The sequence below is a fragment of the Urocitellus parryii genome, chromosome 7 (genome assembly GCF_045843805.1).
Source record: "Urocitellus parryii isolate mUroPar1 chromosome 7, mUroPar1.hap1, whole genome shotgun sequence".
NCBI lineage: Eukaryota > Metazoa > Chordata > Mammalia > Rodentia > Sciuridae > Urocitellus > Urocitellus parryii.
Window position 1 is genome coordinate 29,564,152 of NC_135537.1, and position 144,179 is coordinate 29,708,330.

The window sequence follows — 144,179 nt, forward strand, 5'->3', positions numbered from 1 at the left end:
AAATGTCACATTAAAAATTAGCAGTAAAATAATTACAAGTTAATTTGAAATTTACTGTCTTGATTTCAAAGCTTAAACAGTCTTTCTTGGGGCCATTTTAAGGCCATTGTAAAGTTCTTTAATCTCAAGAAAATTTATCTTCTACCAGGTGTGCCTTAAAGCTAAAATGTAGACATGACTTAAAATCATTTCCATGAGTTTCAAGCACTTCCACATGTTTTAAAAAATAGTCATTTCAATGTTGCTTGAAATCCAGGAAAGTTCACGGGGAGAGGAAGCTGTGAAAACCTTAATCCTGCAAATCTCATGACACATGGCATGATGCAATGGGGTTTGGAGCCAGGAGGTTTGGGTTCAGGCCTCTGATCTGCTAATTACTGGGAGGTTTAGGGTAGACTTTATGCCCCTCTTCAAACTTTAGTTTCCTTATACAACTTGAGGATCATAACACCTACCTTCCAGACTATTATAAGCAAGTGTATATATACAGCACCTAGGCCAATAGGCCCTCTGTCCCCAAACTGTTTAATAAGGTACCCTGTGACACTGTAGCACACTTACAGAGGTGTGGGGGGATATCTTAAAGTATTAGGGGAAATAAAGCAATACTTGAAATCTATCAGCCACTGTGTGAACTACTAGTCCAAGGTAGACAACAGATTCAGCATTAGATCATTCTACATTCCTTTTGGTGATGTCATATCTTTTCCATGCAGAGTTTTGGTGGTTGCTGAATAAAGAGCAAGTGAGCACTTAAAATTGATGTGGAACAGGAAATGAAGGTGGTGGTATTCAATCTGATTCCAAAGTCTGAGAGCTACACAGGGTCCAAAAAGTCCACACATTATTAGTAACTGTGGTTAAGACTAAAATAAAAACATTTTTCTATTTCAACCTATGTGTTTTCTTGTTTCCAAATAGCTACTAAGTTGTTTGAATATAAAAACATTTTAAATTTCTTGGACCTAACCACTCAGTGTGTAGTACTGTTTGTTATGTATTTGAGCCTAGAAGTTCTGTAGGATTTCCACAGAAGGTACTCAATATATGTTAGCTTCCTCTCATGCATATACAATTTTGAAACCAAGGATATTCAACAATGCAGTATTTGTGGTATTTGCTATATTCATAGAAATTTAGCCTTATATCATAAATAGGAAAGCAATTCCAACATGAAAACATTTCCACAGTCAGGATATTTCTGACTGGGTAGAGGTATAGAGAAATCCATGCCTTTCAGTAGTTAAAAGATGAGACTAGAAGGAAAATGACAAAAAGAAGTAGATATGCCTTGAAAGGAGAACATATTAAAAATCCTCAACACTCAAGATATTAGAAAGATGAGGCTGACTAGGAGGGAATCAGGAAAAGAAGGACAATTGCATTCACTGATTTCTCAATGTTTATTGAATATTTTAGTATGGGTTCCATAAATGCCATCAGGTAAATGTAACCTGGTATCTGTTGAGCAAGTAGCGTCTATTGCCTATTTAAAAGAGTAAAAATCTGTGACTCACTGCATCTTGGCATTGGAGTCACCAAAAAACACAAACAATGTTTAAATCAAGCAGTGGATGAACAAGGCTTTCCTCACATAGAAGACAGAGGAAGATCAACTTCAGTAGGGGGTATTGGTCCCCCATGGATAGCTGTTGGTCCCTTCCAGCAGTGGATGCAGGGCAGTTGGCTCACAAGCAGCCCTGTCACACTGCAACAAAGAGATCTCATCCTTTCCCTACATGAGACAGATACAATAGTGTGGTGGTCCAGGTGCTATGTGACACACATGCTTAGGCAAAACAAAGGAGCATACATTAAGTCTGAAATAGAAATAATATTCCCACATAAGGCCAGCACAGGCAATTAATACTTTATCTCTTGGTAAGGAAGCATTCCAGATCCAAGTTCCATTTGTTATGTAGTAAGAGGGAATTGAAAGACAGCACACATGAGATTAACTTCCCCAATAGCACAGTTATTCCTCAATGTCTTTGAGGGATTGATTCCAGGAACGCCAACTGCCTAGGCAGATATCAAAATTCATAGATGCTCAAGTTCCTTATCTAAAAAAAATGGTGTAGTATTTGTATAAAATTAAATCACACACTCTTGTATATTTTAAATCATCTCTAGATTACTTATAATAACTAATGCAATGTAAATGCTATGTAAATGGTTATTATACTATATAGTTTAGTGAATAGTGACAAGAAGAAGTCTATATATGTTCAGTATAGACACAATTTTTCTCTGAATATTTTTAATCCATGGTTGGTTGAATCTGCAGATACAGAAGCCACAATGTAGAGAGCTGACTATCTGACTCTAAAGGGTTATTAATCTAGTAAAGAGATAGACTTGCATAGACAATTACAATGTGTGTCAATCACCATAAAAAGCAAATCTCTGCAAGATCACAGATCCATAAGAATAAGGTTTGCCCATAAGAATCAGTGATATCTTCATCAAAAAGGAAACATTAAGCTGGATTTTGAAAGACAGAGCCAAGACCCTAAAGATCTGGAAGTTTACCTTATTAGCAAGCTAACTTGTTAGCCTACAATAGTTACAGGAATGCTTCATTGAACAGAAAGATATTACTCACAACCATAGTTATAACAGCAGTATTAAAACTTTTCTCGCACTTGTTGCCTAAGTCTGAATTCCCAAGAGTAATGTAACAAGGCTCAGATAACGCTTAGTACAGAGTGACTTTCATTGCAGATTTAAAAACAAAACAAAACAAAACAATCCTGAGCTTAAGGAATCAAACTATTTTATAATGTTTTTCACTCTAGAGAGAGACACTACCTCCATCTTTCAAGGCTGTTCACCATAGTAGCATCCTGGAAAAGATAATCCAGACCAAGGATAGTGAGTCACAGACATACAGAAAGGTAAGAGATCCATGGAGAACTTTCTTTGAACAAGAAGGAGTCAGACCATACACAAGCTTAAGCAGGAGTCATACCATTTACATGCTTAAGTAAAAAATGGGAGTATAAATGAATTCTGAACAGGAAATATTCTTGTACAAGGTGACAAGACCAGTATGGGCTGTGAAGACCCCTTATCTCTTGTTAAGAAAGTGTTTTACACGCAAGGTCCATTCTTGTGTTGCCAAAGGAAGTTTAAAACTTTCCATCAGTATTGTAGAACATGATCTGTTAGCAGAATATATATTATATCTAAACAGCTAAAGTAAAGAGTATCTTTCAACAAATTAAGCAGTGGAAGGTATAGGCAATGAGGAAGGGTCCTGGGAAAGAGAAAATAAACCCAAAGAATTAAATTGGAATTAGATCATTAAGTACAGAAAAAAAATCCTTTTTTAAAAAATCCATTGTCAGTCTTATAGTAGGTATTCATTGGAATTTTAAAATGAAGGAAGGATGTGTTTTGTCTTGTGAACACAAAAAGACACCATGATATTAATTGAAGAGGAATTTAGTGATTTTTCTAGCAGCAGTGTGACAGAAACATTACTGTAGAAAGAGAACACTAGATATTTTGCCTATAATCAGTAAACTTGTAATTAAACAGGGGAGGTGAAGGTCTAGCTTGAAGGAGAAGCACTGAGTATTAAGAGAAGCTGTTGAAGGACCAACAAAAGAACCTGGTGGTCAATTGGATGTAGATGTGAAAGTTCAAGGATACATATTAATTAGCTAGCAGGTGTGGAAAGGAGAGATGTTGAATAAATTTGATGTCACTAATTGAGACAGAATGCAAGAAAATATGCAAATGCAGTATACTGAGCTTGATGATGTGGTGGTGTCATTTATATTTAAAATATATATAAATAACAATGTCTAGAAGGCTTTCTGAATCTCCAGAGAGGAGGTGAACTGTTAGGGAGTAACAGGCATTGAGATAATAGCTAAAGACTAAAGAGTGAAAAGAAAGCACACACGGAGAAACTCTAAGACCAAAAGAAAAGAGATTTGCTTATACATTGATTTATCAACATATTTACTACATAGTACCAAAATTACTATGTGGGAAGGAGGAAAAAAAAAGGTTGATGAGAATGTTTGGGGAAAATATTTGAAAAGGGAACTAAGAGAATGATATGTTGAAACCAAAGCAAGATAGTTTTGAGAAAGAAAATCATTTCCAAGGAGTCATCAAATTGGATGGCAGCTGAAAAGTACCCATTGTGTTTGCCCTTTGGGTAATCACAAATTTCAAGAAAACAGTAGAGGACAGGAGCCAGATTGCAGAACAAAAGACAACTCTTTTAATTCAGGAGAGAAAGGACAGACAACTTTAATCAATTTGGCATCAGTTTACTGGGTAGCACATGAGAGATGCTGTGAAGGACCTTTCCAAATATACACTTTAGGAAGAACTTTCCAAATGGGTCCATAGGTCATTGTCCAAAATCCACTTTATTGTACACAGCTACTTTGAGTCATAAAGGTTTCTTCCTTTTCAAAGTTCTCTCTAATTCAGTTACTCCTAAAAATAGTAAGACTTTAAACTCTCCTTCTAAAATTGTGATAGTTTTTTGTCCTTGGGACAAAATACCGGAAAGGGGGGACTTAAAAGAGAAAAAATTTATTTTAGCTCCAAGTTTCAGAGGTTTCAGTCCTTGGTTGGCTGGCCCCATTTCTTTGGGCCTATGATGAGACTGTATATCATGGTGGAAGGACATCACAGAGGAAGGACATCATGGCAGAGGAAAGCTTCTCACCTGGTGGTAGCTGGGAAGCGAAGGGAGAGAAAGGAAGAGATGGGAACAAGATATATTTCCTAAGGGAATACCACCAAGAATCCACTGCCTTCAATTAGGTCCCACATCCCAATAATACCATCAGATTATGAATCTGACAATGGATTAGTCCATTTATGAGATCAGAGCCCTCATAATCCAAAGCCCCACCTCTGAACATTGCTGCGTTAGAGACAAGCCTAATGCACTTGACACTTTGGGGATATTCCAGATCCAAACCATAACAGAAGTGTTAGCTGACAAAGATTTAACAGAGAAAATGACTTGCCTAATGAGACACCATAGTGGGGTTGGTGTTCTGCAAGTAGAATATTAGAGAGGATCTATTAAATGGAGATTTGAATGGCCTCAAGATAACCCTCCTATTTGACAATATGGTTGGTTAAAGTCTTGCTAGTCTTTTTGTTGGCTGGCTCTGCCAACAAATAAAAAAATAAAAATAAGCACTGGATATTGAACCCAATGGCACTCTGCCATTGAAATAAACCTCCAATCCTCCAACCATACCCTTTCTTTAAAGACAGGGTTTTCTAAATTCCCCAAACTGCCCTCAAACTTGGTCCCCTAAATCCCTGGGATTACGGGCATGGGATACCATACCTGGCTTCATCTAATTTTTCAATGATTTTTTTAAAAAGTCTGTCATCTAATTTCATTTAGCTTCACCATGATTTCTTCAAGATTCAGAAGCAGATGAAAAACACTTAAAATTGAAGCTTGTACAAAATGACAAATCTTCATTGTAAGAAGTTCCAATCATTAACCAATTATAATATCTCTCTGTAAAATATTTAGAGGAGATAATTTCTTTCCTTCAAAAGCACATACATATCTATTTATGCCCCTAATTTTTTCTTTTCTCCTTCTTTTCTTTTTCTTCTACTTTGTAATTATAAAATACTTAATGCTATAAGCCCCAAACAGCTAAAAATAATCTATTTAAAATTATTTGTAATAGTTAAGAGCAAGGATTATACTTCTTCATGTCTAGTGAATCCATTTTTTGAACAGACGGATAGATAGGTGCATGCATGTATGCATTATTATCTATTCTATCGTATTATGAATAAATTAGGGAATCTGATGAATCTAGATTATAAGATGAATTCTCAATTCAAATTTCACAAGTCCTTCCAATTTCAAATTTTAATTCTAATATCTAGAACAAAGAAGTAATGGTGCATTGATTGCTTATAAGGCACTTTATACCATAAGAAAGAAACTAAAAGCCTGGGAAGAGCAGTCATACAGTGTGGAGATATTTCATACAATATTCCTGCAGTTCCTTGGATATCAGCTATTCTGGGAAAGAAATTTGAATTGCTGCCATATTCAAAATTTAAGATTTTCAATTATCCTTTGATCCAAGAATACTAGTTCTAGGAAGTTATCCTATGAAATAGTCATGGGTGTGGCCAAAGATATATTTGCAAAAACAGTAAGGTAGTACCTACTGGAATATCAAAACTCAAATGTCCACACACATAGGATAATTCAATAAACTATAAATGTCATAGCTTATGTAATACATATAATATGTACTAGGGAATAGTATATGGCCATTAAAATTAATATAGAAAAACATTAAATGATTTGAAGTTTTTACAATAATTGTGAAGCTAAAAAAATCAAAGTATTTAAAAGGAGTATATGATATAATGGAGTTTCTTAAAGTTATGTAGCCATAGATATAGGTAGATATAAATATGAGTAGAATAAAACTTGGGAGGATGATTCTAGTTAAAGTTCATTCATTTTGCCTATTGAAGTAATCTACTCCTGGTCTTCATCTATTCTTTTTTTTTCTTTTTTTTTTTATTGGTTGTTCACAACATTACAAAGCTCTTGACATATCATATTTCTTGACCTCCAAAAATTCTTCTTCCAGACCGAAGCCGTATCATTTCAAAATGTAAATCCTATCATGCCATTCCCAGTTAAAATACTTAAAAGAGCTTTTTCCACTTTTAGAATAAAAAACAATCTCCTGGCAACTTAAAATGAATCATTCTCTGCCTACTTTGTGCTTTGTTCCCACCTCCACCACCCCCTGTCTTCTTTTGTAACTCTCCTTCAGGTTATTTTTTTTTAAGCATACAATTTATTTTTATTTTTTTTAGTCATACATGACAGCAGAATGTATTTTGACATATAATACATACATGGAATGTACGTACATCAATCATAATGTCTATTCTATTCTGCTGCCCTTCCTATGCCCCCTACTCCTCCCCTCCTCTCCCATCCTCTCTCTATCCAATCTAATGTGACACACTTTTTTTTCTTTTTTCATCACAACATCATATATGTATTCTGTATAACAATGAGGTTCTCCTTCCATCTTCCGTGCAACTTCCCTTCTCCCTCTTTTACCCTCCCACCTCTCTTCCCTATTTAGTGGTAGTCTTCTTCTCATGCTCTTCCACCCTATCCCATTCCTTCAGGTTTCTTTTTGACTCTATCATCTGCATTCCTGACCACTGCACCCCTAAACTCAGTTCAAGTAGACACAGTGAGGTATTCTTATCCACCTGGAATTAAAGACTAGTTAGATTCTAACTCTGTATATTACAGAACGCTCCAAAAATCCATAACTAAAAATGAGTTTATATTTCCTACCACACAAGAAACATGAAAAAGTTTTCTCAATCATGCTTGCATCAAGGTCTTAGAGAACACACGAAAGTGCACAAAAAACAGTTGACCCTTCTCTGAAGGGTTTCTTTGGCAGGCTGTATGGATAATGAGGGCAGGGCTGCCACCATTTGTACCTCAATAGATTCCTTTCTGTATCTATCTCTGAATCGCAGTCATAAAGGAATGTTGATAAGGGGCTGGGGTTTGGCTCAGTGGTAGAGTTCTTGACTAGCATGTGTGAGGCACTGGGTTCGATTCTCAGTACCACATATAAATAATTGAAATAAAGGTCCATTGACAACTAAAGAATGTTTAAAAAACAACAAAAAAAAGAATGTTGATAGATTAACAACACCTACATTCACCTCTACCATCCACAACAACCATGTGTCTTTGAAAAAAAATCCATTAACTTATCTGTAATTCAGTTTTCTGTGTTGTAAAACAGAAGTTGAACTTAGTTTATATTTATTTCAACATTTCATCTAATAGCTATATCTTTAAATCTTGCTGGCCTTAGTGTTTATCTTAACTTGATTTTATTTTTGCACAAGATTGATTTATCCTGGTTCTATAAAACCCTGGGAATGAATTTGACCAATAGATGCCAAAAAGAAATAATTGTTACCCATTATGAAACTTGCCTTTATTTACAACTCAAACATCTAGTTTACACTATTCTGCATTCAACTCAACTATTTTTTATTTTCCATGTACAAGAAACATGTGATACTTGTCTATTTCTGGCTTATCTTACTTAACACAATATCCTCTAGCTCCATCCATTTTGCTGCAAATGACAGGATTTCATTCTTTTTATGGCTGAATAATATTCCACCATGCATGTCCCTTCATACATGAGCACATAAATTGATTCCATATCTTAGCAAATGTGAATTTTTTTACAGGTAGACAAGAGGACTAAGTTCTGGTATTCCATATCACAGTGTCGTTAAGAATAGTCTATTATCTATTTTGGTGAAGACCTAGAAGAGAGATACTTGAAGATTTCAAACAAACAAACAAAAAATAAAGTGAGGAAGATGCTTACTTGATCAGTGCATATTGTATGCAGGTGTTGAAACAGCATACTGAAACCTTTTAATGTGTAGAATTAATACATGGTCATCAAAATGCATATAAATAAATAAGATTATTAAAAGTAGACAGCACGTAGAATAGACAGGCAGGCAAAGCATTTGACCAAATACATTCAGATTCACAGTTCAAATCTAGGCAGCTCAAATGTTTCATAATTTTCAGTGACTGGGTGAAACTCCAAACTTGTACCATGTGTGTGTATTTGTATGTGTCTGGGTGTGCATGCACAGACACACACACACACATATAAATTTCTTGCAAAGGAAATTCCCTGAAAGTGCGAACAATCCCCCTTTTTTGCCCAAGGCCTAGACTGATCATAGTTACAGAGAGATAAATTCAACACGCTGTGGAATGGGCCAGGAGCACCTCAGGAGACTGATGGGCTAATAGATCCTAATCCTCCCAATACCCCACATTAACATTCCATTGAAAGAGGAACTCACAAAAGGGAAATAACACATCCTGCAGAGAGAGACCAATGTAGATCATGAACTCTTTCCCTCATAATTTCTCTTACTAGTCTTTCTGATTTTACAGTATGATATGTTCTGAACCTTTTAGTAAAATGAAGGTTTCTCCTTTCAGCCTAACTGCTGCTAATCTGTTCCAAATGTTAATTTTTCAAGTAAGGTCTGGTAACCATCGCTGTATTGAGTTGATAATAGGAATAGAGCCGATCAGCATCTGGTTTGGTTCAGAGTACAACTTGCTGCCTAATATTGCAGAATTTGAGTTGGAAGTCCCCTGCATTTCATGAATGCCACAAAAAAGAATTTAAACAAACATCACTCTCCAATAGGCATGTGTCATTATTTATTGCTCTATAGGTTTGCTAAATATGCAATATCACATTACTAATTTTGGCAAATTCCAGGGCACATAAACAGGCCAAAACCTCTTAACATAAATTATGCCAGAGCTGCCTAATGATAATTTACAAAATTCAGGGTGTTGGTTTTCCAGATTTTTGACAGAAAACCATTTTAGAAATAAGAAAAAAATTGAAATGGGTTTCTTATTGCATGCCTCTTTTACCAGTGTTGCTGTTGCAGATCTAAAAAAAAAAAAAATTTAGTCTATCCTACCACATTATAAATAAATTGGAAAATCTTATTTATCTAGAACAACTAGTGATTTTTTAAATGGATACTTGACTCAAAAAGGAATTGTTTACAAGTCTTTTCCAATTCCAAAATCTCTATTGTAAGTATTAAAAAAATTCTGGCAATAATATAGCTTTATACAAAAGAATCATTCTTCTTACTATATTAAATTATTACTGGATATAATATTGCCTACAGAATTTGGGAGTCCAGGCAAAAAATATTTAATGATGAGGACCTTGTCCATAATATCCTCATCATATTGTCAGTGATTTGAATTATACCTGGTACATAGTAGGTATATGTTTCATAAATGAAGCCCAAGAGACCTATATGGGAAGTAACAAGGCTTTGGATAGTAATTCTCTATTTGTTTTGCAAGTTCTGCTCTTTGACCAGGGACATATGTAAAAGGTAATCAGAGTATGTAAAGATTCCATAAACATTGCAGTAGTATGCAATGCTTTTTCAAATACAACCTCTATATTGACAGAATACATCAATTTCCTGAAAATTAGTTGCCCATTCATTTAGGGATGTATGCCCAAAATACAAAAGCAAGGCAAAGGCGTAATAAGGGAGATTGCTCTCCTTGACTTTTTCTTTTTATGTTGGTTTAAGTATAGAATATCTCAAGGCTCTCCACTTCTCTGGTGCTGCAGGAAGCAAGATTCATATATATATATATTTTTTTTTTCTCAATTAACAAAGGCTTCAATAATTCTTTCTGAAACGTCTGTCCCAGGACTTCTTTTTTAAAAAAAAAAAAAAAAAAACAACCCAGGACCACATGCATGCTAGGCAAGCACTCTACCATTGAGCCACATCCCCAGTCCCTTCATTTTTTTTTCAAATTATATTAATAATTGGGAAATTTTACTTTCCTACAATAGATTTTCCTAATGTGTCTCTGGTTAAATATTCATATGTACCTAAAGGCCAGTTCCTTTGTGTTAAATGACTTGAATTTAAGCATAAATTTGCTAGGCTAGAATAGAAGTCATTGAATCCAGCTCTCTGCATCCATATGTAGGCAGATTCACATTTAAAAAAAAATGTTTAAAAAGATGAAAATTTATCAGTCCTATTTTTAAAGACCTCCCAACTAGATTTGTAAGGGCATCCCCTGAACAACCTTCCAAGAATACTCTTAGATCATGCAGTTCTTTAAACCTCATTTTCCTTCTACACTGTCTGGCCCGTCTGCTAAAAGATCCGTTCTCATCTCTTAGCCAAGATGTCTGTGAACAATGAGCTGCTTTCTTTCTTTCTTTCTTTCTGTTTTAACAGCAAGATTTCCATAAGAAGAGCAAGGATGAGATCAAAGAGCAAACTTACTTTCCTGCTCCCTACTTCTCTCTTCCTTTTTAGTCATCACACTCCTTTCTTTTCATATTCTGTACTTCATCTCTCAGAAGACTACTGTGCATTTGTTTTATCACCTATTGGACATAATTCTCCAGAGAGAAGTAGTGCCTCTGTGACACATTGTAACTCATGCCAATAAATCCCCGCAGTATCAAGAAAAATTCCTTTACACAGTGATGAAGGTGCCTTCAAACAGCCAAGAAAGGAAACACCGCTCCACCACATGTGCACTGTAATAGAAACTTCATGCACTTTGGTTTTTTTTTTTTTTTTTTTTTTTTTTTTTGCTATCTGACAGCCCTGCACTCTTGGAAGCTAAGCAGAATGGGGTCTGCTTAATATGTGAAAAGGAGACAGTCAGAGGATATCCAGGACTGGAGAGTTTCCCTCCTCCTACCCCCATTCCCTCATTCCCCTCACTTCACCTGTTCAGAGCAGCTTAAAGGTAGAAAAAGCATTTTGAATTCCAAATGGGCAGTGGAGTGATTAAAGAATTTTCTATGAATTACAAACCTTCACTGTGCCCACATTCTTAAGACAGATTTTTAAAGATCTATTCCAACTCTTAAAAGTCTAAAATAAATTTTTATAATAAAAGTCTATTTGTCTGTAATGGTTGGAAATAGGATATGATGACAGGTTACTTTATTCTACTTGAAGAAGTCAAGTTAAATGTAGGCAACATTGGAAATACTCTGAATTTGCATTCGGCCTTTTTTTCCTGCATTATTTTTCCTTGCTACTCTCAAATCTTGTTGTTTTTTTTCTCTACTCTGCCTATATAAGTTTTATTTTCATCCCCCAAATGTAACTCAAGTCTAATATTCTGACAATGCTAAGATTTCTGGTTGTTGGCACACCATAGAAAAATTTGTTGATGTATTATTTTTCCTTAATGATTTGAAAAGAGTTTTTGTTTGTTTGTTTGTTTGTTTTTTAAGTATTTCAGGATCATCATTACAAAAATCAGTTTCCAGGGCTGGGGTTGTAGCTCAGTGGTAGAGCGCTTGCCTAGCATGTGTGAGGCACTGGGTTCGATTCTCAGCACCACATATAAATAAAATGAAGGTACATTGAAAACTAAAAAACATATTAAAAAAGTCAGTTTCTAGGGCTGGGGTGTCAGCAGTACATTTCATGAGCATGTTCAATAGGTGTTTGTGACATCATCAAGGTGGCAAAAAAGAAAGCAGAAGTGCTTATATACCCTCTGCAGAACACCAATTTAACAATGATACACGGACCAACTACCTTTGTGAGAAATCTAGGATCTAGTTAAGAAACTGTAGTACCCAAAATAAGCACAAAGCCAAGTAAAGCCACACTGACATGGGTAATGAGACCAATTTTACTTTACCTGCCTCCCTGCATACCTTACCCACACTAGCACAGTCCAGTACCAAAAGAGGCCACCTGAGTCTGCAATATTTCACTCAAGGGAATCATATCAAATTTTAAAATGTATGCCAATATGTGATCAAATTAAAAATTTATCTGCACATATTTCTTCAACCATATCTGAAATTTAAACAAAAATGAGCTCTACTAGGAAAGAGATTTAGTTTTACTTCATGTATGATGCTGGTCATATTTCCCCAAAGCCTAAAGTAATAAAAAATATCTTTAACCTGACATCTTTAAATGCCTCTGTGTACTTCAAGGAAATAAATTTGCCAAACAATCCATCAAAATTCTCTGTATGTAGGCACAACTAGTGTATAGAGCTGTTTCGCTGGAAGTTGTTAATTTGGGACTCCAACTATGCTGTTAAAGGTTTTTGTTTATTTATTTATTTATTTATTTATTTATTTTTACTAACTGGATTTTTTTTTCCTTTTCCTGGTACCCGTGAATCAATAATGTAATTTAATACATTATTTCAAAAACCAACATCAGACAGAAGTTCTAAAAGACTTCTTGGAGAAAATATCCTGAGGAGGGATGAAGGAATGAATAGGAAAATATCAGGATCAGCCAGCCATTGAACATTTAAGAATCAAATCTACATGTTCTTTGAAATTTTATGGACAACTAAGAGATTTTCTTTTTATCCTTATGTAGTCACTTAACACCTAGGCAAATTAATATCATATTATCATTTAAGCATCTATAATTCACGGTGTTGATTTAAGCCATGGTGATAAACATGATTAAAAAACTATTCAGAAAAAAAGAACAAAAGATGTAAAGCAATTACTTCAGATGACATTTTAAATGGCTGTGAATGCATTGAAGTGAGAATAAAATGTACAGTAATAAAGTCCTATAGTTATATGCTTTGATATAAAGTATTTCTAACACCAGTGAGATCAAGAAAGCTGAAATATACAATGATATTTAATATGATTGAAGAAATAAAAACTTGAATACATGGATAACTTACATTTTCCCTGAGGCAGAATATTTAGAGAAGAGAAAGGCATCCCAGACGCTTCAAATAGGGCAAGAAAAATAGTGATGGGAATTCGAATGAAAAATTTTGAAATAGAATATTCACCCCCCACACACACACTCCTGGACCTCTCTCTCTATTATGAGAAGTTACTAGAAATCTTTAAGGAAATTCCTGATAAGAACACAAACGGTTGCAACAGTAGCAAAAGCAATATTAGTTAAGTTTGCCCATTTCTTCACTGGGTAGTTTTTCCTATTCATTCATAAGAAAAAGAAAAAAATGTGTATGTATGTATATATGTGTGTGTGTAAATATATATATATTTACACACACAATTATATATACTATATTCAATCTTCTATTATTATATATAGTTATATATTTATGTGTAAGCATATAGAATAATATCTATATTAATATATTCTGGATAGTTACTAGAACTATTAATCCCATGTATGTGTGTGTATGTGTGTGTATGTATTGCAAGGATCTTCCAATTGTTTACCTTTCTACTTTTTTTATGATGATTTTGATGAAGGTAAGTTCTTAATATAACTTTGAATTTATTCAGCTTTCTTGATCTGAGGATTGTATTAAAAAAATCCTGGAGAACTTTTTTTTTTAACACTATCTTTCCCATTGATTCTAGAATCTCCTTCCAGAACTCTAATTAAAAATACTTTAGACTCTCCCCAACCCTGCATTCTCCACAACTATTAGCTTTTCTATCAGTCTTCTTTCATGTAATATGCCTCTGGACTGTACTTTTGAATAATTTCTTAATAAATGACTTCACAAGTTTTATCTTCTGCTATGTCCAAGTCTACTGGTTGATCTTACCATTGAGTTTTAAATTTTATTACTTTACTGATTTCTGTTTACTTTACAAATGCACTTGTTACCTATATATTCAAGGTTTTATTTCTTCAAACATATTAAATGTTGTTGTATATTCTGTTTGATAACTCTGATGTTTATATGGTTTTAGGGGTTTACTTTTGGGACCTAGTGTTTTGGTTGATTCTTATGATGTCTCCTTGGGTGGTTTATGATTTTTTGATTATAGTGTTTATCTTCCTTACAACTCTCTATATGAAGAATGTGGCTGAGGCCTCATTTGAAGTGAATTCCTTCAAATGATTTTTATTTGTTTTTACCAGGCACCTGAGTGGTCTTACTAGCCAAGAACATTCAAGGTTAAATTCACTTCAGGTTCTTTTCAGACTCTTTGAGGACTAACCTATACTTATTTTCAAGTAAGTTCTTACCCCCTCCACCCACTTACCTCATACTAGTATTAATACAGCCAAGTTTCCTTGGCATATTTTTCTTCTTCTCAGATTTACACATCTTATCTTTGTATAGGGGTATCCTATTAGGTTCTCTACCAAAGATGGATCCTAAATTTTAATTAGTATCCTCCATGTCCCAAGAAGCTACCAATATAGAAAACTAGCATTCAGGATTTAGCTGAAATCCTCAGAACAAAAATTAGATGTGATACTTATCTTTTATGGCTTCTGGTTTACTTTATTTTTAGACATGAGGATTTTCCCCCCCAACTCGCCAATATGTTTAAAAATAATAGAGATGTTTTATTTTATACAGTTTTTTTAAATCAGTTCAAAAGGCAGTTGTGGATATCCAATCTTCAGAGTCATATACAGATATACATCTTCTTTTAGTGATCAACTCAACTTTCTTGCTTCCCATGTTGTAATATGCCTCCTGTCTCATCTTTGTTCTAGTGCTATGCATCTTGGATGTAAGATCTATAGTTCTCTACTATAGCATATGGGCTTCTTCCCTATGGCAAAAGGCTAAACTGATTTGATTAACACATGTGGCTAAATCAGGCCTATCAGGCTAGTCTGGCTTTAGGTGGGTCCAGAGATACAGTTTTGAGTTTCTTGAAAAAGACACAGTGTTTTAGTAAACTTTTTCACTGCTGTGACTAAAAGACCTGACAAGAAAAATTTTAGAAGAGGAAAAGTTTATTTGGGGGCTCACAGTTTCATCGGTCTCAGTCTATACACAGCTGACTCCATTCCTCAGGCTCAAGGTGAGGCAGGACATCATGGCAGAAGAGTGTGGTGGAAGGAAGTGGCTCATATGATGATCAGAAAGAAAACAGAGACTAAGCTCGGGTCACCCAATATATACCCAAAAGTTATGCTCCCAAGGCCTATCTCCTTCAGCCACACCCTACCTTTCTACAGTCATAACTTAGTTTATCCTCATCAGGGGATTAATTCACTAATTGGGTTAAGACTCTCATAACCCAATCATTTCACCTCTGAATGTTGTTCTTGCATTGTTTTACAGTGCGTTTTTGTGGGACACTTAATATCTAAAGCAACACATGGTAGGTCAATTCAAATAAACCAAGGTTGTTATATCTAGAGTGGAAAAAGGACTTTCATGGATCTCTGAGGATATAGTGTTTTTCTTTTTTTTAAACATCTGTACTTTATTCTGATGCTCAATGTTGTTGAAAGGCTGATTTTTGGATTAAAAACATTATCATACAATTTCATAAACTAGTATACTGCATACAGTTATCATAAAAGGCTTATTTATTTGAAATCAGAGTTATTGGTTTAATCATGATAACAAATGCTTCTCCGTAAATACTCATCTGTGTCCAAAAGTATATGTGAATTTCTGATGACACTTATTTCACTGAAGGAACCAAGTTCATCAATAGACGGTTGATTTTTGTAATCAAGGCAAGGTTAGAGATTAGGAGAGATAAGTATGTGGGAGGAGACTAACATCAGAAACAGGAAAGTGAGGATACATTTGCCACCTGAGAAATATGGTATGATCTATCTATGTAACCAAAAGCATTATTTATTTATTTATTGCCATACTGGAGAGATTTAACCCAAGATCTCACACATGTTAGGCAAGTGCTCTACCAATGAGTTATATCTTCATCCCTAAAAGCAGCAAACATTCAATATGTATATGAAAACTCTATCAACTTGGGTTTAGAGAAGTTTCATTTTTCTATAGAGAAAGTTGGATGATTTTCCCAGATATGGAATATTATAATAAATAAAGTATTACACTAAATAAAAATGTCTCTAGATTCAAAAAAATCAAAGCAGGACAATAATTTGCATGTCTACCCTGAAATTTCATGTTAGGAAAATGTTTTGTTCTTAATCCAACTCTCTAATAGATATGTCTCTTTTATATTTTGGCATGAATAAAACAGATGGGATTATAACATAATTTTAAAGCTCAATTGATAGAACTGTGCACAAACATTTCTGATTATCTAAGAAGTGAAAGAATACATTAGATCACACTCTACAAAAATTATTGCTTAGCATTTAAAGTGAAGTTAGAATGTACAAGCTAGTAGAATCATGTAAGTTTTAAAAATGAAGCAGAAATACAACTGAGGGAAGACTTCAACTTCTACTCAAAAGATTAGATTGATGGATTTGAGTATATTACAATATATCTACTTTCTGAGCATAATTAGATACAGTTATTTTGCTCATCATAAATCCACACAATACACAGACCTGAGCATTAGTGTCACTAAACTTTGTCTTTGGTACAAACTTGGATCATAGCTTTAGTCCCCTTGAATCAATTTTTCTCCATTAGTTAATCAGAAGAATATGTAGAACTAACCAGATACTTCAACAGTGAAGAAATTTGTTTTGGTGTGATCCAAAAAGAAGGAGGTGGGGGAAGCAGGAAACTTGGAAAGCTCAGGTCATTTTAGACCAAATCTAGGCTACTGCACATAGGCTGTAACTCTTCTTTGGCAGCTTCCAAAACAGCTATATGCACCATGAAGGTTCAGCAGTTAAGTCTTAAAAATGTGTGGCCTGAGTTGGCATTCACCAGCTGACTATCTTATTTCCTGCAAATGGACATATTGATAGACTCCTCCAATTTGAACTGCTCAATCAAGGACTTAATTTACCTTGGGAGGAAATGGACATATTGATAGACTCCTCCACTTTGAACTGCTTACACAACTTGTCTGGACTATGTATCACCTGTATGCATTGTGTTCTATTTGTTGATACAGCGAACTGGTAGTGCTAAATATCTTAGCCGATGTGTCACCAGTGTTTCCATAGGAGCCGTCAATTGGCTTGGTGTCGTGGCAATTCTGCATCTTTCTCCCTTCTGCTAGTGATGGTCTAATTTTGGGGGCCAACAGAGGTAAGGCAAGAACCTCACCCCCCCACTGGCACCAAGGTTAAATTTGGGGGCCAACAGAGGTGAGGCAAGAACCTCACCCCCCCACTGGTGCATAGGCCTATTACACAGGTATGGCTATATACTGGACCGGTAGTCAGTGACGGGTATGATTCGGTTACAGTGGTATCAACCTAAGCCAGGAGACTGACGCAATAAGGTCAGTTTTCCCATGACGGGTAAGAACCATATGTGAATTGGACATACCTAACAGGCACGGTCCCTAGCCACATTTGCCTGTTGTTTATTTAAACAGAAGGGGGCAGATGTTAGGAGCCACAGCAAAAATATTGATACAGGCACCTTTGGATTTTATGACTGCCAGCCAGCAATTCACATTCATATGGTAATTGGACTCATGCTGTCTAGCTGGGCGGCATTAGGTGCTGATAACGCCAAGGTCGAGGGTTCGTTCCCCGTACGGGCCACCAAAATGCCGCAAACTGCCCGGCCCCAGGCCGGCTGAGTCCCGCTCCTGCTGCCAAGCACTGCCTGCGGCACCCCTGCTGAGCGATTCCCTGCTGAGCTGTCAGTTCACGCGGGCTTGCAATCTTGCAACCCGGTTGGGCACAAAAACACAAGCCAGTCAAACTGAGACAAAGTTTTATTTAGAGAGAGGCCGTGTGCGTCCCCTAACAGGTGGGTCCGCCACGTGTGTGTGTTCTACCTGAGCCGGGGGGTTTCCCCTTCCCCCGGAACACCCTCCTACCATCCTTTCCCAACCAATGGGAACTCTCCCATTACAAGAGTGACATGAGTAACCTGAGTCCTGAAAATGGGCCCAGCTAGACAGCATGAGTCCAATTACCATATGAATGTGAATTGCTGGCTGGCAGTCATAAAATCCAAAGGTGCCTGTATCAATATTTTTGCTGTGGCTCCTAACAGCAATCCAAATCAGCCACAATGTTAAACATCTTCTCCTTAAATCATACTCAGTGCAAAGCTTCCAGGCAGGCAAATGGCAGAACAGGTCTGTTAGCTTTCAAGATGCAAGAACTAGTGATTTATTCAAATCAAAGAAAAACTTGATTTTCGTTCAATCCCTTCATTTGATGAAAAAGAAGCTGAATAATCCTAAGAATTCAGCAAATACCATAGCGTATCAGAGTTGTACTTAGTGATTTAGTAAGAGAAAAATAATTGGTGACCCTTAATATTCTTGGTAAGCTAAGGAAGTCATCTTTCACCATGGGTAGAAATCAGATTCCATTTCTCATCTTAGGTTCAAAGGATTTGATACTGTTGAATTATCTTCCTACTAGTATCTTTGTTGGAAATTAAAATTATTAAAAATATAGTGTTTTATGGTATAGAATGTTTTGTATAAAACTTATAATTTATGTTACAGAACAGTTTGTTTTATTTTTATCACTTGGGTGAGTAAAGTTGTCCATGATTTGAGTTTTTGACTCTTAGTCCTAATCTCAAAAGCTTTCTGCCTAGCTGCTTTTGTAAGAAAAATATGAGCCATTGGGTCTATGTAAAAGACCCCACATCTACTTAAGATTGGTATTTTCAAGCACATACTATGTTAACCCAGGTCCTAAAAGACGTTTATCTGTTCCAGATTCCCTTTGATGTAATTTTTTTCATTTATATGGGTCTTCCTAACTTTTAATGCAAAAGAAACAATCCTACATTAAAGTATTAAGACAGACATATCCTTACGTACAACAGAAAGAGAACACCAGCTCCTACTCCCACCCTATAAAAATCTGGATCTTATTTTATCATTTGCTCTTAAGAAAATAAAGGTCTAGTAAGTATAAGGTAACATTTTATATGGTAATATACTGACTCCTTTTACTCATTTTCAAAAGTAAGCCGTGATGGAACATTTGTGTTTCTGATTTCTTCCCTCATTTGGTATGTAACTGGCTTGCTATTTACCAAGTGATATTTTATTTCAAGGTTTTGTTGCAATGCTAATAATCTTATTCATTTCCTTGTTACCAAGATTCAATAATTTACTGTGAGCCAGTGTTTTAAGTGTTGCGTAAAAAACTAAAATTAAATGAAATGGTATATTAATCTTGTAATATAGTGTCATCATTAACAGATGTGCAACAAATTGGTATCTTCTGTTTTATTTGGTGTGAATCTATTTGATAGTATTCTAAATTGAGTCAAATTTGAATGTTCACAAGTAGAATTTCTGTGAATTGACTATCTAGGAGAGTGACAGTCCCTAAGTAGAAGACATTAGTTATCTTTCTGCATATATTTTCATGATACTGAACAGATTTTTCAAACTATTTTGCATACCTTCCTGAAAGAGCATTTCCATTATTTACAGGACTAAGTCCAAAACCTGAGTGCTAGAATTAAAAATATATCTTTATAACTGAAACTATATTTTTTATCAGAATCTCTAAATAAAAAATTGTTTACTGATTAAAAAAAAGAAAATGTTAGATGAGACTTGCACCAGGGGGTTTCTAAGTTCTTAAAGTAAAATTAATATACATATCTTATTTTAAATTCTATCCAGAACTGAATCTAAAGGCCAGAACTGAATCTAACATTATTTTCAATCACATTGAAGGGAAATACGTTTTCAATGTCTATTCTTTGTTATAGATATATTAATAAACATTTTCTCTTCCAAGCTATTTTTTAAAAATTATGTGAATTTTATCTTAGTTCTGATTTTAGTATGGAGGATGAATGGTATCTCCTATATAACTAATTGACTAATATAAAACTTTAGAACTCCTTGTAGCTTCAATTTAAAAAGACAAGTGCATTTAGAATTTGTTAAAGTAGAATTCAAGCATGATTTTGAAATCTTATAAGTGCACGTATTATTTATCTATTTCCTATCAAACATTACATCATTGAGACAGTCTGATAAACAGATTTTTTACTAGATTTCATGCTCTTTCTCACCTACTACATCTAGTTCATCAACAAATCTTACATGTTTTAAGTTTTAATGATTCTCAAATCTGCCCATTTCTCTTTTGACCCCTACCACAATTCCAGTGTTTTCTCATGTGGACTGCTCTGCCTATAAACTTTCTCTGCCAGCTCAAGTCTGTTTTCAGTACACCAACTATAGGGCTAATAAGATAATGTTACTTCAGTGTGGACAATGCTTTAGTAGATTTCCATCACTTACAGGACTGAGTCCAAGCTCTATAGTATGACATACAAGGCTATTGATAATCTGGCTACTTTCCATTTCTTCTTTCAAATTCCTACCACAGCCTGCTTTTTATTCAATGAATATTTATTAAATTGAGTTTGGCTAAGTACCTTCTTCTGTGAGTTATGTATCCATATACTTTGCTCATTTTTATTGACTTTTAAAAAATTCATAAATATGCATTGAATTATACTGCCTTTTCTTCATCATATTAAAAATACTAGCATTAGTACATTTTTTATTTAAGTTGTCATAAATTTAAGTTTGAAAAAAGAATATTTAAATTAGTATTTTTCACTGGTCTTGACTCACAGTGGCTATAATAGGAAAGGCTAGAATATGGGAGAGGTGGGAAGTACAATCTTAGACTCTAGAGGCAGATCCAGATGACCTATTTGCCATGCATCTTTGTTTTTCATCTTTTTTCACCTTTTTTTTTTTTTAAGTCTGGAAGTTCATTCTGTTTTTTTATTTATTTTCATTTATTTATTTTATTTATTTTTATTTATTCTTTTTAAATATACATGACAGGAGAATGTATTTTGGCATATTATGCATACATGAAGTATAACTTATTCTAATTAGGATCCTATTCTTGTGATTGTACATGATGCAGTTACCTTGGTTGTGTATATCATATATGAACATAGGAAATTATGTCAGATTCATTTTAGTGTCCTTCCTAATCCTCTCTCCCTCCCTTCCCTTCAGCCTCCTTTGTCTAATCCAGTGGACTTCTATTCTTCCCTTCCCAACCAACCCTTGTTGTGAGTTACATCTACATATCAGAGAGAACATTTGGCCTTTGATTTTTGGGGACTGGCTTATTTCACTTAGCATGATATTCTCCAGTTCCATTCATTTACCAGCAAATGCCATAATTTTATTCTTCTTTATGGCTAATATTCCATTGTGTATACACATTACTTTTTTAAATCCATTCATCTGTTGAAAACACCTATATTGCCTTAATTTAATACCATTTTCAAATCATAAGTCCTGTGGATCACCCCTCAGAGTGCCTTTATCCTCTGGGTCTTTATTCATTAAGGCCTAAATTGATTATTTCAAGACCATTTTAATCTGTAATCAATATCAGTCATGCACTATCAAGATCACAGTCTGGTGCCTGTTCTAGGCAAAACCCTGTGCTAAGCCTTAGCACACACTTGAAGCATATGGCACAATTCCAGTGTGAAAGACAAACATGTCTTCTGAATGTCACAGAATGTGGCTTTGCCTCTTCTGTATGATGAAACCTGTCCTCCAAAAACTCTGGCAATTCTGGCCATCTTTTCTGAGGTCTTATTTTAGTTGTTCTCCCTGACAGATTTAATGTAGACTCAGTAATTATTAGGTATCTTTAGTTCTTCTTACTTCACAGCTGTTTTCTTCCATTCTAACAAGCCCTTACCTTTCTTCTCTCCTTTCCATATTCTCTTTTCCTTAAGAATTATATGGAAGTTTATGCCTTCCTTAGCTCCCCTATTTCATCATTTCACAAATAGTAATCCTCAAGGTTTACAAAGTTCTTCTTAAAGATGATGTTAAATTTGCTAATTGTATCTATTTCAGTACCTTTTTAAAAAAAATGTAAATAAGTTTTTAAAAAATATATTCATTTCAAATGGAACATTTGGAGAGTCTGAGAGTGTAAGCAGAGTAAGAATGACAATGATTATTAGAAAACAGCCTAAAGTGCTCCAGATGCAGTTACTGTCTGTTTAAGGCTCAACAGAGAACAGCTGGTCTTCACTGAAAGCAAGGTATTAATCATTACTTAGTTTTAGATCATCCATTTTAGATTTCTTAATACCTAATTTATACGGATAATCAGTCAATGGTTGATGAAAGATAACAAAAAAGTTGAAATATATGTTAGTGAGGAGTACAAATGTAAGTATGTAAATTTATTTTAAATGATATTCCTTAGACCCATTTGTTTGTCTCTTCATAATTCTTTAAAAATGCACCAATATTTCTTAGACCTCAAGAAATAATAAAATAAACTACAATGACAATTATACCCAACTTGACTTGAACTGGGAGTAAAAGCCACATTTACAACACATTTGTGGAGCTAAACTAACAATTAACAGCATTGTCTCTTATGTTGTCATCTGAGAATAAAATATAATAATTCTGAAAACATTTTTGCTAAAATTTCCTTATTAATATGCCATAGAAACATTGGAAAATAATCTTCTAAATTCTTGAGTTGGCAAGACCATGCATTGTTGTGAAAGAGATCATTCATCCAAAAGGTTGGGAAATAATGACCTACATCAGTGGTTCCCAAAATATATTATTCCTCAGAACAGTAGCTGCATGAAATTTTTCAATTTTAAGAATCATGTCTGGGGCTGGAGTTGTGGCTCAGCAGTCTAAAGCTTGCCTAGCACATGCGGGGCCCTGGGTTTGATCCTCAGCACCACATAAAAATAAATAAATAAAATTAAAGGTATTGTGTCCAACTTAAAAAAAAAAACATGTCTTTATTTTTTTAGAAAAAAATGCATGTTCAGTTTAGAAAGTATATCAAAGTGCAAGGAAGAAACCTAAAATTCTATCATTTCACCATCAAAAAGTAGCCATTTCCAACTTAGATTGAGCAGCTCTATGCATATGTAGTTTAGAAAGCACATTTCATATGAACAGACAGAATTTAAGAAAAACTGGATTAACATGATGATTTTTAACAGATTTCTTAAAACTTAGAAAGCAACACTCAAATTTAGACAAATATTCACCTCCACAGAAAATATGGGTTGCTAAATAAAACATCTTTTTAAAGGTAAGAAGAAAATTTTAAGAATCTTTAATGTAACTTTGAAACTATTAAATGGAAGATTAAATAAATTATCACTCTTCTTGTAGCCATTATCCACCCTGCCTTAACTTTTGTTTTTCTCCTGATCATCAATGCTTAAATGTATGCTTTGTCCATTTATAGTTTATAAAAATAATTCCTAGTTCCATATTTTTAAAATAGGAATAATGATATTGTGTACCAGGTATTTAAATTAAATTAAAATTACATAGACATCCTTTATAACTTAATAATTTATATATGACAGCAGAATGCATTACAATTCTTATTACACTTATAGAGCACAATTTTTCATATCTCTGGTTTTATATAAAGTATATTCATACCGAATCGTGTCTTCATACATGTACTTTGAATAATAATGTCCATCACATTCCACCATCATTTCTAACCCCATGCCCCCTCCCTTCCTTTCCCACTCCTCTTCCCTATCTAGAGTTCCTCTATTCCTCCCATGCTCCCCCTCCTTACCCCACAATGAATCAGCCTCCTTATATCAGCATTTGGATTTGGGGGATTGACAACTTCACTTAGCATTATCTTCTCTTCTCCACAAGTCTTTACAAAACCCTCCGCTTTCAATTGCATCTTCATTTGAGATACATATCATAAACATATTAATTTACTAAACAATGAAGATTCACTCCTATTGACCTACTGGAAAATTGTTGGCTGATTACACACTGAGAGTTTTTATTCTTCTATGGTGTGGTTCAGTGGTAGAGTGTCTGCCAGGAATGCACAAGGACCCAGGTTCAATTCCTGGCACCACAAAAACAAAGAACTGAAAAAAAAAAAAAAAAAAGGTGGCATGTCAACTGATGAGGCATGCTATTTAGTTTTTAATTTTGTGTTCTTAATATTGTTATAAAAGCTTATTACACAGCAAACCAGTTACACATGGAATAACTAGGGAACACACTGCAGTTGCATTTGGTGTTCTTGGAATATATGGATGCAAGTAACAAGAAGCTACTGCTTCATTGCCAAGAAGTCAAGTTTAATTTGCTTTCTTTTCCCCTCTCTCTTCAACTGGCCGAAATACAAATTCCACTGCAAATGCAACAACCAGCAAACACAGATGCCATCATAAATACATGGTGTTGCCAAGTAGGAAACCCTACATTGACGAATAACAGAACTCCCCATAGCAACTAGAAGATATTCTGGGTCACATATTTTAAAGCTTGAGACAATCTTATAACTAAAGAGTATACATTCCTTATAATTGAAAATAAGTTTTTGGTTTTTTAGTACTGACATTTACTGTAACTCAATGGGTAAGTTTTCTGTCTGGTTCATATTCATAGTGGATTGGGAAATTTCATAAATCTTTCATTCTGAACTTCTGCAATATGTAACTGCTATCAAGGAGTTCCTGCAGAGCCTTAAATAAAATTTGCCATATTCAATTTAAAGAAATCTACAAACAACTTTCAAACTTTGCTAATCAGATTCATATTCTGATAATTTAATTTGAGTGTTAAAGTTTAGCAGCTCCATGACACTTCTCACTGACATCACTTGGCATGGAGACAAAATATGAAATCAACAAATATTCATAAACATCCACTGTGGGACTAATATATGTTAGATACTGTAGAGGAAAAGAAAATCTCCAGGATTTTTTTTCCTCTACTCTGTAGAAATCATTAATACAGGACACTAACAAGTCAAAGCAGTATTTCATTAAAGAACTGCTCTTATGGACCAAGTTGTAAGAAACATCATTTGTCTCCAATTGCTCCCAAATCTGAACATCCTAAAATAAAAATTCCAAGTATTATATTTCAATGGATACAAAAATCAGGAAAGAAAATAATCTTTTAAAGCAAAGTTAATATTGAAGATCTTGATCTCTAAAAGCAACTCTGCTTTTAAATTCAGAAAGATTTGTATTAATTTTTATGAAATTTTCCCTATCACAAGCATTATGACATGGTAATGCTTTTTAGCATCGCCCAGTTGAAGAAGCCTGGGAAGGCCTCAACATTTTACTTATTCTCAGTAAAGATATTTAGGTCAGTGGATGAATTTGAAAACCAGTTCTCCCTATTTGTTCCTCCAAAATAAATGTACGTACCTGAAAATGCCTACTTGAAAAGCCATGAGGCCAAATAAAAGATTTTTACATTTTATAAGCATTTGAAAAATATTACATGCTATGTATACAAATATGGTACCAGTATGCAAATCTCTAGATGGCTTACTAGATAGCTATGTCATCTACTATTAAAATGTAAAAATCCATTGAGCATGCCAAGGTTAATGCCCATTGTGTGTTTGTATGTGTGTGTATATAATATCTTTTCCTAATTTTTGAAGTTGGTAATAACATTAAAATTTGTCCTAATGCTACAGAATCAGGCTTTAAAAAATTATAACTTGTGAACTTGATTTGTTATCTCAAATGGGCACAGTGGCTGAAGTACTTAAATTGAAACAATTAACAAAAATAGAATATTTCTTTTATAGTGATATTAAGAAAGCTACCTCTAAAAACAAAGATTACATATATAACAAATTCAATAATTATTCTAATATTTGGCATGATTTTTGATTAAAATGTGGCTTTTTAAAAATTTTTACATAACATCTGCACAGCCTGAAGTTTTTAATCATTAAAAATTTTTAAAACTCTAGGTGGCGTACTTCTACAAGTTTGTAGAAGGAAACACAAAATTGATCAAGCTTTTTATTATTTCTAATCAACAACTGTTGAAACTATAAATTGAGCAACCAGTCCACTGACATCTGAGATTTGTTAATAGAAAATTATATGTAAGTTTAAATCTATTAAACTAAATAAAAGCCACAAAAGATTGAGTTTGTTTACATTAGTGAATATTTACGTGTGGGAAATGAGTTGCATGCAGAAGAAACATTTTAACAGTGCCTACCTCAAAATGAAAAGAAACAGCATTGTATTCAACTACTTTGACATCTTTAACTTTCATATATTAAAAAATTCCCTCTAACATTTAAGACTACATTTGTGTAGGCACTGGTGTCATTTCCAAATATACATCTCATTACTATTTGAAAATTATCCTGTTTACATATAAAGACAACAGTATATCTGTCAGATGACCCTCGCACACTAACCAGTTTCTGACACCATGGGGGCTGTTTGCAAGGGCAGCTCTGGCTCTTGATTGTCACTGGGGATGCAACTATTTGTTTGACACCACGTCTATTTCCCAATGATATTACAATTCATTTATATGGTGCCATGTGAAGTTCTTTTTAGTAAGACGATTTTATATAGTGTTTCTTCAAATGTTTTATTTGGAATCACTCAACTCAGGTTCCCCTCACAAGAATGATGGCCATATTTATATGCAAGCAGGTCTTTTTTTTTTTTTCCCCAGTCATTTGGGAATTATCAACCTATGGGGCTGTATTGTCTCTGATCCTCTCTGACCTACTGAGTATGACAGGTAGACCAGTATCATGAAACTAGATCTAAAATCAGTTGTCATTTGAGCCCCACTCTGGAAACCATTGGTTATAGTTACCACTCTGGAAACTTTCAATGATTTTAAATGGATGTCATGTTGACAGCACACATTATTTCCTAAGGTTTTCAAAAGATGCGATAAGCTCATCATTTCACATAATTCTTACCCATGTTTTCATGTAATATTTGTTGACTAGAAAAAGAACTAAATTCATAAGAAAAGGAAATTCTTAGTAATGTATCTCTCAAGTCAGTTGAGCATGAGTTCAGATTTATTTTCATTTCTAATCCATTCTGTCTTTGAAAGGTTGATAATTACTTAGATTTCTGCAGAGAGACGTTGTTCCAGTAGTGACTTACTTGCAAGATTAATGTCCTAAGCTTATTGCTGTTGGCAGCAGTTTGTTGAGGTAGAATAGTTTTGGGGAATCTAAAGTCTTGAAATTGAGTTGTATAATCTTATTTTTTAATTTTATTACATTGAATAGTAGATGTGTACTTTACCCTATTGTAATCCACTCACTTGTAAACAAAAGTGGTTGTTTCAATGTGTTAATTTAATTTGGGGGGCACCTAAATTTAATTATTAATCAGTTTTTTTAATATTAAGAAACAACGAGTATAGAAATCAATATTAATTCTTGCTTTGCTATGATATAATATAAAGCTTATATATCTTCTATCACCCATTATGGTTATTACAATTGGGTACAAAATAAACACAAATTTGCATTTATACTATGTATATATACAATCATAGGTACACACAGATATGTATAGTGCACATATGAACATATATGTATACAAATATATAGGTACTTTTTCTCTTTTTAAAGATCACTTACTCATCTTTATTCTCTTCTTTTAAAAATATAGTCTTTAAAAAAGCTATTGATGGCTACTCATATAAATCAAAAGAATTAAGCTTGACTTATGAGAATTGAAATAGTAATAATTCAACTCATATGCTAATTTTAAAATAACATGGACAAAAATATCCTATTAAAAACACAAAAGAAGTATACCTCAGTTCTTTATTATGGCATTCAGGAAGATGGGATTGTAGAAATAAATTGAATGGGACAAAGTGGGGGAAACATACAAAGCAGAAGAGGGCAAAACACAAAGAATGTTACAAACACAATACAAGGAACAAAGGTACTTTCTGATCTCTATGGAATCATTTGCTTCTTTCAATCTGTTTTCCAAAACTGAGTCTAGTGTACACCAATAGTTTTGGTGGGCCTTAGGAATACCCATTTAAAACAAATTGCTGGACCCCATCCTCATTCCATGGTCCTAGGGTGGGGTCCCCCAAAATTTGTAATTCTAAGTTTCCAAGTGGCCATACTGTGAGAATCGCTTATTAGATCTTTCTAGGTCCTGATAGTTGGGGGGAATATTCTGAGGCTACTATGAATTCCTCTAGCTTATATTCTGAAAGTAGTCACATTGTTAGGTAGGATTTTTTCCCTAACATTTTTGTGGCATATAGATGATTTTCATGGCAGCATTACAGTATTGTTCATGATATGCAGACTAGATTTTTGCAATGACTTTCCAATTTCTTTTATCAGGAAACTAAGTGAGGAAGTGCAGTTAAATTATTTCTGAAAGTATAGTTTGTTAAATAAATTACAACTAAGTGTGCATAGTATTTCTAATTCACTCAAACATGGGGGTAATCATTTATAGTTTTTGGCAATTAGATCCTGTGTTTTGTTAAATTTATACAAAGTATAATTTTTTGAGTGATTATAAAATTTTGTATACATTGCTAGCACACAGAAATTAAGTTTGGGGTATTAATCTTGAATTTATGATTTTATTAAATCTACTTATTATAGTACATTCTTGGAGATTTCTTGAGACTTCCCATGTAGATAATATTATCTGCAAATAAGGACATTTTATTTTTCAATCTGTATGTTTTTCATTTCCTTAGGGTATTTAAATGTAAAGCGCCATGTTGAATAGAAGTAGAACAGAAGCAATGACAACACATGTCCTTCCCTTATTCCCAGAATGCATTCAGTCTTTTATCATTAAGTTGTTGTAGATGCTATTTACTAAGCTGAAGATGTTTTCTTTTGTTTCTGAGGTTTGGTTTGGTTTTGAATCATAAATGGGTATTGTTTTGCAAAATGTTTATTCTGTATTTTTCTGATTTTCTTCCTAATGTGATGAAATACATTGAATTTCAAGTATTTAATCAGACCTGAATTCCTGTCTTTCACAAATTCGAACTGCTGATATTTTGTGTCTATTTCATGAAAGCACTTCTACTTCTCTTTTCTTATAATCACTTTTTCTTATTTTCTTATTTTGGTATCAGAATAATGTTGGTTTCAACTAATCAGGTGGGAGGTATTCCCTTTTCCTGTATTTTCTGAAAGAGATAATGTAAAATTGCTGTTATTTATTCTTAAATATTTGGCAGTTTCTAATAAGGGTAATTATGCATTTACCATACAACCCAATCATATTTCAAGTATTTATTTATACTACAGAAATGAAAATTTCATGTTCATCCAAGACTCAGTAAACAAATCTTCACAGAAACTTTATTTGCAATAAGCAAAAATTGGAAATAACTCAAATGTCCTTCCATGGTAACTGGATTAAGAGATTGTGGTACATTGGTAAAATGGAATATTAATTAGTGATAAAAAGGAACAAACTACTGACAAACAACACTGAGGATTTAAAAGGGTAATATGATAGATGAAAAAAGTCTTAAAAGGTTACATACTTTATAAGATTCCATTTATATAATATTATTTAAGTGACAAAATTATAGTTATGAAGCATTAGGGTTAGATGAGGGCATAACCATTTAGAATTAGTTTGTAGAGATGAAGAGTTCTATGACCTGATTGTAACATGAATCTACGCATGAGAATAGTTCATAAACAGAAAAAAAGCATGTAAAAATTGTAAAATCTCAATAAGCTCTTTACCTGAGTTAGTAGTATTGCTGCAATGTCAATTTCCCAGTTTAACAATGTACTATCATTATATAAGATATTATAAAAGGGAAAAGCTGTACTAATCATATAGAAGACTCTCTAACATTTTTGCAACTTCTTGTTAAGTCCTAAAGTATTCCAAAATGTAACATTATAAACAAATTACTAGTAGGCACACACACACACAAAAAGAGCATGTGACAGAGAGGCCTGACCTTAATATTCTGGATGAAGAGTCAAGAAAGACTTTATTATATAAGGAAAGACTACAAATTTTGTAGGAACACAATTCAGCTCATAACAGAGGTTTTACCTGCCAAAAGAGTGTGGACGAAGATAAGGGCACAACAGAGATTCAAAGTCAAAGAGGTTGAAAACAGTTCTAAGTATTTTGTAATAGTTCTCATAATGACTATTTATAATAAAATATTTTAAATAGGTAATTTAGTTTAAATAACTATCTGCTTGCTTTAAATGATTATATTCTGAAACAGCATTCCTGATGTCTAAAATAAGAGCTTTGTGTGTTAAAAAAAATTGAATGGTGGATATATTAGAAACATATACAGTTAAAAAAAAGTGGAACCCCAAACACAGTGTCTTAAACAACCAGGAGTTATTTTCTCTCAAATAAAAAAGTGCACAGGTTGGCAATTGCTCATGTTGGTTCAGGTGTTCAACAATGTCATCAGGGAGCCAGGTTCTCCCTAATCTATGAGCTATACCTTTCAAATGTAACTTTCAATTCTCACATTTGCCATTTCACGGTTGTAAAACAGTTGTTACAATTTTCTTATTGGCACTCAGTCAGAAGGAGAAAGAGGCACAAAGCTCTGACTTCTTCATTTGAAAGGAGAACCCTCCCAGAAGGCTTCTATGAATTTCATTAGCTGAACTGTTGCATCCCACACCTGAGATTTGTCCAGTAAGATAGTCAAAAGTAATGTGACTATTTAAATTTTAAAAATTAGAAACTGAATATCACAGTTGCACTAAGAGTCCAGGAGCATTTCTAGTGCTCAAAAGCCACTAATGGCTAGTAGCTACCACAGCACATGGCATGAATACAATTTCCTTTACTGCAAAAAGTTCTGCCTTGGTCTAATCACTGACCACAAGAAAACTACCACTTCTCTTTTAAATCAATTAAGATATATCCTCTGGGATATTCTAATCTCTTTGAGGAGAAGGATCTTCAGCACTATCCAGGCAAAATGGTATTGTCAATGAAAAGAAATAGAAGTAATAGGAATATGTTGAGAATTGTCTGCCACGATGGGATTTTCAGTACATTTAGGTTGAAATGACAAAGTACTTAATAAGTAAAAACTCTTGGCAAGAAGTTATCTAAAAAATAACTTTATTTTTTATGAGTAAAAATGAAGTGAAGCTAAGACTGACAGCTATAGAAGGCAAGAAATTAACTATTACACAAATAACAATTGGTAAAGTAAATAGTAATCTAGTGATGATGGGTGGTCAGAAGGAGAAAAGGTAGCAGGACAATGAGCAGGCACTAGTTTCTTTATAGCAAATGTAAATTTGAAATTGTTGATCATGGTGAAAATACATTTACCAGTTTCATGTACACAAAGAGTACATCTCTGTGAAAACAAAGATCAGTAGGGAAGAATTATCTGCATATGGGAGAAATTATTTCACAGAAGATATTTAATCAGCTGCTTATTACTCACTACAGAATAAGATGAAAAAGACTGTAACATGGAATATTAGACTAAATATAAAGAGTGATTTACTAATAGAAAGAATCATTCAAAAGTTAAAAGAAGTGGATATTGGCAATAGTTTTCTTCCTAAAGACTTACAGGTTATTAAAATTCTCCACAGTCCCTACTTGCCCAAATCCAGCAATGACAAGTTTGGAAGCCTTGTATATTGTTAGCAAAAATAAGTTTAATTTAAATATACATATATAAATTACAAACTAATACTAACAATAAATATTTGTCCTTAAGAGCAACTACCTGTTTTAAAAACTGATTTGTGTCTAAATAAAATGTTTAACTTTCAAAGTCCTTTCTTTTCCATTGAAACATGTAAAATACTGTTGAAGACAGGATAAAGATTGTTTTTCATGAAAATAAGAAAATGTAATTATAACCAGGAAGTTAATAGAATATGAGAATTGTAATAATTCTATTTCTAAAGATAGTTTAAATTTTATCACTTGCCAAAACTGAAGGGAACTCAACCACTGCAACCTCTTTAATCCCTATTCTCTATGTACTTAAATATACCTTTATGTAATTTACAGTTATATTTCAATAAATATAATTTGTGAAAAGGCTAAATTGAAGTGTTACAGCACAGACTAACCTTAAGGCATTTTATAAGTAGAAATATCTACATCAAAACAAAAATTTCACAGATATTGCAGAACTTTGGAGAATGACATACTTTAAAAACAAGATTTCAGAACATAGCAAAGTAATTTAAACAGCCCAAAGGAATGCAAAGCAAAATCCAACCTAATATTATAAACAAGTAAGTTAGGTATGCTGTGTATTTCCAATCATCAGTGAGGAGTTAACTAGAAATTGAGCTAGACAATAATATGATTACAACAAAAAAGAAGCTAGGATCTTCATATGCAAGTTTAACAAATCATCATGGTTTATTTAACAAGGTTTATTTCTACATCAGATTGTGGATTAAAAGCAGTTATATATGTGATATGAAAAGACCGATGTACAATCAATAGGTCTTATATCTTTCTTCCATGGATTTCCCCCATCTCCCTGCTTAGTAGTAAAAGGCATTTTTAGGCTTATATAAACACATTCTTTACAACTGCCTCTTCACAGAAAATTAGAATATAAATAGCACTAGGCATTTAGTTAAATAAGTCACAGGTCAATAATCTCAACTGTGCAGTTGTGAAATCTAATGTCAAAGAGTTTTTGAAACCTTAAGACTGGGTGATCTGCAATGTTTCCAGCATGTCTTCAACTGCCTTTAGAGAGTATTTGGTTTCCTTCTTACTTCGGCCTGCAAACTAATTAAACAACAACAAAAGAAAGCTCTATTAGGCTCAATTTCAATCGCAAGTTAAAAAAAAAAAAAAAATCACAACATCACCTTCATATTGCTAATGAAACTTAACATTAACTATTTTCTCACTAGCATGGAATCAAACATCTTCATAAGAACAAAAGTTAAGGTTTAAGAACCTTTTTATTAAGGTTTCATCCTCAGTTGAAGTGTACAAAGGTTTCACTCCATACTTGGTTGGTTTTAAGTAGTATGATAACATCATAGATTTGATTTCAAAACTATCTCATATTCAGACCCCAAACATGCATAAAATAACAAGCATAAATTTTAGAAATTTAACATATTTATTAAGGCACACAATAATAATTTCCACTTATCTCACCTCTAAACAGATTCTTACAGTTTCAAACAAAGATATAATGTAAATTAAAGTACTTTTTATTAAATATTTTCACGTTGCAAGTAATCAAAAAAGTCAAAGTTGGTCATATTTTAAGTTTACAGATTTATCAGTTGACTAATGATATGTTTTTGTAGCACAAAGCCTGTCAACACTCCACACAACATATTAAAATGATGCAACATATTTTTAAATATCCATTTTCTAGTTTATGAAATTGTAATTTACTTTATAAAACTAAACTGGGGTTGGATTTTATAATGAAAACCAAAAATAATACATCAAGTACTATCTCTCTATATATAAAAGTAAACTCATGGCATCTTAAATTCAATATAGTACACATAACCTGTGGGGTTGAACACTGTTGAATACCCCATGCTGATTTCAAAATGAGTTTTCTAACTGGACTGACAATCTCCATCATTTATCAGTCTGATTTAACACAACAGATTTAACTGATAAATAAGTGTTATGAGGATGGAGGAAAGCTTAATTATATTATCTGTTTTCCCTTGGTCAAAGTATTAATTAAAATGTGGTATTAGTAACATCTAACATCTAGACAACATATTTTAAAGCGACTGATCCTGCCTTCAAATAGCAATGCTATCTTAAGTACTTAGTACTTGATTTATGATGTGTTTCTTCTCTTTTGTAATTAACTAAGCAAAACTTCTCATGACCTGTTCAGAAAGATTAAATAATCAAGTACAGGTAACATTATAGAGGCATAGGCTTCACAAATTGGTAACCTGTCTCTGACCCTTCTGGCTACAGCATAACATTACAACTCCCCTAGTTCCTAAAACATTAGCTTCTGTAGTTGAATCTTTACTTAATAGAGTAAATAAAAAGTTTTTTTTTTTTTTTTAAGGGAAATGCCATGGAAAGAGAAAAGCTCATAAAAATCAAGATCAATTTTATTTTTCCCTGAATTAAAGTATCACTAAGAACTGAAATGTTAAAAATACAATTTGTAATTATAAAATATGGCAACAGTAACACCACATTTAAAACATTTTTTTTTCTTCATTTCCCTTGGCAAATAAAGGATGTGAGGCATGGTTATTACTTATATTATCCCAGTTGATAAATTCACCTTCACAAGGATCTACAAAGAACAGAAAGCCTTTTCTTTTACCACTGCCTACCCAATGTAAACAGGAATGGTCCTAATCAGATACTTAAAGGTCTAATTCTGAGAAGAGAAGCTTTGATGGGTTGGGGGAGGGGTACAAAAATAGGATACCATGTGATAACATTGACTCTTAATGTTTTAAAGCAGCAAACATTTAAAAATTGTAGAAAGCTAATGTTCTAATATGAATGTTAAGCTGTAGTATTTTTCTTGATTTGTACCTAACAAATATAATAGGAAGTGTGATTTTTTTTAATTAGCTAATTTTAAAACATCATCTAAGATGGTGTCAAACACTACTGACAAAACTGCAATTTACAATAAACCAACCTAAATTGTGTCAGAACAAACAAAAACAAAACTGGGAATATAAATCTATCACTTCAAATTTTGCCTGACATGTAATTATTCTGCTATCCCAGAATTACATAGCGATTTAACTGATTATGCTGGAATTACATTTTTTTCTTCAAATCATGATTTAATTTTCTGTTTCCCAAGGATAATAACAGAATCACCCCTGTAATCACAGATAACATATGGCTCAATAGCATAGGTGAATTTAACAGTATACCAAAGAGCATTTATCTGGAGAATTGTTAGCAGGTTCACGTTAAAGTTTTTCATGAGCATTAATCAAATGTGCTTGCTTTTATTGAACATGCTAAACCAATTATTTAAGTGAAAAGCAAGCAGTAGCTATATTATTTCATTATTCAGTGGAGATGAAGAAAAACCATCTTTAAAAATTCATTTTTCTTTCATTCATAAATATCTAGAAAAACATTACTATAAGGAATATTTATTTTATACTTAATTCTAATTTACATGCCTAGATGAGAGTCACAAAGTTCTCGAACAGATCCCAGAATTTACCTAATCACAAAAATGTCAATCTCTGGAGGATGTACTTTTCCACATTATTCACAAATTTTGTGGTTTTCTTTTCATACAGTTATATGTAATTAAGTAAACTCTTCTTTCATACTTCTTTTTTGGATCTATAAGAAAACTCATCAAAAGAACAATAAAACAACCAAATAATCTTGCATATCAAAACCAGAAATCAATGATGTGTCCATTTTAACAACTGGGACACACTGAACAAAAATTAGCTCACACAATTTGTGGAAAATAGTATGGGCCGACAAAGTAATAGGATAAATAGAATAGAATGGCAGATGGATGAATCTCAGAAACATGCTGAGTGAAAGAAGCCAGACACTAGAGAGCCCATAACCTATGATCTCATTTACATAAAGTTTTGGTGCAGGCAAAATTAATTTGGAGTGATAAATATCAAATGACTGCTTGCCTGCTATGTGTGGGTGGGGAGGACTGACTACAAAGAGACAGATGGAAACTTTCGGGGGTGATGAAAATGCTGTGTATCTTCACAATACACTTTAAATGTGTGCAGTGTACATAATTCTATTGTAACAAAGTGGATAAAAAGGCAAAATAAACTAAAACAAAAGGATGTGACTTAAAGATTTATAGAACTTGTGTCCCTTGAATCTGGGTGAACCAAGTGAGTTGTTTTGTCCAATGAAATACTAGCAAAATATGATACAATTAGAGGCTTTTTAAGCCTGTGCATATTGTAGTTTGCCTATTAGCTCCTCTTGGAATCCTGAAACTATCATGTGAATAAGCCCAAGTTAGCCTGCCAAATGAGAGAAAAGATCTAGTATCTCCAGCTGATGGAGTCAACTGTCAGCTATTTAAGTGAGTTAACCAACTATGGCATACCAGCAGAAATATGAATGAATTCAGCCAAAACTACCACAATTACTCAGCAGATCTCACACCAAACTGCCTACCTACAGAATCATAAGCAAATAAGGTATTTTAAATCACTAAGTATGCAAAAGTTAATGGATACAAATATTTAAGAATTTGGTTTACAGAAAGAATACCGAGAAACTTCCTAGAGAAAGTATAGAATATGAAAGCTTCAAAAACACCAAAAGATTTTAAAACCTGTTCCTTTTCTGGTGTTGAAATAAAAATAAATTTTGTATGAGAGGTTATTCCTCATTCAGGAGTATTACACATTGCTATACAGAAACCTGACAGGACCAACTGAGAGGTGTGTTATCTTCCTACGGTGATATTCAAAATGAATTGAGAAATTGACAAGAAAATTTCCATGCCTTGTCTTTCCTATAGAATGAAGAAAAGACAAATCACACCTTCAGTAAGAAGTCTAAGATATCTCTAAGTATGGTGTAATACTCAATGCCTGAGGAGCACCAGTAGTGCTTTCATAGTTTTTCCAAAGAACACTCAGAATTTATAAGACTTTATGAAAAGAAAATGGATCTCACAACATATTGAGAGAGTGTGCAAGGAGAGAAGGAGGGCAGGCACATGGAACTAAAAACAGAATTTGGTTCTATAAACAAACGCATCTCATAGAGCAGGAAGGGTGTATTTGGCTAGAGACTTGATCAACTGGGCTTTCCATCACTGAAAAGAGTTCTTGAGTTATAGTAATTATAGTAATTTTATACTATTGAGAGCTGTATATCCTAAATGAAGAGAGAAATAAGCACAGGTAGAATGTCAATTGTTCACAAGAAAATAGAACTGAGGAAAGAATTAGAAACTACATTAACATCTTCAGATACATTTATACCTGACACATCTTATAGAGGCAGTATATTATTACCCTTAAGAATATCAACTCTGGAGTTAGCCTTACTGTGTTTGAAAACAGCTGTCATTAACCAGGTATGTCACTTTGGGAGCATTATTTAATCTTTCTGTGCTTTAATTTCTTCATTTTTAAAACAGGTGGGCTGGGGATATAGCTCAGTGTTAGAATGCTTGCTTAGCAAGCAGGAGGACCTGAGTTCAATCCTCAGCAATGTAAAACAAAAATAAAAAGCCCTGTAAAATAGGAAAAATATGTAATTCATAATACAGCCTCTATAAATGTTTGTTATTTTTAACTATTATTTTAATTGCAATGATGGGAATAGGCATAAGAACGTGAATTTGAAATGATTCATAATGTAATTTGGTGATGTAATTCCAATGTAATTCATAATATAATAAAGCTTAACTCCTCAGAATACTTTCACTTTTTTAAATTAGTGCATTGTAGTTATATGTAATATATGGGTTCATTTTGACATAATTATACAAGCATAGTATATCACTGATCCAATTCAACCCCCATTACTTCCTTCCCCCTGCTCCCTTTCCTTTATTCTACTTCTCAGAATACTTCTAAAAGAAAATCCAGGTCCAGAGATATTATGCAATTTATCCAATGTTGCATAGTTAATAAATATCAGAGCTAAATTTTGAACCCAGACAATACAGATCTACCATCTGTGTCTTCTTTAATACACGGAACTAGTTCCATGGAATGGGATTCATAGTAGAATACAGAGAAGGACAGAAAACAATGGATATCCACATGGGATGAAATGGCTGCTATGTCACATCGTAAATAAAAATCTTTTCCAAGTAAACTATGGATTTACATATGAAAGTAAAAAACTAGAATTCCTGAAGACACACAAGACTCTTTTGACCATTGAGTAGCAAAAAATTTATTAACAAAAAATAAAAAGTACAAACCATGATATATCCATGAAGGATATCACTGATAAATTTGATCACATTTAACTTTAGAACTTCTATTTGTCAAACTCATTTGAGAAGGAGAGTAAGAAAAGAGAGGTATTTGCTACATACATAACCAGAAAAGGGCTCATAATCAGAAAACCAAAAAAAAGAAAAAAGAAAGAAAAAAAGAAAAAGTCATACAAACCAATAAGAAAAAGATAAGACTTTATAAAAGAGGATATCCAAATGGCCAATAAACACGACAGAATTCTCACTGGAAGATGCAAAAATAAAATAAACGAAATACCACCATACACATACCAGAATAGATATAATTACAAAGACTGACAGAACCAAGTGTTAGTGAAGATATAAGTGATGAGAATTCTTTAAGTTACTTGTAGGAGTAAGTCAACTAACTTGTAAAACTGTCTACATCTACTACAGTTCAATATACACATACTCTATGACCCAAAATTTCCACTGAAAAGTATATATGCATCAGAAATGTATGTTAATGTTGACCAAACAAAAAAATTCAGTGCAGCGCTATTCAGAATAGTCCCAAACAGAAAATAATCCAACTGCCCGTCAACAACTGAGTAGATATATTGTAATATAGTCATTCAATATACTACAGTATAATAAAAATGAATAAACTATAGTCATATACAAGGGTAAATCTCATAAACCTAATAGTGAGAGAGATCAGGAGAAAATGAATACAAGTGTATGATGCCATAAATTACAAAGTTATAAGTCAGTACTCTTGAAAAGTAGATATTGCAAGGACCTATCAGGAGGTGATGTTAATATTTATGTGCCTAGATGCATATTTATGACTTGTGTTCTTTTTTCTATGTTACAATTTAATAGAAATGGATTTAAAAAACATAGTCATGTCAAAAAAAGAACCTAGTAGTTAGTTGTTTCTCAAAGATAAGTTAAAACAATGATGAAGTGCGCATACTATTAGTTTTGTATTATACAAGTTTTATTTTTAATTCAATCACTCACACAAACACAGGCCTACTTATTGTGTAACCCTATCTATTACAGATCTGAGATATCTCAAACTGTGTTTTTAAGCAGAACAATCTAGCTGGTATCTATAAATATTTTGATTTACAATACACTAAAAAACACTAACATTCTCTGCAACATATAACTACACAAAGGTGATTTTAAATGCCATGATTAAGATGACACTAAACTTTTAAATTAAATCTCTCCTATCTTCTCCAACCAGGAATATGAAAATAAAGAATCAAACAGCACCAAAAACAAAACCAACACAGAAGAAAACAAAGCCCACATTACGTCTTCTTTCTAAAACCCTAGAATGTGATTTTGTCACCAGTAGCAGAAAGACCTATAAAAGATCAACAAGTCTGCAACAGGAGCAACACAAAGTAACAGAACAACCCACTTACTCTTTTTAAGAAACCAAAAATAAAATCATGAGCAAGCATTAATCCCTTCAACAAGGAAACCTAAGTTGATGAATTATAAATGGTCTACAAAACTTGGAAAGTCTTCACAAGCTCCAAATCAAAAGCAAGTGTAATAAACTGTGCAAATGAGAAATTAAGTAAGTTTACATCTAAGGCCTCAAAATCTCTCAAATAGTCAGCCAACACTCTCTTACAGAAGCACAAAACCTCATACCAGGAGGAATAACTGAAGCCAAATTTAAAAACCTCATACTAGGAGAAAAAACTGAAGCAAAAAACATATACTAAGAGGAAGACTGTTCAGATGCTAAGAGGAAGACTGTTCAGATAAGGAACATAAGAAGGGAGTAATGCCCAGAGGCACCTATTAAAAAAACAAAACAGGGCTGGGGATGAGGCTCAAGCAGTAGCACGCTCGCCTGGCATGCGTGCGGCCCGGGTTCGATCCTCAGCACCACATAAAAACAAAGATGTTGTGTCCGCCGAAAACTAAAAAATAAAATATTAAAAAAAAAAACTGGCACAGCACTATATAACATTTAAAGTTGAGAGTAATATTTCAGAATCCAAGATCGTTAGAATTTTTTTAGGGTAGAACAGAGAACTACCATGAAGTAAATATTGTATGTTAGTTCTGACAAGCACTGGATATACAGAAAGGTCTTAATCAAGTTGTCTGTAACAAAAAGGAGGAAGCCATAGAATAGTCAAGTTGGGAAAGCTACCCTATCCTATCTTCCACTCCCCACATTCCATGTTTCCTCTTAACAGCCCAGTAAAACTGTCTTATTATAAGTGAAAAACAAGAAAAAAAATTGTATAAAAAATTATTATGAAGAGAAAAAGAATACAAAAAATGACAGAAAAAAAATCTGAGAGAAAATGAATAGGAGGTAAGGAAAGGAAATCCAATATACTTATAATTGGAGCCCTGAAGAAAAAACTAAAGCAAGTGGAAAAAAAAATCTATAACTATAATTCTAAAAGTATCTTTTCTCAAAGAAAATTACTGAATCTACATATTAAACAACTGTGTTGTGTACTTAGGAAAACTTATACAAGAATAACCAACAATACATATCATAGTGAGATTGTTAGATTTTAAAGGAAAAGAACAAATTCTTTTGAGTACCAGATAAAAGTCTAAATCACTTCTGAGAGAAACTCAGGATGGCATTAGGCTTCTTGACAGCAAAATTTTATCCTAAATAACAATTAAACTACATGATTAAGATACATAATTAAAGTAAATGTAAGCCAAGAATACATAAACAGTCAAACTATCCTTTAAATATAAAGGCTGCTAGTTATAAACAATGGAAGATGTGAAAAAATATTTTTTCCCATGAGCAAATTTTCCTTTAAAAATATTTCCTGAAAAATCTCTTAGAGATGAGCTTCAGAGAACTAAGAAATGAATGTAGAAGTTTTAATATAAGATTTAAAGTGTAAGCAGACTGCAGAAACTTTAATAGTTTGGTTCATTTATTTTTAGGTTTTCCCTTCCTTCTTTATTTCTTGGGATACCTCTGATTAATAATACATTCACATACCAAATATGCTTTTGAAATGGATCATGCTATTTATCTTACATGAAGTTTTAAAATTACTTCATATTTACCAAAGTTTGAAGAGACAAAAATCACTAAGAAATACATTAACTCATCTACATAAAAACAAAATTATTAATACTAACCTGATAAGCTCTGTTTATTTGGCTAGCTGCCCAACTAGCATATTTCATGTTGTCCTTTTTCATTTTTGCACTTGCTTTTGGATTAGAAGCGATATGACTTGCAGACTAAAAAAAAAGAAACATCAAAAGCAAAATTTCTTTTATTCTAGCCAATCAAAAACATGTAAGGGTAACAGTTGCAGTGAATTGATAACAAAAAAATTTTAAAACTATCAAAAGCTTTAAAAAATAAAGTTGAATGAAATTAGTGTTTAAAAATGAAAACATTTTAAAATACAGCATAATCCAAAGTAATGAGACAAAAGGGTATTTTAAATGATACCTGAAGTTATTTAATTGTATATCTACCACAAATCTGAAAGGTAAAAGCCCCTATCACTTAAATAAAGAAGCCATGGAAACATACTTTTGTAAACCAAAAAGTACTTTCTCATTAGAATTTTAGTAATGCATATTCTTGTTACTGAATAGAATCAGCTTTCCAATGTCAGAAGCACTGAGTATTAATAGAAATCTCAAAAATAATTTATACTATACTAACAAGTGAAAAAATTTCAGTCCAATAGGAGTGATCTGACTTGACAAAAACAACTTCAACAGAAGACCTTTGAAAGAACATTCTTTTAACTAACCTATTTCTCTTTTCGCTAAAGAGCTTTTAAGTTTTATTCTACAGAATTCATTAATAACTACAATTTGTTATACCTTCTCCTTTTTAAAAACGTATTTAAGTAAGAAATTCTTAATCTGGACCCATGAAGAATCTATAAATCCCTCAAATCATATCCTAATTTTTAAATGTATGTTGTATTTCTGGGGAAGAGTAAGGTATAAATTCTGTTTTATTCTTAAATATATCTTATTCTTAAAAGGATCTGTCACCCAGTGATTCATAAAAAGGTTAAGCCTTTCTTTTATACCTAAGTGGATGTTATAGGTTAACCTCCACTGTCAATGATGTATCTGTATGTTAATAACAAAACTTCTGTGTCTCATCACTTGTTGGATATGAATTTTTGTAAATGCAGTGGTTAAAGGCCTGGATTAAAATGCCTGAACTGAAATCCCAGCTTAAACACTTGGGGGCTCTGTGTACATATTTGGGTAAATTAATTAAGCCTGTATATCAGTTTTACCATCTGTGAAATGACAGAAATATTTATTCAAATACTTCAAATGAAGATTTAAGGATTTAAAACAAAACAAAAAAATGCAAACACGATGCCTGGTGCATAAATTTCAATGTAAATGTATTATTAATAATGATGTATTGTCACACAATTTTCAAAGTAAGTATTTAATTTATTTAGTAACATATATTACTTTTAACTATATCTCTAAGCACTTGAAATTTGGAATTTTCTTAAAATTCCTTTGAACAATATTCTAGCCACATTTTGTCATTTCTTTCTAAAAATTATTTATATTTCTTCCCATCACTTTTTAAATCAAGTCTTTTTTTTTAACTGAGCTATAACAAGAAGATACTCATTAGAAAACTCATAGAAAGAGTAAAATAAAACAAAATTTCAAAGAACTGACCTATTAAAGTTTATTTTCTTAGTCTCTTTGATTGCAGAGGTGTTCATTTTATATATGAAGCTCAACAAATTCTTTTATTTCCCATAGCTCTTATTAAATGGCTTTTCTAAGCTCTTCATTTGGCATAAAGCGTAGATAACTACATACTCCCAACAATTTCTAAACTTTTTTCTATGCCATAAAAATAATTAATTTGACATATTAGAGATTCTATTTTCTAATGTTTTTTATTAGCATAGTTTAAAAACATCTCACACAAGTAAACTTAGGTAACAAATAAAATAATGTTGGGCACAAACCCAAGAATATCAAAACAATTAAAATATATATAATATACTTTGTTATATATTACTATTTAATTGTGTAAGAGTAGATATCAATTCTGATATAAAAGATATTTTATACAGAAATGTCAAATAGCTAGGATATCTTAACATTCAAATATAAAACTGCCTTACAAGCTACTGTTATTAATACAAAAAAAAAAAAAAAAACAACAAGGAATGGATAAAGAGGATTGTTAAATGGAGTTTAAAAGACAGATTTTGCAAAATAACATTAAGCATGCACCTCAACTCACCATGTAAAGCCCAAATAAAGCCCTCATATTTCTGTTGTTCAGTTTCAATGCCTGTGCAAAATACTTTCTTGAAAGTTCGAGGTTTTCAAGTCCACCCTGGGTATATTTAACCTGTTAAAAATTGCAGTGTGCTGAAACTTGTTTATTTTACTACTTTAAAATATAGCATGCTTCATCATACCATAGGCATTAAGTAATCGAAAGAGATATTATGTAAACAAATGCAAGATGTTAAAAGAATTCACCTTACGGTTGTTAAATCTAATCTAACATAACTTCCCCTAAAAAGCTATTCTATTCTATGAACATTAAGATCACTGAGTAGTTTCTAAAACTACTAGCACAATAAAAAAGCTCAGATAAATTTCTGCTTGTATTGCCTTACAAGTGCTACACATCAGTATATTTTCTGTTACTACCATTACAAATCTAGACCTGGATATTGTGTTGCCCTTTTACATTTGTACTCTAATAATTAAGGAAATAATGATCCTTTTGCATTCCTTAATAATGAAGTCCTCTAACCTGATAGCAAAAAATTATACTGATATTCTTTTTTTCCACTTTTCTTTTTTAGTTGTAGATAGACACAATACCTTCATTTATTTTTATGTGGTGCTGAGAATCGAGCCCAGTGCCTCACATGCTAGGCAACTGCTCTACCACTGAACCACAACCCTAACCCCTATACACCATTTTTAACCACAGACAGATTAAATACTTCCTTCATCCCAAAATATTGGCCTTAATATGAATTTCCAAAAAATATGAATTTAAAAACCATAATCACTGTAAATTTCACAGCAATTAAATGGTGACAATTGTGACATAAATTTATATTAGGAAAGAAAATAGTTTAATATACTATATAAAACACAAAGAATTCACCGTTTTAGTTGAAAGTCCAGCATTTCCACTGTAATAGTAAAAATTCAGAATTTCTTATTCCCTCACACAATATTCATCAGATGGTTTAAATATTTACATATTCACCTCAATGAAAAAAATATTCTTAGTACCATAACAATACACAAGAGCAAGAAAAATAAAATCACAGAAATTTGTTGTTTCTAAAAACACTTACTTCAGCATACTGCTGACAGTATAAATGGTTGTGTGGATTAGTCATCATAAGCTCCTCTAAACAAAAGGCTGCTTTTGCATAGCTGAAGAATATCAAGAGGAGAAATTACTTTTGAAAAATCACAAATTTTATCTTAGGTATGCCTTTAAATAATTTCAAAACAATTTTAGTTATGTCAAAACACGTTATTTCCAAAACAATCTAAATGGCTTTATTAATAAAGTACTTACCCTAAATTCATGAATACCAATATAAAAATTTTAACGTATTGAAACAAATGTATGTCTAAATCCTAAAGCAGTCTATGAACAATTTATAGATACTACTTTTTTAAAAATTAGGCCACTATCATGATATTTAAACATTATTAATAACAAAGACTTTAAGACCTTGGATCTACACATAAAATAATTTTTGGAAGTCCACAGATCGTTAACAAACTGTTCAAATAGCTAGCATAAAGAGGAACTACACACTTTATCAAATACTCCCTAATCATTAAAAATCCTTCACAGACATATATTTGCCAACATATTCTATTACAAAGATTCTCATTACTTAAGTTTACTGTCAAATATTAAATTATATTTATATTATATCTTTTAAACCTATGAATAATAGATTGTTAGTTTTGATATGCCCTCTACTAGTTCAAATCATGTGGTAGTAAAATGAAAATCTTGCTGAAAATTGCCAGAAATGGCTTTGGAAAACAGCTTTAAACCATGACATCATTATTATTCACTTTAATATATTTTATGTTTAAAACCATGCAACTATTCTTACTATTTAAAAGGAAATACTAAGAAATACAGGTATTTTAAATTTATTCTCAGGTGATGACACTATCCAAAAGAAAAAAAACTACCTACAGCTATTTTTAGCATTCGTTACCAATATGCATAGATACCTACCTTTGCATTAATGCCTGATATATTTACTTTTTGAAATACAGATACTCTAGCTTCACAAATATTTAACTTATAAAATACTCATTATGTGTTGCACACTAACAGTATTATGAATATTCTATCCTACAAAAATTCTGAAAGCAGATTATCATCACTGTATAGCTGAGAACACTGGGGCAGCAGAGATGTAAACTGAATACCAGGCTGTGTTCCTCCAGGCAGCTTGCAATCCTAATATGTATTGCCTAGACCCACAATGAAAATCTGTGGTAATAATATTGATGAAGTTGTCAATGGTGACATAAAAAGTGGGTACCAGAGTCAAACCCAAAGGGCCTAACAAACTAATTGCACCCTGCACACTACCAAAGAACTAAAGCACTTTAGATTTATGAATTGACAGCATTAATTCTTGAAGCATTAATTCTTGAAACACCAAGGCATTTAGTAAGTGACTAAACAAATGACTTGAACGAATGATTTAATAAATGTCAGAACAATATTATGACTATTTAGTATCTACCATTCTAAAAGAAAAAAGGAAAGTTGTCTCTACCTGAAACATCCAATTTATCAAAAACAGTTTTGTTTTATATATATTCTTTAACTAAGATGATGCCAAAAATTCATATTAAGGCTAGGAATAAATTTCTTAGGGACTTAAATGTGTTGAGGACTATGTGTCTGGTTCTGATAGAATATAAAGCAAGATAAAATAGGAAAGGAAGACTGTAATTAACTTAGAATGATAGAATTTCAAGTAACTTTTATCTTGGTCCTTAAGCTATACTGGTTCTGATAGAATATAAAGCAAGATAAAATAGGAAAGGAAGACTGTAATTAACTTAGAATGATAGAATTTCAAGTAACTTTTATCTTGGTCCTTAAGTTATACTGGGTTTTCTAAATTTTCTGTATAGGTTTTAAACTTGAAAAATTTAAAAAAAAAAAAAAAGATTTCCTTTATTACTTTTAATCACAAAACCTTCAAGCAATACAAAAAAAAAATTTAAATGACTGTCCCTTGCTTTAGAAACAGAATAAAACTAATGTTAATTTTTTTCAATGTACACTAAAAATTCAGTTTATTATTTAAATACATACTGTACCATAATCATAAGTATGTTTATATATGTGTACATAATGTATAACTGAGTATGTGTATGTGTATGTATGTGTATGTATGTGTACATACAAGCATAGATACATCTCTGTTTTCCTAACTGAAAACAGAGACTTTGACAGCCAGAGTACAGCAGAGAACTAAAGAATGGTTCCTGGAATATAGTACACATTTCATTAAATAACAGCTACTGCTTTTATTTTAGCTCCCACCTTTATTAAAATTATGGAAATAACTACTTGATCCTTTATTTCATATTGTATGTATGTGCATGCACGTGCGCGCGCCCACACACACACACAGACACACACATAGATTTGAGCAAAGGCAAGAGACAAATGTCTTCATGCTATTTTATTTCCTGTTTCAGCTTCTACAAGTATGAGAACAAAGTAAACTATTCATGTACATGCATGAGAATTTGATTCTATTCTCTCAAAAAGGAGGAAACAAACAATGTAATATACTTCGGATTTAGAAGAACTAAGGGAAAAAAAAGAAAAAAAAACTACATCTCCAGATGGAAGTTAGGTTAATGCTCTGATATTAGAAAATGTTCACTGAGACTTTGCACTAATCCCCTCACACTGGAATTTCCTCCTATCACTACAGCAATAAAAAAGCTAACAAAAACATTTATATCCAATAAGCAAGTTCCCTATAGCATTCAACATTCTTGATTATTCTTGGTTTTTAACCCAGGCAACTGAAAGCTTCTTTCGATATTTGGAAGAGTTAATTCTCTAGTGTTAAGGCTAATAAATGCATACAATTGACAGAATTTTTAAACAGCAGGAAGTATTACACTCTTTGTAGGTAAGAACAATTTGAACTCTTAAAAATTCACAATTTTAATTCACCAAAAATAACCTTAGCTTTGAAAATGCAGAACTTTCAAATTCCAAAGACTGCTATCTATATTTTAAAGAAAAATTTACTGACCACACAAACAAACAAACACAAATGACCTCATTAGAGCTATTCACACATTATAACCAGAAAACTGTTGATATGTTATTTTTAAACTTAATTGGTAATTTATTTTGTTCCTCATTTAAAATGACAGGTGGTTCATACCTTCTTACAAATTCTTTGGAAACCCACTCTAATGATGACAATTTCACTCATAACAAAATTTTATGTGTTTAACAACTTACTCATGTTCATTGATATAAAGTTCTGCAAGTTCATGCCAGGCTTCTTGGTCTCCAACAAATCTGGTGGGAGAAAAGGGGGGAAAAAAGTAAATGTGTAGTTATTCTGTAAATGAACAGCATGGAGGCAAGCAGGAAAATCAAATGCAAATTCCATTTTAATTAAAAAAGATTTATCAGAATAACAAAACACAATCCTCTTGTAAAACACTCACTGTTCCAGATACTCATTCAGCTCCCGAATGGCCTCCACATTTTTCCCCTGGGCTTTTCGAATGGCAATCTTACGCTTTCTGGCAGCCTATGGGTTGACATTAATAAAGGATTAGGCTCTCAGGATTCCCTGGGTTTTTGTAAAGAAGGTAATTTGACTGTGCAAATTATTATCTCAATGCCAGTGAAATTCCATTGTGGAACTACTGCTTAGTGTGAGTTTATAAACATACCCCATGACATCCCACTGGGGAATTCAAACATTCCTCTAACAATCACATATGCTTTACTTTTGATGCATACAATGTATGCATCAGTTCATCCAAATAAACAGTCATCTAGATTCTGATAATTACAAGCCAGCAGGGAATCCTAATCTTTATCCAACCTAAAGTCCTTTACTCTGTCTCATTCATAAGATCCATATCTTAAGAAGTAGAGGAATAGGGGAGATTAAGGGAAAAATCTCACCATGGCCCCTTGAATGTCATTATACAAATATGGCTTCTGACAATGTTTTCACAATTTTAAGAGAAAAATCTACCTATGAGTCTTTCAAAAGAATAAAACAAGTCTTGACAGAAACATTTTGTAATAAGCATTTAAAACTCACATTAAAATCTTAACAATAAATACAAAAATCAATGCCATTAATCTATACATTCATCAAATATATATTAGATATCTACTTTTTTTGGTCAGGAACTATGCCAGGCAATGAATATATAAAGATTAAAAATGAGATAACCTCTTTCTCAGTCTCATGAGAAAGACACATTATGTAAAAATTTTAATGCAGTTAGGGCAATGATAGAGATATATAGGGTGTCAAGACGACAAGAAAGAGATAACACAGGCTGTAGCACAGTGGAAGAAGTGAAAAGAAGCAAAGAGCTTGCCAGACGTGACACCCATATTGAAAAAGAAAAGGTGAACAGACATTAGCTAGCCAATCCCTAAAAAACAAATGCCAAATGTCTTCTTTGATATAAGGAGAGTAACTAAGAACAGAGTAGGGAGGAAGAGCATGAGAAGAAGATTAACATTAAATAGGGATGAATGGTGGGAGGGAAAAGGAGAGAGAAGGGAAATTGTATGGAAATGGAAGGAGACCCTCATGGTTATACAAAATTACATACAAGAGGAAGTGAGGGGAAAGGGAAAAAAAAAACAACAGGTGGGAGAAATGAATTATAGTAGATGGGGTAGAGAGAGAAAATGGGAGGGGAGGAGAGAGGAGGGGGATAGTAGAGGATAGGAAAGGCAGCAGAATACAACAGATACTAGTATGGCAATATGTAAATCAGTGGATGTGTAACCGATGTGATTCTGCAATCTGTATACGGGGTAAAAATGGGAGTTCATAACCCACTTGAATCAAAGTGTGAAATATGGTATGTCAAGAACTATGTAATATTTTGAACAACCAACAATAAAAATTAACAAAAAAATGGAAAGCAAACAGGAAGTTATATGGTATATCAGGAGAAACACATGAGCAAAGGGACAGGAAAAAAATTGATGTGTATAACTAATTCTGAGGTTAAAGTAAAAAGTCAGCAACTGGAGAGGACTATACAAATTATTAAATTGCATTCCCTCAATCTCTATTCAATTCAAATGCTGAAGGATAAACAATAAAATACTCTGATTAGAATTAATAAGCTTATTAATTATGATACAAGACTTGTTGCTTTATGTAAAATGCACTACAAAAGATACAGAGGTAAAAATCCGAAGTCTCTTTAGATTAGTAGGAGCTAAACTTAGTGGGGTATAGACTGAATGATTTGGGATTGAAGAAGTGAAAGTTAAAAGAGTAGAGAAATCAAGACATTACCTGACAAGTAAAGCCAAGAAAAATATTTGTAATCATGCTAACAATATTTGAGTAATAAAAATGACATGTTTTATGAATGCATATCCCTGATTATTTGGCTCATGCCAAAGACCTGGAATAATGCCTGCCACATGGTAGGCACATTCAAATATTTTTGGGATAATACCACTATGAAAAACAATAAAAGTATTATAATAAACATCAAGTTAAAAAAATCTCAAACTTTAAAGCTCTGAAATTAACTCAAATTTTAAGGCCATTATGATTGGACTTAAAATAAGACCCTTGTCTCAAATCCTATAAATACTGAGGAACATATAATCAAGAAACTGACTTCTTTGGAAAAATATAATATCTGATTTCACCAATCAAGGATCATTTGAAGCATAATTTACTCCTTTCATTTTCCATGACACTACTTCTTCCATAGGCAATATGGTATAGCAAAAAAAAAAAAAAAAAAAAAAAAAAATCCAGCTTTTAAAAACAAAAAGCTAGGAAGGTGAGTGCATGTGTGTAATCCCAGCATCTTAGGAACCTGAGGCAGGAGGATAACAAGTTCAAGGGTCAGTCTCAGCAACTTAGTTAGACCCTGTCTCAAAATGAAAATTAAGAAGAGTTGTAGATGTAGCTCTGTGGTTAAGCACCTGTGAGTTCAATCCCCAGTATCTCAAACAAAACAAAACAAAACAAAATGACAAGTAACTTAAATCCACATATCAGCTTTCTTAACTTCTTCAAACCTCAGCATTACCATCTGCATCCAAGTATCACTGTGAAGCAGCTAACACAGTACCAAGCATATAACAGAATTAAGTAAGTATTATCTACAGCTTTTTCAACCTATGGTCTATGCTTAACATTTATGGGTTAAGTCTTACAAAAAAGCCCTAACCATAAGATCTTTAAAGGAAAGGCAAAGACTACTTTAATTATTTATATCTTATCCCAATCCTTACAGGATTTATAACCAGCTAACATACTATAAAAATGCAGTGAAAACTTGCTGAAAATTTTGTATGCAAATGTAATGAATAAGACACAAAGAATAAATATATATAGCAACAACTAAAAGGGTAGTAAAAACATTGTAATGAATACCATTATACACAATATGAATTTCATGAAGTACAGTGTACAAGGAACACCTAACTTTAGCTTATTTTTTCAGTTATTTGACCAGGCACCCTGCTGAACACACACTAATGTTTTACCAGTCTTCTGCAGAATACAGTTTGTAAAGCACCACTCTAGAGTGTTGAAAAGAAAATTAATCTTTCAAAATGACTTAAAAAAAAAAAAACAGTCCTTTTAAGCCAAGTATAGCAGCACAGGCCTGTAATGCTAGCTACTGTGGAGGCTGATACAGGAGAATCATAAGTACAAGGCCAGTATGAACAACTTATTGAGACCCTACCTCAAAAGAGATAGATAGATAGAGAGATAGATAGATAGAGAGATAGATAGATAGATAAATGGGTTGGTTATGTAGGTTAGTGGTAGAGTGCCCCTAGATTCATGCTGCAATACATAAAAAATTAAAAAGTACTTTTTATAAAAATAAAGGTGTACACAACTTCCATTCATCAAAGAGATAGAATTAGGATCTGGAATTTCAGACTCCTAGATTATTCTATAACACATGCTGAAAAAGAAGACTCTATAGTGGTACTAATTAAATAATTTGTTAGTATTATTTTGAATTATGTGTTTTTGTGGAAAAAAAGAATATCATAATTATACAAGAACTAAGTAAAACAAATTTAATATTAAAATTAAATTGAGGGATGGGGTTGTGGCTCAGTGGTAGAGCACTAGTGTCTGGCACATGTGAGGCACTGGGTTCAATTCTCAGTACCACGTAAAAATAAATTAATTAATTAAATTGACTTTGTAATGGTCAGTTTTAAAAATGAAGTGTTTTGGACATTAAAACCAATCTTTATAACAAATGCTTTAAATTAACATCATTTTCCAGTCAATATTAAGTAAGATTTGCCCTACTGGACTGCACCAGCTGGACTAAATATATGAAATAACTATTTTTCAAGCTACAGGACATCAGGCAATGAAAGACAGTGATCCCTGAGAGGTGGGAAGCAAACCAGGTGAGACCTACTTGTATTGTCCTAGATTACTAACTTTAGAAATTTTTAAGGCTGCCTGTGCAGGGAGCAGAAAAGCAGATTGAACCTAGTTGAGTTACAGAGTTCAGGGAAGGAACTGAGTCCAGAAAGACCAGACACACTAGAGTATATAAGACAGAATACCGGAAAAGCAAAGAAATTACAGAGTAAGAACTCTGGCATGCTGCAGAGGGTTTCCCTTGAATACTCAGCTTTGTACTGACTACTGCATACAGATAAGGAAACTAACCAAAGGAGAAGGAACAGAAAGATTTAGTACAAACAGTAATATTAATAAGTAGACTAAATGTTAAAGTCTTAAATAAACTTCTAGTTTGCATTTCTTTCTTGTACTTTGTTTTCCTGTAACATATAATGATATTCTGAATATTTTGTTTGGCTCAATCTTTGCAAAAGTCAATATATATATTTATAATAAAAACTGTTCTACATTTTATAAATGATTAAAATTTCAGTTGTAAAACATGAATCTTCAAAAAGTACTCATTAGGATACAGAATTAGAAAAGAAAAGCCTCATTTGAGGTATTAAAAGTCTTGCCATGTAATGTATATGTAAAATTTTAAATACAATATACATACAACTAATTGTAACAAAAATACTGATTCAAAAAATTAAGATGAAGCTGGGCATGGTGGCCCACACCTGTAATCTCAGCAATGCAGGAGGCTGAGAAGCAGGAGGATCATGAGTTCAAAGCCAGTCTCAGGAACAGGGAAGCATTAAGCAATTCAGTAAGACCCTGTCTCTAAATAAAGTAGGGCTGGGGATGTGGCTCAGTGGTCAAGTGCCCCTGAGTTCAATCCCCGATACCTCTCCACCAAAAAAAATTTAAGATGAAAATAGAAACACACATCTCAGTTTTTATGTATTCACACACAGAACAGTCCTGGACACTAAAGGAAGTAATTTTATGGCTGGAATGAACTTGAGGAGTAGGTAGTAACAGTTACATCTCTTCATTTTACATGGTTCAAAACCAAAAACCTAGGCTTACACAGCAAATCCTAGGATTCCTGAATTTGTACACTTCTCTTCTCTGCCATAGTTGTTCTATGGACACTTATTATTCAGCCATCCAATTCCTTATCCAGTGTCCTACCCAGAGTCAAGTGATACACATTTCCCTGAAGCCACACAAAATCCTGGATTTAAAATGACCAAGCAACCAGAATAAGGTTCAAAAAAGGCTTCTCTTACCTTCTGGAACTCACCCAGAACATACAAAAAGGGCTCATAAAAAAGACCAATTTCTATCATAACTTCCCTAGTATATATAATACTCTATGAAGAATCATGCTTAGGATACTTGAAAAAAATAAAAACGAAAATTTGAAAAAAATAAAAACATTGTTGTTTTTCATATACTCTCTGAAAAAGGCAAGTACAATCTAAATGACTAAGTTAAGTACTGCAATTTGTGTATGGGGGACAGGTAGCTGCCATGTTCCATTTCCAATTCATTGCCATTGCTTCTTTTTTCATGATTAAGAACATCAATCATAAATTTAGAATAATTAACTAACTATCCAGAATTTAATTCTTTTATTCTTTTTAATTTATTTTTATGTGGTGCTGAGGATTGAACCCAGGGACTCGCACATGCTAGGTGAACACTCTACCGCTGAGCCACAACCCCAGCCCCCAGAGTTTACTTTTTACTAGCTGTATAATCTTGGAACAAGGCTCTTGAATTTGTTATGATCCTGTTTGCCCATAAAATAAAGTTAATAATATTAGAGAGGACTGTGGTGATAATTAATGAGATGACATATGTAAAGTGCTTAGCTTAGTGAGGGCCCACAGTAAATATTCAAGAAATGTTGCATTTCATCATCACTATCATTACCATCATTATTTTCTTTAATTCTATCAGTCTTCCTTTCAATTATACTTATTTATCACACCTTCTGCTTTGCAGAAAGCTGCAGCTTTACTCTAAGTTGGCTGTAAAGTAGAAAAAAGCCCAGATTAATTATATAAACTATTATTTTATCTGAGCATGTTTTACTTGTACCGAGTTAAAAAAAATGAATTAATAAACATTAAATAAGCTATATAATTATTTAATCAATGCTAACAACTCCATTTTTGCCCTCACAAAGATCAGCAGATTTTTAGCCTATACCATTTCAAATAGTTTATCAGTTTCCTTAATCAACATTCTAAATTAATAAGCTGAAGGCATTAAGAAATACAATAACTTCTCTGAAAACCCAATGTTTGATAGTGGAAATCACTCTAGTAAAAGAATACCATGGAACAAACAATTTACAACCATTCAAAAATAAATTAACTGACCAACAACACAGATTCTACTCTTTTTCCTCACTAGGCATAAGTAAAATTCAATGCCTGGACCCATGGAATTCATATCTTCTAGGTGAATTATATATAATAACTAAAATATAAATATATTTGGGAAGAAAACACTACAGAAATACAGTATTTTTTAAAATTTCAGTATGAATATAAAGGATATTGTGATTTTTGCTAAAATATTAAAAGGGGAGATGGCCACAGGGAGCTACCTCTGAGGATACACTAGATTTGAACCATTATGCTCCTATAAAAATTTCCCAGTTAAAACCATGTATAATGGTGTTAAAGTAAAATAATCAAGAAACTATATAATATTTCAAACCCTTAAAGACAATAAATAATATTCAAGTGTACTACATGTTTTCTCTAATATAACACACAATTGGGCTAGCTAGCAATTTTTCCAGAAAGGCACATCTTTAAGAAACTAATTACTTGTGAAAAGACAGCCCTTGATTGAAGGGCTAAGGATTGAAGGATTAAGGTCTCCCAGCAAAATAAAATCCAGTACTCCCTGTAGTCAGATTTGAGGACCTGGGAAGAAATGGTTAGCCGGCCAGCAAAGGAAAAGCACAGTTCCAGATTCTCCTGCCTCCAAGAATATGTGGCATTTTAAAGCACCTTCACCCTTGGCACAGAGACAGTTATGTCTAATACCAAAATAAGATTTCAAATATCTGATACATCACAATAGGCAATTCACACTTCAGGAAAAAAAAACTAAATCCTTCTGAAATATAAAACCAACTAAAAGACAATAATTATAACACTTTCTTTTTGAAGGCATTATTCAACAATTATTCATTGAAGGCTTACCATATGCTAGTTAGATTGGAGGCTAGTGACCTAAGTTTTTCCCCTCAAGAAGCATTCAAACGGTGGGCCACTTCCAGCTTAGTCATGGTAGCTAACTACCAAGCCACCGCACTTGCTGCTGCTAGAGTTTCTGGACAAGTTAGAATCAAGAATTTACAATGTGATAAAGGGAGTGATAAGGAAATTGCTGGTATGCTTCTAGGATTTGATGACTTTTGTAATATGGTACTGGAAGATGTCGCTGAGTTTGAAATTATGCCAGAAGGAAGAATTACTAAATTAGATCAAATTTACTAAATCAAAATAACAATGCTGGTTCCTAGAGGAGAAGAACCTGAAGTGTAAACAAATTTCCTTGACTTATGCTAGATTCCATTTTGTTTTATAATGTCAACAAAATGGAGTTTTTAAAAAATCATTTAAGGTCAAGATTCTCTAAAGCTAATTTTCCAGTTAAAGGGAAATGCTTTGAAGATATATAATCATTTTTCTAAGTTAATCATGGTTATCTTGGAAAAAGAAGAAATGAGCTTGTTTTCTGAAGACTAAGAAATAAAGGTGCTTTGGGGCTGTTATTTATTACACTATAGTAGTCATTGAAACAAAGATTGTATTGTTTTGCCATTTGCTTTTCTGTCATTTTATATCTGTTTCCATCCTCATTTATATTACCATTTGTTTTTCAAACAATTGTTCCAAACAAAATGATGAATTCTGATTTTGAATCAGTACATTTAAAATACATGAGTTGATTGAAGAATTCAATTTGAACTAAAAAAAAAAAAAGCAGCATTCAAATGATGGAAAAATCTATATTTTAAAAGCAAGCAAAACCTAATAAAACTGACTGGTTTGGGGGTAATCTAAGGAATAAAAGTTTACAAATAGTCCTGTTTAATACTTCTTTCTGATGGTCTAGTGAATGAAATCTTCACACTTCAGAGCTTATAAAACATATTCACAGCTAATTTTTAATTAATATTTTTATTACAAAACACACTTAATTCATTTCCCTATCCCAATCAATTCTACCTGTTCTAGTCTTAGATCCTCATTATCTCTGGCCTGAAATAAAACAAGTTCCAAATGATTTATCTCTTCTCAAATCCTTCAAATCATCCCACATTGCTGACAAGTTATTCTAAAAATATCTGCAGGTATTTCCTTAATCAAAACTTGACTTCATTTTCCATACTCTGAGAATAAAACCTAAAAATTTGAAGTATAGCATACCAGCTTGTTCTATAGACTCTCTTGTTGCACCTCTAACTACTCAGTACAACCAACTCAGAGGTATAAAATACAGTTTTCCTTCGAGACAAATGAATGAGGAATGAAATCACAGATATGAAATTGTATTTGAAAAATGTATACAAGGAAGCACTTTGGAAAGAGAAATATAAACGGTTTCTTAAGCAATATTAAAAGATGTTTGACATTACTCATAATGGAAATAACAAGATTACATTTCTAACCAATTAAAATGGCAAGGATTGAAACAAAACAAGCTGATAAATATATAAGTAGAAAGGTTACAGGCAAACAACCACTCTGGTCCACCATAAAAAGTAAGTATAGATTTGTAACTGCTAGAAGAAACCATAGGGTCAACCTCCAGGCACCCACTTCCCTAATAAGACTTGTAAAGCTCAAGAAATGAAATCAATAATCAATAAGTAGATACCATTAAAGTTTCTGCACAGTAAAGGAAACAAGAATTTAAAAAAAAAAAATAAAGAGCCTACAGATGGAAAAAAAAAATCTTTGTTAGCTACTTTTCTGACAGAGGATTAATATTCAGAATACACAAAGAACTCAAAAAACACCAAAAAACTGAATAACTCAATAAATGGACAAATGAAACAGACACTCCTCAAAAGAAGAAATGCAAATGGCTAACAAATATATGAAAAAAAAGTTCAATATCCTTAGCAATCAGGGAAATGCAAATGAAAACTACACTGAGATTTCATCTTGCCCCAGTCAGAATGGAAAGCTTGAAGAGTACAAATAATAACAAATGCTGGCAAGGATGTGGGGAGAAAGGATCACATGTATATTGCTGGTGGGATTGCAAATTAGCACAGCTACTATAGAATCACTGTGGAAACTTCTCAAAAGACTAGAAATGGAATCATCACATGACCCAGTTAATCCACTCCTTAGTATGTAACCAAAGAAATGAAATCATACTATAGCAATATGTATATTCCAACGTTTTTAGCAGCGCAATTCACAATAACCAAGTTATGGAACCAGTGTAGGTATCTATTGACAGATGAGTAAAGAAAATGTGATATGTATATATGCAAATGGAGTTCTACTCAGTCATAAAGAAGAATGAAATTATGGTATTTGCTGGTGGTAAGTGGATAGAAATGAAGAACATCATGCTAAGTGAAATAAGCCAGACTCAAAAATTCAAAGGTTGAGGATTTTCTTTTATATGCAGGAGCTAGAGAGAAAAAAAAAAGTAAGTTTATGAAAGGACAGAGTCATAAAAATACAAGAGAAAACAGCAGGGGAAGAGGATCAAGGAAAAGAGAAAAAGAGGGAAAGGTACCTACTGGAAAATGAAACTGACCAAATTATGCTATATGCATGTATGAAGACAGCACAAAGAATTGGAATTCTTCTTCTTCACAAATATATGAAAAAATGTTCAACATTCTTATGCATAATCATAAGGCATCAATTAAAAAAAATAAAAAGAAGACTAGTAGAATAGAGAAAGGGGATGTGAGGAGGTAAAGTGGAAGTACTGGGGAATGAAATGGAGCAAATTATGTTATGTGCATGTATGAATGTCACAATGAATCCCACTATTATGTACTAACAAAATGTGTTCATTATAAATTGAAAATTTAATGTATGGATTTTCTGACCTAGATACACTATATCTAGGGATTCACCCTACAAATGATATTCACTTGTTTGAGAGGATGATATTAGAATCAATCTAAGAGTTCACCAAAGGGGACTTAAAACTATTTTTCATCACAGGGAGTACATATCCATGCAATGTAATGCTATACAGTTACTCAAGAGGATTAGGTAAAGGACGTGCTGATATGGCTTGATCTTTAAAAGACATGGTTAGGCAGAGTATGACACTACTTGCATTTCCAACCAATCTCCCTGTCAGAAGATAAACACATGCACACACGTGTACACACTCACAAGCATGCACATGCAAACACTTGTCTGTGCAAGAATGTCAAAAAAAAAGATAAATAAAAAAGAATAAAATAAAAAAGAATCTCAATACCAAAAAAACCTGTCAGTGTCTGCTTACCTAAAGGAAGGAGTATTGAGCTCAGAGGTAGAAAAACTAACTTAGGTTTTTGCATTTTTTATTTTGTTATTATATATAATTTTAACATAAGTATGCATTACTTAACAAAAGAATATTTTACAACTTTAAAGAAATAGGCAGGTGTCCCATTTCATCACCTCAAAATAAAAATTTGAAAACTTCCACTCTAAATCTTCTTAAGAAATTTTTCCAACCCTAAGGGGGCTTTGTATTTTAATGCTAAAGCTTACTCAGGTCATTCACTTGGATCTGATGAGGCATACTCATTCTTCAAGGTCTATAAGGCTCAAACCTCATGCAGTAAGTCACCAAAAATCAGAATTTAATATATTTATATATAAGTCCACAATGCGTTCATTACATCATGCTGATTCCCTAAAAGTGTGAGCAAGATGCTATCTAATATATTCTTCTGTTTCCAGCACCAAGCATATTGCAAACACTCAACAAGTGTTTCTGAAAGAATAATAAGGTGTGGGAGGGCTCAAGATTGCAGAATAGATAGACTCAGCCTTAGTTTGGTTCTTCAAACACAACTGCTTGTGGAGGTGGGTAACTTGGGTGAGTACTGGAAATTGCACAGACAATAAAACTAAGTGAACTCCAGAGAATAAGGAGAATGATGAAGCAAGAGAAGCAAGATACCCCAGTGGTGGGGGAAAGGGAAACTTCCCTCCAAGGAAGTAAAGGTAAAAGAGAAAGTGACACAGTGTGACTCAGAAAGTTGAACACTGAAGACAAACAGCTTAAATAAACAGGTGATCTGGAGTCTGCAAAACAAGCAGGCTTTAGAGAAGAAATTCATTGCATCTCTCAATAAATTCTTGGATCCTACTGTCAAGACACTAAACTCTCTGGGGATCATAAAACTGAGAATAATCATACTTCAGGGTTCCTGTGGATATCTTCTTGCATTTAGTGGCTGGGCAGTGGCTACACTAGACAGTTGTGGCTTAGATAAGTGTTTCTGACTTAATCCAAGCATCAATGGCTATGACAGGAAAGGGAGTGGAAGGCACAGCAAGCAGATCAGCAATGCTGCCCTCTGTGATGCAGAGCAATATCAGTTGCATGTGGCTTCAAGCAGAAGTCAGCTCTAAAGGCTCAGGGATAAAATCTACTCAATAACTTGGTCCCTGCATAACCTCTCCAGCCCAGAGCTCCAAGTTTCAATTCTTCTTCCTTCTTCCCATCCCTTTGAATCATTCCAGGGATCCAAATATGGCTTTAACATTCACCATGCCCCAGGGTACATAGACTAAAAACCTCCTGAGAGAATATACTCCAGGTGTCATACACACTCTGCCCAAAATTGGTCAGCCAGAAGGTTTTGCTGCAGCTCTGACATATGCCATGTACCCAGTTCTGCATGAACTCTAACAAACACTTCTACTTAAAGAAAAGAGGTATACAGGCTCCCAGCTGTTGACCTATCCCCAGAGAAGCATAGATAGAGGGAGGCTGAGGTCTGGTTCTTGGGCAAATACCCCACAGTAGCAGCAGAAAGAGAAAACACAATAGTTGATTACATCACATCTATGTGAATCCTCTATATCAATCACAGCTGCATCTGGTCAGAGTGCATAGGGCTCATAAGCCTGAAGTGAGTGCAACAGAGGGGGAGCTGTGTGATTCCAGCTGGCCCTCCCTGTGAAGCACTTACATCTGTACCAGTCTCTGATCAAAGAACAAGAGCTTCAAGCCTTTCAATGTACCTAGAACACCAAGAATCAGAATCACTTTCAAATAATAGAGTTACTATGAATAGTGCTTTGGGAGCTAATGCCTCCATAATAGGAGCAACCACACAGAGGCATATCTCACATTCTCTGCCACCTATACCATATGTGCCTAAAGTACTGGAGTATCCCCATCCTAACAAGTCTTGCAGAGACAATGGGTCTTTCTAATCCTGTTATGGTACACTCTGTGCCCAAAACCACAAATTGTAACCAAAAAAGTTATAGGAAGATTATACTATGGAGTCAAATTGGAAATAAACTCAATATTACACAACAAATCAAAACTCCAAGTCACATTAGCAGAAGAAAGGCACATACTGTGAAGGCTATCACATGAAAATGGACGAAATTCATTAGAACAGATGCTCAAATCTCAATACAGAAACACAGAAATATGAAAAAACAAGGTAATATGTCACCTCTCAAAGTTCTTCACAGTAAAAGATTTCAAAGATATTGAAGTGGGTAAATGCCAAAGTAGTCATAAAAATCATTTTTAAAAGCTCAATGAAATCCAAGAGAAAACAATTGAATGAATTAAAAAAAATTTCAGGATATAAATTCAATAAAGAGATTGAGATTTTATAAAAGGACCAAATAAAAATCAAAAGCTCAATACACAGGAAAAAACTCAGTTAAAAGCCTCAACAACAGAATAATCAAGTAGAAGAAAAAGTATTAAAGCTTAAGAACAACTGTCAAAATATTACAGTAAGACAGCAAGACAAAAAGACAACATACAAGGTCTCTGAGTATTATGACTTGGATATGGAATGTTCCCTTAAGGCTGATGTGTTGAAAGCTTGGTCCCCAGTGCAGTTATGTTTGGAAGTCAGACTTTTGGGAAATATTTGGATTATGAAGGCTCAGACTTCATCAGAGGACAAATAATTTGATAGTATTTATTGGGAGGTGGTAGAAATGGTAGAAGGTGGGACCTAGTTGAAACAGTAGTCCTTGGAGACATGCCACTGGGATTATCTCATGTCCCTGCCACTCAGCTTCCTGGCTGTGATGCCACTAGTGACTATATCTTGATACTTGGTATCTTGTCCCTAACCCCTTTTTGTGCATGTGCACTTGCTATTCGTCCCTGAAGTTTCCTGGAAGCTCTGCTCTACCATGCCTTTCCTCCATGATGTTCTACCTCAACTTAGGCCCAAAACAACGGAGTCAGCCAATCATGAACTGAAACTTCTGAAACCGAGTCAAAAAAAAATCTTTGCTCCTTTAAGTTGTTATGTCTGTTGTTTTGGTCACAGGGATGAAAAGCTGACTAACACACTAGGACACCATTAGAAGATCAATTGTATAATTTGCATACCAGAAGGTGAAAGCTACATTAGAGAGAACAGAAAACATATATAGTTATAGAATAGCAGAAAACTTCCCAAATATTGGGGAAAATATACAGGTACAGGAGGCATTTATATCCCTAAATAGACATGGCCAAAAAGAACCTCTACACAACATGGTTATAATGCCAAAAGTACAAAATAAAGAAGAATACAAAAAGATGCAAGAGAGAAGCACCAAGTCACACAGGTAAACAAATCAACATAGCAGCATATTTCTAGTAGAAATACTAAAGGTCAGAAGGGCACAGGACAATATATTTCAAATCCTGGAAGAATATAACTGCTAACCAAGATTACTACTCCCAGCAAGGTTATACCTCAGAATTGAGGAAGAAATAAAATTTTTTAAAGGTAACACAGATTAAGGGTGGGGGGGGGGAGTGGAATTCATGACCTCTAGACCAGTACTGCAATAGATGTTTAAGGGAATTCTATACTCAGAAGAAGAAAGATAAAACAAAATCATGAGAGGATGTAAAAGAATAAAGCTCACTAGACTATACAAGAAGATGTGCAAATGAGAAATAGTAAAGTGATATCATCAATACAATAAACCAAAATAAATTAATAATAAGTATCGAAATTCAAAAAAAAAAAAAAAAAAAGCCTTCAAATAAAGAAAAGCTCAAGACTGGATGGATATGCTGCTGAATTTTACCAGACTTTAAAAGAACCAATACTAACCAAGATGGCAAGCTAATAAGACAGTTAAGATTCGAAAATGATTCAAAAACTTTGCTTTTCTACTTTTTTTTTTGAGTGCCAAGTATTGAACTCAGGGGCACCCAAAAACTGAGCCACATATCCAGCCCTATTTTGTATTTTATTTAGAGACCCGAGTTGCTTAGTGCCTTGCAGTTGCTAAGGCTGGCTTTGAACTTGTGATCCTCCTGCCTCAGCCTCCCAAGTCACTGGAGTCACAGGCCTATGCCAAAGTGCCTGGCCAATTTTACTTTTTATTAGTATCTTGATAAACCAACAGAAATTTATCAACAGAAACTATTTCTTACTTTTGTAAGAGCAGTGTTTTATCTTTTAAATTAACTTTAGATCATCCTCAGGACAATTTGCCAACTTACAGTGTTAGTTGGGTCTTCTTGTAAAATTCGATCATATAGCTGTACAGCATCATCATATCTATTTAAAAAGAAAAAGGAAAATCGAGAGTCATTATCTTTAAAATGCAGTGATAATAGTAAATACAGAAAAAGATTTAACTGGCAGGGCTTCAACTGCATTCATAATTTATGTCCAAGTCTTCTCATCTGCATTTAAAAGGGAAAGTTTACTACAGTCTAAGTTTTTAAATAAAAAAACACTGTATATAAAATACTTACCAGAAAACTTCAAAAAACACTGATTGAATTTGGTCTGAATACAAAGGTAAAAACTAGCAACACTGTTTGAAGAGATAGAGCAAGCATCAGAACCAAACCTGGGACATGGCAGAAATGTTAATGTTAATAAGTAATACACAGTACAAACACCTATGTCCAAATTAATGGTTCTAATGGGAAAAGGGGACAAGAGGCAAAAACAGATGATAATGTAAACAGACGAAGATTCATTTCTATGACTCTGATTATTAGAAAAGCCTTACAGATTGAAGACACCAAACCATAAGAATATATTCAATACTCTTACTGAATAGATCATGCTGGATGACATTCTCACTGGTATGACTCATCTTTTTATCCTACGATTACAAACATAAATCTTTGAAAACAGACTTTATTTTCTATGTTTTGTTCCTCATGGACACCTCTCTCAGAATATTTGTTCAACTTTCTCATTGTTCACAGCTAACTATCAAATACCTCAAACTCAACAAGTCTTTCTACCAGAAATATTTCTTCCTCATTACTTTTTTTTTTCCTTTTTTCCATTTGGTAGATAACATTTGAACATTCAAGATAGAAAACCAAAAGGCATTTTTAATTTCTTTTTCTCTTTCATTTCTAAAATGTAATCGGTAGCCTATTTTCTGACCCTCTCAATTTCTTTTCATCTTACTCTCTCTACAATCTCTGCTACAGTTTATAATTCTAGTGCAACAATCTCAAAACTGCTTCCTTTCTGAAACTACTCACTACACACCCATATTACAATGTTCTTACAGACAAATCCAACTGTTATTCTTTCCTTAAATTCTTATAATGGTTTCCTGTTACTCTCAGTTGAAATTTCTTAGTAGGGTATATGAAGTCCCACACAATCTGGTACCTGCCTGTACCTCTAGCTTCAGTCCCAAACAGCAACTCCATCATTCATTACATTCTAGATATAATGAACTCGTAATTCTCCTGAAGTACCTACAGATGTGCTTCTAAAGTTATCATTGAAGAGGGAGCAATAGACAACGCTTCAATTAAAACAGACTATTTCAGCCAGTCATGGTGGTGTACGCTTGTAATCCCAGTGGCTTGGGAAGCCAAGGAAGGAGGATCATGAGTTCAAAGCCAGCCTCAGCAACCCCGAGCACTGAGCAACTCAGTGAGACCTTGTCTCTAAATAAAATACAAAATAGGGCTGGGGATGTGGCTCAGTGGTTGAGTGACCCTGAGTTTAATCCCCAGTATCACAGGAAAAAAAAAAAAGGACCATTTTTTTTTTTCTCTTTTCCATTACTAGGTTAAGAGTACACTTAGAAACAGAATTCTGCTTTTTAAAAAGGTTGTAACTCCAATCTAGATAATAGTGTCATTCATTTGCTTTGAATGTGTGTATGTGTTTCTAATCTAGATAATAACAATGTCTTTCATTTGCTTTGAGTGTGTATGTGTTTGGGTCTGTGCATGCATGTGCTATGTATATTTCTCAAAACAACCTTTACAGATTGGCAATATCTGTACTTTAGAGACACAAATTTGAAAAGAATTTAAAAAGTTAAATAATTTGTCAAGTCAAAGCTAGGAAATGCTGAAACAAGACTTTGAAGCCAGCTCTTACTCCAAAGCATGATCTAATTTCAGAAGGTTAGAGATGGTAAATGGGTTACATTACCCATTTCCTGGGAGTAACTGACAGGATTTGTGATGAGAAACACTTTGACACTATTCTAGAACTCGGCAGCAAGAGACCTCGTGCAATGAATGATGTGCCATGAGCATGAGAGAACCTAACACAATCTCCATTTTGCCATTTTTAAATGGAATCACATTGTTCACAAGATTTGGTTACCTTTCCATGGCTTCAAATCTCATGCCTGTTAATCGTTTGACTCTATGACTGCCAGGGAACTGTCTTCTTAACTCCTGAAGACAAAACTGAAAAAATAGTTGGTAAAAAGACTTGAACAGTAGTAATTACCTTATGTATATTAAATGGGTTACAAGGAATGGTTTACATAGTTTTTACTATGTCCGAAAATGTCTTGTTAGTTCCACTTAACTTTTCTGTTCTTTTGTTTTGTATTTAAAAATGGATGCTAGAGACTAAACTCAGGGCCTTTATGTGGTAGGCAAGCACTCTACCTCTGAGCTACAACCCTAGCCCTCAACTAACTGTTAAGAGAAATAGTCAATACTAATTACAGAAAATATTCAATACAAGTCATGCACCAAGTCTTAATCACTTATATATAAATAAAGCAAGTTAAATATAAAATAGGCCAGGCATGGGGGCTCACACCTATAATTCCAGCAACTCAGGAGACTGAGGCAGGAGGATTGCAAGTTCAAGGCCAGCCTCAAATTCTTAGTGAGGCTCTAAGCAACTTAGTGAGAGCCCTCTTTCAAAAGATAAAATAAAAAGGGCCAGGTATGTTGCTCAGCAGTTAAGTACTCCTGGGTTCAATCCCCAGTCCAAAAAATAATAATAATAATTAAATACCTACCAATGCCAAGTCATCTCGACCATAGTCTAGGGCTGCAATCATCACCTGTTCGTATATGATCCAAACTAGATAAATAAAGAGGGGGAACACAGTTTAAAATAAAAATCTGCTAGACATAAATTAATGTATTCTTTAGTTTGTGATACTTTAGAGAATATAACTTATAACTGAAAATTGATTCATTATTTCCAGAATAATAAGGAAAGAAAGCATCCTTTCAGGTATATTTCAGATATATTTTGGTATCTTATGAGGTAAAAAAAAAAAAAATCCAATATTAAATACTTTTACTATTCTAAGATTCTTCATGAAATACATTTTGGCAAGACATCTGGTGGCTTGTAAGCTTTAAAATAAAAATGCCTATTTGATAGCCTCACTTCTACCAGCAATTTTTTTAATAAAAAAAAATAAATAAAATATTAAATTTTATGAAACAAAAAGTCACAGGTAAGAGTGATCTGACCAGTAGAAAATACGTAAGACAGGTTAAAAAAAGAGAGAAAAACCATAAATGAAATGTGCTGAGTCTGAATGTAATAAATTAACAGAAGAACTTACTATCATCTCCAAGCTTAGAAGCATATTCATTAATTAACTCTTCTCCAACTTCCACAATTTGCTCACTATTTCTTGAGTTTTCTTCTCTCCATTTCCTCATTTTATCTCGCATTTCTGAAAATATAAGCTAGTTATTTTTTCGTATTATATACATACATACATACAAATGATAGACATTACTGACAAAATGAAATCTACTATTTGTGTAAATAAAATAAACTCATATTAATGTAGAAGTCTACCATATCTCCAAGTTGATAAAGTAGTACATAAATTGAATAGATCGTTCGGAAGAATGAAAAAGCATCAGAAGTGATCTATCTTTAAAAGTAATGAATGGCATGAATCTGCTACACAGATGCTTTTTCCTTGAAGCAAGAATGTGTCTTAACTTTTGGGGGGGTCACAGACCTTTCAGAGTTTGATAAAAGTCAGGGAATATTCTTCCAGAAAAATACAATTATCTATAGAAATTTTTTATACTCAAGGTATTTTGAAGTTTACTCATTGATCCAGGAATATAAAAATTTCATTATAATTATTATATTAGACTATCAGCAATGAAGGAATATTCAACATAAATTTCCTTAATGTTACAGTGCCATGTAAGGAAGTAAAAGTAAAGGAAATCTTTTGTTATTTTAAATGAGGAATAATATAAATAATGTAAAATAAAGCCAAAAGCACTGACAAAAATAAAAATCAACAGAATAACTTTGCATATTATAATATAACAGGGAATTCTGCAAGTTTCAAAGAACAGCATTGCTATGTTGTGAATGTATCTTCCAAAGTTCATGTGTTGGAAATAAAACCCCAATGCAACTATGTTGAGAGGAGGAACCATTAAAGAGGTGATTAAGTCATGAGGGCTCTACCTAATGAATGCACTATGTCATTATCACAGGAATGGGTTATTTATCACAAGAGTTGATTTCTGATGACAGTATGAGTTTCAGCTCCCTACTCTTCTGCACATTGTTTTGTCCTACTGCTATGGAATAACACAAGCAAGGCCTCTGGTAGATGCAGACCTAGATCCTGGACTTCTAGTCTCCAGAACTTTAAGTCAAATAAACTTCCGATTCATTAAAAAAAATGTCTGGGTTATTGTCATAGCAGCTCAAAACAGACTAAGAACTAATAATAATAGAAATACAAACACACACACACACACACACACACACACAGGTATCTCATCTAGTCCCTTTTTTTCCCCCACAATATTAAGGACTGAATGTGCCTCCTCTCAATTCTTAATGCCCAATGTGATGATATTAGGAGGTGGCGCTTTTGGGGAGTTTATCAGTGCCTTTAAAAAGAGTAAGAGACAGGGCTGGGGTTGTGGCTCTGTAGCAGAGTGCTGGCCTAGCACTTGCAAGGCCCTGGGTTTGATCCTCAGCACTACATAAAAATAATAAAGTAAAGGTATTGTGTCCAACTACAACTAAAAAATAAATTTAAAAAAGGTGTTAGAGACTGTGTCTTTTCTCTTTCCTCTACATTAGGTGAGGAGAAGTAGGCTTCCTACCCTTACTAAACACTGGCTCTTCGAGCACTTGCTTCTCAAATTTCCTAGCTTTGAGAACTATGTGGAATCAATATTTTTTGTTTAGGACGTCCAGTCTATGGTATATTTGTTACAGTAGTCTGAAATGAGTAAAACACATAGTTTAAAAACAACCATCCAATTCATCACATACATGCTTCTTATTACTATCTGAAAATCTTACATATATTCTACACTTTGAAGCTATCACCTTCTTCCTTCTATAGACATACATGCTAGACAGATTTAAATAGTTGAATTGAATATTGTTGAACAGATGAGTTAAATGAACACTACACTGGAGCTCTGTATCATAAAAAGAAAATTTATCACAAAATGAATTTAATTTAAAAAAATGGCCCCAGAATTGGTAAAATCATGACAAATCATGAAAGAGTAATATACAGTTAATTTCTTCTTCTGAAACATATAAATCGGTTTATATTTTATTCTGCACAGAAATGACCTTGAACTAAGTTTTTTAAAGGTCAAAAAGGAGTTCATAAGGCAAATAAAGTAAATTTTCTTATTAAGAATTCCTGGGGCTGGGACTGTGGCTCAGTGGTAGAATGCTCACCTAGCATGCATGAGGTACTTCAGCAACACAGAAAAATAAAATCAATACATTGTGTCCACCTAAAACTAAAAAAAATAAATATTAAAAACAAAAAGGGAGGAGGAAGAAGAGGAGGAGGAGGAGGAAGAGGAGAAATAGGAGGAGGAGGAGGAGGGCCTAGCTGGGCATGGTGGTGCATGCCTATAATCCCAGCAGCTCCGGAGGCAGTAGGATTGTGAGTTAAAAGCCACCCTCAGCAACAGCAAGGCACTAAGCTGTCTCTAAATAAAAAAGAAGAAAAAAGAACTGTCTCTAAATAAAAAAGAAGAAGAAAAAAGAATTCCTGAAGGGCTGGGGCAGTGGCTCAGTGGTGGGGCACTGTGTTTTATCATCAGCAACATATAAAAACAAACAAAATAAAGGCATAATGTCCATCTACAACTACAAAAAAAAACCCACCTCCTGAAGCTGGGCATGGTGCTACACACCTATAATCCCAGCAGCTCAGGAAGCTGAGAAGCAGGAGGATCGCAAGTTCAAAGCCAGCCTCAGCAAAAGTGAGGTGCTAAAGCAACTCAGTAAGACCTTGTCTCAAAATAAAATACAAAATATGGATGAGGATGTAGCTCAGGGGTTGAGTGTCCCTGAATTCAATCCCAGGGACCCAAACCCCTCATCCCCCCAAATCGTGAAAGTTAAGAGGTTTGGGTCCCTGGGATTGAAAATACAGTGAAATCAGGAAATAAGAAGGTAGGAAGTAATGAATTAGGTTCTTAGTTGAAAATTTCTGAGCAAAAGAAAAACAACACGATTAGAGCTGTATGCTACAAAAATCACTGTGGTGCAGGCAAGCAAGCAAGCAAACCAACCAGAAGATCTACTGGAAAGTAGTAAAAAGTTCAAAGAAACTAATCATGGAAAATGTATGATTAGTGAAATTGGTTTGAATAAAAACTCTTATCTTTTAAATGACCTCATCTAACTTAATGAAAATATATTTAAATTTCTACACTTATGGAGATAATACACCTAAAACTCAGGGATGTGTATTTGTGTGTATATGTGTGTACATAAAGTTCTTAGCAAAGTATCTATAGAGATTCAGACTGACATGACTGCAGCCACCTTGAGTCAACTGTCATGATTAACCCTGGTCTGTTTTCCCCCCACATAGTTTTCCAGCATGCTATAAATAAATGAAACCAATAGAGTGGTATGTTGAGCTTTACTGACATGGACCCTGTCATCATTAGTTCCAGGTATGTGCCTGATATTCTTGATATTAGCTTAAGATAAAACAGGTACATTCCAGCTTTGATGAAGTTATTTTTTCTCTTATCTTCTTTCAAAGTCCCTGACCTCTGACCCAAATTGTGAGTATGCACATGGTTTTACTGCCATTCAGGATGGTGTTTCTGTCAATTAGTCCTCCAATAAACTTCACTTTGTGCAATCTTGGATCTGACTACCTCAGTTCTTTAGTCTCCCAGTACATTGGAGCCAGCTATTATACACTGGGTTGCTCTGAAATATCCGGAACACAGTGTGAACTCATTAAGCATTAGCTCCCTCCAAATCAATGAAGTGATCTAAACGATATGCAACAATTAAGCAATGGCATCAGATAAACAAAATGGAGAAAAATAAGTAAAAATGATGTGAAGTATTTTTTTTCTTCAAATTAGAAAGACTCTGGAAAAATGATGGCAGCTTCAATGGCACTATCAATAGCTGCAAGATCTACATGCACCAACATCTACACAGAAGAATGCTACAGGAAGCAATAAGTGGCAAGCTGATAAATTCCAAAACAGGAGAACTCCCAAAGAGCTAATACATATTCACTGCAAAGCACTAAGAGCTATTATGTGAAGAACATCTGAAACAAGAAGGGCTCTGCTCTTGCCAATCCCAGCTGAGTGCAAGTAGACAAAGGCAAGAAGGACTGAACTGTCTGGAGCAGGTGGTCCTCTGACAGGTAGTCAATCCTGACTGGTCAGGCCTCATTTTTAGGACAGGATTCCAAACAAAGGAAAGTGAAATCAAAATTCAGCAGTCCAAGATCAATAGGAAGCCCCCCCCAAAAAAAAAAATTCAGAAAGCAAGAATACTACACCAAAAAAAAAAAAGAAAGAAAGAAAAGGAAGCTCTCTGAGAATAAAAACTTTACTGAATGCCACACCTCACTTTAAAATCACAGGAAAACTAATTTCACATAAAAATGAGCAGCAGAAAAGTGTCAAGATCACACTTGTCAGTCTTGGATTTTGCATCCAGCTCCACTAATTTGTTTATAGTCAAGATAAATTATCAGACAACCTAATTTCTAAGACATTCCCTTTTGATATGCAATAAGTTGATATATCTATTGATATATCCCTATGATTTTCACTCATTCATTCAAAAATGCATTGTTATTTTTATGACATATGCTAGAAACATAAAAATGAAACCCAATTGAAAAGCTCACAAGCTAACAGAAAAACTGTAAACAATAAAAACACCCAAATGGTTCAATATTTCCATTTTTTGTGTTATTTTCTTTCTTTAGTTTTCTCTTCTACCCATGTAGTGGCAGTAGTAGACTGTGGTTAAGAATAGAAATGCTATACTCAAAATGCTTAGGTTCAAATTCCAGCTCTGCCACTTTGTAGCTGTGTGATATGAGCTGAGTAATAACTTTGCCAGTCAACAGTTCTCATCTAAAAAATGGAGATAAAAATATAATAATGGCATCATATGATTATTGTAGTGAGCACTGAGTAACATATTTAGCATGTGCTCAAAAACTTTTAGCTACTATTAATATTTTACCTTCTATATCCTTTCCTATTTTCATGTACGCTACTAATTCTCTTTTAGTTTTTGAACCAAGAGGTTTTAGAGATTCTCCCTAATTATATAGCACATTATATAGCAGCAAATGCTTAGTCTTTTTATAATTCCACCATCTCTGATTTTGCTCTTCACGTTGCATTTAGATCAGGGGATTTAAACAGGGGTCAATAAACTATAGCCCCAGGGCCAAAATCTATAGCCACATTCTTTGTAGTTTTATCAGAACCTATAGAGCCCTCTTCATTCAGATAATATCCATGGTTGTTAGTGTGTTACAATCACAGAGGGACAGTAAAGACAAACCATGTGGCACACCAAAACCACTCGTATTCACTATCTAGTACTTTCCAGGAAAAAATATGCCAACATCTGAGAGTAATAAGTAGCAGAAAGGTGAAAAGATCTACAGTTAAACAACCACTATTTAAATTTCAACTCTGCCATTGATTTGCATCAGCAAGGTGATCTTGGACCTACTATTTGACATTTCTAACACCTCAGCTATAAAATACAAGGGATCACAAGCCTGTCCTACAAATCTCTGATGAAACTTTTACATAAAGTAAAACCTGGATCTCTTACATTGTTGCTTGGATAATACAATTGTCTGAGGCTTTTTGTTTGTTTATGAGCTGATTTTTTTATTATACTTGGGAGGGCATGCACTCACCAATTCTTCATAGGCACATAGGCACTTCATAGGCACATAGGCACATATCTTTCACAAATTTCACACATTTTCCTCATCTGCTTGGCCCCGAAGTTTAAGACTTTTAATATTAAGTAATTCATGTAGGGCATTTTACAAAACGTAAAATGCTGCAAAATTTTAGTTACTTCGATTTTAAGGAAAAACAACTGATAACCGTTTCAGCCACTGGCTAAAAATAAAGGCTTTTCCAGCACTCTTTACTCAAGGGTGGGTTAAACTTTTTATTTTACCCTAAGTACCCCCACCAAGAGGTAAGCACCTCAAAATTAAGGTGGTTTTATTATCCATGTGTAAAATAAGCTGCTCACTGCTTACCTGAACAATTAACTGTGTAAACCATGTGGGGTCATCTAAAGACCAAAGGTTATGAGAGTGACTAGGATTATTCTGCTTATTCCTTCCATGAGGACTAGGTGTCACTGTGGTAAGACAACTAATCTCGGAAAGATGGAAAAACACGCCTGCTACTTACTCTGATGACTCTTAATTCAAAACTCCTTACTCCAATCCTATATTTTCTATACTTCACTTAATTATATATTCCCAAGTAATACAGATTCATTTACATGAAACATCATACTCCGTAAGATACCTGGGAGATAATAAGTTTTAAATTATCTGTAGTCCTATGAATTTGTTTAATTGGAGTAGTCACAGGATGTTGAAAAGACCCATTCTGAAAGAACAAGTCACCTGATTTGAAAAAAGGAAGAATTATTTTATTATTATGTACAGAGAACTCAGCAAAAGAGTTTTTCAAACTCTATATAGCAACCCAGTAGTGGAATATGAAATCAATTTAGGGTACTTCTTACAGCATTTGTGGGGGAGGGAATAAGACAGAATGAATAGAACAGAATGGAATGTTCATGCTAATACTTTTCAAGTGAAGTTCTAATTTCAACTTATACACATATATATATGTATGAACATACTTGAAAGAGTTGTTTTCTAAAATTTATTTCTTGTAGATTGTGCAGATAACACTGTTGTAGGAAAGGGGATATGCTTTTTAAAAACATAATTTCAAAGAGCAGGTCTATATCTCAAATAATGAGCAGGAGTCATATTATGAAGAGGGAAAGATAAATGGTGCTATTAATTTTTCTAGGAAAAATGCAAAAAATAAGAAGTAATGAAAATGCAGATGTTAGAAGCAGTAGGTAGGAGGGGGAGGAGAAGTTAATTTTAAGTATTATCACAAAACATCCAGAAGATATGCCCTAAGATAACTATGAATATGACTCTTCATTTAAAAATTAAACTTCAGGATATATTCTATGAACTCTGGGAACTTGCCTGTCTTGTTCAGCACTGTATCCTCAATAACTGTAATAGTGCTTGATAAAAAGCATTCAACTATATGTTTAATTAGTATGTTGTTTAGCATATTACAGGCTGATATTTATACCTGGGTGTTGACAAGATTGCCTACCAAAAACATTTTACCCATTTTAGAGGTCTTCAAAACTGATGAGATCTCTGAATTATCTTTTCCCAAAAATATGCACACATAATCTTAATTTTGCACGTAAGTTCATGAAGTTTACAGACCATATAACCTGCCTGCACAGATCAAGAATCTATAGATCTCAAGTTTAATAACCAACCCAATGACATGACGTATTAAAAACAGGGCTACAGAAGGAATCACGGAGGAATCAGGAAAAAAAAAAAAAGAAGCAAGTGGATGTAAGGAACTCAATAGAGGAAAGATGTGAAAAGTAAGAAAAGAACCTGGAGGAATGTTATTAAGAAAGCATGGAGGAAAAAAGCAAGTTAAGAACTTTTCATAGAGTGATCTACACTAGCAAATGTAGTACAGATGTATAAAACACAAACATTTGAGTTGACATTGGATTTTCTTAGAGACCTTAGAGAAGAGGTATGGGGTGGAAACCAAATTGTGGTTACTGAGAGAATGAACAAAAAAAAGATGAAGCAGGAACAGTGAGCATGAACAAGTGGAATTCTCTTAAACATTAAAAATTTTTTCAACAAATATTCATTTAGTGTCTATTACATGTCAGGCAACTGTGCTAGGTATCCTATCTACATCCTGCTTAACAATATAGTCTCAAGAAATTTGACAACTCTATTACAACTCTAAATTCTCTTTCCCACATCCAAAGTTCCAATCAATAAATTTCTTTATGTAACAGATGCTTTGAAGTGGCTGAATTAATAAGCCATCAATTCTATATCTCTGTACAGTTTGTTAGAGACTTGGAAAGTGCTAGAACTACTAGACAGGTAATAAATTATCCTATTACAAGAATTACATTATTCTTTCAACTAACCAATTCATGTTATTCAATGGAATTCCTAAGGACACACCCCTGACACTACTCCCCTCCAAATCTCTCTGAGACCTTTCATTGACCTCATACATCCTTAAAAAATCTGTTATTCTGAGTCTCTGAAATAAAAATCTAAAAATCTATAAAACTCATTTCTTTTTTTTTTTAAAGAGAGAGTGAGAGAGGTGGGAGAGAGAGAGAGAGAGAGAGAATTTTAGTATTTATTTTTTAGTTCTCGGCGGACACAACATCTTTGTTGGTATGTGGTGCTGAGGATCGAACCTGGGCTGCACGCATGCCAGGCGAGCGCGCTACCGCTGAGCCACATCTCCAGGCCTAAAACTCATTTCTTAAAATTCCCTTAAAACAGTTTTAATTCTGAAAAAGTCTAAACCTTCATTGAACAAGTGAACAAACCATATACTATTAGTTGAATTGCCTAAGTTCACCTAAGATACTAAAGAAATATATCCAACACTAAAAAAATGATTCTTAGTTATATTTTGGGACAATCTGTTAATGTTTATCATTAATCCCATTAATAATTCATTCAGACAATAAACAATCAGAGTTCCTCCCAAATGTCCAACTCTAATGACATGACAGTGAACAAAACTAGACTGCTTACTTTCATTCTAGGAGAGATAAAATTTTAAAACTTAACTGGGTAAGTATTTCAATGGCATGAAAACACATGATCCAGGGGCAAGTTTTGATTTTTTTCTTTATTCTTAATTTTTTTTTTTCTAAATTTTGATAGAGGGATGAGGAAGGGGGTGAGGTTAAGGAGGGCTCTCTGTAGTACGGAACTTCTGAGAAGAATTCTGAGAAATTATAAAGTCTAACAGAGCTAAGAGTGAGCTATACTAAACATACCTTAACAATATCACTTTTGAAAAATTATGAAACACTTGAAAAACTTTTTAAAAATATTAAAGAAAACAGTCACATATTTCCCATCTGGCTGAAAGGATATAATGGGACAAGACTTTTAAAGTTATTCACAGGTTTGTCTTCTCCATTAGACTGTGATTCTATGAAGTAGGGACTGTCTTACTTGAAATATGCAAGATCTAACACTAAGCATTTAAGACTTCTGTTTAATATAATGCATTCCTTCAGTACCAGCAGAAATATTCATGTGCCACAAGCCACAAAACCAATATATTATCTATATTATTGAATGCACTGTAAGTGTAAAGAAATTTTGTCTTTTCCCTTACATGTCTGCAACTTCATAATACTTAGAAATTTATTCATGATCAAACAGTCACATGTCATTTAAGCATCCCACAAAGGCATTCATTGAACAAACTAGCTACTGAAATCTACTGAACTATGTTAAAGGCTGGCAATGTGAATTTCAATAACATAAACTTCATGCTTTAATGAAATTCAAGTTTCTTAAGCAGGTCTCCCACGAAAGTTTCTAAAATGGGGGGGGGGATCTTTCTTGCAGAATGGATTCAATGTTTGGCTGTTTTGGTATTTAAAAACACTCTGCCCTAAATCAACCAAGGATGAGACACAAGAATGCCACACGTGATCACCTATCCAAGAGTTAACAGTTATTTTCCCCTTTAGAATAGAATTTACTGGTAGGAAATAGGTACAAAATGGTATGGAGTGTGTAAAAGTGATTTGAGGGGAGAGTGGGATAGAGAATAAAAAGCATAGAAATTAAAAACCCGGTTTTGAAAAAATAACAATTTGTTCAACGGTCTTCTACACACTTTTTCTGCACAGACTTGAAAGACTTCCAAACACTTGACAAGACAAGGCCTTACAGACCCTGTACTTCTTGGCTATAAAGAAGCTTCAACAATCCACTCTCCCGCCCCCTCCAGGCCGCCCAGGAACCACAGGAAAAGTGTGACATCCTTAACTCCAAGTCGCTCCGGCCTCATAAATGGAAGCTGCGCGGGGCCGCTGGACTTGCGCGGAGGTAGGGAGGTCAGTCATTCTTTAAACTAACAGCGGGGAATGCCAGAGTCAGTGGCCGGCCAAGGAAAGGGTCAGCCTCAACCTCTTCCTCAGCTTAGCCCGTCCAGTGAGAGCTCCGGTGCCAAACAAAGACCGGAGTACCCACCTGTCCGAGCGTAGTGGGTGCTTCCGAACGATTCCCCAGAGCTTTGGGTCGTTTTGTGCCCGCCCCGCCCGAAATTACCTTCCCAAGTGACATCGTAAAGCTCTGAGACCTTCGCCATCTTCCTAGAACCTAGAGGCAGCGGGGTAAGAGGGCGGGCAGACGTAGTCACGTGACCTGCGACCGGGCGGTAGTGAATTACGAAGCCATTTCTCATTGGCCGAGAAAGCGGAGTGGGTGGCGTCCGCCGCGCACGTGCACGCAATTCTACGGAAGGGCTTTTGGAAGAAGGGGGCGGAGTTAGCCAGGCCGTGCGCGGTGCGTCAGGAGCCTGCGGAACCAGCGGCGGCCGGCCTGTCGTCGGAACAGATTTGGGGTGAGGTGTCTTATTGACCCTAGATTTTTATCATTTTTATCGGTGGTGCGCACCACTCCCTGTTTTTTTTCTTTTTAATACATGGGCTTATTCATTATCTTCATAGTCCCCAGTCAGTACTTCAGGACTGCTTGCAGTGTTCTGCCCAAATAACCTCTCTCCCCAACTTTTTTCTTTCCTTAATGGTATTCGCTTCCCATTTACTTTTTAAGGTTGAACTAAACAGAAATACTCCAAAAATTTTATTAAGTCTCTTTAAAGGGCTAAATGGGATACTCGCCCTTTACGCTTTATGTTCACATGAATGCTCTCCTACCGACCATATTGCATGGAATTATGCCTGTCTGCCGCCACTCTAGTTATGAGTCTCCTTAAGCAGCCAATGTGTTAGTGCTTGTAAATAATGAATGAAGGCACAAGTAAGACTTTCACAGCTCCTAAACTTTGCTCCACCTGTTTACTGCGAGGGGAAACCCTCTTTTCCAGCCACATTCAAGGAACCTTTGGACCTATTCTTGAGCTAAGGAGAAATGTCTGGATTGCAAGCAAGAAATTAGAGGGTCCAAAGCATATATTTAGTATTTTAAACAATAAGAATATTAAATTTTACCGGGGGATATAAAGTGAGAAAAGAAGACTTAAAAATTCCTGCAAAACATCCATAGTTAGGGGTTAATGAATAAGATGCAATCAAGATTTGAGAAGGAAAGAAGAAAAAAGGAGTTCTATCCCACAAGCTTAGAGAGTAAGAGTTTATTTTTACCAGCTTTATTGAAATATAGTTGACAAATTAAAACTTGTGTATGTTTAAGGTATAAGATGATGGATGGTTTGATGTAAATAAACATTATAAATGATTCACAATCAGATGAATACATCATTTACCTCCCATGGTTACTGTGTGTGTTTGCATATGTATGAATGTGTGTGGGGGGGGGAGAATACTTAGTATCTATTCTGTTAACAAATTTCAAGTTTACCATACAGTGTTATTAACTAGAGTCATTATACTGTTCATTAGGTCCTCAGAAGTATTCATCTTAAAACCAAAAGTTTGTACCCTTTAACCTACATTTCCTCATACCCTGTCCCTGGCAACCTCAGTTTGCTTTTTGTTTGGAAGGAAAAAAAGAACAATTAATGCCATCTGCCACAAAGAAGTCACATAAGGACAGAAAAGACTAGTGAATTTATGGACTTAGATTCTGAATGAGCTTCATTCTCTCCAGACTAGACTTTTAAAAAGTCCTTCATTCAAAAATTAAAATATACTCCCCTCAAAGATTCACATTCTCCTAATGTTCCAATAAAATGATCTGGTGTAATGGGGAGAACAACGACTCACATTTGAACCCAGACCTTACCAGTTAACAGCTGGGTGACTTTCAGCCAGTATCTCTGAGCATCAGAGACACTCATATGTAAAAAGTCAAGAATGTATAAAAAGTTAACAACCTTAAGTTGTTGTCCAGATTAAAAGAATTTTTGCAACTATAGTCTTGTTTCTATAAGTACTATTATATTGTGATGACCCCTAAATTCATAAATCATCCCCAAGCCCAGTTCTGTTTGCTTGACATATTCACTTAGATGAACAGCTAATATGCAAGTAGAACTCTAGGTTGCTGCTGCTATCTCTAGCACTCCCACCTCGCTTTTCCTCATCACAGATAAAACCATCTAGTTGTACAAGCTAAAGTTATAGGAGTTATCCATGATTCCCTTCTTTACTATCCTCTCCATATTCATGCTATCAGCACATTGTATATTTAATTTCCAAAACATTCCCCAAATCATATACTCTTTTGATCTCCACTAGCTTCCAGCTTAATCCAAGTCACAGCCATCTGTCTCTTGCCTGAATGACTGATATCTCATAACCAACTTTGTTTCATTCTCACTATGTAAAATCTGTTTTGTGTACAACACCTGTATGTTTAAAGTCCCCAGATGGCTCCTTAATGGCAATGAAAATGTGTTCCAAAAGCTTTACTATGATTTATAGGTTCTTATTCAATCTGGCTTGCATGTACCTCCCTATCTCACCTACTGTTCCATCTCTCTTCACTAATTCCCAGCTATGCTCACCTATTTGCAATTCCTCAAACTTGCTTAGCTCCTATCTGCCTTGGGTCTAGCATTTTCCTAGCTGTTCCCTTTTCCTATATGTTCTTCTCCAGAGCTTTAAGTGATCATCTTCCTTTAGCCATTCCTATCTACTCAGAGAAACCTTTTTTGACCATTCAATAAAAAGTAGTCCCTAGTTAATACCTGTAATCGTTATGACACTTAACACTAGGCCGACTTTGTCATTTTAATCTTGCAGCATCAAGCCTAGAAAAATACCTAGTGCATGCATAGTAAATATTTCTTGAATGAATGAATGAAGTAGATAAAATAAATGATGGCTTCTACTAGTGGATATTAAGGATAATATTTCATGATAGTACACACATGAACTCCATTTTGTTAAAAATAAGATGTTTTCTTTTTGTATCTGATGCTTTCCTAAAAATTATAAATTCAACCAATGCAGGGACCATACCAATTCATTTTATATCTCCCAACCTTTTACCATAGTATGTGGCATACAAGAGGTGCTTAATATTTTCACTAAATTGTTGATGTCTAAAATTTTGTTACAGTTTGTGAGGGAGTTGCTCTCCTTGGGATAAAGAAGAATATTTTAAATATTTTAAGGAATTTTAAAGGTTACAAATAATTGACGAAATACTTTCTTAATCACTTCAACTAAATGTAGCTAGCTACTATTGTCTGTTAAGCAATAAGCATATGACACTAAATTAAAAGAAATAATTCAAACTTTTAGGCTGGAAAGGATTTTATTTTGGAAATAGACATGATTATTTAGAATAACATATTTCAAACTTTTTTTTTGCCTACAGTGCATACTAAAGAGTGCATTTTAGGTTGTCACATGCTGTGTATACATATATTTGAAATTGAAAATTTACAAACTATTACCATTTCTATATATTTTCTATTCAAATTTAGTCAATTCTTTTTCTAAAAATACTGGTGTGATACACCAATGAGGTTATGACCCATATTTTAAAATACACAAATGAACATTTTATGTATTTCCTAATCTCAAAACCAGAAATGAATGATTTGCCCAAGTTCTTGCCACTAGTAGGTAAGATGGGTTATTCATGTGGAGATGATTCCTTAGATCATAGGAAATTTGAAATATTTATGAGAAAAATATATTGAAGGGAAATTTTGTCACCAACACTATTCTTCCAAGTGGGAAAAGTAATTATAGATTGTAACATTTTATGTGTAATAAAACTTGCCTTCCTCAGGAACATTCAGGAAAAATTGTTATGTCAATGACAAAAAATAGTTTATTATAACTGCAAATAAAAAAGAAATCTCTTCTATAAATAAAATTATGACCCTGAAAACATAAACATCTATTGAATTTTTTAAGCCATCTTTATGGGATGTACTCAGAAACTTTCTTTTTTTTTTTTCTTTTTTTTTTTTTTTTTTTTGTGTGTGTGTGTGTGTGTGGTGCTGGGGATTAGAACACAGGGCCTTGTGATGTAAGACAAGCATTCTGCCAACTGAGCTGTATCCCCAGCCCATTTATAGGATGTCTCAAAGCTAGCTTCTCTTGACTACAGAATATTGCCAACAAATCCCAAGGAAATGTCTATTCATCCAAATATTAGGTTATATTAATAGCCACATTATGACATTATGAATAAAATGTGTCAAATATGATGTGAAGCATTATCTCATTTATTGTGAAATGTGTTTTTTAGGTGAAGCTGTACTGTGATTTGGATTTTTTTCTACCTGGTTATGTTTGAGTGTTAGAATGACAATAAATCAGAATGAACTGGTATAAGACAGGAATAACTTGGGCATAAGCCCCCATTTTCTTTGAAATGGGATAAACTTTGATTATTTATTGAGCCAAATTGGCCCACAAAGAATTTTAGAATCATCTCTTTTATGGTTTACTTAATTCAATTAATATCTTCAGACATTAAAGAATAAAGCAGCATCGTAAATTTAATAAACTTTATGGCATGTATTCAATGTACATTATTTAACAAGACAGTACAATAGTATTTTAATTGATTTTTGTAATATTTAGAATCTAATGTCTGCTTTGTTCTGTCTTAATCATAGTGAATTAAAGTGCCCCATGTTATATAGCACAGTTTATAACCTCTATTTGCCATGACAATTATCCATCAAAGTAAATTGTTTTCATTTGAACTCTCATATAAATTTACCACAGCTTTTAAATCATATTATTATTTTGAATTAGTGGATCATAACCATAATCCCTTTTTTTAATTTACAGGAAAATAGTACTTATTTAATCTTCATTCCATGTCAATAGATTTTCACTCTGACATGCCATGGAAAGAAATTTTCTAGTTTTCCTTGGAGATTTATTTACCAAAAGCCAGATTAGCATAAATTGTTTTAGGAATTTACTGGACATTGTTTTTAATTATACTTTTAGTGGATTCAATAATTAATGCGGTCTTCCAGAACAAACACCTATACCCTCTTTGCTGGCCGAACTGTAGCACTTTGGTACTTCTAATTTTTTTGTGTTTGCTGTCATTTGCAATGTGTATATTTTTAAATTTGCCAGCCATTTTATATCTGATTATATTATTTTAGAAGGCAAAAGAGAGCCTCTGGGAAACATTTCTAGTGAGATCATTTTGGTCCTTTTACATAGAATTCACGAACTGATAATTACACCTCTGTGCCATAGTTTTAAGAGTGAAGAGGAAAGTACCTCCAGAAGGAGTATTCCCAGATTTTTTCCCACATGAACAATAAATTAGAGATGTTTCTTTCTTTAGAACATACTTAAGAGTCCAGTTTTTCAAATGTTTAATTTCTCCCATAGTGTGTATTCTGTTAAGACACACATATACATCTGTATAAATTTAACATGCTCTTATGTAAAAATGTATATTCAGGAACATCCATTGTTGGATACCAAATATTCCTAAATTCTACTACTGTGACCTGGTGGTCTCCAGAGATCTTCTAGATTCTACTTTTTACAATAGGACTATAGATTAATTCTTTACTTGAAAATGTCCAGAAAGGTATTTATTCCCAATAAATGGCAAATTCATGCAAAAATATATTAAATGTCAACATACATATGCTATAATTATATCTTTTCAATTAAAGATGTGACTTTAATTTTTGAACTATCTGTACCTACAAATGACTAAATCATTCTTTTAGACCTATAGTTGAGAGCTATCATACTCTGGTCACTAGGTGACTGGCCATTTACTTTCTGGTCATCTTTTTCTTTCAGTGGTCATACTGACCACTTTTGGCTAAAATTATCTTAAAGACCAGTAGTCACATTGGGCATAAAGTCTTCATATTATTAATTATGTGTCCTTTTGCATACAGGAGGGCTTAGTTAAACCCCTGGGTTTATTTGGGGAAAACACTTAATTTCCTGGAATAGTGTCTTTAAAAAGACTGTCCATCCCCTAAATTCATGCTACCAATCCCATGATACATCACCCCTTCATTCCTTAGAAAACAACACAATCTCAATTTTTTTAAAAAAGTATAGAACATATTTTTTAACTCTTATATAAAATTCTTTTCTTAAAACTGAGATAAGGAACAATATAGATAATGTTTTGGAAATTGCCACTTGGTTCAAATGACTGCCATCTCACTAGATATTGCTTCAACATTATAATACTCTTTTTTCTCATATCCATTAAGTTTACATTATACATTTATTTTGAATCTTTAACAGGCTTGAACAATTTCTAGTTTAGGGGAAGAGAGGTGGGGAGGTGTGATTTCAGTTGATACTATTTTTCAGCAATAACAATATTATGAAATTTTAAACCTAATCTCAATCTAATCATGAGAAAACATCAAACCTTCATGTACTAGTCTTAGTAAACAGTAGCTGTGTTACTTTGGTCCTGTGGAAAGCAGACACTGAGGTGGAGTTAGAAATGCAATAAACTTACTAGGCACACTCTATATCAGATGGATATAAAGGGAAAAAAACGAGATGGATTGAGAGATCTTTCAGACCATGATACATATGTAGTACCTGTGAAAGAAAATTAAGTAAGAAGCAAGATTAGGTAGGAGAAGCCTCAGACCATGATTTAGTTTTGACATAATATCAGCCAACTCAATGTAAAGCTACTGAGAAAATGTTGTCCATTAGGGGAGTCCCATAGGGGCAGAAATGGCCAAGCCAAGCATTGCACTAGCAAATTGGCTGGGATGGCCCACAAGCTGAAATAAATCCTGGAGTCTGTGAGCTCCCTGCATATCTTGCATCTGAACAGCAAGTTTCTTTTTGAAGGGAGATTTGAGCAATTCACCTCTATGGCTGCTACAATAGCCTTTTGTTTTTCCTCTAGGTGTGCATAAGGTAAACACTATTAAGTGAAGTATTTTGGTGAGAGGTAGGGTCTGTGTTCTTCTGAAATATTAGATAGACTTAGAAATCTCCAGATATTTGACATATAGAAATTGTATTTCAACTGCACAGAATTATATAATTCTGTTACTAGTATATAATGACTAGTTCACCAATGTTTGCCTTGTGTTGAAGGTAAGACATGGCAGAAAAACATATATATGTACACTTGTGTGTGTGAGTGAGTGTGTGTGTGTGTAAAATCCACGGAGACGAGACAATTGACTTGGATTTTATTCTCATAAAATCAAGAATCATTCTTTTCTTTGGTAGGAATTAATATTACTGTTAATACTACTATTAATACAATGACTGATAAATTGCCTAGAACTTCATCTTTGTACTCAGATGCTTTAGTCTGATCTAAGAAGAAATATAAAATTATACTTGAAGTATCTCTTAATGCAAAACATTTCTGGCAAATTTATTTTAGATATACTCTTGTCTCTTAAATTCAGCAAAATTCATTTCAGTTAAATTTTATGCTAAAGCAGAATAAATGTGTTAGTTTTTTATTTCACATTATTCATTTCACAAGTCACAAATATTTTTCTTGATCTCATTGACAAAATAGTGAATACACAAAGAGTATTTTATTGGAACTAGAGCAAAAGACACTGTTATCTCTACAAATAGGTGTGGTATTAACAAATGGAAAAGACAATAAAGAACATTGAGCATCAGTGTTGCTATTTTAAATTTCAACCCATGGGATAAATTACAGCAGCCTTTGGGAAAGCAGAGCCATTAAAATTAGGAGATGGAAAAGATTAAATCAATGATGATGTAACCTAGACCCTGATGATACAGGAGACTCCCTTATAAATCCTGCCTGTGTCTGTTGTAATGCATCAGATTGAGAAAAGTTTGCAAATCTGTGCTCTCTCCCTATTTTTCTTAATTTCTATTTTAACTTCCTTACTATTGTTACAAGAAAAAAAATTACAGTTTTAGTCAAATATTTTCCAACAGTGATATTAAAAGCAAAGTGTTATTTTCTGTTACCAAATAATTTTGCAAAGTCCTGCCTCCCAGTGAAACAGTAAATTGAGCAATATGCACATGTAGGAATACAAATTAGAAATCTCATGAATTATAGATCTTGGTATACTGTAAAACCTGAAGAAGAATCGTGCTTTTTAGAAAAAAATTGGATTTTTTGCTAATTAGAATTTGAAAGTAAGAGTAGTACATTTGATTTTATTTTGAAATATGTACCTTATATAGTCAAAATTGTGATAAGTAATCTATTTAATGTATCATTTTCCCTAGTTAAGACACTACCTTATTTATTAACTTAATGAATAATTGATTTGCTAAAAATGGTACTTGTGATTTTTGTTAATCTATATTCAACATGAGTAGAGGACACTATATGGTTTTAAAATGTAAGCTAGTCTTATAGGTTATTTAGTTCATAAATAGACTAATCATACCTTAAACCATTTAATTTTGAGCACAAGTTCTTCCATTCTAAAAATTCTAGGAAAGGAAAAACAAAAAATAATGTTGGTATCATTTTACAAAAAGGGTTAATGATAATAGTTAAATATTTTTGAATTTTCAGGAGCTAAATTTGGCTTATCACCTATGAAAATAGTTATAATTGGCAGCATAATATCAATAAGTAGATACCAAAGTGTCAACACAGACAAGATTATCAACCTAAGCTGCACACTAAGCATAACTCACTGAAAAACAAAAGTTCAACCAGAGTGCATTGGTCCAGATTTTGAGAATAGTTCTCTAAAGTTTCATTGTACTGTTTTTAAGATTAGTTACATTAAACTAACTTAAATAAGCAATTTTTTAAATCAAAAAGAGAATTATTTTTCAAACTTAAGAGAGAAAATCGATATATTACTCAATATGCTATGAAACTTTTGCTGCAAGATTTAGGTAGCAGGGTTTCTGAAGTTCATCTTTGATTTACCAACAGACAAAACTATAGGAGACAAATTTTAAAAAATAATTGTAACTGAAGAATGGATCCCAGATGAAGTCATAGCAATGCCAATACTGATCCAAATAAAGACATGACAAAATATAAGGACATGATGTTTCTTACAGTTACTGCCAAAAAGAATTGGCAAATCGAATTCATTCTTTTTTTCAATCTCTGTTAATATATTTAAATATGGATGTTCCTTGGAATCTTAATCATTTCTGACTTGACAATTTATTAATAATACAACTTTCTGTTAATCCCTGAATATCTTATTTGATGGAAGGTAATACCTTCCTCACAGGTTCCTTGAGAAAATTAAATATGAAAATGTCATAAAAACTAAAGATATACTTGACATATGAATAAATTTTAAGTGGTTAAAATAATCATTTTAATGAAGTCATCATTGACTATTTCTGTTTTCAATTTATTATTCAGCAGTAGTACAGGATGATCTAGCAAACTTTGTAATTTTTTTGGTGATAGTTAAACATCAGTCTGTTGTAGATTTGAAAATAATATCTCAGAAGCAGCAAAGGTAATTTCTATTTAGTGCCTTTTTATTATATTTTACTGAATCTACTTTGAATTTTTTAAATCTATAGACTCTTGTCTTTAATTTTCAACCAGATATCTATTCGGAAGCCCAAATATATCTAAAGCTTATAAAATAAGCATCTACCTATTCTAAATTAACTTTTCTGTGATGATTTGGAATGCAGTGAGGTTATAATCACACCTGTCTCACATATCTTCCCACATAAAATCTAAAACTGAACTTCTTTAACCAATTTAAAACACTGCTGATAAACCCCACTAACATGCACCCCCCACTTCTCTTTGGGATTTCCTCTCAGTGAAAAAAGCCAAAATATGAGTGTCATTGAACAGAATTTTATTTTTTAAATATTTTTTTCAGCTTTAAAAGGAAACGGAGGCAGTTATCAATACATGAATACTTTGGACTAGGAGCATGGCATGCATCTCTTGTAATCCTGGTGACCTGAGAGGTTGGGTCATGAGGATGGGAAGGTTGAGACTAGCCTCAGCAACTTAATGAGACCCTGTCTAAAAATTAAAAAATAAAAGTGACTGAGGATGTAGCTCAGTGGTAGAACACCCCTGGGTTTAATCCCTAGTATTACAAAAAAAAAAAAAAAAAAAAAAAAAAACAAGGAATATCTTTATGAGGCCAACATGCTAGTTCATGTTTCTTACATTTTAGAACATTATCTTTTCTAGTCCATCACTGCTTAGCCTAACCCTGTTCCTTGTTTACATATATATATAAAATATGAAGTAGGCAGAGATATAAGCATTGGTTTCATATAACTAGAAGTATAAACATAATTTTTAATAATAAACAAGACAAAGTTTGAATAATTATTTCTGGAAAATTTTTCTGTGATACAGGGTCTATTCCCGTACCATTGGTAGCCATGATGAAAATCTTCAAGTTTTCATCCCCAGAGAATCATATTAGCCTAAAATACTGGCAATTATGATAATATCTCTCTGAGGAAAAAAATAGGACTCTGAAGTTTCTTTTAGCGACCCTGATTTGGATGCATGCATGTGAAAAACTTATTAAGGAATGAGAAATATGTACATTATTTTTTACACTTTCCAAACTTCACTGGCTTTATGGCATTTCTATCAATCATTCCTTATTTACTTTATGTCCACTTTGTTGGTGGAATTGGGCTAGGGAGATACAGAAAGCTTTTAAGTCCTTATCAACAGATGAAAAGATAAATGAAGTATAATGGTGTTCTCACAGTCTCTGTTGATCATCAGATCATAGGACATCCTCCCTTTCCCCGTAAAACACACACACACACACACACACACACACACACACACACACACCTGACTGGATCACTTCTAGACTCCTGACTCAAACTGAGCCAATCTGATTGTCTCTTCCAACAATTTGGAATTAGAATTCTAGTTGACAACTTTGGGTTATTTAGGTAGATCACAAAGGTAACTTTGGAGTGGCCATGTTTGGGTTTGTGTAAGTGACCCAGAAAAAACTGCTCCTTATAGAAAGAGTAATGATTCAGGTGCATAAAAAAATTAAGAAGTGAGAGTCCCTTTAGCACTGGAGAAAAAGAATGAAGTAACTGCCTTTGATCTTTATCGAATTGTATTTTCTTGCTCTAGTCTCTCATAAAGTCTGTTCTTAAATCCTTTATCTTTTAAATTTTCTATTAAATAAATTCACCATAATTACTTACCTAGTAGTAGTTTGTTTCCTACACCCAATGACTAAGGTAAGATATGAGCTGTTTTTTGGTCTCATTTGAAAGCAAAAGTTTTACAGAAATACAGAGATGTAGAGTTATTAACTTAGTAGGATGCTGTACATGTCAATTTGAATCTTCTTGTTTTTTATTTTATTTATTTATTTTAAAGAGAGAGAGAGAATTTATTATTTATTTTTTGGTTTTCGGCAGACACAATATCTTTATTTGTATGTGGTGCTGAGGATCCAACCCAACGCCGCGCGCATGCCAGGCAAGCACGCTACTGCTTGAGCCACATCTCCATCCCAGAATCTTCTTGTTTTTTAAATGTTAGTGTATTTGTCATGTAAATTTAATGATACCAAACAAAACCATAAATTTTTGTTTGGTATTTTTAAACAAAGATACCAAATATTTTATTTTGGCAAATCAAAGCATTAGCATAATGTAAGATAAATATTACTTGACCAATTAAAAAGTCTGTTACAAATTGGATCCTCTTTTTCATTTTAAAATTGTCTCATAATATTTAAAATCTATAGATATGTTCTTTATGATGGGATTATGTCTCAGTCTACCATTTATAAGGTAAAAATATTCTAATTAAAAAATGCATTTGATACACTTAACCATCTGAATATCATAGTTTAATATCACAGTACTTAGTAGAATATCAGTTGTTTACCATTGTAAGCACATGGCTGATTTGGAGTGTAATGTGCTGCCATTGCCATTTCCCAGCATCTTGATAGTAGTATACAACCTATCTCTAACCTTGGAAGAAAATCAAAATCAAACTACAGTGTCTAGTGAATACATCAGGCTTTCATAACATCATAATATCAAAGAAAGTCAGACTATGATAAGTAAAACATAAGGAAATAGTTGAGTCTCTCTTACCCAGTTTCTTTGTTATAATCTTGGCTTTTCTCTTTTATATTAATTTTAATTAGATTTTTCTTTTTATTAAGTGTATGTACATAGTTTTTATTAAGGCAAATTTTCCTAAAAAACTTATGCTAGTTCTCTCCTCCCCAAACATGAATAATTCTAAAATTTTGTTTTCTCTGGTATTTCCATATTTCTAAATAATATATTTTACTTCTAACCCACTGTATCATTATCTCCCTCCTACATAGGGTTTACTTTATTATGACCATAAACATATTTTCACATATATTTTGTCACCCAACCAAGTACTTGGACAGGCCAAGTACTACTCTTTTGTATGCAATCCTTCATTTTCCCCCTATAATTAATAATTAATAGTTACCTGAAGTTTGTATTTACCAGTTTTTATTAGTTTTTTATTTCATTCTTCTAGTTTTTGTTGGATCCTCTTAAAATTTTTGCTTATTTTCTATGTCTTTCATGTTTTTATTCTACTACACAGGAAATTTTCTTCAACGTTATCTTTCAAATTTCCTATTTCTTATTAACTCTCTGAGAACATTCTTTATAAAGTAAGTTATGTTTTGTTCCCTTCAATGTCTCTATTTCCTCTTGATATATTTTTTCTGTGTATTCTAGTTTCTGTTTCTTATATTGAAGATGTTCTCAAATGTTTTATGATACTTAGCTAGTTTATATCTAAGTATAAAACCCTAGAATGCTATATGGGAAATCTATGTGTTTTTGAACAGGGTACCTTAAATGAATCATGATTGGCAGTCAACCTCCATTTTGCTTTTAAATTAAGATCTCCCAACTATCAGTTTGAGTGGGTCTTTTAGGGGAAGGTGATTTGATTCTCTAAAAAAGAATTCTTTTATTCTTATTGCCTGTGATCTAGGGGCAGGTTAGAAAAAGGAGGTGAGAGTTCCACAATCACTATGAAAATTTGGACTTAATCCTTTTGACTTCTGGCCCTCTCCCTTCTCTTACTTGCTCTGATCAGGATTCCTAGTTCAGGGCATCTCTGATTTAGTAATTCAACTAGTGGCTAAAATGTCAGCATCCTAGAGGTTGGAAAATGGAGAAAACAAGGGAAGAATCACTTAGTTTTTATAGAGCAGAATGTAAAATTTGGTGATCTAGCCACTATCAATTATTGTCATGTTTTCATTGTTGAGCTTTACTTCCAACACCTCCATTTCCTTGTGCTTTCATGTATTATACCTTTCTATATTTCTGTAGGGGAAATTAGACTAAAAAGAAATAAGGTAGGGGAAATTAGACTGAAAAGTAAGGCAGAAAGAGGGTATATATGTTTCTTCTATGTAAGCACCACGTTATAGCTTCATTTACTGAGTAACACTCTTCATCTGCTTTCTCTCTCACAAAGAATTTTGTTGAAATTTCACATCACCTTTATCTTCCTTCATTTTTATAGATAATTTTTGCCTTTTAAGTTTTTTCTTTACTTGTTTTATGGGGGCTTCAAGAAGATGATGAAGTAAGACGCATGTTTAACCAGAAGGTTTTTCTACTTCATAAAATACAAACTGATTCTTTTCTTTAAAAGATACTTATGCTCATTGTTCTTGCCAGAACTTGCATATATCCCCAGGATATAATAAATACATAAGGGATTTTAACTTGGAAAAATTTACATGAAGAATTTTCTAGAACTTACAGAGAAATTTAATATCCTGTAGTTTTGCTCACTGAAAAGCACAATATTGGCCAATAGGGGGAAAAAACATACACCATAATAGTGGTAGCCACAGTTGGCAGGGTTGTGAACTTTTGGGTAATGATGAATATACTGGCTCAATGAATGGAACAATGAGTTAATTTGATCAAGCTGAATGATGGAGCTCTTGGGAAATCCTCAGAGAAGGGAATGCCATGTATTTGCCACTGATCATATGAAAGATGGCACTTGGTCCTTTAAATTAGAGTACTAAAAATAGAGTACAGAATTTGGTTTACTATAGTCCTTGTTCTCCACTTGTAGTCATCTGAAGTTTTATATTTGGCCCAAACTGTAAAATTACTTCCTAAGACTCTGAGAAATGTCTGATTATCAACTATATGGTAATACAGTATTCAGAAAGATAACTTACTTGGTCCAGTTTATGAAAAAAGCCCATCCCATATCTTCTTCATTTAGCTTGAATCTTGGAGGAGACTTTGGACTGAGTGTTTAAGAAATTTACTTAAAGAGTTAAGGCTTTGGGGACCCTTGGGGATGGACTGAATTAATTTTGTATTGTGAAATAGGCCCTTGGGGGGGTAGGGGCAGATGATAGCATTTTCATCTTAAGTGTTATCCAAAAGCCCCTGTGTAAAAGCTTGATTTCTAGGACGTGGGGGGATGTGGAGGCTGGGAGGCAGTGAAATCTTTAAGAGATGGGACATAGTGGAAAGCCTTCCAAGTCACTGGTGATATGCCCAGGACTGTGGCTCTTTCAGTCCCTTCCTCTCTCCCTTTTTTGCTTCATGGCCATGAAATGAATGACTTTTCTCTGCCATGCACTCCCATCATAATGTAATACCTCACCATAGGCACAAAGGAATGGGGCCAACTGATCATGGGCTAGAACCTCAAAAATTGTGAACAAAAATGTATCTTTTTTCTTTATAAAAATTCCAGTGGATTAATTTGGTGGAGTTACTGTGTAACTAAGATATTATGACTGTCAGCTTTAGATAATCAGTTCATCAAGAAAAAAAAGTTCATTTGGGCTCACAGTTTTGGGGTTTCAGTCAGTCTATGATTGGTTGCCATGGTTACTTTTAAGCCTGTGGTGAGGCAATACATCATGGTGGAGAGTGCATCGGGGAGCAAGAGACTAACCCACATAACTAAAGCTATATTTGACAAAGGTGCCAAAAACATACTTTGGAGAAAAAATAGCCTCTTCAACAAATGGTGTTGGGAAAACTAGAAATCCACATGTAACAAAATGAAATTAAACTTCTATCTCTCACCATGCACAAAACTCAAAGTGGATCAAGGACCTAGGAATTAACCCAGAGACTTTGTGCCTAATGGAAGAAAAAGTAGGCCCAAATCTCCATCATGTAAGATTAGGTCCCAACTTCCTTAATAAGACTCCTGTAGCACAAGCATTAAAACCAAGAATCAATAAAGGGGATGGATTCAAATTAAAAAGTTGCTTCTCAACAAAAGAAACAATCAGTGAAGTGAATAGAGAGCCTACAGAATGGGATCAAATTCTTATGACACGCACATCAGATAGAGCACTAATATCTAGAATATATAAAGCACTCAAAAACCTTAATACCAAAAAAAACAAATAACCAATCAATAAATGGGCCAAGGAACTGAACAGACACTTCTCAGAAGAGGATATACAATCAGTCGACAAACATATGAAAAAATATTCAACATCTCTAGCAATTAAAGAAATGCAAGCAAAACAGATACTCTTAAGATTTATTTCATCTCATTCCAGTCAGAATGGCAGCTATCAAGAATACAAATAGAAATAAGGGTTGGTGAGGATGTGAGGAAAAAGGCACACTTATACATTGCAAATTGGTGCAGCCAATCTGGAAAGCAGTGTGGAGATTCTTTGGAAAACTTGGAATGGAACCACCATTTGAACCAGCTATCCCACTCCTTGGTTTATACCAAAAAGACTTAAAAACAGCATACTACAGGGACACCGCCATATCAACGTTTATAGCAGCATAATTCACAATAGCTAAATTGTGGAACTAACCCAGATGCCCTTCAATAGATGAATGGATAGGGAAACTTTGGTATATATATATATATACACACACACACACACACACACACACACACACACAATGGAACATTACTCAACATTAAAAGAGAATAAAATCATGGCATTTGCAAGTAAGTAGATGGAGTTGGAGACTACAATGCTAAATGTAGTAAGTCAATCCCAAAAAAACAAAGGCTGAGTGTTTTCTTTGATATGAGCAAGCTGACTCATAATGGCCATGGAGGGATAGCATGGAAATAATGGAAGAACTTTAGATAGGGCAGAGGGGAAGGGAAGGGGTAAGGGGTAGGAATGATGGTGGAATGATTTAGACATCATTACCCTAAGTACATGTATGAAGTTATGAATGGTGTGAAAATACTTTGGGTACAGTCAATGATGTGAAAAATTGTGCTCTATATGTGTAATATGAAATTAATTGCATTCTGCCATCGTGTATAACAAATTAGAATAATTTTTTTAAAAGTAGGCCTTTAAAAAGATTAAAATTATCATTTTTATACTAAAGATCCTTTGATAGCTTCTGTCATACTATGATAGCATCCTGCTACTCTAATACCTTCCTGGTCTTTATTGCCAGTTAATCTCTCCTCCTTCCCTCTGCTCCAACCTCAGTGGGCATCCTTCTTGTTCTAGTCTCTTACTCATGAAACATGCTAGATTTTTATTTTTTATTTATTTATTTATTTTTTAGCAGGGGATCAAATCCAGAAGCCATACACATGCATGCCAGGCAAGTGCTCTACCAGTGAGCTACATGCCCAGCACTGAACTGTTCTTGAAATGATTCTTCCTCAAAGCTTTTACACTAAAAGATCACTTTCTCATTCTTCAATCTTCCCAATCCTCCAAATCCTCCACTCCCTGTCACATATGTTGACACATTTTCTTTAATTTTAATGTGGTGCTAAGGATCAAATCCAAGGCCTGGTGCATGCCAAGCACATGATCAACAACTGAGCTATACCCCAACCCCACTGATACACTCTTTATTTAAAACTCATAACTAAGTTTTAAGTAACCATCATCTTATTTTTAATTTGATAGATTGTAGCTAACATTTTTTCTTTTCTCAGTTATACCCATATCTATTCATAGGTTTTCTGCTGGCTCAAAAAAATAGATTTTTCCTCATCTGCAGTTGAATCAAAATTGTAAATCCAGCTCATCTCTCAGATCAACATTCCATTTTTATACTACAGTATCAGGAAGGTTCATATTTTTCTGTCCAGTGTGTACCCAAATCAGTCACTTTCACTAGAACTATTGAAATAACTTCCTATGAAGGAAAATGTTTTCAGTATTTCAGGAGGCTTAAAGAAGGACAATGAGAGTTTAGGCTGGATGTATTTTGTTGAAGTGCGAGTTGAGGTATTTCACTGAAAATGAGAGAGAAGAATAGGAATGGGAATTTGGGGAAAATGGGAAAGATAAGGTAATGTGAAAAGCAGGTAGAAAATTTACTGAGTTACTTTGCAAGGTATATGCAAATAATGCAAATGCCTTTTCAGAGAAAAAAAGAACAATGAGAAATTAACATAGTTCTTTGTAAGATAAATGAAAATAAAAATGTTTATCTTTTTTTTTAAGAGAGAGTGAGAGAGGAGAGAGAGAGAGAATTTTTAATATTTATTTTTTTTTTTTAGTTCTCGGCGGACACAACATCTTTGTTGGTATGTGGTGCTGAGGATCGAACCCCAGCCGCACAAGATTTAAACATCCCAGTGACTTAGGGGACTGAGAGGAGGATCACAAGTTCAAAGCCAGCCTCAGGAATTTAGTGAGGCCCTAAGCAACTTAGCAGGATCCTATTTCAAAATTAAAAAAAAGGCAGGGGTGGGGGAGGGGGAGTTGGGATGTTGCTCAGTGGTAAGCTGCCCTGGGTTCAATCCCTTGTACCAAAGAGAGAGAGAGAGAGAGAGAGAGAGAGAGAGAGAGAGATATTGATTTAAAGAAATGTTAGACCTAAAAAACTTTGATAATACTAAAAGAAATCCATTCTTATAATTAACCATATTCAGATTTATAACACAGTTCAGTATTTAAAAAGTAAAAGATACTGAGCTTTTAGTGTTATAAAAATTTTCATATATTTTGGTTCTTAGGGTTTTGAAAAGAAATGACAAAAGGGAATGAAGGGAAGGGAGGGGGGTGAGAATAGTATAGACAATAGAATTAATCTGACATAAATTTCCTATGTTTATATATGAGTACACAACCATTGAAACTCTACATCGTGTATAATCACAAGACTGGAATTTTAATTAGAATAAGTTATATTCTATGTATAATGTATAATATGTCAAAATACACTCAACTGTCATGTATATCTTAAAAGAACAAATTAAAAATTGAATTTTCTGCACTTTGTGTGATATTCAACAAGTGTAGAAACAAGCAACAAGCAGTTTTTGAGAATTCCTTGCCTTTTAAGCATTGCAGAGAATTGTAAGAAATATGAATGTACAAATACTGTTTCAGGTACTGTACTAGTAAATTGCATAATTAATAAATAATTGCCTGGAACACATGAATATGAATGTACAAATACTGTTTCAGGTACTGTACTAGTAAATTGCATAATTAATAAATAAATAATTACCTGGAACACAAGTAGTTGTTTTTTTAGCAAGACCTAGGAAGAACCTTGCTGTAGTTTGGCTCTAGAATGTCCCACAGAGGTCCATCTGTTAAAGGCTTGATGTTATTGGGCATTAATGTAATCATTGAGAAGTGGGGTCTGGGAAGTTCTTAGTTCATGGGTGTGTGCTCCTAAAGGGAATTGTGAGACTGAACCATTCTTCTCTTTTCGTTCCCTGACTCATGTAAGTGGGTTAGCTCCACCACATTCTCCTACCATGATGTACTGCTTCACCTGGTTCAAAAACCATGGGTCTTCCCAGTCTTGGACTGAAACTCCCAAAATTGTGGACCAAAATAAACCAATAAATCAATATAGGTTTATTTTCTCAGGTATTTGTTATTGTGTGAGAAAGCTGAGTAACACCAACCCCTTATGCTCCCTCTTAGTGTTCAACTAGTATCACATCTACCTTATAAATATTTTTATCCAATATTTCCTTTTTTTGAATCCATTAATACTACACAAGTTAATACCCTAGTAGCTTCTCTCCTCAAATACCATAAAAGCCTCCTAACAGGTTTCTGTTTTAGTCTTACCTCTCCAAACACCACCACATTGCAACTAGAATTGCCTTCTAAAATCCAAAGCTGATTTTATTACCCTGATTAAAAGATCCACAAAATTTTGGGGTTCTAATTGTGCTGAACCACTTGAATTTTCTCTCAAAGATTATATCTCCTATGTTGTACATGTTTTTCCTTCTGCTGCTGTTTCTCTTGCCTCTGCCCCACAGTCTATACCTACCTAAAGTCAACCTGTGCTAAATTACCTATTTTGGCGGTTCCTCTAGGAATTCTTCCTTGAGCCATTCTTTGCCTGTTCCTCTCTGAGAACCCTATGGCCTTCTTGAGTGCATCCACATCAGTGTTAACACTTTGAGCATTGACATTCATCAAGCTGAGTTTTCAATGACAATTGACTTGTCTATCTCCTACACTTATTTCTAACCCAAAGGTAAGAAATGTGAATTTTAACTCTATATTTTCAATAGCTCTCACAGAATCTAATCAATCATAGACATTCCTTAAATGCAAAACATTTTCATTTGGGAACACTTTTCTGTTAGATAGTAATAACATACATGGACTATTTTCCATCTTGTGCATACAATCCCCAAAAGTTACTTTAAAAATCTTTCCTTTTTATAATCACTAATTGCTTTTATTTCCTATTTTCATGTCCTGGAGCATTGAACATCTTTTGGATTAACATTTTGGAATTTATATAGAAAACCATTGTAGACACTTGTATAAAATGATAAAAGAAGTTGTAAATTTCAATGACAAATAATATTAGAAAACTGAATTAAAATCTTTAAGTTCTTAAGTATTCCTGAGACATTTTTCCCCATCAAGATAGGTCTTTCGAAGTACAATTACCAACACTTAAATTTACCCTTTTAAAATGTGCAGTTCTATGAGTTTTGACAAATGTTTATGCTTGTAAAACCACCCCAATAGTCCAGATATAGAATATTGTCATAACCCTCAAAACTTCCCTTAGTCCTCTCTATAGTCATTCTTTTTTTCCCATCCCCAGCCCTGGCAAATACCAATTTGATTTCTTGCCATGTAATTTGCCTTTTCCAGACTGTCTTACAATCATACAGCTTGTAACTTCTATATTTGATTTTTCTTACTTAGCATAATGTTTCTAGGTTCATCTTGATTTTGCATGTGTCAATAATTAATTCCTTTTTATTACTGAATGGTAATAAGCATATATAACACAATGTGTTTATTCTTTCAGGAGTTGGTAAGCATTTGGGTTATTTGCAGCTTATAGATATTATGAATGAAGTCGCTATGAAGAGTCATTAACAAGTCTCTGTGTAGACATATATTTGTGTTCTCTTTGAAAAATGCCTGAAATGGAATTGCTCAATTGTATAGACAGTTGTTTGGAAAGACTATTTCCTTATTTCATCATACTTTCTGTTTCATTTGCTTATGTGGTTAACTTTAGGCCGATGCCATGTTGATTACTATAGCATTCTAGCTGTATAATCTTGAAATCAGGTAGTATAAGTCCTCCAGTTTCATTCTTTCTCAAATGGTTTTGGTTATTCTAAACTTTGTATTTTCATACATATTTTAAAATCATCTTGTTAATTTCTACAGAAAAGCCTCTAGGGATTTTGATTGGGATTATGTTGAATCTAGAAATAAATTTGGGGAGAATTGATTTCTTAACAATATGGAGGTTCTAATTTATAAATTTAGTATGTCTCCACTTATTTAGGCCTCCTTTAATTTTAGTGATATGGTTTTGATCACAGGTTTCTATTTTTCATTGAACATCTTTTAGAACTAATGATTTGGGACAAACTGGAAAATGTTAATATAAAGAATAAATATGTAACATATACAATTTTTTAAACTTAGGCTTATTAATGAAGAGTAACCATAATATAAATAAAACACTTCACTTATTGCCAACCACATAATAAATGCTCAAGAGAAATTCACACATTAAAAAATTGATTCAAATCTTAATTTGAGCATTAATTCCACACATATTGTACATTTATTCTTTCAATAAGATCACTATTAGTAGTATTATGGATACTATTAACATGAAAACTAAAATAGCTTATTTATGTTAAGTTACAATTGGGTTCCTCTACTCAATAAGAAAAATAGATAAATATTATTTCATAATTATAAAGAACAGTTGTCTTCACAGCTCAGACTCATTAGATTTCCACCTTACCCTGCAGGTAGGACTGATTAAATTAAATATTCCTTGGCACCTACACAACTATTGTTATTTTAAATGTTGGAAATAATTTATAAAATTTATCCTACATAAATACAAAAAGGGGTAAACATCCCTGCTTTGTGGTCTAGGCTTGTTTATGAGGAATAAGGAGACAGTTGACTTTCCAGGTCTTGTATGTGCCATTATACATGTTAGGAAGGCATCAACCATGTGAAAAATCTTGGAGATCATTATCTGATCATTAACCATTACTTATTCTAAAGCAAGTAAGATCATTTCTGTGGTATTCACAGAAAACAAGGATATAATTTGATAACCACAAAAACATTAAAATTAAATGCAGCTTTACCTTATATTTTATTTTTAACTTAGTCCCAAACCTATTGTCTGCCCTAGTGTTATGCAAACCACAGATAACTTTATTGATTCATTACACACTGTTTTCCATTTCCTCAGTGTAGTCGGTTTGTTCCTTTATGTGTAAGAAGTCTCAGAAAAGACATAGCACCGGACAATGTACCAAATTTCTCCTCCCTGATAAAAATTTTTGCTTAAACACTAACCACATGGCTCTAATGATTGGCTATCACTGGATCTACATTTCCTGACATTTTAGGTGACACTTCATAATAATGCCTGTAGATGATTTTGATACATCATGTTGTTAATAGAATCTTCAGGTCTAGACTGGAGTTTATTTTTTAGATTTATAATAATGATCTGCTGTATTCCAAACAGAATGGTATGTGTTGAGTGCTTAAAGCAAGAACAGTTGGGTAGCAGGAAGTAATCATGTTTGCATTTCCCATTGGGAGGAAAGAGAAAGAAAAGATTAATTATGCCTTCATTCCCTAACTCTGGGAGTACATAAAGAAAAGATATTGCATCAATCAATAAGTATACATTTGGTTAGAAATGATGGTGGAATGTGATGGGCATTATTATCCAAAGTACACGAATGAAGACACGAATTGATGTGAATATACTATGTATACAACCAGAGATATGAAAATTTGTGCTCTATATGTATAATAAGACTTGTAATGCATCCCGCTGTCAAATATAAATAAAAAAATAATTTTAAAAACTGATCCATTTGTCATGAATCTGACTCAGAGTGATCTGAAATCCAGAAAACCAGCCTTAAAATAAAAAACCTAGGTTCAAGACCTACCAATGTTACTTGCCTTAAATAACTTTGCTAATTTCTCTTAGTTTTCTCATCTTTAAAATTCTCATCTTAATTCATACTTTTATGGTAAAACTATAAAAGTGATTTGCAAAATATTTTATAAACTACACATCACTAAAATGTTAGTATCTCATGTGGAAATGAGAAAACTTAGAAATAATTGCTGTCTTTTTAAATAATGTTAAAAAAATGTTTATTTTAAAGTGTTTTAGATTGTTTTCTGGTTTTTGGTTTTTTGATTATCCGTGATCAAAATGACTACAAATATATTTCTTTGAAATATATTGATATTTTCTGAGTTATGTACTTGATGTTATAAATCTATAGCTTCTAACATTGTTATTTTCCCTCCTGTGGTTATAAGCACTTAAAACCTAGCCCATTGGCATCTGGCCAGTCTCTTCAGGTCTTGAAAATAATTGTTAGTAGCTTGTGATTACTTCAGCTAATTCTTTAAGGAACCTAAGAGGAAGGCATTGGAATTTAAAAATTGGAAATCTTTAGAAAAAAATATCTATTTTCTCATATCCAAAGCATTAGTGCAATGCTTTGGATCCTTCATGCATTTGTAGAACCATAGATGAGTGAGATTATACAAATGGGTTTTTCTAAGACAAACTAAAAGTATATAGTCCTGTAAAATAATTGTTTAAGAGTCCCTCTACCTCCAGAAGGCTCAAGCTGTGTCTAAGCTAGCCAGCTGCTGAGCAAGAACACCCTTCATCCCAAGATGGCTGATCCATGAAGAATGCATGGATTGTGCAGTAACCATAACAGGACAAGTGGGAGAAGTGATTTATGAAGCTCTAAAAAATGAAATGTTATGTTTTAAAGTTCACCAACTGATTTAGGAACTGTTATTGACCAAAAAGTTTAAAAAATGCTTGTCTCTTCCATAAAGGAAAAGTATCCATCTCACAGTTTCATGCCTATTATGTGTATACATACTACTTCTTCCTTTCTTCCTATATATGTACTCTATACACTTTATTGGGGAAAGAGGGATGAGCCTTTGTATGAAAAACTTGTGAGCATACGAAAGATGAAAAAGATGGATTTTATTGAAATTAAATTCTGTCTTGGTAAATTTGTGCTTTTTGTCTCTATTAAGATTTCCTTCTATAGCTTTTTTCAATTGGCTTTGTTATAAATAAAAGGGTATGTTTTAAATGTACCATTCATAAAATGCCTTGTTATCATATTCTAAGAAAAATTAAATGTTTCTCCATAATGAATTCAGATTTATCTCTATATTCAGTTTATATAATTGTATAATTTTGAATATAAGCTATAAGACTTAAAATTTTCAAGGTACAAATAAAGTAAGTATTAGGATAGTTGACATTTTTTATTTTCTTTCTGTTTTAAACTTAACATCTTCTGTTTCTTTTTGTGCATAATTATAATATTCCTTTTGGCTTCTTATTTGAATTCTACTGGAATATCCTAAGAAACATTTAACACTTTTTTTTTTGGTACCAGGGATTGAACCCAGGGCACTTATTAACAACTGAGCCATATCCCAGGCCTTTTTTATATTTTATTAGCAGCATGGTCTCATTGTTTAGGGCCTTGATAAGTTGCTGAGACTGGGTTTGGGCTCACAAGCCTCCCGCTTCAGCCACCCTTGTCACTGGGATTACAGATGTGCACCACCATGTTGGTGGCCTCATTTAACAGTCTTTAAAAATATTCCCTGGGGAATGATTTCTACTTTTTTGATGTGCAAAACAATTCTGCAATGACCACCCCTATATATGCCATTGTGTACTTTCATCTAATTATTTCCTGTTACTGCAGAAGTAGATATATTAGGTGAATTAGGTGCACACAGGATCTTAAAGTGTTTGCTGTAAAGACCAAATCAACTTCCAGAACAAAAAGGTCATAATATATATATATATATTCCTGAGAATTTTGAGAACTTGCCTGTTCACTCCTATCCTCACTACCATAGATTTTGGTTTATTTGTTTTTTAAATTCTGGGGTTTCATTTACTTTACTCTTTGTTCATCAGTCTCCTCAGTAGTGTTATATTAAGAAATAGTATAGCAACTAAATAAGTTACATAGAAAAAAGAGTTTGAACTAAATATGGAAAATAATTAGCATTAATGTTATGTATTCATTTTAGTTATATGTCATATCTAAAACCATTAATTACATATTTACATGTAATTATATAGATATAAAATATAAAAGTACATTAAATTACATATATTTGTAAGTCTCCACACATGTCAACATTTATAATTAGGAGTAACTTAATACTCAATGTTTTAATAGGCATATTATTTTTTTGCAGACATCTTAATTATGACAAATTTGCCACTACACAGTCCATTTTGAAACCACAATAATACATTCCAGTGTATTTTTGCTGGGAAATTGCCATTCTGGGAAGAATGAAGTCACTTGGCCTTAATTTGGTGTATGCATCAGAACATGTTCAAAGAAAGCAATATTTAATCAGAAGCCATTAGTACAATGGCTACTAACTTAATTCAGTAAATTTTAGTTCCAATAATGTTTATTTATTTCATGTCATTTTAAAAAATGCTGTGCTAAGGTTTTTACTAATCATTGGATTTGTTTTTTTAAAGAACCAAAACTTAAAATATATACCATAAGCTAGGAAAAAAGCCAGAAACAAAGCCTTTTCAGAACTGTGGTAAAATCTGACTAGTTGGCACTGATTTCCATGCTGATAACTAATGATCTCTGTCTTCTTTGAGCTCATACATTTTCACATTATATATTTTATATCTATTCTATCACATGACCATAAGCAGTACTACTTTCATGCATTACATTAGCTCATATTAGTTTCTCACATGATTTAATCATCTCTAGAAAGCCCTGAGGGGATGGAATGCAAGACAGGTAAAGTTGATGAGAAAAGAGAAACTAAGGGCCATTAAAGGGCTGAGCTCTATCATTGGAGTGAAGTCACTGGGACAGGGAAGGAGAGATCTGGGGAGAAAAAATAAAATTAATATTTTTACATTAAGCTGGCCTGCCTTATGAGATTTAGATTGAAAGGCATTATAGTTTTCTTTACATTTAGTTTGGGCAATTCTGGGAAGAGGGTTAAATTTGGGGGCACTTTGATGCAGGAAAGACAGTATATCTGGTAGGAAGGAAAAGGAAGAAGAGTGAAGACATTTAAATAATAGAGATTAGAAAGTATGCTCAATATACTTGGAGTTGCAACATAAGCACTTGGAAATGAAATGCATGTTTATATACATTATGTCCATTTCCAAATATAACACCAAGGTATGAAAGTGAAAAAGTTTTGGGGTTGGGGATGTGGCTCAAGCAGTAGCGGGCTCGCCTGGCATGCGTGCGGCCCAGGTTCGATCCTCAGCACCACATACAAACAAAGATGTTGTGTCCGCCGAAAAACTGAAAAATAAATATTAAAAAATTCTCTCTCTCTAAAAAAAAAGGAAAGAAAGTGAAAAAGTTTTCACAAAAAGGCAAAATATTATATAAGCATAATTATTTATATCACTGACATATTAACTTTTAGAACCAAGTTGAATTTCACCACTTTGCCTAAATAGAACTGTTGTTTCAAGATTCACATTACAGCCATTTCCATTGATTAGAAACTTAATCTCCAGAATCTTCTGATATGTATCAATACCAATTTGTTTAAGACAAATTATAAAGAATTCCAGAAAATGTAGTTACGGATTCAACATATACTTTCGGGAGCCTTTGCACAGTAAAGTATCAAGGTAAAAAGTATTCATGTCTTTTCAGGGCATAAACTTAAAATTTATTTCATTGACTTATAGTTAATTTGAATTGTTCTTGCTCCACTTGTGCTAGCAAGCATAGCAAGCCTGGAATACTAAGTAATTTTTCCAGGTATACTCAACCCATTAAATGTCAAGTTTTCAGTTCTGCATATGTTGCAATATAATTCACGCAGGTACACTAGGAAATCATAATAGCTCTGCATATAGCAATATAATTATACTGTTATGTAATTATATTACTATACATATTATGTACTGTAATTAAGTTTTTGTATGTGTTCCACATCTGGGATGATGGGACAGAATGGGTTAATTGGTATGGTTTCCTGAAGTGCCACAAATGAATGTGATGTACTTTTAAGGAAAGCAGTTTCTCCAAGGGAAAAGGGCATGTCAACATGCAGTTGAGATTAATTGGAATATGAGTTCATGTTGTTGTAATAATGATGCCATAAGTATAAGATGAGAACATTGACATTAGATTTAGAACGTAAGAAGAGTATACTGCCTCTCCCCATAATAAATCATTTTGAAGAATTTTTAGTTTATGAAAGTTTAACATTTAAGGAGGTCATATAAATTATCCTCTTACTCTTTTTCAGAAATTAGCAATGTGCCTAATAAAGTGCCTTTGAGAAAAATTAGCTTTATCTGGAACTAAAAATTTTTTTTGGTACCATGGATTGAACTCTGGTTTGCTTAACCCCTGAGGTACATCCCCAGCCCTGCCTCCCGCCTTATTTTTTAAGATAGGTTTTGCCAAGTTGCTTAGGGCCTTGCTAAATTGCTGAGGTTAGGTTTGAACTTGAGATCCTCCTGCCTCAGCTGCCTAAGCCTCTGGGATTACAGGTGTTAACCACTGTGCCTGGCTATAATTCCACAATTTATGTAAATATATTGGCTACAGAAATCTTTGTTCTTTTAAAGGGAATTAGAAATGATTGAGTAAAATTTCACCCATCATTATGTAATTTACCAATTTTGGATTGGCAGTAAAATTTCTTCTGACACTAAGTAAAATTAATGTAAAGTACAGCAGTGTAAATACTTGGGGAGAGACAGGATTAGGAGAGAGATGGCCTTAAAGTCTCCAGGGAGGCAATGAAGAAGCCTAACCACAATTCTAAAACCTGAATAAGATTTTTTCAGATAGTTAGAAACAAAACAAAGCTAATGCTGAGTTCTTCCTGTCAGACCCAGTTCAAACCACAGTATAAAGTTGATGACTTTAGTACTCAAGATTCTATGAAGTAAAAAGCAATTTTATAGGTAAGGCAACTAGGGAACCTGGCCCAAACTCAGCTGGTTGAAGGAAAAGCTGAAGATCTATCTTAAGAGTCTGTTCTGAGTTTCTTTTAGGGGTCAGGGTAATGGTCTTCAGTTTTTCTCTCTCTACACTCAGGCTGTGGAGAATAGTCAAACTAAATCTCTTTACCTCCACCCAATTTGGCCCTCATTTATACTTTTAATGCTTCCTCTTTTATAAATTCATTGCTGTGAATGGATAAACTGAGACTCCTTCAGAATAAAGCCCACTGTCCTTGAAGACCCCTTTATTTTTAAAAATATCTTATAAAACAAGAGCTTTGTGCTTCGTAGCTGGCATCATGGGAGTAGTGTATTTTCCTTGCATTCTTACTGCAGCCCTAATCCTTCCTAGGACAATGCCTTTGAGGCATTTGGTTGAACAGGCAGTAGAGTTTAACTAGTCAGTGTGGAAAAACAAATACATTTTTAAAGAATTTATAATATGAAATAAACAGGATAGTTACACACTGTCATTAGTATGAGGCCAGAATTTTTAAAATCAACCTGGGTGATGAGACGGTATGAAAACAGGAAGAAACTTTTAAGAAGATTGTAAAGGAAAGTCTTTGAGAGGGCCATTTCTGTACCTTAACTCAACAGCTGAGGATAAAAGCAAAAGAAAGGAAGTGAAGAGTTGGAAATAAATCGTCAGGGCCTTTAGATCATGGTAAGGAATTTGAATTTTATACTAAAATAAATGAAAGCTTGTGAAGAGGTTTAACTAGAAGAGAGTCGTAATCTTATTCATATTTGTAAAACATCCCACGAAAAATGGATTCTAAAATGAGTATGTCACTTCCATGTGAAGATAAAAAGCATTTGGAGTTCAGGCAAGTGGTCTGTGCTAGACATGCTGTTCAGAGCCCAGTAAGTGGTTAAGATTCCTGAAATAGAGTAGAGACAGAAAAGAAGAGTATCCAGGACTAATTCCTAAAGCTATTCAAACTCAGAAGCTTGGGAAGAGCAGGAAGAGGATAATGTGGTACAAACAAAACTTTGACTTTGACCAACCAAGAGTTAGTTGTCATGAATCCTGAGAGCTATGACCTTGACTTTGGAGTTTCATACTAATCTGCTATCATTAAATATGACTTTGCCAATATGAGATCTTAATTTGAGTTTGTGTTTTTGTCTTGGAAAAAAACTTAACAAATATGAATGAAATTGGATTTATGATATTAGTTATTATCTTTTGGCCAGTAAAAATCAGTGTATTAAGCCACACATTAAAGAGGTAGGGCTAGTTTATAGAAATGTCTTTTTTAATGTCCAAATATTGAAAATTATGATTTGACATTAAAGACATCTATTATGTCAGGCTGAAATTAATTAGAGTTGCAATTATTGATGATATTATAAAATAATATATTTTAGGAAAATAAATATTCACAATATAACCACAGTCTCTAGAAAGATACTGTGTGACTGTCCAGTTACTCCAGTCTACCCAAATTTTAACTTATAATTTTCCCCTTAAGCTAAATTTTATTACTCTTTCAAAAAGCTTATTGTTTTAAAGTTAGATTTAATATGGAATAAAATGTATCAAAGAAAACACAAGGACACAGACAACTAAAATAGATTCATTTGGTGCATAAATATCAGCACAGAAAAAGAAATATGTTATCCTCTCTCATTTTTTGAATTTATATATCAAATTAAGTTGAATAAAAAGTTCCACACTTTTCTTCAGGCAAAATTTGTTGTTTTCTTAAGCAGCAGTTTTCACTTAATACAAAATAACTCTGTGGCAAATGCCCAGATTTTATATTAACACATGTAATTTTCCAGAGGAAATGTCAAGTCCTATTGCTGGCCTTTTAATATGGATTGATTAGATGCAGTGTCAGAGTTCTATTAAGAACATCTGAAATGAAGAATGCCTAGAAAAGTGGGTACATCAGTGGTAACATTAATATTTTGTTTCAAGGGAGGGACTGATTTTTTGCTAGAGCTGCACATTTCTCTGGGATTGAATGTATTGGAAAGAATTCAGACTGCATGATGAAGAAAAAACACTTGCATTCAGATTCCTTGTTATTTTACACATGTATACATTGCTGTCCGGGGAGTTTCTGGTTCCTGATGATATTCATTAGCTTTGGGGTCTCTTAAATCACCCAGCTGTAACATGTTAATGGATGTGCACATCCAATTCCAACACCTCCTGGTCATCCTACTTTTCTCATGGGTCTTATTTGTCAAAGTTAGTCTCTGAGATTTTTGGACCTGAAGTCTTGTCTTCTTTAATACTGAATTAATAACCACACTGTTTTTACTGTTCCTGCTTATATTTGAATTTTATACTGAAAGATTTTACTTCTTTCTTTATGATATTTGCTAAGACTGAATTCTGTATTTAAAACAATAAATAGTAGTTAATTTTGAAAACAATAAACTTCAATAAAATGGAAATTGTTTCCACCATATTTTGAGTTTGAATCTAATTTCCAGTTAATATGGCCAAAATTTAAGGTAAATATATACTCACAACTCAGAATTAATCTTTCTATTATCTCTTTTTTCATCATGGTCATAGATGGAGAAGCTGATTTAATATTTTTTAACATATCAGTCTCTTGAGACATACTGCTTCTTTTTTTCCCTATGAAAATCTTTATTTACCTTTTTCCACATGGGTTACAGAAGTATTTTCCATGATACTAGCTTAGTCATTTAATATTAAGGATTTATTGAGCATCCACTATGTGCCAAACACTACATAGAATTTTAAATAAGTTAAACTGACTTTCTCTTGTTAAGAAGTCTGCTTCTAGAAGAAAGTGTAGGCCCAGCTCTCTTCTCAGTTTAGGAACCAAATTTCTCAATACAATAAGACTCATAAAGTGCAAGAAGTAAAATTAACAATCAATAAATGGGATGGTATCTTCACCACAAAGGAAACAATCAAGAACATAAAGAGAGAGTCTACAGAACAGCAGAACATTTTTTACCACCTACACCTACACATTAATCTCCAGGATACACAAAGAACTTAAAAAACTTCAGACAAAAAAAAATAAATAACACAACAAATAAATGGTCAAAGGAACTGAACACAACACTTAACAGGAGAAATATGAATGGACAAAATATATATGAAAAAATGTTTCAAGATCTCTAGCAATTAGAGAAGTGCAAATTAAAACTACTCATTCCAGTCAGAATAGCAATAATCAACAATACAAATAACATACAATGGAATTTTACTCAGCACTAAAAGAGAATAAAATCATGGCATTTGCAGGTAAATTGATGGTGTTGGAAAAGATAATGCTAAGTGAAGTTAGCCAATACCAAAAAAAACAAATGCCAAATGTTTTCTCTGATATAAGGAGGCTGACTCATAGTGGGGTAGGGAGGGGGAGCATGAGAGGATTAGATGAATTCTAGATAGGGAAAAGGGGTGGGAGGGAAAGGAAAGGAGCAGGGGATTAGCAAGGGCGGTGGAATGTGATGGATATCATTATCCAAAGTACACGTATGAGGACTCAAATTGGGTGTCAACATACTTTATATTATAAACAGAGATATGAAAAAGTGTGGTATATATGTGTAATAAGAATTGTAATGCGGATAGAGTGCCAGGGATCCCAGCGGCCTGCAGCAGGGCCCCGGAGATCCAAGCCAACTGATTCGAGTGGCCTGCCCTGCGGCTACAGAAGGCGTGGGGCCTCAGTGAAGCCATTAATTGGCAAGCAGGGAGGTTAGGGAAGGCCATTAGGTGGAATCCCACCAGCCAAGCCCACACGGACCCTTGGGCCGAGCACGGGTTCTCAGAAGGGGAAGGAAGCGGTACAGTCCCATCCCCCACAGCGGACACTCCGCCGAGGCAGTCAGCGGCCACCATCCGGGAAAGCTGAAGGATACACCGCCACTCTCCTTCAGAGTGCGACATCAAAACAGGTCGGTGTCATTCAGCTCACCCCCCAGACAGCGGGAATTCGCATAAAATCTCTCCTAGGCTTGCCGGGAGAGGGAGTATCAAGCTGAGCCTCCATACAGACTAGGGGGAAACCAGAGACACCTGACCTCCAACCCCTCCTCCCAGTAGCAGCCAAAAGGAAACCTGGCTAGCCAGCGCTGGGGGAGGGGCAAGCAGAAAAAATCAAAGTGATAGAGTGCCAGGGATCCCAGCAGCCTGCAGCAGGGCCCCGGAGATCCAGGCCAACTGATTCGCGTGGCCTGCCCTGCGGCTACAGAAGGCGTGGCGCCTCAGTGAAGCCATTAATTGGCAAGCAGGGAGGTTAGGGAAGGCCATTAGGTGGAATCCCACCAGCCAAGCCCACACGGACCCTTGGGCCGAGCACGGGATCTCAGAAGGGGAAGGAAGCGGTACAGTCCCATCCCCCACAGCGGACACTCCACCGAGGCAGTCAGCGGCCACCATCCGGGAAAGCCGAAGGATACACCGCCACTCTCCTTCAGAGTGCAACATCAAAACAGCGGACACTCCATCCAGGCAGTCAGCGGCCACCATCCGGGAAAGCTGAAGAATACACCACCACTCTCCAACAGCTTGCAACATCAAAACAGCCAGCAGCAGGACCCCGGAGATCCAGGCCAACTGATTCGCGCGGCCTGCCCCGCAGCTACAGAAGGCGTGGCGCCTCAGAGAAGCCATTAATTAGCAAGCAGGGAGGTTAGGGACTGCCATTAGGTGGAATCCCGCCAGCCAAGCCCACCGCCCACGCCCGGAACAGGCCCAGCGACCTGCCAGCATTGTAGTCACGACACCCCAATTGGAATAGGGACAGAGCAGAGCCGCCTTCCACTCCCGGAACAGGCCCAGAGAGCCGCCAGCGTGGTAGACACGTCACCCCAATTGGAGTAGGGGCACAGCCGCCGCCCGCACCTGCAAGGGAGACTTTTCAAGTATACAAGAGCAACATAAATAAATAGGGGGTAAATTTCAAAACACAACAGTTGCACCAAGCAGAAAGAAACGCGAGCAGTATGAAAAGACAAGGAAAGAAAGGACCACAAGCAATGCAGGTCAACTCAACTTTAGAAGAGGTAATAGCTGCAACAGATGGAATATCAGATAAAGAGTTCAGGATATATATGCTTCAGATGATCTGGAGTCTCAAGGAAGACATGAGACAGCAAAATCAGACAATGAAAGATCACATTGACAAACAAATCCAGGAAGTAAAAGATCAATTTCACAGGGAGATAGAGGTAATAAAAAACAAACAAATTGAAATTCTAGAAATGCAGGAAACAATAAACCAACTTAAAAACTCAATTGAGAATACTACCAGCAGAGTAGATCACTTAGAAGAGAGAACATCAGACAATGAAGACAAAGTATTTCAACTGGAAAAGAACATAGACAGCTCAGCAAGTCTGCTAAGAAACCATGAGCAGAACATCCAAGAATTATGGGACAATATCAAAAGACCAAATTTAAGAGTCATTGGGATACAGGAAGGCACAGAGCTCCATTCCAAAGGAATAAACAGTCTATTCAGTGAAATAATACGAGAAAACTTCCCAGAATTGAAGATTGAGACAGAATCCCAAATCCTAGAAGCCTACAGGACGCCGAATGTGCAAAATCATAAGAGATCCACACCTAGACACATTATAATGAAGATGTCCAACATACAGAATAAGGAGAGAATTTTAAAAGCTGCAAGAGAAAGAAAGCAGAATACATTTAGGGGTAAACCAATCAGGATAACAGCTGATCTCTCAACACAGACTCTGAAAGCTAGAAGATCCTGGAATAACATATTTCAAACACTGAAAGACAATGGGCTCCAACCAAGAATCGTGTATCCGGCGAAATTAAGCTTCAGGTTAGAAGATGAAATTAAAACCTTCCACAATAAACAAAAGTTAAAAGAATTCGCAGCTAGAAAACCATCTCTTCAAAAAATCCTTGGCAAAACATTACAGGAAGAGGAAATGGAAAACAACATTGAAAACCAACAATGGGAGGTAGGACAGTAAAGGGGGGAAAGTAGTCAAAGAGGATAACAAATCAGGTTTAGTAACATCAATAAACAAATATGGATAGAAGAACAAACCATATCTCAATAATAACCCTAAATGTTAATGGCTTAAACTCACCAATTAAGAGACACAGGCTAGTAGAATGGATCAAAAAACAAGACCCAACAATATGCTGTCTACAGGAGACGCATTTGATAGGAAAAGATATACATAGACTGAAGGTGAAAGGTTGGGAAAAATCATATCACTCATATGGACCGCGGAAACAAGCAGGAGTGTCCATACTCATATCTAATAAAATAGATTTCAAGCCAAAGCTAATCAAAAGGGATATAGAAGGACACTTCATACTGCTCAAGGGAACCATACACCAACAAGACATAACAATCATAAATATATATGCCCCAAATAATGGTGCAGCTGTATTCATCAAGCAAACTCTTCTCAAGTTCAAGAGTCTAATAGACCAACATACAATAATCATGGGAGACTTCAACACACCTCTCTCACCACTGGACAGATCTTCCAAACAAAAGTTAAATAAGGAAACTATAGAACTCAATAACACAATTAACAACCTAGACTTAATTGACATATATAGACTATACCACCCAACATCAAGTAGCTACACTTTTTTCTCAGCAGCACATGGAACCTTCTCAAAAATAGACCATATACTATGTCACAGGGCAACTCTTAGACAATACAAAGGGGTAGAGATAATACCATGCATCTTATCTGATCATAATGGAATGAAACTGAAAATCAATGATAAAAGAAGAAAGGAAAAAGCAAGCATCACCTGGAGAATGAACAATAGGTTGCTGAGTGATCAATGGGTTTTAGAAGACATCAAGGAGGAAATTAAAAAATTCCTAGAGTTAAATGAAAACACAGACACAACATATCGGAATCTATGGGACACATTGAAAGCAGTTCTAAGAGGAAAATTCATTGCTTGGAGTTCATTCCTCAAAAAAAGAAAAAACCAACAAATAAATGATCTCATACTTCATCTCAAAATCCTAGAAAAAGAAGAGCAAAACAACAGCAAAAGAAGTAGAAGGCAAGAAATAATTAAAATCAGAGCTGAAATTAATGAAATTGAAACAAAAGAAACAATTGAAAAAATTGACAAAACTAAAAGCTGGTTCTTTGAAAAAATAAATAAAATTGACAGACCCTTAGCCATGCTAACGAAGAGAAGAAGAGAGAGAACCCAAATTACTAGCATACGGGATGAAAAAGGCAATATCACAACAGACACTTCAGAAATACAGAAGATAATCAGAAATTACTTTGAATCCTTATACTCCAATAAAATAGAAGATAGTGAAGGCATAGATAAATTCCTTGAGTCCTATGATCTGCCCAGATTGAGCCAGGAGGATATAGACAACCTAAACAGACCAATAACAATAGAGGAAATAGAAGAAACCATCAAAAGACTACCAACTAAGAAAAGCCCAGGACCGGATGGGTATACAGCAGAGTTTTACAAAACCTTTAAAGAGGAACTAACACCAATACTTTTCAAGCTATTTCAGGAAATAGAAAAAGAGGGAGAACTTCCAAATTCATTCTACGAGGCCAACATCACCCTGATTCCGAAACCAGACAAAGACACATCAAAGAAGGAAAACTACAGACCAATATCTCTAATGAACCTTGACGCAAAAATCCTCAATAAAATTCTGGCGAATCGGATTCAAATACATATCAAAAAAATTATACATCATGATCAAGTAGGATTCATCCCTGGGATGCAAGGCTGGTTTAATATATGGAAATCAATAAATGTTATTCACCACATCAATAGACTTAAAAATAAGAACCATATGATCATCTCAATAGATGCAGAAAAAGCATTCGACAAAGTACAGCATCCCTTTATGTTCAAAACGCTAGAAAAATTAGGGATAACAGGATCATACCTCAACATTGTAAAAGCAATCTATGATAAGCCACAGGCCAGCATCATTCTGAATGGAGAAAAATTGAAGGCATTCCCTCTAAGATCTGGTACAAGACAGGGATGCCCTCTCTCACCACTTCTGTTCAACATAGTCCTCGAAACACTGGCCAGAGCAATTAGACAGTCAAAAGAAATTAAAGGCATAAAAATAGGAAAAGAAGAACTTAAATTATCACTATTTGCAGATGATATGATTCTATACCTAGCAGACCCAAAAGGGTCTACAAAGAAGCTATTAGAGCTAATAAATGAATTCAGCAAAGTGGCAGGATATAAGATCAACACGCATAAATCAAAGGCATTCCTGTATATCAGCGACAAATCCTCTGAAACGGAAATGAGGACAACTACTCCATTCACAATATCCCCCAAAAAAATAAAATACTTGGGAATCAACCTAACAAAAGAGGTGAAAGATTTATACAATGAAAATTACAGAACCCTAAAGAAAGACATAGAAGAAGACCTTAGAAGATGGAAAAACATACCCTGCTCATGGATAGGCAGAAGTAACATCATCAAAATGGCGATATTACCAAAAGTTCTCTATAAGTTCAATGCAATGCCAATCAAAATCCCAACAGCATTTCTTGTAGAAATAGATAAAAGAATCATGAAATTCATATGGAATAATAAAAGACCCAGAATAGCAAAAACAATACTAAGCAGGAAGTGTGAATCAGGCGGTATAGCGATACCAGACTTCAAACTATACTACAGAGCAATAGTAACAAAAACAGCATGGTACTGGTACCAAAACAGGCGGGTGGACCAATGGTACAGAATAGAGGACACAGTAACCAATCCACAAAACTACAACTATCTTATTTTTGATAAAGGGGCTAAAAGCATGCAATGGAGGAAGGATAGCATCTTCAACAAATGGTGCTGGGAAAACTGGAAATCCATTTGCACCAAAATGAATCTGAATCCCTATCTCTCGCCGTGCACAAAAGTTAACTCAAAATGGATCAAGGAGCTTGATATTAAATCAGAGACACGGCATCTGATAGAAGAAAAAGTTGGTTATGTTCTACACGCTGTGGGATCGGGCTCCAAATTCCTCAATAGGACACCCATAGCGCTAGAGTTAACAAATAGAATCAACAAATGGGACTTACTCAAACTAAAAAGTTTTTTCTCAGCAAAAGAAACAATAAGAGAGATAAATAGGGAGCCTACATCCTGGGAACAAATCTTTACTCCACACACTTCAGATAGAGCCCTAATAACCAGAATATACAAAGAACTCAAAAAATTAGACAATAAGATAACAAATAACCCAATCAATAAATGGGCCTAGGACCTGAACAGACACTTCTCAGAGGAGGACATACAATCAATCAACACGTACATGAAAAAATGCTCACCATCGCTAGCAGTCAGAGAAATGCAAATCAAAACTACCCTAAGATACCATCTCACTCCAGTAAGACTGGCAGCCATTAGGAAGTCAAACAACAATAAGTGCTGGAGAGGATGCGGGGAAAAGGGCACTCTTGTTCATTGCTGGTGGGACTGCAAATTGGTGCAGCCAATTTGGAAAGCAGTATGGAGATTTCTCGGAAAGCTGGGAATGGAACCACCATTTGACCCAGCTATTCCCCTTCTCGGTCTATTCCCTAAAGCCCTAACAAGAGCATGCTACAGGGACACTGCTACATCGATGTTCATAGCAGCTCAATTCACGATAGCAAGACTGTGGAACCAGCCTAGATGCCCTTCAATAGATGAATGGATAAAAAAAATGTGGCATTTATACACTATGGAGTATTACTCTGCATTAAAAAATGACAAAATTATAGAATTTGGAGGGAAATGGATGGCATTAGAGCAGATTATGCTAAGTGAAGCTAGTCAATCTTTAAAAAACAAATACCAAATGACTCCTTTGATATAAGGGGAGTAAACAAGGACAGGGTAGGGACGAAGAGCTTGAGAAGAATATTTACAGTAAACAGGGATGAGAGGTGGGAGGGAAAGGGAGTGAGAAGGGAAATTGCATGGAAATGGAAGGCGATCCTCAGGGTTATACAAAATGTCATATAAGAGGTAAGGAGGGGTAAGTCAAGAGAATACAAATGGAAGAAATGATTTACAGTAGAAGGGGTAGAGAGAGAAAAGGGGAGGGGAGGGGAGGGGAGGGGAGGGGGGATAGTAGACAATAGGACAGACAGCAGAATACATCAGACACTAGAAAGGCAATATGTCAATCAATGGAAGGGTAACTGATGTGATACAGCAATTTGTATACGGGGTAAAAGCGGGAGTTCATAATCCACTTGAATCAAACCATGTAATATGATGTATTAAGAACTATGTAATGTTATGAACGACCAATAAAAAAAAAATAAAATAAAATAAAAAAAAAAGAATTGTAATGCAAAAAAAGAGTACATGTATAAAGGCATGAATTGGCATGAACATACTCATAAAGATATGAAAAATTGTACTCTAGATGTGTAATAAGAATTGTAATGCATTCTGTTGTGTGTTTAAAAAAATAAAATAAATAAAACTAAAAAAAAGAATACAAATAATAATAAATGTTATCGAGGATGTAGGGGAAAAGGTTCACTTACACGTTGCTGGAGGGATTGCAAATTAGTGCAACCACTCTGGAAAGCAGTATGGAGATTCCTCAGAAAACTTGGAAAAGAACCACCTTTTGACCCAGTTATCCCACTCCTCAGCATATACCCAAAGGACTTAAAATCAGCATACCACAGTGATGCAACCATATCAATGTTTATCAATTCACAATAGCAAAGCTATGGAATCAACCTAGGTGCCCTTTAACAGATGAATGGATAAAGAAAATGTGGTACATATACACAATGGAATATTAATTATTCAGCCATAAATAGGAATGGAATTATGGCATTTGCAGGTAAATGTTGAGAGCCATCCATAGGCTATGTGTGAACCAAAAATTGGTATCACAGCCAGTAAATGGGGGAATACGGAAAATTCCAGTGGATATTTCTTCTGGCCCAGACCACTCAGACACAGGTGAGCCCTATTCAGCTCTGCCCCAGGTCCCACACAGCACCTGCAATGGGGTGACCTGCTGCAGCTACACAGCCACTCAGAGATGGCTGTGTCCTGCCAAGAGGCCAATCAACCTGCTGACTGTAAGACATCATGAAACAAGACTTCACCCCTGAAACCCCATCCCTGCCTCTGATGTACCCCACTAAATAAACCACGGGAGACATTTTTTAATTGTCCAGCTCCAGCTCCTGTGTGGACTGGATGTATCAGGCACTCAGCTTCAAAATTATAATTCTAACTCTGACTATTGTTTGTTCATTAATTATTTCTGACTTATCTTCTCCAGTGGCTTATACCCTTCTGGGCAGGAAGAAGGACCCCCTAGCAAGGCACTGGCCACCTCCTCATAGGTAAATGGATGGAACTAGAGATTATCATGCTAAGTCAAATAAGCCAGTCCCCTCAAAACCAAAGGCTGAATCTTCTCTCTGATACGTGGATGCTAACACACCATAAGGTGGGGTGGGGAAGAATAGAAGTTCATTGGATTAGACAAAGGGGAATGAAGGGAAGGGAGTGGTTATGGGAATAGGAAAGACAGTAGAATGAATCATACATAACTTTTCTATGTTCTCATATGAATACAAGAACAGTGTAACTTCACATCATGTGCAACTACAAAAATGGGATCCTAATTAGAATAAGTTGTACTCCATGTATGTATATGTCAAAATACACTCTACTGTCATGTATATCTTTTTTAAAAGATTCTTTATTGTTAGAATCACATTGAAGGATTCACATTTTTTAAGGTGGACACAATATCTTTATTTTACATTTATGTAGTACTGAGGATAGAACCCAGTGCCACGTGCATGCTAGGTGAGCACTCCACCACTGAGCCACAACCCCAGCCCCTTGTTTCCTCCCTTTTCCCCTTTCTTCCTCCCCTCATTCCCCTTCTCCTTCCTCTACTAGACTTCCTTTTGCATGTCTATTAATTTGTATTTGTTTGGATTTTTTATATAATGTTATCCTTCCCACCCCTTTCTTTTCTTTTACTCTAGCTTCCGCATGAGAAAAAATATTAGACCTTTGAGTTTCTGAGTTTGGTTAATTTCACTTAGTATAATATTATCCATTTACATCAATTTACCAGCAAATACCACAATTTCATTATTTTTAAAGGCCATGTAGAACTCCTTGTATGTATATACCACAATTTCTTAACCATTCATCTATTGACACGTGTCTAGGTTGATTCCATAATGTAGCTATTGTGAATTTTGCTGCTGTTGTTCTTCAAATTTTTTCATCCTGGGATACCTCTAACAGTGAACTCTGAGCAGCCTCTTCTAAAATGTCAGGATATAATAGCAAATCAGAGGGGAATATAGATGTCATACTTACTAAGTACTCAATAGTCTGAGCCATTATGTCTGATGTTCCTCATTATTTACCACTGGGTCCATTTATGGTCCAGTAGGTAGAGATGCAATAATTTTGTTTATCTTTATGACTTATTTATCTCAGATCATCAGGGAAGTGTATAAGTATTTGAATTTGTAAAATAGCCCTATAACATAGGCTCTAGGATATTTTTACTAATTACCCCATTAGTAGTAATAAAAGGCTGTCATTTATTCATTAATTTTTTGCATCAAGGACTTTTACAAACATTATCACAGCAACTATGTCTTAAGGTATTAGCATCTGTGTATTTTGGAAAAATAAAGGTTCAGCATGACTATAACTTGTTACCCACTAGCAAGTAAAAGAACTGAGGATATAAGCCCAGGTCCTTGGGCTCACTTGCATTATACCACAGTACATCACTACATCAGGCAGTCTTAGGCTTGTCCAGGCCCTGAGACTATTGGTACTAAGTTTTATAATGCATCAGGTGCTCTTTTCCCCTAGAGGTTGCAATATTTAATTAGTATTTTACTTGGAAGGCAGAACAACAAAATGCAGCCTTGAATACTTTCATATAACTGAGTTGTGATAAATTCCTTAACTTTTTTATGGATTTTAATGAATTTTAATGAATTACCTGATATTGAAAGAATAATATAGCCTTTGCAAAGCTTTTTAAGGTTTAACTACATGTAAAAAAAGAAATGGGTCTGAGATTTTGGTTCAGTGGTAGAACACTTGCCTATGACATTCAAGGTGATAGGTTCAATACTCAGCTCCACATAAAAATAAATAAATTAAATAAAGGTTAAAAAAAGATGCAGTGATTGCCTTTCAAAAAACTGTTTATCTTTCTTTGAACTTTATGTTTTGTTTAGATTTTTTTAGTTTTATTTTATCTGTTTCTTACTTTACTTTCTAATATATCCTTCCTTCACATTTTCACCATATTAATGTTCTGAAGCTTTACTTCCATTATATCATACATATGAAATTTCTAGTGTCTCCTAGTACCTATATGTTTCTAGTCTATTACACAGAGTCTATTACAATTTCAGCAAAACTTAGTATTCCTCAAGCAGGCAGGTATAGTCCCTGCTTTCCCCCACATAAGCCCATCCCAAAATCTTTTCTCATTTCATTGCCCTTACCATGAATATCCCCTTTTGACCTCTCCCTGCATATCTAATTTCACCCATAATTTAAAGCCCCTGTTGATCTCTACTGAGAAGACCTGCCCCACTCTGTGATCAATACATGCATTCTACCTATTTAGAACTTGTTGTGTGTTCTACTTCTTAAAACGTCCATCTTTTTAAAATATAAGTTGAACCAAATGATTTTCTCAGCTAAGACTTTTCAGTGACTTTCTATTGCATTTAGATCAAAATCCAATCACCATGTCTTTGGCTTCAAAGCCAGGTATAATCTGTCTCTGCCTACATTTTCTTCGTCAAACCCTAATTAAATATTTTACTAAGAAATTTATTTTATAAAGAGATTCATTTCACTTCTCTAAGTAAAGTCAGCTGAAAAGTTTTCAATAAATTTTCTTTTATTATTTTTATCCAAGTTAATAAAGAGTTATAATGGAATTTTATCTACACAGTTCCTCAGATGTCAGCTCATTGGATTTCTTTATTTTAAGAGTCTGGACCATTGAAGTTGCTGTTCCTACCTGGCTCCCCTAACCAAAATGGGGTGGATAAGACTGATCTATGATTAATTTACACATGATTACTAACTTCATCCAAAGGCAGGTATTCTTTTATAATCCACATGAATGATAGTCTTAACATCTGGTTACAACTGAAAAGTGAGCTTTTACCTTTTGCCAATTAATGAAACACTAATCAGTATATATATATATATATATATATATATATATATATATATATATATAGAGAGAGAGAGAGAGAGAGAGAGAGAGAATGGGATATAAGGATTTTATAGAATAACCCATACTTAATTTCATTCCTTTATTGTATAGAAACTAACTCTTGGAATGTAATAGCTGGATTTGCACTACTTGTATGACTGTGCTTTAAGAACCAAGGTCATCACTTCTCAGGTTAAAGAAGAGATATAATAAGATAAATATTTCAAAGTCTCTGCCTTTAGGAAGAATATACCAAACATCTTTTGCATCATCTCATGTTCCTGATCCCTGAACATACTTACCCACACTGGCTTACCCATACTTGCTCAAAGAGGGCTAAGCTGTTTCCCAGCTCAGATGTTTACATGTCTGCCCAGAATATATTTCCTTTCATCACTTTTATTGGTTATCTCTTCCCTCAGGTCGATCACCTCAAACTTTGACAACTGCTCAGTCTAGAGGAAGTGTCTTCTTCAGGCTGGGGATATAGCTCAATGGTACAATGCTTACCTAGCATGTGTGAGGCCCTAGGTTCAATCCCCAGCATTCAAAGGGTAGGGGATGTCTTCTTTAATCTGGGGTTTAACAATATGAATGCTTCTTTTACTGAGCTTTTTTTAAAAAAAAAACTCTTAATTACTGTTTATTCATTTATTTTCTTTTTTTTACATTTTTCCCCATTGACAACAGTTTCAATTAAAGCTGATTATGATTGTTAACTATTTCACATCCAGTGCCTAGTACACTGGCTGGTACAAAGACCATAGTTAATAAATATGTGTTAAATGAATACTTTCCATTTTTTAACTTTAGAAAAAAAATATTTTATGTACTTATGTCTTGATTTCTCATTTAGACTATACTACCTTTAAAGAAAGAGACAGGATCTTAAATCTCTTGATCAGGCATTATAAAAATGTTTATTTATATTGATTTATTTTTGTGTTTTAGACTTTCAGTTCTTCACAAATTCTTTTGAATCTGTATTTCATTATAATATTGGTTGACATCTTTTAGGAACCCCTAAAAATCAATTCAACTGACAGGGAAGATATAGATGTTTTAGATTAGTTCATACAATTCAGGGGGGGGTGGGTACTTTCTGAAAGAAAAAGATACTATATACAAATCAGGTATGTTCCTTAGAAGGGACCTGTGTGGATGAAAGAGCATAAAACTTATCCTTTGTTTTGCTCTAGTATAATAAATCCATCTCTATTTACTAGGCTGAAATCTTGATTGCAACATGATTCTTCTTGTACTTATGTCCAGAATTTGTGAGTTGTAACATTTGAGCCACATTCATCCCACAGCTTTTTTTGCCTGACCTTTGATGCAACCCCACCCTTTCTCTGCACACTCGTCACTGCTGTTTACTGCACTCAGCTAAATGCCAACTGGATATCAGTATGAGAAGCCAGACTCATCAGAACTGCTGTTAATAACACTGATACTAACCCAGTGATGTAAGTAGTGATGGTCACATTGCTCTAGCTACGTATTGGCTTGGAAATATCATTCTTTCTCCCTTTCAAAAATGTTGCCCTTGGTACCAAGTTTACTTTTTTTCTCCTTTTAACTGTCAATCTGCATCAGGAACTTTCTATTTAATTAACAATAGTAACTATTTTTTTCTGTTTTTTTCTTTTGTTAAAGAGTTAAACAAATGCATAGCAGCCACTCCACTGTCCATTTGACTTATTTGCCAGCTATATTTCAGTGTTAGAAGTTTAAGTTTTACTGATAAGGCAATAAACTTAAGGGGGAAAATGGACATATACTAAATATGTCACTAAGAATTAGAGTTTCTCAAATAAAGTTTCCTTGCAGGAGCAGAAGGGTAGCCCTCTGCCCTGCTGCCCGTATTTTAGGCCAGTGAATTATTAGCTTTCACAGTGAGCAGTAGTTTAGTGGATCTGGGGATGATTTGCCATCTGTGAGGGAATGTTAAAGTGAAAAGATCTATGTCAATGATTGGGAATGCTGAAACACAGGTAAAGAAAATAAATGTCTTGAGGGACATTAACTTGTAGAGAGCATATTTACCCCATATGACTACCTTGCTTGCCTGGAGAAAGCCAGATATTTAATCTCTGAGGCTGCAATTGGAGCAGAAAGTAATGGAAATGATGACAAGAAAAGGGAGAAGTGGGTTGCTTAAAGGATTATGATCCATTTTTTGTTTTGTGATTTTAGAGTAGTCCCCAAGTAAGAAGGAAGACACTGGGCTGTGTTAATGCAGCATTCAATCAGTACCTGATGTGTGCCAAGTACTGGGCAAAAAACTGGGAATAAAGCAGTGACTAGGACAGGGTCCCTAACTCTAAGGAACATACAATGTTGTAGGAAAGAAGACATTTAGCATGTACCATGTTAGTGGTTTATACCACATAGTAGTCACAAAAAGGAATAAGTTACTTTTGATTGGGTATCAGGGAGGACATCTCAGAAGTCAAACACCTGAGTTACAACTGGAAGATGCTGTTGATTGTTGAATTGAGTTCTCTGGAAAGCAAACCCCAAGACATAGATTTGGGTGCAATCCCAGGATGCACTGTGAGGAATTGAGACAATAAAGGGTGCCTGAGTGGGTGTACAACCACTGTGGGCAAGTGGGCCTCCATTCTACTAAACATCTAGGAGATGCCTCAAAAATGTTCCAGGAATGAAGAATCTGCATTAATTTCCCACTGCTTCCTGCTTTCATTGGTTGAGGAGGATTCCTCCTGGTAGCACAAGCTGTCATGAGCAAAGAGTGGGTATTCTCAAGTAGAGTGAAACAGAAAGCCATGGGTATTATGAGGCAGTAATTGGGGCATCCATAGTCTCTGCTAGAACCGTCTATTGAATAGCTATTCTTGCTCTCATTTGATTCATTTTTTATAGAATTCTGATTTTGTCATATATTTGGAAAACAATAACCAATGGGCCCCTCTTCAACCTCAGAGAGTGAGAGTTGATTAGTATAAGTAATTAGTATAAACCAGTTGTGATCATTCTACTTCTCTTTTTAAGCATGAAACACTGAGCAAGAAGCTACAATTTGATATTTACTGGGAACTTTCTGGGAAATTTTTCTCAATTTTAAAATGTGATAGAGGCAGGAATTTATCACTTTTCTGCCACTCCATAGGGATTTATAAGCATGCAGGCTTAGAGCTTTGACAGCCATCTTGCAAGCAAGTCAGAAAAGCCTGAAGATGAGAGCAAAGGGAAAGAAGAACACCCAGGTCTTGATTATTTTTTTGAGCTGTTATGAATTTGTAGCATTGCATTCACCTATCTTCTGGGCTTCTCGAAGACATAAATAACAAGGCTGAGCTTACTGACTAAATGAGAGGCATATAGCAGAGGAGTGATCAAGTTTGACTTGATGAACTGGATGGATGTCAGTCATAGATGGTGGCTCATCAATTGTTAACCTGTTCTTCAAAATATTAACATTTATAAGACTAGATATAACATAAACATTTTTCTCACTTTAAATATTTATTGTTTTCTGGGATCTTCTCCAACCTCATTTCTAGAGTTCTCGAAGGACAGAATGGCTTCCTGGACCACAGTAGACTTAATCATGCCTTTTGGACTCTTCCTTTCAAGTATAGCTGCTGAATTACTTTCACTATTCTAGCCCCCACCCCAATCCTGGCTGCTTCTCATCTATACTAGCTAACATAATAGAGGTCTCAGCTTAATTTGCCCTGTAGGAGCAATTATGCATTTGAAACAGGACCTGAAAAATCTCCTGAGGGGAAGTGAATAAGGGTACCATGATGTGGAACAAGAGTTCGGAGATTCAGGTACTAGGATTCTATCCTCAAAACTGTCCATAGCCCAGAAAGGACCTAGACCTATGCAACAACAGTAGTACCACAATGAGGGGCATAGTTTTATTGCCAAGAAATTTTGTTACTCCCAGAAAACCTAAGTCAGATCAGAACCTGTTCACTTGTTCATCTAGCAGGACTGACCATCCACTGAGAAAGGATTATACATGTTTTTACATTGTTGTCTTGAAAAGTTTGACCTTTATTTTTATTCTTGATCAATTTTCCAATATCTTATAATAGTTTCCTTCCTTAGGGCCAAGGGACAGTCAGAATTCAGAGTTTCCATATTGGATAATTATGAAAGAAGGAAGCACTAATTTTCATGTATCCACTCAAAATGTATTTATTAACACCGGTAAGGTATCAAGCACAAGTCTAAGTGCTGTGGATACTATCAGGAACAAGACACAAAAACATCTTGCCTTTTGCCTTTATGAAGTTTATACATTAGGGGAAGAAACAGACAATAAAGAAGTAAGCAAGGGGGCTGGGGATGTGGCTCAAGTGGTAACGCGCTTGCCTGGCATGCGCGGGGCGCTGGGTTCTATCCTCAGCACCACATAAAAATAAAATAAAGATGTTGTGTCCACCGAAAACCGAAAAATAAATATTGAACTCTCTCTCTCTCTTTCTCTCTCTCTCTCTCTCTCTCTCTCTCTATTTCAGTGTGATATGTAAATCACATGCAAATGAGAAAAATATACAAAATAATTGAAGAGTGAATAGGGATGAGGGACAGGGCAGAATAGAGAGACAATTTTAAATATAGCAGTCAGGAAGTTGTCAATAGAGGTGAAAGTTCCAGTTGATAAGTCCTAGGGGAAGAATGTTAAGAACTGAGACAAAAGATGATGCATTAGAAGGCATTGAATTTTATTACAAACTGCAGAAAAATGTCCCTTAAGACAAGGAATTACTGTGATCCTATTTAATTTTCCAAAGTCAATGAGGGGATGAAAGTAGAAGTAAGAAAATATATTTAAAAAGCAGGCACAAGAATGATAAAGAATCAGAATGCTGATTGTAGGGTTGGAGAAAGATGATTGAGATTTGGGAAGAGTAAGCATGGATCTTGAATTTATCCATTTGTTTTAGTTCTTTAAAATAAAAAAAAATGTAAAATAAGAATATATTGTCATTCACACAAGCTAAGAGGTAGTTACGTTGTATGTAATGTTATTATTTATTGTTCTCATGTTTGAGATCTACATTTTTAAAGGCATGTTTTATTTGTAGTGATTACTAACTGAAGCATCAAGTAGAGCCAGTCAGGGATGAGAAGCTTTCCAGTGGAGCTCTGACACATGAGACTTATGGCCTCTCCAAAGGGCAACCACTACCCAGCTCTCATTATCTGTTGCCAAACAGGAACTCAGACTTTTTACTGCCAGAGAACTTAATAACCTGTGTTTGGTTTTAAATGTGAAATGTCCTGGTTTTTAAAGCTGGCAACTAATTCAAATTAACCAAACAAAGCAAAATGAAACACTATGAGGATCCAAACCCCCGCCCCACAAAAGTGCAAATGCCTGTGCACTGGATTCAGTCTACACTTTACCATTCTATCACCTCTGCTGTAGGGTCCTTTATCATAATCTCTTTGTGAGACAAATCTAGGCAAAATACTGTAAAATCTTTTACTGTGGAGGGCATTATTCAAGTAGGAAAGGAAAAATATTCCAGGGCTCTGAAGAAAAAGTGTACTAACAATAATTCCTGGCATCCCTGCATGGGAGAGTTTGGCTATGGTAAGGGTGATTCTTAGCTTCTTGTGTACTTTGCAGTCTGCAAATCCTTCGCTGTAAGAACCTCAAAAAAAAAAAAAAAAAAAAAAAAAAGCCAGACTTTTCTATTGACTCCAAGGCTGTGTCAGCAAATGCCAGACCCAGCAGGCCCTTTCTATTGTATGTTAAGGTTCCAAACAGCTGTAAATAGTTTATGCCAAGATCTCTACAAGTGTGACAAACACACAGCATTCTACATGCCCCAGGAGGCCAATTAAATCTAGGAGACCACAGATGACAGTCTCTGTACACAAGAATACAGTCTGCATGCCTCTAAGGGCTGATAGCCATGATATTTTTTTCTGTTCTCTCCTCATCAGAAATTAAGCCTAGGGCTGAAGGTTATTTACCCATGGACTTTAGATTAATTTTTAGCAGAAACATTTTGGAACCTCCTAAAAATAATTTACTGTCTAGATGTTGAGTTCATACTTGTTCTTATCAACATCTTCTCATGTGACTAGCTTACATTGTTCCTTCTTATAGGTCTTCCAGTCTGTAGAAGAATTGAAAAGCATATTCTTTAGACAGAAAATGCAATTATTAAAATATCTTCAAAAGTGCTGAGAAAACCTTATGTTAGAAATTATTTGTGAGACTTTCATAGGAACCAATCATTGTTAATTTACAAACTTTCAGGTAGAAAATCAGTCTCTTCTAAAAGTAACTTGATTTCATTTCTGACAAATATTTAATATTTTTTTAAATTCTTTATCAGAGTGTTCTTGTGGTCTGGACCAGATTCATATAGTAACAAATTGTAATATATTATTAGTTTCATGGGATTGGAAGAGCCCAAAGGGGATAAACTGAACAAATGGTCATATGGTGTTCTTATGAAACTTTGTGTAATTTTCAGCTGCTGTAACATCTTAGCGGGGAAAATGGTTTTAAGAGATACTCACAACAAATAGGAGACTTCTGGTATACATTATACCAAAAGCAGCAGCAGCAAAAGGAGAAAGAAGGTTACTGATGTTGAGTCCTATCTAGTAAAAGATAAAATAAATATAAAATATGAGGATGAACTCAGTAATTACTTATTCTGTGAGTAAACATTTTCATATTTGACTATTTATTATTCCCAATATAAAGTAATCAAATTCCTTGAATTTTTAGAACCAAGAATGAAGTTCTCAAATCACATTATTCCAAACAGGTATGGTTTCTTGTTCAGTTGTTTTACATATGATTTTTACCTGCATTTTCATCCTACATATGACATTTGCAGCCAAGAAATTCTCTTGGAGATTGGCAGTATGTAGAAATCCGAAAGTGAGAGTTGGAAGACATTTTAAATAACTAGAAAAAACTTTTTTCTCAGTTATATATTTAATTGATTCTAGACAGGGATTATTTTCCAATCAAATTTTAATATTCTCATTGAGCAATAAGTATCTAGTTTTATATTGAGAGACTGAGGATAATTATATAGAATATAGTTAGGAATGAAAACATTTACCTGGGTAATTCAGAGAAAATGAACAAACAATTACCATGGAAAAAAAGCCTGCTATATACACCAAATTTTCTCATGTAGTAAAATAGATGTGTTTTTGTGGTTTAGAAGCCAAAAACAAACCATGAGCTCTGGCCTCCTTTTTCTACATATTGAAATAACAAGCACTAACAGGTAATAACATCTTCATGTTGTTGATTATGTTTGTTCCAAGGCTCCCCTCCTAAACTTGTTCTAAAGTTTAGGAGGGGAGCCTTGGAACAAAACACTGGGTCACCCTGTGGTTTGCCTTGCCAAGAGTACAACAGGTCCAGGGGATAAATTCTTACCTAGTCTCTGTCAAAGGAATCTCATTCTTTATTGGCCCACAGGTAAGCATGCAACCCAATCTGGGAAAATGAGTCATAAGGAGAATATCATTGGGAAAAGAATATTTCTTTTCTGCCTCCCCACTTTCTTCTTCTTCGAATATTCTCAAGAAATACTAAAGCTATCTTGTGATCATAGGTTGGGGTCACAGAAATCAAAAGAATTCCAGACACATAGAAAAACACCTGATACTGTTGAGCCTTTGAGGGAACTGCCAATCTCTAGATTTATTAAGTGAGAAAACAAACTTCTGTGCATTTAGACCACTCTAACTTGGCCTAAAACATACAACTAAAAACATTTTAACTAAGACATTCAGAATGAAAAATTATACTGAAAAGAAAACCAGAAACAATAAATAACAAGTGTTGATTGAATCACTATGTGCCAAGCCCAACTTTTAAAATCAGGTTCTCATTTATGACTCAAAACAATCCTATGAGGTAGACCCTGTCATTATCTTCATTTGTCAACAAGAATGCTGAAGTATAGAAGAGTTAGCAACACAATTGAAAAGTGTTAGAATTAAGTGCTTAAATCCAAACTCTTTACCCTTTTGAAATTTTTATAAATCAGCTTTTAAAAATCAATTTTATTTGAACTGAAACAAATAAAATGATTATTGATGAAACTGTCAAAGAAGAATGTTCTCCAGTCAAGAAATCTAACAGATGTACAATGGCTTCTCCTGTAGTTGGTTCTCTCCAAACTGTTCTGCATTATTGCTAATGTGCTTCGGTGATCATTGGTTTCTGGCTCTATTGCTACATAATATCTCGGCATGATATTTTTGGTAGAACAGTGCCCTAAATTCAGTATCACTAAATTTTAATAAAGCACAGGTACAGAGAACCTTTAAACACATGCAATATGTAAGCAAAATACCTATTAATTTAACATAAATGACACCATACTATCTCAAATTCAATTTAATGAAAAGGTTGACAAAACAGGAAAAACACTAAGAAAGATTTACTGTCACTGTATTCAATCAGTAGACTCATTTTTTTTATGAATCTAAATCAGAAGCAGAGAAAAGTTGGCCTTTTCAACACCAACCATGTAAACAGCAATCGCCACTGATGGGGGGCAGAGGATTGCATATTTAGTAAAGAGATATTTGTTACCAAAACTAATTTTCTGTGTGCTTCCAGTAGGTCATTATAAGAAAACCAACTTTTAAAGACATGATTCAGAGCTATATATTGGGAAATCATTCATGTATAGACTTTTGAATACATAAACCAACACATTTCTATCATGGACATTGAACTTACTTAAAAACTATAGTTGACTCTTAATAGTTCAATTACTATGTCCAATTTCTTTTTACTATACCCCCCAAATTTCTTTCATATAGCATTAAATTTCCTTTTTTACTTATGTTTAGACTCTATATTTTCATCAGTACTTTGATAATAAAAGATATATTTACACACTAGCTTTTATTTCACTTTGGCTTAAAGAGTAAAATAGATTTTATTCTTTAAACTATAATGGAAAAAGACAAATGGAAAGAACCAATATGGTTGGGAATGTGGAATGATGTTTCCTCATAAATATATTGATAAATCATGTTGGAAGATAACCTCTTTTAGGATGCACATTAATTTATGGCAAATTTTTAAAATATCCCAGAATACCAAAATCACATTTATTAATATTTTGGAAGTAGCAGCTGCAATAGTAAGCATATAGTAAGTTTTTAAGTTGATTTATCTATTCAGAAAATATATAGGAAAATTTTGAAGTAAGTCAAATGTCTCTTCTCTCCTTCTATAACAGCTTGGATCTTAAGTGTCCCCCAAAGAAACATATGTATAGGGCTTGCTATTGGAAGGTAAGAAAACCTTTAAGAGGGCTGGGTATGTAGTTAGTGGTACAGAATTTGGCTATCATATGTAAGGTCTTGAGTTCAATCCCCAGCACCACCAAAAACAAAAAAAGCACCTGGGGCCTATGGGAGGTTATTAGATCACTGAGGAGGTGCCCCAAAAGGGATCATGGAAACCTAACCCCTTCCTCTCTCTTTTTTGCTCCCTGGCCATGAGGTGAGTAGTTTTCGCTCCATTATATGCTCCCTGCCATTACACCCCTACTAGTTCATAGTTTAGAATTTCTAAAACCCTGAGACAAAATAAAACTTTTTTTTCTTTATAGATTAATTATCTCAGGTATTTGTTATGATGACAGAGTGCTAACTAATACAGCTTCCCACTACAATTTGGATTTGTTTGTAGTGTAGTGAAAAACCTATACTCACTGTGGTATTTTTGGCAAGTTCCCTAACATAATCTATTTTTCTCATTAAAAATCAAAATAAACTCATGACCTCAGAGTTTTTCTGAAATTTTTACAGCTAATATTTTTGAGACACTTTTATAAAACTTTTTAAACTGTTCCTCCTATGCCATCAAAACTTATTGTGTATCATTGTTTAGGGAACCACTATAACTTGTCATAACATTATAATAGTTTTTGAGTTAACTGAAGGAAAGAACTACTGACATTAGTCCTGAGAAGCCCAATTTTACCACCCTACTAAGATAAGCAAATGAATATGCTTAGCTCCTTACTCTGCATATTCTGGGAAATTTGTGGTCCTCCACAGACTTCCAGATATTCCTTAGGATGGTAGGGGCATGAGAAAGGATTGAGGATCTAATCATCTCTCAACTCCCAGTCATGATCCCCATTTACTATTTTGCTTCTGTAACATTCCTCTGTCTGTACCTTTAATTCTCTGTTTATTTCCAAAAGCTACACTAATAAAAGACTTAGATATTTTTATTAAATAAAACGAGGAGTGGGAATATGCCCAATAAAGAACAGGATAAAGTAAAATTAATCATTAGAAGACTGTATTAAAATAAAGTGGCTCTCCATCTTTCAGTATTTCTATTGCCTTTCTTCTGTTACATCTACCTCTTCTCTATCAAAGACCTCCAGACTCCAAATTTGTACCACCACCCTCAACCAATTGGAGGTTCTGATTAATATATTATGCAGAACATTCTGTTTCTCAGTTTTCTCTCACCAGACCATGTATAAAGACCTTTCCTTCACTTAAAAATACTAATGTATTTATTGAGGTGTTTTCCTCAATTCCAGAACAAAACAGAGATCTAAGCAGAAGCAGCAATGAAATTAGAGTTTAATTTTAAAATCTCTTGAAGCATTATGCAACTACTTCCATGAATTATTTCATGGAATTATTTCACCACAATTTCTTGGATGGGGACTGTTGTCCTAATTCTAAAGACATCTGAGGCCAATTTTAACTATTCACTTTTTCTGTTCTTCTATATTTTGTTAAAGAAGAACAATTTCATATAAGCTAGATTTAAATGATATTCTGATCTAAATAAGCAAACTAATATAGTGTTCAATCAAAGCCAGAAATAATCAGTCTCATTGATGGAAAATAATTGGAATAAATGTGTGTGTGTGTGTGTGTGTGTGTGTGTGTGTTTAGCTTCTTCTCCCCTCCATTAACTTTATAGATATTGTAATTAGCTTTGTGCCATAGTTATCTACTGACTAGACACTTGGTCTTATTGCTCATTCTGTTTTTATACTTATTTATAATAGTTGTTACTCAATTATGATTGCCCACTACAGCTTTGAAGGAAATTGACTTCTGCACTTTAAATATAACAGAAATGTATGAATCTTTTTATCAGATATGTACAACTAATTCACAATAGTGTTAATAATATTGCTTTTTTCTTTTGGAAATTCTCAAATTATTTAAGGGGTTTTGTTTATTTTTTTAAATACTTGGAGAAATTCAACATGATTTTTTGGCATATGGACAAAGAATTTGAAATGTTATATTCTGATTTTGTTACTCTTCCCTAATCCCTAAAAGATGTTGGGCAGTTTTTAAAACCTTTTCTCTGAAAATTCATTTTAAATTGAGAATAATGCCTAGTTATTAAGGATACAGAATATAGCAAGGCAGAGATTATTTTAAAGGTGTTTCAAAGAATGATTTTAACAGATTTTACAATGAACAGAATTAAAAGGTATTTTATATACAATAATATTTGTTTTAACCATGGATTTTACTACATGTAAACAGTCTTATTTGAGCTTCCAGTACCTGAGCTTCATTTTACATTCCAAGTAATCTAGTCTTAAGAAAAATGCTGATAATAAAACAGAATTATTTTAACTGTTATTTATTACATGATTTAAAGAGCCAAATTACTCTACATAGATCAGAAAAGCTTTATTATGAAAAGCAAAAATACTAGAAAATATTTTTTGTTATTTGTTTCTGTATTTCTAAAAGAAATAAAAATACATGGTTTTGATGTTACTTTTTCTTTTTATCAGTAGTAGGTGTCATCTACTGATGACTTCCTACTGAGCCTGAAAACATGGGTCTCCTTCCTCCCCCATCTCATCATACATACCCTTGTCTTCCATATCTAATACATCCATTGTAATTATGTCATAATTTTAGTTAGATCATGGTTCAATGTTTATATCACTATAACTTTCTAAAGGCTCTTCAAAGATGTGGCATTGAAATGACTATTACTTTGCTTTTATTACTAATCTTCACAAGATGATATCAGCACTTATTTTACCATCTTTCCTTTCTTTTTTACACTCAAAATATAGCCTTTAACTTTGTCCTTTTAAAATTTGAATCCTTTCTCTTCTTGTTCTTGGGACTTATGAAAGCTTTCTATTTATAATTGACTATAACATCCCCTAAACCTCCATCTTGATCATTCACTGTTTCACCACGCTTAGTCCTGTTTACATTTTTTAAGTTACTGAGAATAGCAACTTCAAACAGAAGGATTAAATCTTTAATAGAGATGAAAACAAAATAGTAAATATAAATAAATCAACTTAATTCTTTCAATGAGTATATGAATATATATAAGGGCCACTTGTGTGCACCAGGAAAAAAAGAATCTAGCTGTAGAGCTCACCTTGGTTCCATTTAACCTTTAATATTTGTGACTTCCATCTTCTCACCTTTCTCTATTCATGCTCCAGGCCAAGTATTTATTGTATAGGAAGAAGGCTATGATACACATGAGCACACCAAAAGGTTACATTTTATCTTGTGTAAATAAAATGTTCACAGTTCAAATCTAGGTGTCCCTAAGTATTTTCCCACCTCCTGTTGCTATTAGAGAAGGAGGTCACTGGTTTCAATAATAAACAGAGTGCCTTATTCCTACTTACATTATGTTACTTTAGCTGCCCCCACAACATTTTGGCCAGCAAACCCGAACTGTTTTTAGAAGGTGTGAAGTTCATTCTTAATTTTTACAACTTGATCTTCACAGAGTTTGAACATCAGAAGTCCATTGTGTCTTCAACTTTAAGTTCCTGAGTGTTATCAATCTCATCATCACATGGTATTTAAAATTAACCACTTTGTCACTGACCCTTCAGCTTCTTGGACAGGAGCAAAAGAAGTAGAAGTATTTACATAGCAACATGGCCAGCAAAACTGCTGTTGTATAAACATGATTTAACACAGACAAAACAAGTAAGTCCAGCCGTTGGATTGGGAAGTTATATGGTTTTCTCAGTTAACACTGATTGTAACTAGCTTTTCTACCTCTGAAAATAAATAAATTAATAAAACTTATCAAATGCTATCATTTATCATGCCTGTCATTTGTAGAATGTATATATTCAGGAGAATTTGCTCTTTCCATATGGTTCAAGTTATTTGCAAAATAAACCTAAACAAGTTATTTTTTTTTGGGGGGGGGGACCAGGAATTGAACTCAAGGGTACTCAACCACTGAGCTACATTTCCAGCCCTTTTTTGTATTTTTTTTTTTTTTTTTTTTTTTTTTACTTAGAGACAGGGTCTCACTGAGTTTTTTATTGCCTCACTGTTGCTGAGGCTGGCTTCGAACTCTTGATCCACCTGCCTCAGCCTCCTGAGCCACTGGGATTACAGGCATGGGCTGCCATGCCTGGCTTTAAACAAGTGCATTTTGAAAGCATAGATGTGAATGTCTTCCTCATTGGTTATAGCTGACCACAACTATCAGTTTTTATTTTAAAATTATTAGAGCAATTTGTGGGGTAGGAGGGAGGTGTGTGTTAAACTTGGAAATATGATATAGAATGATTTGCACAGGGAATCACCATATACCAACATATATAAAATCAGCTTCCCTAGACAGAAGGAATTAATTCTTAGCATTTTATTTTATACAAGATTGTGACTTTTGTCCCTGAAGAAGTTCTCTTATGTCTTTCTCAGTATTTTGATGTTTCCCTATTTTGGAAAATACAAATAAGCAAGAGAATGAAATAAAAGATAAAATTATTGCAAAAAAGGAGGCAGTATTTACAGGTAATATGGTTATTTCTGTAGGAGGCCCCTAACAACAGGAAACAGAGTTTAAAAAGTATACTAGTTTGAAATAAAACAAATCAATAACTTTCTTACACACACCAAAAAATTAGTTTGAAATTGTACATAAATATCCAGTTCATAATAGAAATCAGTCCAAAATCTAGACATAAACTTTTTTCAAAAGGAAAGAGAGCATTAGGATTCTGCTGAAGATGGCAATATATGGAAGGGGTAACATTTCTTTTTTAAGAAGACTCAACTTTATGATGACATAGATTATATCTGATCTATGAATTCATTGTGATCCCAATTGAGAAAACATGCTCTGTAAAATGTGAAAAAAATAATTTGAAGTTATTTGGGGCAGATGACTAAATATATCAGATTATTGAGGAAAATCTGAAAGAAAAAGTAGACAAGCCCTACTAAATATTAAAAGACTTGAAGTTATAGCAATTAAAATAGTATGATACTGGAACAAGAATAAAAAGGTCATTGTTACATATCAGAAAGTCTAAAACTGGTTGCAAGTACATTTGGGAATTTAGTATAATCTGTGGAGGAAAGACTGATTAGCCAATAAATAGTATTTGGATGGATGGCTAGCCATTTGGAAAATAATTAAGCTAGAGTCCTACCTTATTCATTATACTAAAATAAATTCCAGATGGTGAAAAAATTAAACTGAAACCATAAATGTGTTTAAAAAGAACTCAGATGACTGTTTTTAATAAACTTAGAAAAGGCTTTTAAAAAGTGACATAAGACCTAGAATTCAAAAGGGAAATACTGATAATTTTGACTACATAAAAAATGAAAGTTTTGTGTGTGTTTGAAAAAATGAACATGACAAATATGGAAGACAAAGGGTTAATTTCTTTATCACAAATTTTAAAAATTCTCAAAGTTCCATTAAAAAAAATGAAAACTCAATAGCATAATGGACAAAGTACTCAGAATAGCTGGCTTCAGAAAAAGAAGCTTTCATTATATAAACCTGTGAGAAGATACTACTCTCACTTATAACTTTACAAATTCAAAATAAAAGGAAGTAATAAAAATGCCCATAAACATATAATAAACAAAGATCAAAATTTGATAATATTAGGTATTACATATGTATTCAAATATGAGAACATGATACTATTGATGAAAGTTTGGTGGGAGAATGAATTAGTGTACTTTCTTGAAGGTCCATTTGACATTTAACTAAGTATAACATAAATTTCCATTGAACCAGCACCTTAGTGGTTTAAGCAATAGATAAACTCAAAAATGTTCAGATACATGGCAAGCAGGGTTTAAATCAGCAGGTAGGAAAAGTTATAGTCATTCTGATTATTAAAACATTTCTGTACCAGCTGGTAAATGGTTGCTATGCTAAACTTGAGTTTCTCACTCAATACCCTGAACACCTGGCCCTCAGTAGCGGACTTCTCTGTAATCCAGCAACTAAGGGATTAATGCCTGATACACTAACGAACCACCAGGACCTCTGTTGAGCAAAAAAGTTGAGATTGATTTTATTGGTCCAGTAGTTATGACATAAGGATTGTGAAAATAATTTCAGTATCATGTATGTGAATCAGAATGTTAATTGTAGTTTCTTTGAAAATACCAGTAGCCACTAATAGAAGACCAAATACATAAATTGTATAATTATACCAACACTATGAAACATTATTAAATTTAAAATCTATGTTGTAGAATATTATGTAATTATGATTCCCTTTATATTTTTATATGTTTAAATAAAGAGATTCATTTAATAATAAATAATTATAATATGCATAGAAAATGTCAGGAAAGATACAGTGAATTGACCAATGAAGACTATATTCAGGTAACAAGATATACTATATACTTTTACTTATATACTATTATACTGTATAATAGTTTCCTATTATTCTGTATTGATTATATAGAAATCTGTTAATTAATATTATTAATTCTATCACTGACATTTTGAATCTTCTTAATGGGAAGTCTGAAATCTTTGTTTCATGAACCAAATTTCAGACTAGAGAAGCCAATGAAATGTTTCTTGCAATCAAGTTTTCAAGGTATAAAGTAAAATACATCCTTAGGAGAACAGAGGAAACCAATTATTTTGTAATACAGTTATCAAAATACTTTATTTTAAAAAAAAATATTTATTTTAATTAGATATATATGACAGCAGAATGCATTTTTTTAAAGAGAGAGAGAGAGAGAGAGAGAGAGAGAGAATTTTTTAATATTTATTTTTTTTTTAGTTTTCGGCAGACACAACATCTTTGTTTGTATGTGGTGCTGAGGATTGAACCCGGGCCTCATGCATGCCTGGTGAGCGCGCTACCGCTTGAGCCACATCCCCAGCCCAAGCAGAATGCATTTTTAAAATTCTTTTTAGTTGTTGATAGACCTTTATTTTATTTATTTATATGTGGTGCTGAGAATAGTACTCAGTGCCTCACACATGCATGGCAAGTGTGCTACTGCTGAGCCACAGCCACAGCCCCAGCAGAATGCATTTTGATTCATTGTACACAATTGCAGCACAACTTTTCATTTCTCTGGTTATATACGATGTAGCATCACACCATATGTGCAGTAAAACATGTACCTAGGGTAATGATGTCCATCTCATTCCACCATCTTTCCTGCCCCAATATCCCTCCCCTCTTCTCCCTCCCTTTTGCCCAATCAAAGTTCCTCCATTTTTCCCATGCCCCCCATTCTGGATCAGCATCCACTTATCAGAGAGAACATTTGGCCTTTGGTTTGGGGGGATTGGCTTACTTTGCTTAGTAAGTAATAATTATTAATAATGATATTCTCCAACTCCATCCATTTTCCTCTACAAATGCCATGATTTTATTCTCTTTTAATGCTGAATAATATTCCATTGTGTATATATACCACATTTTTTTTAATCTATTGAAGGGCATCTAGCTTGTTTGCACAGTTTAGCTATTGTGAATTGGGCTGCTAGAAACATTGATGTAGCTGAATTACTATAATCTGCTGATTTAAGTCCTTTGGGTTAGACTGAGGAGTGGGGTTGCTGGGTCAAATGGTGGTTCCATCCCTAATTTTCTGAGGAATCTCCATACTGCTTTCCAGATTGGTTGTACCAATTTGCAGTCCCACCAACAATGTATGAGTGTGCTTTTTTCCCCACATCCTCGCCAACACTTATTGTTGTTTGTATTCTTAATAGCTGACATTCTGACTGGAGTGAGATGAAATCTTAGTTTTGATTTGCATTTCTCTAATTGCTAGAGATGTTGAACATTTTTTCATATATTTGTTGATTGATTATATATCTTCTTCTGAGAAGGGTCTGTTCAGTTCCTTAGCCCATTTATTGATTGAATTTTTTTTTTTTTTGGTGTTAGTTTTTTGAGTTCTTTATATATCCTGGAAATTAGTGCTGTATCTGACATGCATGTGGCAAAAATTTGCTCCCAAAATGTACCCTGTCTCTTCACCTCATTGATTGTTTCTTTTGCTGAGAAGAAGCTTTTTAGTTTGAATCCATTCCATTTATTAATTCTTAATTGTGCTTTAGGAATTTTGTTAAGGAAGTTGGGGCCTAATCAGAAGTGATGAAGATTTGGACCTACTTTTTCTTCTATTAGGTGCAAGGTCTCTGGTATAATTCCTAGGTTCTTGATCCACTTTGAGTTGAAATTTGAACATGGTGAGAGATGGGGGCTTATTTTCATTTTGTTGCATATGGATTTCCAGTTCTTCCAGCACCTTTTGTTGAAGTGGCTATCTTTTCTCCAATGTATGTTTTTGGCTCCTTTGTCTAATATGACATAGCTGTATTTATGTGGGTTTGTTTCTATGTCTTCTATTCTGTAACATTGGTCTAATATGTCTAATTTGTTGCCAACACCATTCCATTTTTGTTACTAAAGCTCTGTAGTATAATTTAATGTTTGGTATTGTGAGATGCCTCCCGCATCACTTTTCTCACTGAGGATTGCTTTGGCTATTCTGGACCTCTTATTTTTCCAACTGAATTTCATGATTTCTTTTTCTATTCCTGTAAGGTATGACATTGGAATTGGAATTGCATTGAATCTCAATAGCTCTTTGGGTAATACAGCCATTTTGACAATATTAATTCTGCCTATCAAAGAACATAGGATATCTTTCCTTATTCTAAGGTCTTCTTTAATTTCTTTCTTTAGTGTTCTGTAATTTTTATTGTAGAGATCTTTCACTTCTTTTGTTAGATTGATTCCCTCCCTTTTTTTTAGGTCACTGTGAATGAGATGTTTTTCTTGATTTCTCTTTGAGCTGATTTGTCATTGATGTATAGGAATGCAACTAATTTATGAGTATTAATTTTATATCCTGATACTTTTCTGAATTCATTTATGTATCCTAGAAGCTTTCTGGTGCCCTTTTTGGGGTATTCTAAATATAGAGTCATGTCATTGGCAAATAGAGATAGTTTGAGCTCTTCTTTTCTATTTGTATCCCTTCAATTTCTTTCATCTGTCTAATTGCTCTGGCTAGGATTTCAAGGACTATGTTGAGTAGGAGTGATGAAAGAGGGTATCCCTTTCTTGTCCCAGTTTTTAGAAAGAATGCTTTCAAATTTTCTCCATTTAGAATGATATTGGCCTTGAGTTTAGCCTATATAGCTTTTACAATGTTGAAATATGTTCCTGCTCTTCCTATGTTTTCTAGTATTTTGAACTTGAATGGAAGCTGAATTTAATCAAACGCTTTGTCTGCATCTATTGAAATAATCATGTGATTCTTATCTTTAAGTCTATTGATGTGATGGATTATGTTTTTTGATTTCCATGTGTTGAACTAATTTTATATCCCTAGAATGAATATTGATCATGATGCACTATCTTCTTAAAATGTTTTAAAACAGGGCCTTAATGTTATGGGTTACGTGAAGTTAGCTCAACTTTCAAAGTACAGTGTACCTGCTATATTTCATTTCTCTTTCTTCTCTGCTGTCCTAACATCTTCACTTTCTATGTGAACACAGACTTTCCTTTCTACCTTTGTTCCCCACACTCACAGTTCCCTTTAATCTTTCCACATTTGTAGATTGACTCCAAGCTTGGTTTAGTACCACCTTCTGATCTTGATTTCAATGGTGGTTATAATCACCACCTCTTATCTATCAAGATATTGAGCCTTACTCATGATAAGGCATGCAATTAGAAATATCATTCCAATATTAGGGGTGGATTGACATTGATCCACTCATACTAAAACAGTCTTCATTATGCATAATGATTCAAAGAGTCAAGGTAACAGGGATTAGTAAAAGAATAAGTAGTTATGGTTTTTCTAACCTTAGAATTTTTTTAAAAAATGGTCAGAAATTGCTGTTTATTCTGAAATTATACCAAATTTCCTTCCTGCTTCTTACTACTAATTTTTGGAACTGGGTTTGATTGCATGAGTGTGTGTGTGTGTGTGTGTGTGTGTGTGTTTGTGTGTGTGTGTGTGTTTATATTATAATACATATAGTAGAAAATACATGTTCTAAAATCAAGAAATTGAGAAACAGGAGAGTAGTAGTCATATGTAGTATAGCTGAATCATATTAGTGATGAAACACTAAAATGTTGTGTGGCAAAGTCTGAATAATGGTGGAGTCCTATTAATTAAAAATCTCTTTCTGCCAAGATCTCCAAATTCTCATTCCTTCAGAGACTTTGTTGTGTAACTTTTCCTTGGACAGTATAAGATCTGTCATTATAATGTTCCACCGTTTACTAGGCTGACATTTCTGCAACCAGATAATAAGATGTTTTACATAAATTCCTAATTATAAATTTGTTTTATGATGGCTCTATTAAGAACTCTTGTTAATTTCTTTTTTAGTTTGTTGGATGTATCAATACTAAGTGGCTATGGTGAGATGACTCAGAAGTTAAAAATAATGTTATCTTCTACATTTACTGGAAGCTGATACTATCACCTACTTATATATACTAATCTTTTAGCTACTCTGGAAAACAAGTATGAAATGAAATCCTTTCCTCTGTGACTCATAGGTGAAAAGAAGCAAAAATAAAGACATAGAATTATATAATATATACAAATATAAAATATTAAATGTATTTAAGGTAAATGAGAATCTATGTGCAAATCCAACTTGGTAAGTAGCATCTATTTATCTTTTACCAAAATAGTTCTACAACTTTCACTTAATCTTATATTGGGTCATTATAGATAAGACATATACTTAAAAATACAATAGCAAAAGGAAAACTGGTACTTCTGTTTTTACATTATAGATAGCTTGTTTCTCATTTGTGCCTTCCTCCCTCACCAACCCCAAATCTGTCATACAGCACTAAAAAGGATCAAGCATAAAGTTACTCATTAACTCAAGTCTGACCTTCCTGAATTTCCTAAATTTACTACAAAAAAAAGTTTCTTTAAAAAATTAAATAGATCATCTCTTAAAATATATTTTATGGGACAATTATAGATGGCAGAGGAAAATAACAGAAAGATTATATAGTCAATTAATTAAAAATCTGTGTGGGTTTTTGACTATAGAACTTTTAAAGGCTTCAATGTAATATTTTCATTATACTCTTTGTAAGAAGAAAGTCATACATAAAATATTCCAAGACCATTTGACTACACAGCTTATTTTAAGATGTCATATTTTATTCAAACAATCAAGTGGCAAGTGGAAAACATTGTTTTGGACTCTTATAGCACATCATGATAGCCTTTACAAACTTATACATGTAGATTTGAATAACTGATTTTATCTGAAACCCTGGGTTTGTGGAGAGAGATTCTATAGAGAAAAGTAGTATGAAAGCAAGCTGGGTTTTATAGAGTTCAGAAGAAGCAATGCCCTCAAGATATTTTCTTTATAATGATAAATTACTCCAAACTCTTTAGTATTCTTTGTCAACTAGTTCTTAAAAACACATTCCTCGTTTTTCTTAAATGAATTTTCACTATCTTCTTATGAACAGACATTCCCATATGAGGCAGAGGTTTTCTGTTAGACAATTTGAAAATAATTCAGTACACTAGCATTAGATTTTTTCCAGTCATTCAGGAAACACAGAGCATTTTTAAAAATGGATATACCAGTTACCCAGATCTGATAATTACATCCAACCCATGTAATGAAATGTTACACCATGTCCCACAAATAGGTAAATGTACTATGTCTCAAAAGTGAAAAATTATTTTTAAAAATAGATATATTTTTCAGATAACCATTCATCTACAATTAGGCTTTCACATCTAGAAGGAAACTTGATCTTTGGTGGAATGACTAGGGAAAATTGACCCTAATAGCCTTATTTATTAATTCAGTAGACATTTATTGATTTTACTTAATATCCATTATTGTGTTATTTACTGGATGAAAAATTTTTAAAAACTGTATGACCTGCCTTCAACTTGCATGAAAATATAAAAACACAGAGTCAAAATTGCTACAACATAGGTGGAATGGGCATCAATTATTGCAAGTTTTAGACAATTGAACAATGGTAATATGAGTCAGAAGCCACAATAGTGTTTCATTTGAAATACTCTTGTTAGTGGTTCTCAAATTCTAATGATTTTTATGCACATTAAAGTTTGAAGATGATCTTTGGTTTCTTCTTTGATGTATAAGGAGCTTGAAATTGTCACTTCCATCCTCATAACAAAGAAAAACCTGAACAAATGAAAAATCAATAACTTCTTAAATCCATCACAGCAATGAGATCACACAGCAAACTGTTGCCCCCAAAACTGGAGAGATTGAAAAATACCAAGAATTATAGTTGTCCAGGAGTAGAAGCCCAGAGAAAAATTTGGGCACTGAGGCAATACTGGTAGGAAAACAAAATGAAATTGGAGATTTGCTGGAGATTCTTATGGGCTAGATAGAGAGTTAAAAACTCTGTGGGATCCAGTTTTAAACTGACCTAATACTTTCATTAGTTTCACTTCCAAGTACTCTAATAGATCTTAAGGGTAAAGAGGCAAAGATCAGGAGAAAATTCACTGATCCTTCTGGCAAGAGGAAGAAATTAATCATTTTGAAATATACCCAGCATATTCTGTTGGATTACAAGAGATAGTACTTTACCAGAGCTTATCTGCTTTGGGTTTTGTAAGAGTCTGTGACCTTGAGGAAATACCCAGTTTTAGCTGCCTCTAATTTACAGTCTTCTCTGAGCGGAGTGGAGGGAGAAGCTGAGACAGTTTTGTGAAGGTTCCAACTCAAGGGCACAGGTGTACTAAGATTGGGACCTAATCATGGGACTGTAGAATGCTTTTCTTCCACCCATACCTTACTGCCATAACAGTTAGTCTCCAATAATAATAGTTGGTTATAGCTAAAAAAAAAAATAAAATAAAATAAACCAAGAGAGACAGAAAACTACAAGGTTAAAATCCTGTTTAAGAAAGTCTCTAGAAAAATCCTTCAAACAAAAACAAAGGGTATAGAAAGAAAGATACTAAGGGAAATTTTAGCTTCCGATACCTACAGTTGCAGCAGAGTACACACAGCCTGACTCTTTGCCAGACGATTAAAACAGTTCAGTTAGGCCTATATACATTGGTTCTTTTACATGATACATCATCTTGACTTTCAATGAAAAATTACAAAGCATGCTCAAAAGCCAAAATAAATTTCTTTGAACAGACAGAGAAGGCATCAGAACCAGATTTAGATCTTTAGATATGGCAGAGATTTTGGAATTTTAAAACCAAGAATTTAAGATAATTATGAGTAGTATACTAAAAGCTCTAAAAAATTCAAGAATAGTTTGATAATACAATAATGATATATAAACTAACATAAAAGCAAAAGGAAATGCTAAAAGTAAAAAATACTATAAGAAACAAAGAATGCCTTGAATGGACTTATCAGTAGAATGGACCTAGTGGAGTAAGGAGTAAGTGATCAGGAAGATATTTCCATAGAAACTTCTCAACTAAAAAGCAAAAGAAAAAAATAAAAGGCAAAAAACCTAGAACAGAATATATGAGAACTGTGGGACAATTACAGAGGTATAATATATCAGAAAGTCAAAGAAAGGGCATAAAAATATTACATATAATAATGATTGAACATTTTCCAAAATTATTCAGAGATATCAAACCATAGATCCAGGAAATTCAGTGAACACCAAACAGGACAGATACCAAAATTTTTACCCCTAGTCATATTCACATGACAAAAATTCAAAGACAAAAAGGAAATATTGAAAGAAGCTAGGTAAGTAGAATCTTTCTTAAGAGAATCTTACAGAGGAGCAAATGATAAGAATTACATCATATTTTTATTCAGAAAATAATCAATAAAAAGAATGGAATGAAATATTTGAGATATTGAAAGAAAAAACTACCATCCTGGAAGTCTTATCCAATGATTATCTTCAAAAGTGATAAAGAAATAAAACTTATAAAAATTGAGGGCATTTGTTTCCAATAGAACTAATTTGTAAGGAATGTTTCTCTTCAGAGAGAAAAAAAATTACCTGGATCAGAAACTTGGATATACATAAATAAAGGAAGAGGTTTATAGAAGGACAAAAAAAAAAAAGGTAACATGACACATTTTCTTTGTCCCAAAATTGATCTAACATATAACATTGTCTGTAGTAATAATAGCAAGAAGTATTTTGTGATTATAGCTTGCTATGGTTTTGTGCAGGGTGACAGATAAGGGTCTAGTCTCATTCTTCTACATATGGATAACCAGTTTTCCCAGCACCATTTGTTAAATGGCTGTATTTTCTTTCATGCATATTTTTTATTAAGGATCAGATGATTGTAGATGTTTGGGTTTGTCTATATCTTCTATTCTGTACCATTGGTCTTTGTGTCTGTTTTATGCCAGTACCATGTAAATTTTGTTAATATATCTCTGTAGTATAATTTGAAATCAGGTATTGTGAATCTTCTAGCATTGCCTTTTTTTGGTTGAGAATTGCTTTGGACATTAAATTTATAGTGGAATTTATATTCTTATGAGGCAGTTTTTTTACTCTTTAAGACAATGTAAATGAATATAAATCCAAAAGAAAAAGAAAATCAGTATGAATAGAACTAAACTAAATACCATAATCAATCAACTAATTCTAATTGACATTTACAAAATATTTTATTGAACAACAGCATAGTACATATTCTTCTCACACTTACATGGAACATTCCCCAAGGTAGATTTTATTCTGAGTCATAAAATACATTTAATAAATTTTTAATAAATAGAAATCACACAAATTATGGTCTTATATTACAATAGAATTAACCTAAAAGGCACCAACAGGAAAATAGTGGAGAATCACACAAGATTTTGAGATTAAACAACATACTTCTGAATAACACACAGGTCGAAGAGAAAATTTAAGACTATTTTGAACAAAACAATATAAAATTGCAACTTAATAGAACTTCCTAGATGCAGGAAAAGCAGGGCTTAGTGGGAAGTTCATAACATTGTATGCACATATTAGAAAAGAAGAAAGATCTAAAATCAATATTTCAAACTGGAGGGTGGGAGCAAATTAAATTCAAAGTAAGCAGAAGAACAGAAATAATAAAAATTAGAGTCAAAATCAATGAAATTTAAAATAGGAAATTAATAGAGAAAAATCAACAGTTCTGGTTCTTCAAAAATAACAATAAGATTGATAAATCTCTACCCAGATCAACCAAGAAAAAAAAGTCACAAATTTCTAATATCAGAAATGGAAGATGAACCAACACCATTGATCCAAGGTAAAATGAAAGCATAAAAAAGATATATTATGAACAACCTCTATACCCACAAATTTTGAAAATCAAGATTAAAAATCACAATCTCTCCAAACTCACATAAGGAGAAATAAGTTATCTTAATGTACCGACACCTATTACAGACACTGAATCAATAAACTTCTAAAACAGAAAGGACCAAGTCCAGATAGATTCACTGGTGAGTTCTCTCTCAAAAATTAGAAGCAATGGGAATATTTCCTTATCCTGTCTACAGAGCACAACATTACCTATTCTAATAGCAACACAGGATAAAAACATTGTGAGAAAGTGAATAATAGACCAACCCCTCTCATTAACACAGGCAAAAATTCTCAAAAAATATTATAAAAATTGATCCATAAACACCATGATCAAGTGGCATTTATTCCAGGTATAAAAAGCTATAATCCATCTCATTAAAAGTTTTAAAAAGAAAAATATATATATATATATAACATTTATATATATATATAGATAGATAGATAGATAGATAGATAGATAGATAGATAACATTTGACAAAATCCAACACCCATTTATGATAAAACTCTCAGCAAACTTGGAACAAAGTGGGGGATTTCCTCAAGTTCTACAAATAACCTACAGCTAACATCACACTTAATGGTGGAAAACTTGTAGCTTTCTCCCATAAGATCAAGAATAACATAGGATGTGCTGTCCTATCTTTCCTACTCTACATTTTACTTAAAGTCCTGGCTAATTTATAAGAAAAGAAAAAGGAAATAAAGTGTTTTACAGACCAGTAAGGAAAAAATAAAGCTGCCTTAGTTCACAAGTGGCATAATTTCAACATAGATGTATGTTGAAAATTCCAAAGTATGGACCCCCAAAACCCACCTCACATAAATTAATCAATTAGGAAAGTTATAAGATATGCCAGGTTAATATATAAAAGTCAATCTCTTTCCTTTATGCCAGCAGTTAACAACTAGAATATAAAAATGGAAAAAAGTCAATGCTATTTATATTGGTATTAATGTGAAATCCTTAGGTATAAATCTAAACACACACACATATATAAATATACACACATATATGACCTAAATGAGGAAAATCATAAAGCTATGATGAAAGAAATCAAAGATATAAATAAATTTATTGCACATTGATGAGAAGACTCAATATTGCTAATATGTCAGTTCTTCCAAAATTGATTTATATTTTCAATGGAATCTCAATCAGTATTACAGCAAATTATTTTGTGGATATTTGCAAACTGATTCTAAACTTTATAGAGAAAATTTAAAATATCCAAAATAGCCAATATATTATTAATAAGATATTAATGATATTATCCACCTTGAGAACTTACTATAATGCTACAATAATGAAGACAGTGTGATATTGTGAAAAGAATGACAAATAGATTAATGTAACAGAATAGAGAACCCAGATATACACCCCTACAAATAAAATTTACTGATCTTAACAAAACAGCAAGGGCAATACAATGGAGGAAGGATAATATTTTCAATAAATAGTGCTAGAAAAATCAGACTGAAAAAAAATTTAATCTGTATACAGATCTTACATATTCCAATAAAATGAAACAAAGTGGATCACAGACCTTTAAAAAATGCCAAAAATATAAAATTACTTGAAGTTAACTTCAAGTAGCCTGTCTTTTGCTGCTATCACAGAACATCACAGGCTAAGTAATTTAAGTGAACAGAAATGTGTTAGTTGACAATTCTAGAGGCTGGTAATACAAGATGGAGAGGCTACATGTAGGGAGCACTAAATTGCTGCACCATATCATGACAGAAGCATCCCATGGTGAGTGAGTGCAGAGAAGGCCAAATTTGTTTTTATAATATACCCACTTTCATCACAACATTAATACATTCATAAGGTATGTGCCTAATTATCTCGCAAAGGTCCCAATTCTGAGCTCTATTGCATAGAGGATTGAGTTTCCAACATATGAATTTCGGGAGAAATGCTTACATAGCAATAGCATGTAATAAAAGTTAGGTAACATTGGATATCACAATAAGTTTTTCCATACAATATTCATGATATAAGAAGTTGATAAATAGGACTTTTTAAAAATTATTAACTTCTACTGCAAATGGCATTATTAAGAGAATTAAAAGACAATACACAGATTGAAGGAAAATTTTTGTAAAACGCATATCTGATAAAGTACTGCTATATAAAACACACAAAGAACTTTTAAAACTTTAT

The 144,179-nt window shown here is 33.8% G+C and overlaps 1 protein-coding gene and 1 pseudogene across 1 annotated transcript; one reads left to right on the top strand and one right to left on the bottom strand.

Annotated features, from left to right (window-relative positions):
- Positions 1–29,576: 29,576 nt before the first annotated feature.
- On the bottom strand, positions 29,577–76,012 carry Emc2 (ER membrane protein complex subunit 2). Its single transcript, XM_026384546.2, has 11 exons — positions 75,937–76,012; positions 65,815–65,928; positions 65,254–65,318; positions 64,599–64,684; positions 62,498–62,555; positions 47,880–47,965; positions 47,668–47,727; positions 44,477–44,558; positions 43,393–43,503; positions 41,271–41,375; positions 29,577–32,998 (listed from the first exon to the last, which is right to left on the bottom strand). Exons 1-11 carry the CDS (start codon positions 75,974–75,976, stop codon positions 32,912–32,914), a joined length of 894 nt encoding a protein of 297 aa, XP_026240331.1. The 5' UTR covers positions 75,977–76,012; the 3' UTR covers positions 29,577–32,911.
- LOC113179810 (U6 snRNA-associated Sm-like protein LSm5 pseudogene) lies at positions 55,087–55,347 on the top strand (annotated as a pseudogene).
- Positions 76,013–144,179: the final 68,167 nt, after the last annotated feature.

Bases quoted from the DNA above. Each gene is read 5' to 3' on its own strand.
- Emc2 (XM_026384546.2), bottom strand. From the start codon at position 75,976: ATGGCGAAGGTCTCAGAGCTTTACGATGTCACTTGGGAAG. The intron at 65,929-75,936 runs GTAATTTCGGGC...TTATATTTTCAG, and splicing joins TTACGATGTCACTTGGGAAG to AAATGCGAGATAAAATGAGG. The intron at 44,559-47,667 runs GTAAGTTGTTAA...GATATTCTTCAG, and splicing joins CTTTATATCAATGAACATGA to CTATGCAAAAGCAGCCTTTT.